The 121896-nt window shown below is 42.3% G+C and overlaps 2 protein-coding genes and 1 non-coding gene across 9 annotated transcripts; 2 read left to right on the plus strand and 1 right to left on the minus strand.

Moving 5' to 3' along the window:
• The first annotated feature begins 21305 nt into the window (after positions 1-21305).
• GINM1 (glycosylated integral membrane protein 1) lies at positions 21306-48074 on the plus strand. Of its 2 annotated transcripts, XM_005552095.5 has the most exons (8): positions 21306-21448; positions 28242-28301; positions 28465-28561; positions 35115-35266; positions 36127-36283; positions 36898-37028; positions 38730-38893; positions 47249-48074. In XM_005552095.5, exons 1-8 carry the CDS (start codon positions 21329-21331, stop codon positions 47358-47360), a joined length of 993 nt encoding a protein of 330 aa, XP_005552152.3. In that variant the 5' UTR covers positions 21306-21328; the 3' UTR covers positions 47361-48074. The 2 variants fall into 2 exon arrangements, with proteins under 2 accessions (XP_005552152.3, XP_073893322.1); XM_074037221.1 differs by lacking the exons at positions 28465-28561; positions 35115-35266.
• Positions 48075-49909: 1835 nt separating this feature from the next.
• Positions 49910-50044, plus strand: LOC123573231 (small nucleolar RNA SNORA2/SNORA34 family). Its single transcript, XR_006697960.1, has one exon. It is a non-coding gene; the product is annotated as a small nucleolar RNA SNORA2/SNORA34 family (small nucleolar RNA).
• Positions 50045-50168: 124 nt separating this feature from the next.
• On the minus strand, positions 50169-117194 carry KATNA1 (katanin catalytic subunit A1). 6 transcript variants are annotated; one of them, XM_045391383.2, is made up of 11 exons: positions 116921-117194; positions 104903-105077; positions 98687-98844; positions 88576-88756; positions 60645-60766; positions 58915-59020; positions 57272-57430; positions 53847-53973; positions 53133-53267; positions 52684-52810; positions 50169-50527 (listed from the first exon to the last, which is right to left on the minus strand). In XM_045391383.2, the coding sequence occupies exons 2-11, from the start codon at positions 105062-105064 to the stop codon at positions 50329-50331; spliced, it is 1476 nt and encodes a 491-aa protein (XP_045247318.2). In that variant the 5' UTR covers positions 105065-105077; positions 116921-117194; the 3' UTR covers positions 50169-50328. The 6 variants fall into 6 exon arrangements, with proteins under 6 accessions (XP_045247318.2, XP_073893317.1, XP_073893320.1 ...); XM_074037216.1 differs by lacking the exon at positions 116921-117194 and adding an exon at positions 113126-113241; XM_074037219.1 differs by lacking the exon at positions 60645-60766.
• Between the last annotated feature and the right edge of the window lie 4702 nt (positions 117195-121896).

The following is a 121896-nucleotide window of genomic DNA, read 5'->3' on the forward strand; positions in this document are numbered from 1 at the left end:
TAGTGGCTGGATTTAGGCTAGAACAAGTCTTTAATTGGATGTGGGAACCCTCTAACAACAGGGCCTGATATTTAAACCAATGGAGTTATGTTCCCAGGGGGATTATGGCTGCCTCCTTCCTTGGAGCAAGTAGTCAATGATTGCGGCGCATCCTGCCTTGCGGATCCCTTGTTCTGTAAAAGAGCTCCATCTGTGAAGAGGGTCCAGTCTGAATTCTCTAGGGGAGTTTCCCTGAGTTCCTCCCTGGCTGCATAGATTTGTACTATGACTTGTTCACAGTTATGTTCAGGTTCCCCAGTTTCCTCAGGGAGGAAGGTGGCTGGATTTAGGCTAGAACAAGTCTTTAATTGGATGTGGGAACTCTAACAGCAGGGCCTGATATTTAAGGAGTCAGCTATCTGTTAGCCAAAGCCTTTCTCTGGAGTACAGTAGTCCTGCCACATGATGTGGGGTCTAAACAGTTAAATCATTCCTCAGGGTTAGTTTGGAGGCTTCTGGGACCAGAAGAGCCACCAGTCCCTTCTAGCTTGTAGAGTTTCTGCTGGCTTGGTAGTGGCAAATTCTCTCAGCATTTGTTTGTCTGAAATAGACTGTATCTTTGTTTGTGAAGCTTAGTTTTGCTGGATACAAAATTCTTGGCTGGTAATTGTTTTGTTTAAGGAAGCTAAAGATAAGACCCCAATCCCATATAGGTTATAGAGTCTCTGCTGAGAAACTGTTGTTAATCTGATAGGTCTTCCTTTATAGGTTACCTGATGCTTTTGCCTCACAGCTCTTAAGATTCTTTCCTTCTGGCTGGGTGTGGTGGCTCACGCCTGTAATCCCAGCACTTTGGGAGGCCGAGGCAGGCGATCACAAGGTCAGAAGATCGAGACCATCCTGGCTAACACGGTGAAACCCCATCTCTACTAAAAAAAAAATACAAAAAATTAGCCAGGCACGGTGGCAGGCGCCTGTGGTTCCAGCTACTCAGGAGACTGAGGCAGGAGAATGGCGTGGGCCCGGGAGGCGGAGCTTGCAGTGAGCTGAGATCGCGCCACTGCACTCCAGCCTGGGCGACAGAGCGAGACTCCGTCTCAAAAAAAAAAAAAAAAAGATTCTTTCCTTCTTCTTGACTTTAGATAACCTAATAACTATGTGCCTAGGTGGTGATCTTTTTGTGTTGGATTTCCTGGTGTTCTTTGGGTTTCTTGTATTTGGATGTCTAGGTTTCTAGCAAGGCCAGCCCCAGAGCTGTTTGTACTGGTACCAGTGTTAAGTGGGTCAAATTCTTGGGCCTCCAGGTGGCTTGCTCAAATGCTGGTAGCGACAGTGACAATCCAGGTGTTTGGGTAGGTTTTGGGCTCGTGGGTAGCTGCTGGGAAATGACTGATGGCAGTAGCAGTGGTGGAGCAACCCACTGGGGCCCAAACAGTCTGTGCTTGTATTGGCGAGGGCTGTGACAGGTTGAGTTGCACTGGTAGCACTGCCAGCTGTGAAAGTATCAGCAGGATGGGTCAGCCCAACCTTAGACCCCCGCAGGAGTGGCCATTCAGGTGTCAATGGTCATAGATTGGGATGGGTGATTTTCAGGTCCCTGGATAGCATGCTTGAGTACTGGAGGAATGGTACTGGGCTGGCCAACTTGTACTCTGGCCCGCTGGTAGTGAATTTAGGTGCTTTTTGTGATAAGTAGAGGCAGAGTGGTCCACAGGCCACAGCCCACAGGCAGAATGCTCAGGTGTGGGCAGTGGCAGCTGTGCTGTGGGCCTGCCCTCAGGGAGGGTGGGACCCGTCTCAGCTGGAATAGTGCAGGCAGGCAGCTGTAGGCAGTGCAGTTTGCCCAGGCGTTGGCCCACAGCAGCCTGCAGCTGCAGTGGTGAGATTTGTCCTAGGGTTGCATAGGAGTGCCTGGCCTCCCCTCTCACTTCTCAGTCCGGTGGCAGCAATGTCAGCATCAGCCTGGCCCCAGGGCAAGATACAAATCCCCAGAGGCTAGGCTCTGAAAATGGCACCAAGCTGAAGCTACTCTGGCCTTGGATGCCTCTGGGACTTTGTATGAGTTTGCTCTTTGAAGCTGTGTCTCTGTGCAATCTCTAAGCACCTTCCTGTTAGACTTGAGACCTGCATGGCTTGAGTGGTTCTGCAGCTATGTTATAAAAGACGATGGCAGAAGTAGGAAGCTCTGAGGGTTTTTCTCTTACCCTTTCCCTGTGTTTGGAAGCTTCTCCCACTTCTCATCCAATCCTGGCTGAGCAAGCTGCCTCTTTCCCTGCTTTCAGTGCTTCCTATCACTTTTCTGTTGAATCCCAGTGTTCTCTCTTAAACAATCTTTTTGAAGTATGAATATCTACTTGCTATATTTGTCCCTCTCCATAGAGGAGGTGCATACTAGCTGCATTTACTCAGGCATCTTGAACCCTCTCCTTGATGTTAATGTTTGGAAAGCAACAAAAATGTACTAATCTTTTCTCCAGATTTAATCTAACTTATCATTTACATTTGGTTGAATTGCAAATAATATAGCTCTTTCTTTTCACCTATGTAATTACTATACAAACCACTTCAACATATTTAAATATTTGTAGCATTAGAAACAATAAGATAATGACAAACATAAACTATATAATGAAATGATACTTTCCTTGTGACGGCAGAATATTTTATATTTAGGGATATAATTAAGTACAGCATAATTTAAAGATGGTGTAAATTACACACTGAATAATAATAAGATATTCTATCTAGAGTTTAAGATGTCCATACCTTAATTATCAGAGTTGGGAGATGATTGAAAAATTAAAAATTAAAAAACAAATGCCTATACCGGAGTCTGATTCTTCAAAACAATCTGGCAATACCCTATATGGTCATTAGTGACCATATAGGTCATATAGCAAGTAGATATTCATACTTCATACCATATAGCAAGTAGATATTCATACTTCAAAAAGATTGTCTAAGAGAGAACACTGGGATTCAACAGAAAAGTGATAGGAAGCACTGATGTGAAATCATTCCTCATGTTTATTATGTCACTTTCTGATTCTCTTTGAATAGTTCAAATTCTTCTTTAAAAATTACTTGATTAGTGGCTCATGCCTGTAATCCCAACACTTTGGGAGGCCAAGACAGGCAGATCACTTGAGCTCAGGAGTTTGAGACCAGCCTGGCCAACATGGTGAAACTCCATTTCTACTAAAAATACAAAAATTAGCTGGGCGTGGTGGCATATGCCTGTAATTCCAGCCACTGGGGAGGCTTAGGTATAAGAATTGCTTCAACCCGGGAGGTGGAGGTTGCAGTGAGCTGAGATCATGCCACTGCACTCTAGCCTGGGTAATGGAGTGAGACTCTGTCTCAAAAAAAAAAAAAAAAAAAAAAAAATTGCTTGATTTTTTCCAAACCCCCTCTTTTTTTCTTTGGATTTGTAATATTTATCTTAAGGATATACAGAATGTTATCAAACATTACTCTTTAATACTATCTCTAGTCTTGTAATTTAGGATTCTACTAGGGAAAGATTATATGAGTTATATACACAGTATCAGGCAATTAGGTTGAACTAAGGTTTCAGTTTTCTTTTCTTTTTCTTTCTTAAAAAAAAAGTTTTTGAACAGGGTCTCATTCCTGTTCAGGCTGGAGTGCAGTGGGATGATCAGGGCTCACTGCTGCTTCAACCTCGTTTAGTATTGAAGTCCCCCACTCCACTAAAAATACAAAAATTTGTCAGGTGTGGTGGTGGATGCCTATAATCCCAGCTACTTGGGAGGCTGAGGCAGGAGAATTGCTGGAACCCAGGAGGCAGAGGTTGCAGTGAACCCATATCATGCCCCTGTGCTCCAGTCTGGGCAGCAGAGTGAGACTCCATCTCAAAAACAAAAAACAAACAAACAGAAAAACAACCATCTATGATAAACCCTCTCAAATAAAAAAACAACCATCTATGATAAACCCATAGCCAACATTATACTGAACAGGGAAAAGTTTAAAGCATTCCCCCTAAGAACTGGAATAAGACAAGGATGACCACTTTCACCACTTCTATTCAACACAGTATTAGAAATCCTAGCCAGAGCAATCAGACAAGAGGAATAAAGGGAATCCAAATCTGTAAAGAAGAAGTCAAATTGTTGCAGGTTGCTAATGATATGATCATATACCTAGAAAACCCTAAAGACTCATCGAAAAAGTTACTACATCTGATACATGAATTCAGTAAAGTTTCAGGATACAAAATCAATGTACACAAATCAGTAACACTGTTATACACCAACAGCAATCAAGCTGAGAATCAAACTGAGAACTCTACAATAGCTGCAAAAAAATAATAAAATACTTAGGAATATACCTAATCTAGGAGATGAAAGACCTCTACAAGGAAAACTAGAAAACACTGCTGAAAGAAATCACAGATGACACAAACAAATGGAAACACATCCCATGCTCATGAATGGGTAGAATCAGTATTGTGAAAATGACTATACTGCCAAAAGCAATCTACAAATTCAATGCAATTCCCATCAAAATACCATCATCATCTTCACAGAACTAGAAAAAACAATCCTAAAATTCATATAGAACCAAAAAAGAGCCCATATAGCCAAAGCGAGACTAAGCAAAAAGAACAATTTTGTTTGTTTGTTTGTTTCTGAGATGGAGTTTCGCTGTTGTTGCCCGGGCTGGAGTGCAATGGTGCAATCTCGGCTCACCGCAACCTCCACCTCCCGGGTTCAAGCGATTCTCCCGCCTCAGCCTCCCAAGTAGCTGGGATTACAGACATGCGTCACTACCCCCGGCTAATTTTTTTGACTTTTAGTAGAGATGGAGTTTCTCCTTGTTGGTCAGGCTGGTCTTGAACTCCCAACCTAAGGTGATCCACCTGCCTCGGCCTCCCAAAGTGCTGGAATTACAGGCGTCAGCCACTGCACCCAACCTTTTTTGTTCTTTACCTGACTTCAAACTCTACTATAAGGCTATAGTCACCAAAACAGCACGTTACTGGTATAAAAATAGGCAAATAGACCAATGGAACATAATAGAGAACCCAGAAATAAAACTAACAGCCAACTGATCTTCAACAAAGCAAACAAAAACATAAAGTGGGGAAAGAATACCATACAAATGGTGCTGGGATAATTGGCAAGCAACATGTAGAAGAATGAAACTGAATCCTCATGTCCTACCTTATTAAAAATCAACTGAAGATGTATCAAAGACTTCAATCTAATACCTGAAACCATCAAAATTTTAGAAGATAACATTAGAAAAACTCTTCTAGACACTGGCTTAGGCAAAGACTTCATGACCAAGAACCCAAAAGCAAATGCAACAACAACAAAAAAGATAAATAGATGGGACTTAATTAAACTAAAAGGTTTCTGCACAGCAAAAGAAATAATCAGTAAACAGACAACCCACAGAGTAGACAAAAATTTTCACAAACCGTGCATCCAACAAAGGACTAATATCCAGAATCTGCAACGAACTCAAACAAATCAGCAAGAAAAAAACAAATACTCTCATCGAAAAGTAGGCTAAGGACATGAATAGACAATTCTCAAAAGAAGATATACGAATGGTCAACAAACATGAAAAAATGCTCAACATCACTATCAGGGAAATGAGAATCAAAACCACAATGCAATACCACTTTACCCCTGTAAGAATGGCCATAATTAAAAAAAAATAGATATTGGCATGGATACAGTGAAAAGGGAACACTTCTACACTGCTGGTGGGAATGTACAACCACTATGGAAAACATTATGGAGATTCCTGAAAGAACTAAAAGTAGATCTACCATTTTGATGCAGCAGTCCCACTTTTGGGTTTCCACCTAGATGAAAAGAAGTCATTACATGAAAAAGAGACTTGCACACACATGTTTATAGCAGCACAATTCACAATTGTAAAATTATGGAACCAGCCCAAATGTCCGTCAATCAATGAGTGGATAAAGAAAATGTGGCAGTGGTCGGGCGCAGTGGTTCACGCCTATAATCGCAGCACTTTGGGAAACTGAGGCGGGCAGATCATCTGAGGTCAGGAGTTGGAGACCAGCCTGACCAACATGGCAAAACCCCAACTCTATTAAAAATACAAAAATTAGGCTGGGGGCAGTGGCTCACGCTTGTAATCCCAGCACTTTGGGAGGCCGAGGTGGGTGGATCACGAGGTCAGGAGATCGAGACCATCCTGGCTAACATGGTGAAAAACCCCATCTCTACTAAAAATACAAAAAGTTAGCTGGGTGTGGTGGTGGGCGCCTGTAGTCCCAGGTACTCAGGAGGCTAAGTCAGGAGAATGGCGTGAACCCGGGAGGCGGAGCTTGCAGTGAGCCAAGATCGAGCCACTGCACTCCAGCCTGGGTGACAGAGTGAGACTCCCTCTCAAAAAAAAAAAAAAAAAAAAAAATTAGCTGGGCGTGGTGGCACTCACCTGTAATCCCAGCTACTTGCAAGGCTGAGGCAGGAGAATTGCTCGAACCTAAGAGGCAGAGGTCGCAGTGAGCCGAGATCATGCCACTGCACTCTAGCCCGGGTGACAGAGAGAGACTCTGACTCAAAAAAAAAAAAAAAAAAGAAAAGAAAAGAAAGTGATATATATACATATATATATATACACCATAGAATACTACTCAACCATAAAAAGAAACAAAATAATAGTATTTGCAGCAACCTGGAAGGAGTTGCAGACCATTATTCTAAGTGAAGTAACTCAGGAATGGAAAACTAAACATTGTATGTTCTCACTTACAAGCGGGAGCTAAGCTATGTGGATGCAAAGGCATAAGAATGACCCAATGGACTTTGGGGGCTCAGGGGGAAGGTTGAAAGGGGGTGAGGAATAAAATACTATAATTAGGTACAGTGTACACTGCTCAGATTATAGGTGTACCAAAAGTTCAGAAATCAGCACTAAAGAACTTATCCATGTAACCAAATACCACTTGTTTCCCACAACCTATTAAAAATTTAAAAATTTTAAAAAATTTAAAGTAATTGACAATAAAAAACACAAAAAAGTAGAATGATTTCAAATAAACAACCTAATAATGCACTTAAAGGAACTAGAAAAGCAAGAACAAATCACACTCCCTAATTATGAGAAGAAAAAATAAAGATCAGAGCAGAACTAAATCAATTTAAGACTAAAAAATTGCCGGGCGCGGTGGCTCACGCCTGTAATCCCAGCACTTTGGGAGGCCGAGACGGGCGGATCACAAGGTCAGGAGATCGAGACCATCCTGGCTAACACGGTGAAACCCCGTCTCTACTAAAAAATACAAAAAACTAGCCGGGCGAGGTGGCGGGCGCCTGTGGTCCCAGCTACTCCGGAGGCTGAGGCAGGAGAATGGCGTAAACCCGGGAGGCGGAGCTTGCAGTGAGCTGAGATCCGGCCACTGCACTCCAGCCTGGGCGACAGAGCCAGACTCAGTCTCAAAAAAAAAAAAAGGCCGGGCGCGGTGGCTCAAGCCTGTAATCCCAGCACTTTGGGAGGCCGAGACGGGCGGATCACGAGGTCTGGAGATCGAGACCATCCTGGCTAACACAATGAAACCCCGTCTCCACTAAAAATACAAAAAAATTAGCTGGGCGTGGTGGTGGCGCCTGTAGTCCCAGCTACTCGGGAGGCTGAGGCAGGAGAATGGCGGGAACCCAGGAGGCGGAGCTTGCAGTGAGCCGAGATGGCGCCACTGCACTCCAGCCTGGGCGACAGAGCGAGACTCTGCCTCAAAAAAAAAAAAAAAAAAAAAAGACTAAAAAATTACAAAGGACCAATGAAACAAAAAGTCGGTTCTTCAAAAAAATAAACAAAATTGATAAACTGTTATCTAGACCAGCCAAGAAAAGAATACTCAAATAAACAAAATCAAAAATGAGAAAGAAGATATTACCATTGATGCCACAGAAATACAAAAAAATTATCAGAGACTTTTATGACTATATGCTGACAAACTGGAAAACCTACAGGAAATGTATAAATTCTTGGACACTACAATCTACCAAGACTGAATCAGAAAGAAACAGAAAACCTGAACAGACTAATAATGAGTAAGAAGATTGAATCAGTAATAAAAATCTCTCAACAATATAAAGCCTAGGATCAGATGGATTCACATTCAAATTTGCTCAAGTGTACAAAGTAGAACTAATGTCAATCCTCCTTAAATGACTCCAAAAAAACTGAAAAGGAGGGAATCCTCTCTAATTTTTTTTTTTTTTTTTTTTTTTTTTTTTTTTTTTTTTTTGAGACAGAGTCTTACTCTGTCACCCAGGCTGGAATGCAGTGGCGTGATTTCGGCTCACTGCAACCTCTACATCCTGGGTTCAAGCAATTCTCCTGCCTCAGCCTCCCGAGTAGCTTGGACTACAGGTGCGCACCACCAGGTCCAGGTAATTTTTGTATTTTTTAGTAGAGACGGGGTTTCACCATGTTGGCCAGGCTGGTCTCGAATGCTTGACCTCATGATCCACCCACCTCAGCCTCCCAAAGTGCTGGGATTACTGGCGTGAGCCACCATGCCCAGCCCTCCCTAACTAATTCTATGAGGCCAGTGTCACCTTCATATCAAAACCAAACAAGGACAAGAAAAAAGGAAACTACAGGTCAATATCCCTGATGAATCCATAGAAGAAAATACTAGCAAATCAAATCAGCATTATATCAAAAACTAATACACCATGATCAAATGTGATTTATACCTGGAATGCAAAGATGGTACAACATACACAAATCAATAAATGTGATACATCACATCAACAGAATGAAGGACTAAAACCATATGATCATCTCAATAGATGCAGAAAAAGCATTTAATAAAATTCAATATCCATTCTTCAGAAAAACTCTCAACAAACTAGGCATAGAAGGAATATACCTCAGAGTAATAAAGGCCATATATAACAAATCCGGCCGGGCGCGGTGGCTCAAGCCTGTAATCCCAGCACTTTGGGAGGCCGAGATGGGTGGATCACGAGGTCAGGAGATCGAGACCATCCTGGTGAACATGATGAAACCCCGTCTCTACTAAAAAATACAAAAAAAAAAACTAGCCGGGCGAGGTGGCGGCGCCTGTAGTCCCAGCTACTCGGGAGGCTGAGGCAGGAGAATGGCGTGAACCCGGGAGGTGGAGCTTGCAGTGAGCTGAGATCCGGCCACTGCAACTCCAGCCCGGGAGACAGAGCGAGACTCCGTCTCAAAAAAAAAAAAAAAAACCAATCCACAGCTAGCATTATACTGAATTCAGAAAAAGTTGAAAGCCTTTCTTCTAAGAACTGGATCAAGACAAGGACGCCCACAGTTACCACTCCAATTCAACATAGTACTAGAAGTCATACCCAAAAGAATCAGGCAAGAGAAAGAAATAAAATGCATTCAAATTGGAAAAGAAGAAGTCAAACTACCTCTCTTTGTTGATGATATGATCTTATATGTAGAGCAAGCTAAAAGACTCCACCAAAAAACTCTTATATTTAATAAATAAATTCAGTAAAGTTGCAGTTCACAAAATCAACACACATAAATCAGTAGTGTTCCTGTATATCAATAATGATCTAGCCAAGAAAGAAATTAAGAAGGCAATTCCATGTACAATAAAAAAAAAAAAAAACCCAAAATACCTAGAAATAAATTTAACCAGGGAGGTGAAATATCGCTACAAAGAAAACTATAAGATAGCTAAACAAAAACCAGCAGAAACCTCAGCAGAGGTTAATGCCCCCATCTGACAGCTTTGGAGAGAGCAGTGGATCTCCCAGCATGGAGGTTGAGATCTGAGAATAGACAGACTGCCTGCTCAAGTGGGTCCCTGACCCCTGAGTAGCCTAACTGAGAGACATCCCCCACTAGGTGCAGACCGACACCTCACACCTCACATGGCGGGATACACCCCTGAGACGACGCTTCCAGAGCAAGAATCAGACAGCAACACTCGCTGTTCAGCAATATTCTATCTTCTGCAGCCTCTGCTGCTGATACGCAGGCAAACAGCGTCTAGAGTGGACCTCAAGCAAACTCCAACAGACCTACAGCTGAGGGTCCTGCTTGTTAGAAGGAAAACTAACAAACAGAAAGGACACCCACACCAAAGCCCCATCAGTACGTCACCATCATCAAAGACCGAAGGCAGATAAAACCACAAAGATGGGGAAAAAGCAGTGCAGAAAAGCTGAAAATTCAAAAAATCAGAGCGCATCTCCCCCTCCAAAGGAATGCAGCTCATCACCAGCAACGGAACAAAGTTGGATGGAGAATGACTTTGACGAGTTGAGAGAAGAAGGCTTCAGTCGATCAAACTTCTCAGAGCTAAAGGAGGAACTACATAACCAGTGCAAAGAAACTAAAAACCTTGAAAAAAGATTTGAAGAATGGCTAACTAGAATAACCAATGTAGAGAAGTCCTTAAAAGAACTGATAGAGATGAAAACCATAACACGAGAACTATGTGACAAATGCACAAGCTTCAGTAACCAATTCGATCATCTGGAAGAAAGAGTATCAGCGACTGAAGATCAAATGAATGAAATGAAGCGAGGAGAAGTATAGAGAAAAAAGAATAAAAAGAAATGAACAAAGCCTCCAAGAAATATGGGATTCTTTGAAACCAATGAGAAAAAAGATACAACACACCAGAATCTCTGGGACACATTTAAAGCAATGTGTAGAGGGAAATTTATAGCATTAAATGCCCACAAGAGAAAGCAGGAAAGATCTAAAATTGACACCCTAGCATCACAATTAAAAGAACTAGAGAAGCAAGAGCAAATACATTCAAAAGCTAGCAGAAGGCAAGAAATAACTAAGATCAGAGCAGAACTGAAGGAGATAGAGACACAAAAAACCCTCCAAAAAATCAATGAATGCAGGAGCTGGTTTTTTGAAAAGATCAACAAAATTGATAGACCACTAGCAAGACTAATAAAGAAGAAAAGAGAGAGGAATCAAATAGATGCAATAAAAAGTGATAAAGGGGATATCACCACCAACCCCACAGAAATACAAACTACCATCAGAGAATACTATAAACACCCCTACGCAAATAAACTAGAAAACTTAGAAGAAATGGATAATTTCCTGGGCACTTACACTCTCCCAAGACTAAACAAGGAAGAAGCTGAATCCCTGAATAGACCAATAGCAGGCTCTGAAATTGAGGCAATAATTAACAGCCTACCAACCAAAAAAAGTCTAGGACCAGACGGATTCACAGCCGAATTCTACCAGAGGTACAAGGAGGAGTTGGTACCAATCCTTCTGAACTATTCCAATCAATAGAAAAAGAGGGAATCCTCCCTAACTCATTTTGCGAGGCCAACATCATCCTGATACCAAAGCCTGACAGAGATACAACGAAAAAAGAGAATTTTAGACCAATATCCCTGATGAACATCGATGCAAAAATTCTCAACAAAATACTGGCAAACCCAATCCAGCAGCACATCAAAAAGCTGATCCACCATGATCAAGTGGGCTTCATCCCTGGGATGCAAGGCTTGTTCAACATATGCAAATCAATAAATGTAATCCAGCATATAAACAGAACCGAAGACAAAAATGACATGATTATCTCAGTAGATGCAGAAAAGGCCTTTGACAAAATTCAACAGCCCTTCATGCTAAAAACTCTCAATAAATTCGGTATTGATGGAATGTATCTCAAAATAACAAGAGCTGTTTATGACAAACCCACAGCCAGTATCATACTGAATGGGCAAAAACTGGAAGCCTTCCCTTTGAAAACTGGCACAAGACAGGGATGCCCTCTCTCACCACTCCTATTCAACATAGTGTTGGAAGTTCTGGCTAGGGCAATCAGGCAAGAGAAAGAAATAAAGTGTATTCAGTTAGGAAAAGAAGAAGTCAAATTGTCCCTGTTTGCAAATGACATGATTGTATATTTAGAAAACCCCATTGTCTCAGCCCAAAATCTCCTCAAACTGATAAGCAACTTAGGATACAAAATCAATGTGCAAAAATCACAAGCATTCTTATACACCAGTAACAGACAAACAGAGAGCCAAATCATGAATGAACTCCCATTCACAATAGCTTCAAAGAGAATAAAATACCTAGGAATCCAACTTACAAGCGATGTAAAGGACCTCTTCAAGGAGAACTACAAACCACTGCTCAGTGAAATAAAAGAGGATACAAACAAATGAAAGAACATACCATGCTCATGGATAGGAAGAATCAATATTGTGAAAATGGCCATACTGCCCAAGGTAATTTATAGATTCAATGCCATCCCCATCAAGCTACCAATGACTTTCTTCATAGAATTGGAAAAAACTGCTTTAAAGTTCACATGGAACCAAAAAAGACCCCACATTGCCAAGACAATCCTAAGCCAAAAGAACAAAGCTGGAGGCATCATGCTACCTGACTTCAAACTATACTACAAGGCTACAGTAACCAAAACAGCATGGTACTGGTACCAAAACAGAGATATAGACCACCTGACTTCAAACTATACTACAAGGCTACAGTAACCAAAACAGCATGGTACTGGTACCAAAACAGAGATATAGACCAATGGAACAGAACAGAGCTCTCAGAAATAATACCACACATCTACAGCCATCTGATCTTTGACTAACCTGACAAAAACAAGAAATGGGGAAAGGATTCCCTATTTAATAAATGGTGCTGGGAAAACTGGTTAGCCATAAGTAGGAAGCTGAAACTGGATCCTTTCCTTATTCCTTATACGAAAATTAATTCAAGATGGATTAGAGACTTAAATGTTAGACCTAAAACCATAAAAACCTTAGAAGAAAACCTAGGTAATACCATTCAGGACATAGGCATGAGCAAGGACTTCATGTCTAAAACACCAAAAGCAACAGCCACAAAAGCCAAAATTGACAAATGGGATCTAATTAAACTAAAGAGCTTCTGCACAGCAAAAGAAACTACCATCAGAGTGAACAGGCAACCTACAGAATGGGAGAAAATTTTTGCAATCTACTCATCTGACAAAGGGCTAATATCCAGAACCTATAAAGAACTCAATCAAATTTACAAGAAAAAAACAAACAACCCCATCGAAAAGTGGGCAAAGGATATGAACAGACACTTCTCAGAAGAAGACATTCATACAGCCAACAGACACATGAAAAAATGCTCATCATCACTCACCATCAGAGAAATGCAAATCAAAACCACAATGAGATACTATCTCACACCAGTTAGAATAGCAATCATTAAAAAATCAGGAAACAACAGGTGCTGGAGAGGATGTGGAGAAACAGGAACACTTTTACACTGTTGGTGGGACTGTAAACTAGTTCAAACATTGTGGAAAACAGTGTGGCAATTCCTCAAGGATCTAAAACTAGAAATACCATTTGACCCAGCCATCCCATTACTGGGGATATACCCAAAGGATTATAAGTCATGCTGCTATAAAGACACATGCACATGTATGTTTATTGCAGCACTATTCACAATAGCAAAGACTTGGAATCAACCTAAATGTCCATCAGTGACAGAGTGGATTAAGAAAATGTGGCACATATACACCATGAAATACCATGCAGCCATAAAAAAGGATGAGTTCGTGTCCTTTGTAGGGACATGGATGCAGCTGGAAACCATCATTCTCAGCAAACTATCGCAAGAACAGAAAACCAAATACCGCATGTTCTCACTCATAGGTGGGAATTGAACAATGAGATCACTTGGACACAGGAAGGGGAACATCACACACCGGGTCGTATTGTGGGGAAGGGGTATAGGGGAGGGATAGCATTAGGAGATACACCTAATGTAAATGATAAGTTAATGGGTGCACCACACCAACATGGCACATGTATACATATGTAACAAACCTGCACGTTGTGCACATGTACCCTAGAACTTAAAGTATAATAATAACAATAATAATAAAAGAAACTATACATTTACTCAACAATGACATTCCAAAAAAAAAAAAGAAGAAGAAAACTATAAAACACTGTTCAAAGAAATTGAAGATGACACAAATGAATAGAAAATATCCTATGCTCATGAACTGGAAAAATTAATATAATTAAAATAAACATATTGCCCAAAGTAATCTACAGATTCAATGCAATCCCTATTAAAATACCAATTCATTTTTTATATAATTATTTAAAACAATCCTAAAATTCACATGCAACCAAAAAAGAGCCCAAATAACTTATATAATTCTGAGCAAGAAGAATGAAGCTTGGAGGTATCGTATTACCTGACTTCCAAATATATTACCAAAACAATATAGTAACCAAAACAGCATGGTATTTATATAAAAATTGACACACAGACAAATGAAACAGAATAGAGAACCCAGAAACAAAGCCATACATTTACAGCCAACTGATCTTTGACAAAGCCGAAAAGAGCTTATATTGGGAAAAGGACAGCTCCTTCAATCAATGGTGCTGGGAAAATTGGATAGCCACATGTAAAAGAATAAAACTGGACACCTATCTCTCACCATATACAAAAACCAAGTCAAGTTGGATTAAAAACTTAAACATAAGATCTGAAACAAAAATACTGGACAAAAACCTAGGGAAACCTCTCCTGGACATTGGCCTAGGCAAATAATTTAAGACTAAGACCTCAAAAGCACATACAACAAAAACAGAAATAGACAAATGGGAATTAATTAAACTAAAAAGCTTCTACACAGCAAAAGAATCAGCAAAATGAAGAGACAACCTGTTGAATGGGAGAAAACATTTGAAAACTATTCATTCAACAGGGGACTAATATCCAGAATATATGAGGAACGCAACTAAACAGGAAAAAGCAAACAATCTCTTTATAAAGTGGCCAAAGTTGGCTGAGCATGGTGGCTCACACCTTTAATCCTAGCACTTCGGGAGGCCAAGGTGGGAGGATCCTTTGAGCCCAGGAGTTCAAAAGCAGTCTGGGCCACATAGCAATACCCTGTCCCTTATTTTTTTTTTTTTTTAAGTGGGCAAAGAACATGAATAGATGTTTCTCAGAAGAAGACATACAAATGTCCAGCAGATACGTGGAAAAATGCTCAACATCACTAACTGTCACAGAAATGCAAAGCAAAACCACAATGAGATATCTTACCACTTGGAATGGCTATGATTAAAAAGACAAAAAATAACAGATGTTGGCAATGATGCAGAGAAAAAAAAACTTTTATACACTGGGAGAATGTAAACTAGTATAACTACTGTGGAAAACAGTATGGATATTTCTCGAAAAACTAAAACAGAATTAGCATTCAATCCAGCAATCCCACTGCTGGCTACCTACCTGAGGAAAAAGAAATCAATATATCAAAGGAATACATGCACTCACATGTTTATTTCAGCACTATTCACAATAGAAATATAGAGGATCAACCTCAATGTCCATCAACAGATGAACAGATTAAAAAATGAGGTGTATGTACACAATTGAATACTATTTGGTTATTAAAAAGAATGAAATAATGTCATTCATAGCAACATGGATGGAACTGGAGGTCATTATCTTAAGTAAAATATGCCAGGCACAGAAAGAAAAATATTGCATGTTCTCATTTACATGTGGGAGCTAAACAATTGGACTACATAGAGGTAGAGAATGGAAAGGTAGATGACAAAAACTGGGTAAGGTGAGTGAGGGGGAAACGGGAGGATGAAGTCAAGTGGGTTAAAAGGTATAAACATACAATTAGATAGAAGACATAAATTCAGTCTGATAGAAGAGTTGGGTGATGTTAGTCAAACAAAAATGTACTGTACTCAGGTGAAACATACCCGACATACCCTGACTTGATCACTATACATTACATACATATAACAGAGTTTCACGTGTATCCCATAAATCTGTACAAACATAAATAAAAACACAAATAGATTGGTTGGGTTGTATATGAGAGGTGCACTCCCAGAGGTGTCCACTGGAGCATGAGCTCTGGATTGGCTGTGTTGTATATGAGATGTGAACTCCCAGAGGCGCCCAGGGAAGTAGTTTGCGATTTCTAGGAATTAGCTAACCCTCCGAGGGGCAGTGTCTCCAGGGCCAGTGAGACTCCAGATGCCACAACATCAAGAATACAGAAAATAAGCAAATATAGTTAATACATATGGCTATGAAGTTGCCTGTTATTTTAGCACCAACTGAGGTAAAGAATGATAAAGTGAGGCTCTTATATTCTAGTGAATTAAATAAAGTGAATCCTGACTCAGAAGAAAATCCACTCCCAAGAGGGAAATCCACTGAAGGCAGAAGAAAAACACCCTATACTCTGCTTCTGCTTCCAAGTGGAGGCTTCTCTCATTTCTAAAGGTGTTTTAAAAAGTCAAATAAGGCTGGGCACGGTGGTTTACACCTGTAATCCCAGCACTTTAGGAGGTTGAGGCAGGTGGATCATGAGGTGAGGGGTTCAAGACCAGCCTGGCCAACATGGTGAAACCCCGTCTCTACTAAAAATACAAAAATTAGCTGGGCCTGGTGGTACGCACCTGTAGTCCCAGCTACTCGGGAGGCTGAGGCAGAAGAATTGCTTGAACCCAGGAGGCAGAGGTTGCAGTGAGCTGAGATCGGCCACTACACTCCAGCCTGGGTGACAGAGCAAGACTTCGTCTCGGAAAAAAAAAAAAAAAAGTCAAATAAGACAAATGAAAATGGCATCTTACCACAAATATAACCTACTTATCTGGGTTACTGAATATGAAACGATCTCTAAACAAACTCTTCTTGCAGTATCTGTTACAGATGCTTTATTTTTTAAAACCTGGTAAGATTTCTTATGCCTTAGGATACTTCATCATTTTAATCTTTTTTTTTTTTTTTTTTTGAGGCGGAGTCTCGCTCTGTTGCCCAGGCTGGAGTGCAGTGGCTCGATCTCGGCTCACTGCAAGCTCCGCCTCCTGGGTTCACGCCATTCTCCTGCCTCAGCCTCCCGAGTAGCTGGGATTACAGGCGCCCGCTACCACGCTCGGCTAATTTTGTAGAGACGGAGTTTCACTGCATTAGCCAGGATGGTCTCGATTTCCTGACCTCGTGATCCGTCCGCCTTAGCTTCCCAAAGTGCTGGGATTACAGATGTGAGCCACTGCGCCCGGCCCTTTAATCTTTTATCTTCAGGATTTTTATTAGAGTACCAATCAAACATCAAATTATAGTATGATTTTTAGCATTCTTGAGTACAAACGTCTCTGCAGATTTTCAGATTGTTGAAACTAGTTAGCTGGGGGAGCAGAGAGCAGGGGCTGCATCTTGGCCCTGGAGCCCCTCTAGCTTCTGTGATGGTGGAGAAGGCATAGCTCTCCTGTTTCTCCATTTCTCCCAACTTAGCTCATTTTTTTTAAATTTTTTTTTTAAAGACGGAGTTTCACTCTTGTTGCCCAGGCTGGAGTGCAATGGTGCGATCTCGGCTCACTGCAACCTCCGCCTCCTTGGTTCAAGCGATTCTCCTGCCTCAGCCTCCCGAGTAGCTGGGATTACAGGCATGCGCCTCCACGCCCAGCTGATTTTTGTGTTGTTAGTAGAGACGGGGTTTCTTAAACTCCCGGCTGGCCTCGAACTCTCGAAATCAGGTGATCCGCCTGCCTCCGCCTCCCAAAGTGCAACCCAGCTCATATTTTTAGAAAGCTAATGAGTGGAATAATTTATAATCATCTCTATAAATGTATATAAATTAACTAAATGCCTTTTGTTTTATTATACTGTGTTGGCTTAGAATACCAGAATTTAAAACCACAGCTTCATCGTTTACTATTCTGTAACTCAGAGAAAAACACTAAATTTCTATAAATTTCTGTTTTGTATATAAAAATGGGATAATAAATTGTAATCATGTCATTAGGCTGTTATGAGGTTTGAATAATACACGTAAAGCACTTAACACAATTAGGATAATACATGCTGGATGCTACAATGATAATATTTCTATGAGTTGTTCTTCATATGAGAGGCATCACCCATCATTATGAGCTAATGAAATTCATTCATAAATATATGAACAAGAAAGTTACAGCAAAAGCAGTTTTAAAATATTTAAGGCCAGGCACAGTGGCTCATGACTGTAATCCCAGCACTTTGGGAGGCCGAGGCAGGTGGATCACCTGAGGTCAGGAGTTTGAGACCAGCCTGGCCAACGTGGTGAAACCCCATCTCTACTAAAAATACAAAAATTAGCTGGGCGTGGTGGTGGGTGCCTGTTATCCCAGCTACTCTGCCTCGGGAGGCTGAGGCAGGAGAATTGCTTGAACTTGGGAGGAGGAGGTTGCAGTGAGCTGAGATTGCGCCATTGCACCCCAGCCTGGGTGACAAGAGTGAAACTCTGTCTCAAAAAAAAAAAAAAAAAAAAAAAGTTAGGCCAGGCATAGTGGCTCATGCCTGTAATCCCAACACTTTGGAAGGCCAAGGCAGGAGGACTGCTTCAGCTCAGGAATTCAAGACCAACCTGGGCAACCTCGCAAGGCCTCGTCTCCACTTAAAAAAAAAAAAAAAATCAGCAGGGCATGGGGGCACATGCCTACAGTCCCAGCTACTCAGGAGTCTGAGGTAGGAAGATGGCTTCAGCCCAGGAAGTCAAGGCTGCAGTGAGCCATGATCTATCTTGCCATGGGACTCCAGCCTGGGTGTCAAAGCAAGACCCTGTCTCAAAAAAATAAAATACAATATCTTTGTTTCTTGCTCTCCCTCTTGTCATCTTCTAGGGGTCTTTTGTAGATGACTAACTCTGGAAAATACTGGAGTAGACTGTGTTGCAATAGAAGTGCAGTGAACTCACTCCCAGAAATTGGAAACAGATACAAATCATCTCCCAGATTTCCTTTTGGCATCAAGCCTGCTTTAAATTGCCGAAAAAGATGGACTCCAATTTTTATTGTGGGAATGATGAAAATGACAACGAAATCAGCTACTTAAAAAGGAAATATATCAAGGTTTGGAGTCAAAAGGTATTATCTAGTGAAAGAATAAAGACATTTTAATATATACTTTGTTTTCTGTAGTATTAGAAATGTTTTAGAATATCTTCTCCTATATGAAAGATAAACTTCAAAGAAGAGAAAGCATCTAATGTGCACAGAACTGCAGTCGGTTGCTGTTAGGTAAGTTGAACTCTTTATGATAGAAGATATCAAGTTGACATGAGCTGACTCAAAGGAACATCAAAGTACTCACCGTATTAACATTGACAGATTTATCTGTCATGTAAGCAACTGCCAAGTTAATTCTGTCTTTTGTTTCTCAGATTAATGTGAAGGCTTAGTATACCAAGTTGAGTTTTCCAATGGACAAGTGGAACTCAGCCACAAACCTTGTTTAAAGTTTTGTTGTAACTCATTAGAGTTGTGGTATGGTGCTTTTTACCCCAAATGATGGGGTTTTTAAACATGAAATTCCATAGCGCTCATGTTTGCATGCAGCAAAACAATGGCCTAAAGAGAACCATTTCATACAAAACAGTAAAATTGTTGATTATTAAATAATACTGTCAACCACTTAGGCATTATTTGTCCAACAAACCCCCACTGAGGGCCTACTCTAGCAAGCTGTTTGCTTTAAGGTTTGGCCACCCCCTTCCTGGAGTTCACACCTGTCTGACCAGACAGACAAGCAAAAGAACAGTGGACAGTTAGACCATGGGAAAGGCTCTGTGAGAAAATAGCCGCAACTTTCCCTATTATCTTTTCATATATACGTACTTTGTAACCTTATATTACTAATTCAAATTATACACATCCACATGTCATGTTTTCTGACTTCCAGATTCTTTTTTTTTTTTTTTTGAGACGGAGTCTTACTCCATCGCGCAAGCTAGAGTGCAATAGCGCGATCTTGGCTCACTGCAACCTCTGCCTCCCGGATTCAAGCGATTCTCCTGCCTCAGCCTCCCTAGCAGCTGGAATTACAGGTGCGTGCCATTATGCCTGGCTAATTTTTGTATTTTTAGTAAAGATGGGGTTCCACCAAGTTGGCCAGGGTGTTCTCGAACTCCTGACCTCAAGTGATCCACCCGCCTCGGCCTTCCAAAGTGTTGGGATTACAGGCATGAGCCACTGCGCTCGGCTTCTAGATTCCTTTTTTTTTTTTTTTTTTTTTTTAAATAGACTCGGGCGATCCTCCTGCCTGTGTTTGCTGCATAGCTGGGACTACAGGCACAAACTACCACGTCCATCTCCAAATTCATTTTTAATTTCAGCAGTAGGAAAAAAGTGAAAAGGCCAAGTTTGCAGATGGAACCCAGAAGTGGGTGGGGCTTCGCTGTGAAATCTCTTGTAGCTTAACAGTGGCGTGGGGAATCTCAGAGTAAGCCCGGAGTTAGTTGAAAGGAGTCTTCAGCCAAAACTTTTATAACTTATTCTGGCGGGGGGAGGGGAAGCAGGCAAGTGGCAGGAGGGTGTTAAAAGGAGTAAAGGGGGCTCAAAGAGAGAAGCAGATTCTTGTTTCCCTTTTCATGTCAAAAGTTTTATTTCAAAGGAAGACTAAATATTTCTCTTATTCTGCCTGAATGGCCAAGTTTCCAAGTTTTTCTCAATCAACATGCAATCCTGTTAATCTAAAATGCTTGAATTTCTTGCTACTCTCTGCTTTACAGGGTTCCGTAACTTTTTTTTTTTTTAATCTGAAAAGTGGAAGAAAAGTCTAACACTTTCACTTTAGAGTTACGATACTGACCAAAAAGGCGCTGAGCGCCCAGGTGTGCTGGCTTCCAGCTGAGCGCTGTCCCTGCGCCGCCTCCAGGGGTCGGCGGAATGCTGAACGATAAGCGTGGCGCATCCTCAACCTTGGCCCCACAATGAATCAATCACCCAAGAAAATTTAAAAACCACCAGGGCCCGAGCCGCAGCCCAGGCTGGAAAGTGCAGTGTTCAGGGAGACCCCAGTACTTTTTAAAGCTTCCCGGGAGAGTCCCACGTGCACCCAAGGGTGGGAAATTACCCACTTAATAAAAATTTCCCCTCTAAATGCGATGTTTCATTTTTAATGTACAACAGTTTTCTGAAATATTTCCATTGTTTTCATCGTATAGGTACATGTACACACCAAGACACATGCATGTGTATATATACTAATTTTTAAAATAATGGCTACGAGAATATTTGCATTGCTCAAGTTGGAGTCCTGTCCAATCCTGAGGGCGGGTCTAATGAGGGGCCGTACCTTCCAAGACTTCACTCCGCCCCTGGACGCCGCGCGGCGCTGCGCGTGCGCAAACGCTTTTCCCCGGCGAGCCGGATCTCGGAGTCTCCCAGTGCCTTCCGTGGCCTCCCTGGAAGGGGACAGCCCGCCCCGCCCCGCCCCGCCCCGCCCGCCGAAGCTCCGCCCCTCCCGCGGGCCGGCTCCGCCCTCACCTCCCGGCCGCCGCTGCCCTCTGCCCCGGTTGTCCAAGATGGAGGGCGCTCCACCGGGGCAGCTCGCCCTCCGGCTGCTGCTGTTCGTGGCGCTACCCGCCGCCGGGTGGCTGACGACGGGCGCCCCCGAGCCGCCGCCGCTGTCCGGAGCCCCACAGGTAGGGCAGGGCGGACCCGGCTGGCCGCTTTACGACTCCGACCCTCCGGGAGGCCCGGGCAGTCCACAATGACGCTTTCCACATCCCACCGGTGGGCAGGGGCGGGGGTCCGGGCCCCCGAAGGAGGTGTGGGGAGAAGCACCCCAGGAAATTGGGGCGGCGTGGGAGGCCGAGGTAAGAGGGAAGGGACCTACTGGGGCTGCGTCGCTGTGAGTGAGCCTCGAGCCACCCCACACTGACTCTCCGGCGGCCCAAGCCGGCGCGCGACCTGACGGGGCTTTGCCGTCGAAGCGCGCGATTGCCGGTGATCGCAGGCCTTCGTAATGGCGCCTTCCCGGGGTAGAGCCGGCGCTTGGGCAGGGAATGTTTGCGTGCTCGGGAAGTGTGGAAGTTGCCCACTTCGCGCGTTTCCAGGCCACCTGTGCCTGCTCGGCCTGCGATCGCGAGGGCCCGCGGTCCCGAGGCTGCGGGGCTCCGCTGGGCTGAGGTGGGCAGAGGCAGAGACCCGGCCCTCGCGCGACGTAGTGTTTTTGTCGGATGTTGGAGGAGAAGTTCTCACGGCGGGGCGCGATCGGCGGCGTCGGCATCCGCTGGGAACTCAGCCCGTCCTCTGGGGGCGGGGCCCAGCAGTCCGGGTTGGCGAGTCCTACAGGTGCTTCTGATGCCGGCTGAGGTGGGAGAATCGAGGCATCCTAACATTGAAACGTGGCTGATGCTCACCATTTCTGCCGTAGAGTCGTGCCTACCTAGGCCAGTATCAGCCTTTTTTTCAGTAGAATGGTAGGGAAAAGTTTGAATATTTTAAAGTGCAAGTTTTCTGAGAATGACAAGAGACTATGTCGGTACACCTTATCTTACTCCTCAAGACTTGAATACGAACACTCTAAATATAAAGGTGAAGGGCACGGTAAATGTCACTTTGACCAACAAGGTGAAACCGCGTCTCTACTAAAAATAGAAAAATTAGCCGGGCGTGGTGGCAGGTGCCTGTAGTCCCAGCTACTCGGGAGGCTGAGACAGGAAAATTGCTTTAACCCAGGAGGCAGAGGTTGCAGTGAGCCAAGATCGTGCCACTGCACTCCAGCCTGGGTGACTGAGCGAGACTCCGTCTCAAACAAAAACAAAACAAAGCAAGTTTTAACGTTTTAGAATAATGACATTACCCCATGTGGGTACAAAAATGACGAGCATGTCTCAGTTCTGCAGGGCATTACAAGAAGCCAGACATTGCCTGCCGTAAGAACCACCTATATCTGAAATTATATGTGGATCACAGTTGCATCTGGTTAAACAATAGGAATGTGATGGACAGGCACCAAGGGACCAAATAAAAGTGAAATAGTTCTAAAAAGTTCTGGAAATATGGACATTATTTTCCCATTTTTCAAGTTTTAAAGATTCATAATTGACACCTATGTGTCAAGCGATGTTTAGGTCTATATAATCTGTGAAAAATACATTTTGACTGCAGGCTTAAAATACACTGCATTGTCAGCTGGCTCTTAGTGATTTTATTATTTCAGTTCTCCCTTCTTGGACCTTCATTTCACTTTTGGAAAGTCCAGATCTAAACTCGGAAATTCACATATTAAGCTGGGTGCAGTGGCTTACGCCTGTAATCCCGGCTACTCGGGAAGCCAAAGCCAGAGGATCGCTTGAGACCAAGAGCTGGGTGTTGGCTGATAAGCCTGGTTAACATAGCAAGAGCCTATCTCAACAATAAACAGTTTCACAGATTAAATGAATGCTGAACAATAGAAAGAGAATCCCATTACCTGGACTGTGTTTGTGGGAAACTGAAGTCCCTTGATCTAAGTCTTCTCAACGTCTTATTGTGAAACATTTCCAAATAGGAAAGAATTTCACAGTGGTCCCATATATTGTATAAGTGCTGTCCAGTAGAACTTTCTGCCTTGATGGTTATGTCTTTTCTCACCTTGTGAGTAGCCACTGGACTGCTGTGGCCACTGAGCACTTGAAATGTGGCCAGTGCCAGTGAGGAACTGCTTTTAAATTTTTATTTAATTTTAATCAATTTAAATGTAAATAGTCACAAGTGATTAGTGTGTACCATATTGAACAGTGCAGAACCAGACTACCCTTAACATTACTAGCTTTATCACATCTGTCCATCCTCATATCTAGCCTGATATAAATTAAACTGGTTGAAGTCAGGAAAATTCTGCCTTCTTCCAATGACTCAGATTTATTGGATTATAAGCATTTTTCGGTTTTTATGTATGCAGTTGTCAGAAGTTGAGGTTATACAAGATTGCCTTTTTTTTTTCCGAAACAGAATCTCACTCTGTCTCGCCCAGGCTGGAGTGCAGTGGCGTAATCTCGGCTCACTGCAGCCTCTGCCTCCCAGGTTCAAGCGATTCTCATATCTCAGCCTCCTGAGTAGTTGGTACCACCGGCATGTGCCACCACACCTGGCTAATTTTTGTATTTTTATTTTTATTTTTTATTTTTGAGACAGAGTCTCAGTCTGTCTCCCAGGCTGGAGTGCAATGGCGTCATCTGGGCCCACTGCAAGCTCTGCCTCCTGGGTTCAGGTTCAAGTGATTCTCCTGCCTCAGCCTCCCGAGTAGCTGGGATTACAGGCTCCCGCCACTATGCCTAGCTAATTTTTTTATATTTTTAGTAGAGATGGGGTTTCACTATGTTGGCCAGGTTGGTCTTGAACTCCTGACCTCAAGTGATCTGCCCACCTTGGCCTTCCAAAGTGCTGGGATTACAGGTGTGAGCCACTGTGCCCAGTCACTTTTTTTTTTTTTTTTTTTTGAGATGAAGTCTTGCTCTGTCCCCCAGGCTGCAGTGCAGTGGTGCGATATTGGCTCACTGCATCCTCTGCCTCCCGGGTTCCAGTGATTCTTCTGCCTCAGCCTCCCAGATAGCTGGGATTACAGGCACGTGCCACCATGCCTGGCTAATATTTGTATTTTTAGTAGAGATGGGGTTTCACCATGTTTGCTAGGCTAGTCTCAAACTCCTGACCTCAGGTGATCCACCTGCCTCAGCCTCCCAAACTGCTAGGATTACAGGCATGAGCCACCATGCCTGACCAAAAAATAAAAGTCTTTATAGTAAATTCTTCTAATATTAAAATAACTTGGTTACCAAAGAGAGGCATTCAGAGGACACTTACTTTCTTGTATGCATAACTATATATTTCACTCAGACATATTTTAAACCACCTGTCTATTACCTTTATTCTTAGGAACCCACTTGTGTCCCCAGTGGGCATCCTATGAGTAAAGGAATTAGAAGAATTGAAGATGGTTAGGGAGAAACTTTTCAGTGTCCCCAAGTATCGGGGGAACCAGCCCCTGATATTTCAACGTAGGTTCTTTTCTATTTTCCCTAAGTGTCGGCTGGTCTGAGGAATAAAGGGAAAGAGTACAAAAGGAGAAATTTTAAACCTGGGTGTCTGGGGGAGACATCACATGTCAGCAGGTTCTGTGATGCCCCCCAAGCCGCAAACCCAGCAAGTTTTTATTATGGATTTCAAAAGGGAGGGAGTGTACGAATAGGGTGTGGGTCACAGAGACCACATGCTTCACAAGGCAATAAAATATCACAAGGCAAATGGGGGCAGAGCAAGATCACAGGACCTGGGCGAAATTAAAATTGCTATTGAAGTTTCATGTCCCACTGGGCACTCACTATCATTGATAACATCTTATCAGGAGACAGGATTTGAGGGCAGACAACCAGTCTGACTAAAATTTACTAGGCAGATATTTCCTCATCCTAATAGGCCTGGGGGCACTACGGGAGACCTGGGCTTATTTTGTCCCTTATCTACAAATGTATAAGACAGACATTCCCAGAGCGGTCATTTTAGAGACCTCCCCCAGGAATGCATTCTCTTTCTCAGGGCTGTTCCTTGCTGAGAAAAAGAATTAAACAATATTTTTCCTATTTGCTTTTGTAAGAAGAGAAACATGACTCCGTCCCACCTGGCTTCCAGGCAGTCAGACCTAATGGTTATCTCCCTTGTTCCCTGAACATTGCTGTTATCCTGTTCTTTTTTCAAGGTGCCCAGATTTCATATTGTTTAAACACACATGCTTTATGAACAATTTGTGCAGTTAACGCAATCATCATAGGGTCCTGAGGTGACATACATCCTCAGCTTACGAAGATGACAGGATTAAGAGATTAAAGACAGGCATAGGAAATCACAAGAATATTGATTGGGGAAGTGATAAATGTCCATGAAATTTTCACAGTTTATGCTCAGAGATTGTAGTAAAGACAGGCGTAAGAAATTATAGAAGTATTAATTTGGGGAACTAATAAATGTCCATGAAATCTTCACAATTTATGTTCTTCTGTCACGGCTTCAGCAGGTCCCTCCGTTCGGGGTCCGTGACTTCCTGCAACACCCAAGCACTTTCTAAGTATATGCAACCCTGGCTCACAAGCCTGAACTTCCAGTTCAATCAGAAGTTCTCAAGAACAATAAATATGACCTGGCTCTGAACTCCTGGTCAGGAGGCAGTAAGGAGCGTGCTTCCCTTTTGCAGTGAAATCATTCAGAAATATCAGAAAAGAATTTCGTTGAACTTGGTTCTCTGGAAAATATAGTGTGCTTGTGTCTGTTAATTGTCTTTTTCAAACTCTGTAATTTTACTAGGTAGGTGAGATATATATATATATAAAATATATATATATAAAGTTTTATATATATATATATATATATATATATATATATATAAAGTTCAGTAAGTTGCTAACAATGTTGTGTATGTTCACTGCTAAACGGCCGAAGCTGTAAAATGGTTTCCTAGAACAACATTGGAGGCTTACTTCTGGGCTGTTAGAAGAATAGTAGTTTATAATTAATACATTCTCTAGTTTGCAGAGGAGATCCATGTGACTTGAATTTGGACATAAAACAATATAGCTGTCAATCTGATGGCTCATTTTAGATGCACTATTGATTCTAACCCTCTAGATCAAGGTGGTCCAGGAGAAAGCCGGCTAGTTCTGAGGAATTGCTAGTTGGAAAGCTTCCTAGGCTTCTAGTTGGGAAGTGAACCAAAGTCACTCTAAATGTATGATGTGGGTCTTGTGTGGTATGAATCCTGTTGCACAAGTTATTCCTGGAATGAGCTCAACCTCATGAAATTTCACCAGTCTTATTCTCTCATTTATTGGAAATTATATATAAAGTATTGAGGATACTCAGGGCCAGCAGATGTACTTGTATATTCTTTTTGATGTTTATAAACAGTTTTCCTATTTTCTAAGTTAATACAACCTCAAAGAAAAAGTATTTGAGAGGAGTATTGTTTTATTCTAGAATAACAATGTCTATTTGTGAATAAACTTAGGAAAAAATTTGATTTACAAATGACAGATTGTAGTTCCTGTGGTCAGTGGTAAATACTTCTTAAAATAGTGCTTGCTTCTCTATATAAAGCATGTCATCTTCAATAGTTGGGTATACTGCTTTTGATCATACCTTGAGAGGCAATAAAATTGGAACACTACAGATACTTGTATAAAAAGCACACTCAAGAAAGGGTCAGTGCAACTTTGGTCAGGTGTGGCTGATGCCCGTCATCCCAGCACTTTGGGAGGCCGAGGTGGGTGAATCACGAGGTCAGGAGTTTGCGACCAGCCTGACCAACATGGTGAAACCCCATCTCTGCTACAAATAAAAAAATTAGCCAGGCGTGGTGATCCCAGATACTGTAATCCCAGATACTCAGAAGGCTGAGGCAGGAGAATCGCTTGAACCCAGGAGGCGGAGATTGCAGTGAGCCGAGATCACTACTGCACTCCAGCCTGGGCAACAGAGCAAGACTCCATCTCAAAAAAAAAAAAAAAAAAAGTCAGTGCAATTTTGTTTATAAAAGCAAAAAAGTTGGAAACAACTCAGATGTCCATGGGTAGTAGAGTAAATAAGTAAATTGGTAGTCAGAAATGGACTACTGTGATTATAGCTATGTGCATCAACAGTATCAGCTAAAGTTAGGGAAGAATACATATACTGTTATCCCACTTACATAAAGCTCAGAAACAGATAAAGCTAAGCAACATATTGTTTAGAGAGAGACACACAGGTAGTAAAACTATAAAGAAAAGCAAGAAATGATTCAAATGGAATTGGGTGTAGGATTCCTTCTGGGGGGATACAGGGCAATTATGCAGAGCCTGCCAAGGCAGGGGTAATATTTTATATTTTATCCTCGGTGGTACTTACAGGAGTGCTTATCTTTTAAACTCTACATTTGCATATTATATACTCATGTGATACTTTTCACAAGTAAATAGAAAAAATATATATTATAAAAAATTAGACCTGGCGTGGTGACTCACGTGTGTAATCCCAGCACTTTGGGAGGCCGAGGCGGGCGGATCACGAGATCAGGAGTTCAAGACCATCCTGGCCAACATGGTGAAACCCCATCTCTACTAAAAATACAAAAATTAGCTGGGTGTGGTGGTGCATGCCTGTAATCCCAGCTACTCGGGAGGCTGAGGCAGGAGAATTGCTTGAACCTGGGAGGCAGAGATTGCAGTGAGTTGAGATCGCGGTACTGCACTCCAGCCTGGCGACAAAGTGAGACCCTCTGAAAAAAAAAAAATTATAAAAAATATGAATTGTAAATAAGGGTGGAAAAATGGCTATAAAATGGAAAAGATGGTCCTTTAAACTCTCTTAATTCTGTTATAAGTGATTGTACAATAGATATAATTGGAAGGAAAAGAAATAGCCATGTTATTCTCAATCTATGAGATGTAGACCTATCCAATTTACACAATACTTGTTTTACAGGACGGCATCAGAATTAATGTAACTACACTGAAAGATGATGGGGACATATCTAAACAGCAGGTTTGTCTCCTTTTCTGGTTTTAATATATAATTTAGCTAAGTGCTATGCAGCTTATTTGATTTTTTTAACCTGCATATCTAATTTAGTTAATCTTTTTTGACATGAAGAGTTTGCTATTATTTATAAATATTGGAATTAATGTGTATGCTGCTTTATTTTAAGGTTGTTCTTAACATAACCTATAAGAGTGGACAGGTGTATGTAAATGACTTACCTGTAAATAGTGGTGTAACCCGAATAAGCTGTCAGACTTTGATAGGTGAGTACTACTAAATTATTTCCATAATTGCTCTGTTTTTTTGTTTGTTTGTTTTTGTTATTGTTATTGTTTGTTTTTTGAGACAGTCTTGTTCTGTCACCCAGGCTGGAGTGCATTGGTGCGATCTCAGCTCACTGCATCCTCCACCTCCTAGGTTCAAATGATTCTCATGCCTCAGCCTCCAGAGTAGCTGGGACTGCAGGCATGTGCCACCATACTCAGCTAATTTTTGTAATTTTAGTAGAGACAGAGTTTTGCCATGTTGGCCAGGCTGGTCTTGAACTCCTACCCTCAAACCATCTACCCTCCTCTGCCTCTCAAAGTGCTGGGATTACAGATGTGAGCCACTGTGCCTGGCCTGTTCTGTTTTTAATAATACTAAATTAGCAAAACAATTTTTGGATGTTATATATTTCCATTTTAAAGTAAAAATAGGCTGGGCGCGGTGGCTCACTCCTGTAATCCCAACAATTTGGGAGGCCGAGGTGGGCAGATCATGAGAGGTCAGGAGTTCGAGACTAAACTGGTCAACATGGTGAAACCCCGTCTCTGCTAAAAATGTGGTGTGTGCGCTTGTAATCCCAGCTACTCGGGAGGCTGAGGCAGGAAAATCGTTTGAATCCAGGAGGTGGAGGCTTCAGTGAGCTGATATCACACCACTGCACTCCAGCCTGAGTGACAGGGCGAGCCTCTGTCACAAAAAAAATAAAAATAAAGTAAAAATATACATCACTGAAGCAAGAGGATCACTTGATCCCAAGAGTTTGAGACTGCAGTGAGCTATCATCATGCCACTGCACTCCAGCATGGGTGACCGAGCAAGACCCCATCTCTAAAACACACACACACACACACACACACACACACAATCAGAATGTACAATAACACTAATGTATTTAAAACTCTATTATTTTATATTGGCTGCTTCTGGCATATTCACTATTTTCCGTAAGATCAGCATTGATGAAACTGCATTTCTGGTAAGTTGATCTTGATGTAAGAATGTGCATAGAGGTGGGGCATGGTGGCTCTAGCACTTTGGGAGGCTGAGGCGGGTGAACTGCCTGAGCCCAGAGTTGGAGACCAGCCCGGGCAACATGGTAAAACCTTGTCTCTGCAAAAAATGCAGAAATTAGCTGGGTGTGGTGATGTGTGCCTGTAGTCCCAGCTACTCCTGAGAGGTAGGAGGATCGCCACTGCACTCCAGCCTGGGCAACAGAGTGAGACCCTGGCTGGGGAAAAAAAAAAAAAAAAAGTGCATAAAGGTAGTAAATCGGATAGCAAAAGCCAAGAAAATGAATTGTCTGATTATCTAGTTTTCAGTTTACCCTTATCCTTATGTCAGTAGAACATTGTCTTTTTAACCTTTAAAAATTTTGAGTTGCTTAAAGGTAAGCAGATATGTTGCATTGGAATATGCCATATTATTTGGATGAAATAGCAAATACAAAGAATATACATAGGATTTTTTTTTTTTTTTTTTTTTTGAGATGGAGTTTTTGTTCTTGTTACCTAGGCTGGAGTGCAGTGGCACGATCTTGGCTCCCTGCAACCTCCTCCTCCTGGGTTCAAGTGATTCTCCTGCCTCAGCCTCCCGAGTAGCTGGGATTACAGGTGCCCGCCATCATGTCTGGCTGATTTTTGTATTTTTAGTAGAGATAGGGTTTCGCCATGTTGGTCAAGGCTGGTCTCGAACTCCTGACCTCAGGTGATCTGCCCGCCTCGGCCTCCCAAAGTGCTGGGATTATAGGCGTGAGCGACCGCGCCCGGCCCATTTGTTGTTTCTGTCAGTCTGTCTTTTAGTTGGGATTTTAACTTATTTACATTAATAAAATTACTGATACATTTGGATTTAAATCCTCCTTCTTAATTGTTTCCTCTTTGTGCCAACTGTTCTGTGTTTCTTTTTCTTCCCCCTTTGCCTTCATCTAGGTTAATTATTTTTGGTATCATAGTTCCCTTCTGTCTTGGTTTTACATAATTTTACTGTTCTTTTAGTGGTTACCCTTGCTACCAATAAATTAGTACTTTTGGCTGGGCATGGTTGCTCATGCCTGTATTCCCAGCCCTTTGAGAGGCCAGAGCTGGAGGATGACTTCCGCCTGGGAGTTCGAGACTAGCCTGGGCAACATAGGGAAACCTATGAGCCCAGTGTGGTGGCACAGGCTTGTTTTCCTAGCTACTTAGGAGGCTGAGGCGAAAGGATCCCTTGAGTTCGGGAAATAGAGGCTGCAGTGAGCTGTGACTATACCACTGTTGTCCATCCTGGGTGACAAAGTGAGAGCCTGTTTCAAAAAATGAATTTAAAAAATAAAAATAAATAAATTTGTTCTTTTATCACTTCCCAAACAATGCAAGAACCTTAGAACACTTAAATTCCATTTATTCCCTTTTTGCCTTTGCGTTATTATTATGTATTTTAACTCTTTGTGTTCTTTTTTTTTTTTTTTTTTTTTTTTTTGAGATGGAGTCTCGCTCTGTCGCCCAGGCTGGAGTGCAGTGGCCGGATCTCAGCTCACTGCAAGCTCCGCCTCCCGGGTTCACGCCATTCTCCTGCCTCAGTCTCCCGAGTAGCTGGGACTACAGGCGCCCGCCACCTCGCCCGGCTAGTTTTTTGTATTTTTTAGTAGAGATGGGGTTTCACCGTGTTAGCCAGGATGGTCTCGATCTCCTGACCTCGTGATCCGCCCGTCTCGGCCTCCCAAAGTGCTGGGATTACAGGCTTGAGCCACCGCGCCCGGCCAACTCTTTGTGTTCTTAAACCCCATGTGACATAATTATTATTGTTTTATGCAGTCCAGTATTCATGTTAATCATGGTTACCTTTTTCATTGCTCTTTATTCCTATCTGTGCTCCCCTCTATATCATTTGGTTGGAATTTCAAGTTCCAAATTTATTTCTTCTATCCCTGTTTCTCTGTACATTCTGCAACTCCTCCCTTACCCTCACACACATGCATTGTGCCCTCGTTGTCATTTTCCTTCGGCCTAAAGAATTCCCTTTAGTATTTCCTTCAGTACAGGTTTGTTAGCAGTGAATGGTCTGAGGTTTCATTTGTCTGAAAACATCTCTTTGCCTTCATTTTAGAAGGCTATTTTTGCTGGCTGTGGAAGCATAGCTTAGCATTTTTGTTTTAACACTTTATTTTCTCCCCTGCTGGGTGAGACTGCCAGCCACTTTGTCAAGCTTTCTTGCCTCCTAGTCATTGCTTTCTACTCAGCTTTTCAACCTCTCTACCTGTTCTGCTTGGGAGTTGGCAAATGCCTTCGTGGGAAGAAGTCACATAGGATATTGTGCTCACCTCAGGGAGCTCTTTTCTTGGCCCTTCAAGTGCTGGCCGTCTTTAGCTTCTGATGCCTCTAGACAGATATAGGTTTTGTGTGTATATGTAGGTGTGTATTTTTTACATCTTCTAGCGGATCTTTGCAAGTGGTTCATTGCAAGAGGGTTGGTATACTACAAGCTAATCCATGGTAGCTAAGAAAGGAAATGCTAGTACTATTGAAATAATAATTCTTTTGTTGTTGTATTCACTGGAAACAGGACGTGGAATGCAGCCTCTCTCCTCTCTTATGGCCATATTTTAGTCATCCCGGTCAGTGCACTGAGTTTGTTTCTATGATAACTGAAATAAATGCTCATCTTACCCAGTTACAACAGGAATCTTCAAAACATTAGATGCAGCAGCAACAACAAATCTTTAATTCTTTAAAGAAACTTTTTCTTTAGTTGGTGTATTTGTTATTTATTGCTGCATAACAGTTTAACCCAGAAATCAGTGGCCTAAGACAGTATTTATTATTTCATAGTTTCTGTAGGTCGAGAATCTGAGCTTGGCTTAGCGGGGTCCTATGGTTCTCAAAAGGCTGCCATCATGTCAGGGCTCATCTGGGAAAAATCTGCTTCCCAGCTCATTCATGTGGTCATTGGCAGGAGTCATTTCCTTCTGAACTCTTGAACAGAGGCCTCAGTTCCTCACCAGATATTGGTTGAAGGCCTTCCTCAGTTCGTTGTCACATGAAACTCCCCATAGAGCGTCTCACAACGTGACAAATTAGCTTCATCATTGAGAGGACAAGAGAGACTGCCAGTAAGAAAAAGAGTTCTAGCAAGACAGAAGTCACAGTCTTTAATAATCTAATTGTGGCAGTAACATTCCATCAGTTGTGCTATGCTCTGTATGTTAGAAACAAGTCACTAGGCTCTGTGTAATGGCTCGTGCCTGTAATCCCAGCTATTTGGGAGGCTAAGGCTGTAGGATCACTTGAGGCCAGGAGTTCAAGACCAGCCTAGGCAAGATAGCAAGGTTGTCTCTTTCAAAAGAACAAAAAGAAAAAAAAAAAGACTGTCTCATTCATGGATAGATAGAGAGGTAACTAACTGACTAGTCACTAGGTCCAGCCCACTTGAGGAAGGAATTGCAGAAATGTCTGACTCCTAGAGGCAAGAGTCATTGAGAGGCATTTTTGAAAGCTGCCTACCACAGTAAGGAAGTCAGAATATGAAGGGCTTTGTTGTTTTTTATTTAATTTTACTCAGTATTAGAGGTACTGTATGAGGCTCTTCTCACATTGCTATAAAGAAATACCTGAGACTGGGTAATTTATAAAGAAAAGAGGTTTAATTGGCTCATGGTTCTGCAGGCTGTACAGGAAGCATAGCACCAGAATCTGCTCAGCTTCTAAGGAGGCCTCAGGAAGCTTTTACTCATGGTGGAAGGCAAAGGGGGAGCCAGTGTCTCACGTGGCAGAGCAGGAGCAAGAGAGAGCGAGAGTGGCAGGAGGGTGCTGTAACACCAAGCCATGAGGGATCTGCCCCCATGACCCAAACACCTCCCACCAGGCTCCACCTCCAACATTGGGAATTACATCTCGACATGAGATTTGCGGGGGAACATCCAAACTATATCGGGCACCAAATTTGCAGGCTGAAGAATTGCCACTTGGGTGTATTTATATGACTGCATTTTCTCACCCATTGAGTCTCCTGTACCCTAGTCTTTGGGCTTACGGACATGGTGACACAGCACCTGCTGTTCTACGAGGCAGACCCACGAGTGTAATGGTCCGTTGAAACGTGGGGATGGACCATGAGAGAGGGGGTACCTTTGGCAGTGGTGCCTTTCAAAGGGCATGAAGGATTAGGCAGGCACACTAGAGAGAGGAGCAGTGAGGGGCCACATGAGGAGCCTGAGGACAACCAGTTAGAGGACTGGGAACCTCACAGAAGTGCCACTAAAGGTGCACGAGCAGGAGGCTGTGGACTGAAAACCACGTCACAGTGAGATGAGCCTGGCACTGTTGTCTGAATGGTTTGGAGGGGGGGACTAAAGCAGGGGAGGACAGGTAGGTACATCTTGTAATAGTAAGTAGTTAATGAACTAGATATTGAGATATTCCAGACAAAGGAAGTAACCCTATAGAAGCACAGAATCAGATTAAACAGCTGGGTGTGCATTCAGATTGTACATCTGGGTTCCTGTTTGGCAAATAATCTTCAGATTATTTGAGGGATAGAAACAAAATGCTCCATCTGTGGCGGGTGCATTGGTGTATGTTGCTTTATCTTTTTCGATAGCACTTCTACCTGAATAGAGTAACCATTGGCTCTATAAACCAGTTGCAGGTACTATACCCCATTTCTACTGGAGCAGGAGTAGGGGTTTCCTAGCTAGAGAAGAACATGGACAATAGCTAGTCCTACCCCATTATCCATTACCAGAGAGAAATGACAGACCTCCCCGACCCTCTTTCCCCATACCTGCTTTCTCTAATAGTAATGAGTCACTTATCGGGGAAAGGATTGAGAAAAGAACTCAATGTTCTTACTGCTTGGGCATCTTTTCTCACAGGATTTTGTGGATACATGAATGGATGAATGTATGTGCTTACTGTGTTAAAACATGGGATTGACTGTATCTTCTGGCTGGCTTTATAGTTATGCCTTGTTGGTTCCTCCTTGCCAACCTGTGTAAAAGAATAGGAAAGATGGGCCGGGCACGGTGGTTCATGCCTATAATCCCAGCACTTTGGGAGGCCAAGGTGGGTGAATCACTTGAGGTCAGGAGTTAGCAAGACCAGTCTGGCCAATATGGTGAAACCCCGTCTGCTAAAAATACAAAAAATCAGCTGGGCATGGTGGTGCAAGCCTGTAATCCCAGCTACTCGGGAGGCTGAGGCAGGAGAATCCCTTGAACCCAGGAGGCAAAGGTTGCAGTGAGCTGAGATGGCGCCACTGCACTCCAGCCTGGGCGACAGGGCAAGACTCCATCTCAAAAAAAAAAGGAAAGATGTTGCTAGTGTGGTATTTCATACAAAGTCTAAAGATCAACACATTTTGCCCGTTCAAATGAGTGTAAGCAGTCATAAAGATTTGTCAGATTATCTTTGCTTTTAATAAATCTGAAACGGCATTGAGATCAGGGATGAAGAAAGCCAAAGAAATTGGTTTACAACTGTCTTGTTCCATGTAAATGTCATCAAAATAATCAAACTCAGTAACAAATTTGGTGGTAATTTTTGTTCAAAGTTGTCACTACTTTTTTTTTTATAGTGAAGAATGAAAATCTTGAAAATTTGGAGGAAAAAGAATATTTTGGAATTGTCAGTGTAAGGATTTTAGTTCATGAGTGGCCTATGACATCTGGTTCCAGTTTGCAGCTAATTGTCATTCAAGAAGAGGTAGTAGAGATTGATGGAAAACAAGTAAGATAGTATGTTTATTAATTGGGAATTAAATTATAAAGATTTAGATTTGTGCTAGGTATTATGCATGTGTTCAGTTATTTTGTTTCTGACTTGATAAAAAAGGTGTCTAATGTTGCCTATATCCAATTATTTACAATTTTTGTATATTTATTTTAGCATTTGAAATGTATTTTTTAAATTTCCCATATTCACACATGTTTATATCACTTTAAAATGTATGGACATTATTAATTAGAAAGTAAGGAAAGAGATTCAATTTGGCTCATAGTTCTGCTACCATTTCCTCTATGGTAAATGAAGTCTCTGTGTGTAAATGAAGTAGAATCGAGATTAAGCTTATAGTAGTAAGTGTCAAAGCAGACAGGAATATTATTAAAGTTGCAAGTTAAGTGCCCCAAAGTGGGAGTACGGGGAAATAAAGAGTAATTGTCGGCTGGGCATGGTGGCTCACGCCTGTAATCCCAGCACTTTGGGAGGCCAAGGCAGGCGAATCACCTGAGGTCGGGAGTTCGAGACCAGTCTGACCAACATGGAGAAACCCCCGTCTCTACTAAAAATACAAAGTTAGCCAGGCGTGGTGGTGCATGCCTGTAATCCTAGCTACTCGGGAGGCTGAGGCAGGAGAATCGCTTGAACCCAGAAGGCGAAGGTTGCGGTGAGCTGAGATCGCACCATTGCTCTCCAGCCTGGGCACAGCAAGAGCGAAACTCCATCTCAAAAAAAAAAAAAGAAAGAATAATTTATCTGAATAGGACACATGTTTTAGTTACATAGATCTGGGAGGAAAATTTGCTTTTAAATTTTTATGGGGCTGTGCCACTATTTAAAATAAAGAATAATTATATTTTCTTTCACAGGTTCAACAAAAGGATGTCACTGAAATTGATATTTTAGTTAAGAACCGGGGAATACTCAGACATTCAAACTATACCCTCCCTTTGGAAGAAAGCATGCTCTACTCTATTTCTCGAGACAGTGACATTTTATTTACCCTTCCTAACCTCTCCAAAAAAGGTAACTTAAAAGACCATTATTTAAAGTATTAAGGATATTATTTATTTAGTTGGTAGCTTTATATATACTCTTGAACTTTGTTGTTTTTTACACTATTTGCAAAAGTTGCTATTGATCTTTAATTAATAGTTAATATGTTTGGAAATGAGCTTCTTTAAAAAATGCTTCATAACATGTGTTGCTTCATATGTCCGTTTAAGGATTTTAGGACTCTATTTTGAGCCTTAGTAGAATGTGATCAGTGCTGTTTGCATAGTGACATTTTTCAGTAATTATTCACTCTTACTCTGGGTACTGATCACAAAATATGTAATAAGACTATTGTAAAGGTTCATTCAGATGAAGAACTATTCCTTTTTTCACAGAAACGTAGAACTTCTAAAATTTTGGCTTTCTATGTGACAGAATCATAACTGCTTTAGCTCCTTATACATGTCTTCGTTTATAGCTCTCTTCTGGCATTTAAATCAGTGAACATTCAGATATGTTCATTTTTTCTCCCATGGTAAAATATGTGTTCTTGCTATCCTAAATGCTATTATTGGTTTGGTAATCTTAGGTCTAGTAGGATAAGACACCAGCATTTTGGTAATGTTGCTCTTTCTCCTGGGTAGAAAGTGTTAGTTCACTGCAGACCACCAGCCAGTATCTTATCAGGAATGTGGAAACCACTGTAGATGAAGATGTTTTACCTGGCAAGTTACCTGAAACTCCTCTCAGAGCAGAGCCTCCATCTTCATATAAGGTAAATCAAGTATTTGGTGTTGTATTTATTTGGTGTTATCATAAGCATTCATGGTTATGATGAAGAAAATTGATCTAGCATTTAAAATGGAGTGGAAATTATGAAAATGGAACCATGGAGCATTGGTGATAAGGGACTCATCTTGGTCTTAATGTGATACTTTTAGGTATTCCTATTTTCCTCTTCAAGCTTTGTTTAATAATATTGTAGTCAGATCATGATTATCAAGGTGCTGGATTTCATGTGGTTAGAATTATCAATTCCACAGTTCTTTCTCATATCCAGATTTCTGTGTTTATTCTGCACCTGCTACCTTGCATACACACATGTGCATTGTGCCCTCAGGATCTTGCCCAGTGATTCAGCTCAGGTGGTTGAGAATGTACTTTCTGGAGTCAGCCTGCCCAGGCTTGAAACCTGGTTCTGCCGCAGACTAGTTATGTGACTTGAACAAAAAATTTTTTTTTTCTTTGAGATGGAGTCTCGCTCTGTCACTTAGGCTGGAGTGCAGTGGTGTGATCTCAGCTTAATCTTCCGCCTCCCAGGTTCAAGTGATTCTCCTGCCTCAGCCTCCCAAGTAGCTGGAATTACAGGCGCATGCCACCGTGCCTGGCTGATTTTTGTATTTTTAGTAGAGACAGAGTTTCACCATGTTGGCCAGGCTGATCTCAAACTCCTGACCTCAAGTGATCCACCCACCTTGGCCTCCCAAAGTGCTGGGATTATAGGCATGAGCTGCTGTGCCGTCCTTGAACAAATTCTTAATTTGTTCTTAATCTAACCTCAGTTTCTTTATCTGTACAGTGGGGCACCCACTTAATCTGAATAGTAGTGTAAAGTAGTATCTCATGAAGTTGTTATAAGGATTAAATAAGTTGGGTACTACATCTAAATATGCATTAGCACCTACTAATTTCTCGAATGTTACCTGTGACATTTATACTGCTTACTAGGAATATATTCATGGGTTCAGAGAGTATCCTGATATCTCTGTGTGTATTAAGTAGCCCCTACCCAAAATTCATTTTAAATGAGCAGGGTCTATGGTTGGTCTTAAAGGAGTAGTAGTTCTCACTGAAGGACAGGATTGCATATTTGGGGTCAGTGTGGACTGTAGCACCTTTACCCTGTCTACCTAACCTCCCTTAGCAGGTCAGCCCCAGAGCAGACTGTCTTCATAGCCCATGCCATGAGTGCCCACCTTGGGTTCTTCTCTCACTCTTAAAGTATAGAAACATGTTTTGTACACAGTGAACTTCCCATTTGTTCTAAAAGCTATTAATATGTTTGTCTTTCTCTTCTTTCTCTTGTGCTCTAGGTACTGGAAACAGATAGTTGAGTCTGCTCCATTTCATTTATAATGGACTAGCCTAACGAATCTCTTGTCAATTAGCAATTATTTTCTTTTGATTTGTAATTAGAAAACAATATAAATAATTTTACAGGCTATTAACATTTCTGTGCTTGTATTGTTAGAACACATTTTAAAATTATAAGTAACTTTATTGAGGCACATTCTAAAATAAAATGCACCGTTTAAAGTATACAATTAGTTTTGACAAATGTAGTCACCCATGTAACTACCAGCACAATCAAAACATAGAATATTTTCATCATCCCAAAGCTAAAACATTAAAAAATTTAAAGTTTATTCTTAGAGATCGATGCAACTTGCATATCTAATCAAAACTCCTTTTTCAGGTAATGTGTCAGTGGATGGAAAAGTTTAGAAAAGATCTGTGTAGGTTCTGGAGCAGTGTTTTCCCAGTATTCTTTCAGTTTTTGAACATCATGGTGGTTGGAATTACAGGAGCAGCTGTGGTAATAACCATCTTAAAGGTGCTTCTCCCAGTTTCTGAATACAAGTAAGTATTTCTTATTTTTGAAATGTTAGTATTTTTAATGATTAAAAAGTGAGACATATTTGCTGTGTTTTAAAGTAGAAAATATAAAAATTAGAGAGGGTAAGACAAATGGGAGGGAAAATAACACCTACTGTTTTTCTAGCCCATCTTCCAATATTAGCAAAATTGAAACACATTTATTGAATAGCTATTGGAATCAGGACATTCTTAGAGATTCAGATGTGAGTAAGACAAACTCTGCTAAGAACTTAAATCTAGTAGTGGAGGAAGGAAGCAAATATGTGTAATGGAAAATGCAAGTGTATGATCAGAGGTGAGCAAAACCAGACGACTTCATGATGTATTTTCAACCCCAGAGTGTCAGTTTAAAATGTAGTTAATTTCAGTAGACAAGCAGGATACTCATTGCAGCATTGTTTGTAATAGAAAATAAAAGCAAAAGAGGCTGGGCACGGTGGCTCATGCCTGTAATCCCAGCACTTTGGGAGTCCGAGGCAGGTGGATCATGAGGTCAAGAGATCGAGACCATCCTGGCCAACATGGTGAAACCCCATCTCTACTGAAAGAAAAAAAAAAAAAAAAGGCCGGGTGTGGTGGCTGACGCCTGTAATCCCAGCACTTTGGGAGGCTGAGATGGGTGGATCACGAGGTCAGGAGATCCAGACCATCCTGGCTAACATGGTGAAACCCTGTCTCTACTAAAAATACAAAAAATTAGCCGGGCGTGGTGGTGGGCGCCTGTAGTCCCAGCTACTCGGGAGGCTGAGGCAGGACAATGGTGTGAACCCGGGAGGCGGAGCTTGCAGTGAGCCGAGATGGCGCCACTGCACTCCAGCCTGGGAGACAGCGAGACTCTGTCTCAAAAAAAAAAAAAAAAAACTTAGCCCGGACCTGGTGGCTCATGCCTGTAATCCTGGCACTTCGGGAGGCTGGGGCGGGTGGATCGCAAGGTCAGGAGTTTGAGACCAGCCTGGCCAATATGGTGAAACCCTGTCTCTACTAAAAATATAAAAATTAGCTGTAGTGGTGGGCGCCTGTAGTCCCAGTTACTCAGGAGGCTGAGGCAGGAGAATGGCTTTAACCCGGGAGGCGGAGGTTGCAGTGAGCTGAGATTGCGCCACTGCACTCCAGCCTAGGCAACAGAGTGAGACTTCATCTAAAAAAAAAAAAAAAATTAGCTGGGTGTGTGGCACCCACCTGTAGTCCCAGCTACTCAGGAGGCTGAGGCAGGAGAATCGCTTGAACCCGGGAGGAGGAGGTTGCGGTGAGCCGAAATCGCGCCATAGCACTCCAGCCTGGGAAACGAGCGAAACTCCCTCTCAAAAAAAAAAAAAAAAAAAAAAGTAAAAGCAAAATAAAAACCCTTTTAACTGTTTGTCAATGAGGGCTAATGAGATTTTCTCTGGCTGAATAAGTCCAAAATCTATTATGTGGGGGGAAATATGGCAAAGCGGTATGAACACATTTAGGTAAAACAAAAGTATTATGTGTATATAAATGCATAGAAAATTTCTGGAATGAGATAATGTTATCTTTAATGAGTGGGAATGAGAGCAGAGGTGGAGAGACTGACTTTGACTTCCTTTTGTATATTTTTTAGTCAAAAATTATTTTATAATAAAATTTAAAATGAATTTTTGTTAGTATTTTCCCAAGTCAGTCATTTTATTTATTTAATTAATTTGTTTATTTATTGAGTTGGCGTGTCGGTCCATCACCCAGGCTGGAGTGCAATGACGCAATCTTGGCTCACTGCAACCTCCGCCTCCTGGGTTCAAGCAATTCTGCTGTCTTGGCCTCCCGAGTAGCTGAGGTTACAGGCATGCACCACCTTGCTTGGCTAATTTTTGTATTTTTAGTAGAGACGGGGTTTCACCATGTTGGCCCAGGTGGTCTTGAACTCCCGACCTCAGGTGATCCACCCGCCTCGGCCTCCCAAAGCGCTGGGATTACAGCTGTGAGCCACCCCGCCTGGCCCATTAGTCATTTTAATTATCTTAACAGAAACAAATCTCAATGCAGATGACCACAGTTCTTGGCTTAGCTACATTGCATTATACTTTTATGTAACAGGATTTTTGGAAAAGAAGACCTAATTCGAATATTTACTTTTCCACTTGCTTCTTATGAGGTCTTTGAAGCTCCGACTTCTTCAGGTGTAATGATGAACTAATGCCTCACTTGAAGGATTGTTGAAAGTCAAAGTCATGAAGCAAGCAAAGCACCTGCAGAGTAAAGAAATATTAGTTGCCCCTCCCACCTCTTAGTTTATATTTCCACTGAAGAATTGGCATTCCCATTCCTTTCTGATACAGAAGTATCCTTATCCAAAATGCTTAGAACCAAAAGTGTTTCAGATTTCAGATTTTTTTGGATTTTTGAATATTTGTGTTATACTTACTGGTTGAGCATCCTCAATCTAAAATCCAAAATGGTCTTGGGAGCATTTCCTTTGCATATATGGAAATATATATATATACACACTTGTATATATTTTATATAAATATATATACGTGTGTGTGGGTGTGTGTATATATATGTAGAGAGAGAGAGAGAGAGAGAGAGAGAGAGAGAGATGGGATCTTGCTATGTTGGCCAGTTTGGTCTTGAACTCTTGGCCTCATGCCGTCCTCCCTCCTTGGCCTCCCAAAGTGCTAGGATTACAGGTGTGAACCACTGTGCCTGGCCAAGCATTTTTCTTTAAGTATCATGTTGGCACTCAAAAAAGTTTTGGATTTTGGAGCATTTTGGATTTTGGATTAGGGATGCTTGACCTGTAATAAAAATTCTATAATTTAAGATTTTTTTTTCCCCTTTGGCTGCCAGGAAGTTCCAAACTTTTTTTGAACTTTCTTATGTATACCTGCATAGAAAATGGTGTTGTAATGTTTTTCTTTTGCCATTGTTTTGTTATGGGTTTCTCTGCAGGTACAGATGCAATATAAAATGAAAAACCAAATTTGCAGTTGTACTGCAGATGCTTCCTGGTAGAAAAGGATGTAATAGAGAACTATAGAGAGCAGTGAACTGAAAATATCCCTTCTCTGTTCTTCAGTTCTTATTCTTCTACCTAGAGGTAGCCATTGTCAACTGTTTGAGTTGACATCTTTAATCGAATTCTATGTACTAGTGTAAATGTATACTAGATAGTAATAATTGTTTATCAACTCAGATTGTTAATTGTTCTGCATTGCATTTTTCACTTCATACAGAGGTTTCCCAAACTGTCTTGGTTTACAGTATCCTTAGTGTGCCAGTAATTTTTTTTAATGCCCCTATATGTAGGCCAAAAGACAAATTTAAAGATTTTTAAATTTTGTCCTTTTTTTTTTTTTTTTTGAGACAGAGTCTCGCTCTGTTGCCCAGGCTGGAGTGCAGTGGCACAATCTCAGTTCACTGCAAGCTCTGCCTCCTGGGTTTATGCCATTCTTCTGCCTCAGCCTCCTGAGTAGCTGGGACTACAGGCGCCCGCCACCATGACCAGCTAATTTTTTGTATTTTTGGTAGAGACAAGGTTTCACCTTGTTAGCCAGGATGGTCTCAATCTCCTGACCTCATAATCCATCTGCCTTAGCCTCCCAAAATGCTGGGATTACAGGCATGAGCCACAGCACCTGGCAATTTCGTTCTTAAATTACTAATTTAAGAAGTACTAGTGGGATGTGAATGCCTATAGAGCACTACACAATACCTCATACCTTGGCATCAGTGGGAAATTGACATCCTCATTTCTTTTTTAGTGTTAGTTTTGTACAGTATTTGCTTTTTATCATAGTAACCACCTGTGTTATCCATTTTGTGTTGCTTATAAAGTAATACCTGGGCTGGTTACTTTATATAGAAAAGAGATTTATATATTTAGCTCATGGTTCTACAAGAACCATGTAGGCTGTACAAGAAGCATGGTGCTGCCATCAGCTGGGCTTCTGGTGAGGTCCTCAGGCTGCTTCCACTCAGCAGCAGCGCAAGGCAAAGGGGAGCGGCATGTGCAGAGATCACATGTCAAGAAAGGAAGCAAGAGGAACAGCAGGGAGGTGTCAGGCTCTTTTTAACAGCCAGCTCTCCAGGTAATGAACAATGAGAACTCATTCCCCTCCCCTCTAGAGAGGGCATTAATCTGTTCATGAGGGATCTGTCACCATGACCCAAACACTTCCTATTAGTCCACACCTCCAACATAGGGGATTAAATTTTAACATGAGGTTTGGAGGGGAAAAACTTTCCAAATCTAGCACCACCAAAACCCAGCTTTGGAAAGATTGACTTCACTGAATATTTTGCAGTCTAATGTTAAAACCATGAAGTAACCTCAAACTAGTATTACACATGAAGTCTCTTGAAAATTTATAATATTCTGTGGTGCCACCGTGAGTGTGCTCACCAACCCAGGGACCTCAGTGCAGTTTGGGAATCATAGACCTAAGACCTTATCTTATCACTACATATATTCTTTTTTGTCCCCTTAGTTATTTTAATTCCATTTTATTTTGTATTACTTATTTTTGAGACAAGGTCTCACCTTGACACCCAGGCTGGAGTGCAGTGGCTCAGTCATAGCTCACTGCAGCCTCAATCTCCCAAGACTCAAGTGATCCTCTCACCTCAGCCTCCTGAATAGGTAGGACTAAGGTGTGTGTCACCATGCCCAGCTAATTTTTTAAATTTATATTTTGTAGAGCCAAGTTTTCCCAGGCTGGTCTCAAACTCCTGGGGTCAAGCAATCCTTCCACCTTGGCTTCCCAAAGTTCTGGGATTACAGGCATCACCCACCGTGCCCAGCCCTTAATGTTATTTTTAACTGACATGTCATAATTATGTATAGCTTACCTATTCTTTTTATGGCTGCATAGTTCTAAAGGAGATAGGAAAAATACTTTGGTTTTTTCCTACTCTGACACTCTGGAGTACTTCACATTGGGCACCAATACGTGTGTGGGGATTTTTCCCCACCGATAACCAATTCTCCAGTGGACACCAGTGGGGTGTCCTGTAATTCTTTCAGTTCTGATACTTTCCACCTGGACATAGCTTCAGATTCCCACGGGCTAAGGGCTTAGTTCTACAAGACTGTCCCCCTTCAGATGCCAGTTGTAAGCCCCAGATTCTGACCAGCTGGGTTAAAGAGGTTCCCATGACCTCCTCTTTGGGTTTGCTTAATTTGCTTGGGACGTCTTTGGGGCGGCTCACAGATCTCAGGGAAACACTTCCACTTACTGGTTTATTACAAAGGAAACATGAACAGGCAGATGGAAGAAGTGCATAGGGCAGGATATGGGAAGGGAGAGAGGGGTTCAGAACTTCCCTGCCCTCCCTAGGTGCACCTCTATCCAGGCCCCATACCTCTGTGTGTTCAGCTATCCAGAAGCTCTCCAAACCTAGTCCTTTTGGGGTTTTTTTTTTGCAGGTTTCATCACACAGGCATGATTGATTGTATCATTGGTCACTGGTGATCAACTCAACCTTCAGTACCCCATTCCCTTCCTCAAGGTTGGGGGATGGGACTGATCTCATGGTTGATACCCCTGGCAACCAGCTCCCCTGTTGAGGCTATCCAGGATCTCCGCCCCTCTCCACCATCAGTCATCATTAGCATCCAAAAGACATTTACCACTTTGGAGATTTAAGGGCTTTAGGAGCTATTCCAGGAAGCCAGAGGAACCTACAAGTCACAATATCACAGGTGTTCCACAGTATAGATATACCTTGACAAAACCATTCCTCTAACTTTACATAATTTCCAATTTCATGTTAATCCCAGTAATGTTCTAGTATATTCTTGCACATATATTTCTTTACACATGTGTATTTATGTACAATAGATTCCTAAAAGCAAAATTACTGGGTCACAAGTAATTGTATTAACTCCTTACAACCTGATGATAATCTTTTTTGGTTTTGCTACTAAAAATATAATTCATCTTAATTTGCATTTTCATCTTACTAGCATCTTTGCTAGTTTAGGTCTGGGTGGGTTCAACATCTTTGTGATAATTGGTTATATATGATTCTCTCATGACTTGCTTACTTCGAGCCTTTGGCCGTTTTTCAATTGTGTTGCATTTTGTAACTATTATTATATAAGAGCTCTTTGTCTATTATACATATATAATGCACATTGCAGATTCTTTTTATTGATCCCAGCCTATCATTTGTGTTTTGCTCATTTATGGTATCTCATATCATACAAAAGCTTTAAATTCGAAGTCTAAGCAATTCATGTTATTTATGGCATCTAGGGTTTTTATTTTGCCTACTAAGTAGGCCAGACTTTCCTATCTTAAAATTATGGGGCTTTTTTTGTTTGTTTTTTGTTTTTTAAAGACAGGGTTTTGTTCTGTTGCCGAGGCTGGAGTACAGTGGCAGTGTTATCAAGGTCCGCTGCAGCCTTGACCTCCTGGGTTCAAGCGATCCTCCTGCCTCAGCCACCCAAGTAGCTGGGACTACAGGCACTTGCCACCATGCCTGGCTAACTGTTGTTGTTGAGACAGAGTCTTGCTCTGTTGCCCAGGCTGGAGTGCAATGGTGTGATCTTGGCTTGCTGCAACCTCCACCTCCTGGTTTCAAGCAATTCTCTTGCCTCAGCCTCCTGAATAGCTTGAGATTACAGATGCCCGCCACCATGCCTGGCCAATTTTTGTATTTTTAGTAGAGATGGGTTTCACTATGTTGGCCAGGCTGGTCTCGAACTCCTGACCTCAAGTGGTCCACCTGCCTTGCCTCCCAAAGTGCTGGGATTGCACATGTGAGCCCAGCCATTTTTTTTAAAAACTATTTTGTGTAGAGACAGGGTCTCACTATGTTGCTCAGGCTGCACTCCTTGGGCCCAAGCAGTAGGCCCACTCCAAAGGTGCTGGTATTACTAAGGGCATGAACCACTGTGCCCAGCCATTATATTTTCTTAAAATTAATTAATTAATTTATTTCTATTTTTTGAGACAGAGTCTCACTCTGTTGCCCAGGCTAGAGTGCAGTGGCGCAATCTCTGCTTACTGCAGCCTCCACTTCCCGGGTTCAAGCGATTCTCCTGCCTCAGCCTCCCAAGTAGCTGGGATTACAGGTGTGCACCACCACGGCCAGCCAATTTATGTATTTTTAGTAGAGACAGGGTTTCACCATGTTGGCCAGGCTGGCCTCGAACTCCTGGACTCAAGTGATCTGCCCGCCTTGGCCTCCCAAAGTGTTGGGATTACAGGCGTGAGCTACTGCGCCCGGCCAAAATTTATTTTTTAGTATTACTTTTCTGTATACTTTTAAAGCTAGAGTTCTCATTTTATTTCCCAAACAGAGGCCATTTTTCCATTAGTAATTTCTCATTGACTTAGAATGTTACCTTATTATAAACTAAATTTCCATATATGTTAGTCTTTTTCTGGACTCTTTTCTGTCCCAATGATCTATTTGTCTATTCCTGTGCCAGTAGCACACTTTTACTCTCATGTTTTGTTTTTGTTTTTGAGACAGGGGCTAACTTTGTCACCCAGGCTGCAGTGCAGTGGCACGATCTCGGCTCACTGCAGCCTCCACCTCCCGGGTTCAAGTGATCCTCCCACCTCAGCCTCCTGAATAGCTGGGACTGCAGGTGTGCACCACCACGCCCGGCTAATTTTTTCTGTTTTTAGTAGATGGGGTTTTGCCATGTTGCCCAGGCTGATCTCGAACTCCTGGGCTCAAGTGATCTGCCCTCCTCAGCCTCCCACAGTGCTAGGATTATAGATATGAGTCCCTACACCTGACCTACTATCATGTTTTAATAAAGAGAGCTAGTTAAGGCAACTTTGTCTTCTCCCCATTGTTCTTTTAAAAAAAATCTTATGGCTATTCTTGCAGTTACTCCCCTGTGAACTTTAGAATCTGTTTGGTTCTATGAACAACTAACTTCTGTTGGTGTTCTTATTAGAATAACACCAAATTTACAATATAGGGTCCTAGATTCAATCCAAAGACGTACTCTCTGGTCAGAGATTTTAAGTAACAAAAAGAGCAACACAATCTAAAGACCTAAGGTTGTGTTCTAGTGGTGAGTGTTGTTTAGAAAGGGGCTTAGGCTTAGGCTTTTTGCTCAGCCTGGGTGTATCTAGGAACCTAAATCTGTCTTGGAGATATATACTTACCCTGTTCTTCCCTAAAATAGGAAATAATGAACTTCCTCGATGCCTTTCTATTCTCTCAGCCAGTTTGGTTGAAGTGACTTTGGGCTCAGAGTTTGTACAACCACTATGAATTTTTAAATAGAATGCAGCAAAAGAACCTAACCTTAGGTATATATTATAACCTTGAAGTAGCCTTTTCTCACTATCAAACTACAGGCAGAGGAAACATTTAATTTTGATAGTAATTAATCACTTTCTATTTCAGAGGAATTCTTCAGTTGGATAAAGTGGATGTCATACCTGTGACAGCTATCAACTTATATCCAGATGGTCCTGAGAAAACAGCTGAAAACCCTGAAGATAAAACATGTATTTAAAACGCTGTTTCATATCATGGACTCCAAAGTAGCTTATTGCCTCCAAATTTGCCACTTGAATATAATTTTCTTTAAATCGTTAAGAATCAGTTTATACACTAGAGAAACTGCTAAACTCTAAGACTGCCTGAAAACTGACCTTTACAGTGCCAAGTTAAACTTTACCTTATTCTCGGCTGGGCGCGGTGGCTCACGCCTGTAATCCCAGGACTTTGGGAGGCCAAGGCGGGTGGATCATGAGGTCAGATCAAGACCATCCTGCTAACATGGTGAAACCGTCTCTACTAAAAAAAATACAAAAATTAGCCAGGTGTGGCTGTGCACACCTGTAATCCCAGCTACTCGGGAGGCTGAGGCAGGAGAATTGCTTGAACCCAGGAGGCAGAGGCTGCAGTGAGCCAAGATCACGCCATTGCACTCCAGCCTGGGTGACAGAGCAAGACTCCATCTCAAAAAAAAAAAAAAAAAAATTGACCTTATTCTCTAAAAGGGCTGGCTATTCATATGATGAATTGTTAAGGAAAACTTAAAGTGGAAGAGAAGACATGTGAAGAGACTTTGAAATTATCAAAAGAAAACAAAAAGACCAGACAAAATCTCATGTGCCAATAACTTTTCAAGGTGCCTTTGTTAAGGGAATTATATCCACTTAATTACTATAATATATAAGACTTTATGAAAAGCACTTTATAAAATTCTAATTTAAAAGCTCAAGAACTTAACACTTATTTTTTTATTTAGTAGTGTGCCTTTATATGAAGTGTGTGACTCACTATAAAATCACTAAAGTGTATCATGATTTGATTGTATCCTGTACCAAGACTACTTACCTTGAATGCGCCAAGATTTAAAAGTAGTATGACACGTTCTCACTCCAAAATAAACTTTTTTTTTTTTTTTTTTTTTGAGGAAAAAAGTATAGCCGTTTTGGTTACACCGATATAAAACCTTTGCCCAGGTAAGAATGACCGAGATGCAGGAGTAGGTATACTTTCATTTACACTGGCTGAAAGCATGGCTCAAATTGAATGAGTCCAATGATACCATGAGTTAGATTGTGCCCTTGGTCTTGTGGTTCTAGATACAGTGCTGTTTACCCTAAAAGTGTTTTATTACCTTTTTAAACCATCACTCATATTGACATACTAATATTTTATAATGTGAATGAGTACATATAACTCATCTCTCATTATGTGATAGTTTCTATTGTTTTATTAAAAAATATTTTTATTGCAACCCATCATTTTGAAAACATTATCCAAGAAAGTAATGGTTGTTTTTTTTTTTTTGAGATGGAGTTTCACTCTTGTTGCCCAGGCTGGAGTGCAATGATGTGATCTCAGCTCACTGCAACCTCCGCCTCCCAGGTTCAAGCAATTCTGCCTCAGCCTCCTGAGTAGCTGGGATTACAGACTCCCACCACCATGCCCGGCTAATTTTTGTATTTTTAGTAGCGATGGGGTGTCACCGTGTTGGCCAGGCTGGTCTCAATCTCCTGACCTCAGGTAATCCACCCACCTAGGCCTCCCAAAGTGCTAGAATTACAGGCGTGAGCCACCATGCCCGGCCATGGTTGGTTTTTTTGAGACCACTTTATATTTAGGCCAAACATATGTGTGTGGTGGGGGTGGAGAGGATGACAAGAAGTAGAATGAAGGAGTGATGTTTCATTTTGCCAGACTTTAATTGTTACATTGCATGGAATACTGCTGGAAAAAAAAATAACCTGCAACTTATAATTTGATCCTAGAGTTACCAGCTAGTAACACTTTCTTTACACCCTTTCTTATTCCGTAAGTTATTAGAAAGCACCAGTTCTAACTCCAAATGATGACATGGTCTTATTTTATCTATTAAGCATAAGCTTACAGATTCTAGTGAAGAAAAAACTTTAGGAGGCTACACGGTCTATTGGAGAGTGTAGACTTTGCAGTCAGAAGATCCCTATCCGGGCTTCTTTCTTTCTCAGTAAGACTTGGGACCATAGCAAGGTCTGCAATCTCCTGAGGCTCTGTTTTCTATGGTTGTGATAACATGGTAAATTATTTTTTTCTAAGCAGTCACACATGGAAATCTTACCTAAATTTTATACCATTAACTTTTATTTCACTTACTAACTTATACCATTAACTATTACTTTAGCTATGTTTAGTATGCATGAGTTAATGAGTGATTAGAGTACTATGAGCAGCACAGGTTTAGAAATGCCTATTATTTGCCTAAAGTGCAGCCTCTTATGTAGGCAAAATCAAAGTCAAGTAAGACTTTTATTTTTTCTTTTTAAAATGCAAAGTAAAATGTGTCTTTAAAACTCTCCCAGGAGGTGAAGGGAAGCTACCATAACACCAGGTGTTATGGGCTTGGCTCATGCTTTAATTAGCTACTGTGTAAAACTGTTCAGGGATTTTCAGTTATCCACAGGCACCCAGAGGCAATGGGTAAAGTTTAACTGGAGCTAGAGCCAATTTTTTCCTCCCTAGAAGGAGTGACAGCAGCAAACAGTGGGAGAGAAGATGCCAAGTTAGAAGTGCATATAAAGACAGCTTTCCTAGGCCCCGAATCAAGACAGGTGGTGGTTTGCCATTGTAGCTGTTGGTTTCAAACAAGAGCCAAGATTGATGTCTGTCTTATGGTCTGTTGGCTAATCCCAATATGAATGGCCAGTTCAGTTGGAAGAAACACAGTCTTGAAAAAAATAGAAAAAGCAAAGATAAAAAAGAAAAGACAGCTTTCCAAGCTAGGTAACATTTGTGTTGTAACATTTGTGGTCAGTGAAATAGAAATCTAGTAATGCTAAAGTAAAACAAATTTTCAGCTTAAAAATATTGCCTTTATTCAGAATCATAAGGGTTTAAAAAAAATCTTACCATTATGAAAGTTAAAAAAAATATAGCACTCAGTGCAATGAATTACTGCATTTAATATTCAAACACTTAAGGCACATTTCTCACAATTTACATGTGAGAATTTAGCATGATCCAAACTCAAATATCCATTTCTCATATCTTTCAATGTCTGCAGCAGACACTGACTTAGAAACCTTTTTTAAAGCCATCTCAAAATCCTCCATAGTTGTAGGCATGTGCATTTCTTCTTTGGAAAGATTTCGGATTTCCTCTGGAGTCAAACCTTCAATGCGCCTTCTCATTGCCATCAAGGACGCATCCCTAGGTTTTAAGTTAAAAACAACAACAATAACAACAGACAAAGTGTTACTTTGGTTAAATGAAAACCTGTTAATAGAAACATTTTCAATTGATCTGTTGTAGCATTCTCTAATTATATATATGTAGTATTGTGGAGAAGCTTATTGGAATACAAAGCCTGTTGTGTTTTTTAAGCAGTTAAATCTGTAATGAAATAGGATGCTAATTTAAATAATTAATACTGAATATAAAGCCCCAGAAAAAGTAAAAGGGTTATTAAAGCTAGCAATTTGAATTTCATTATAACTATTCAATAAAATGAAGAATAAGCATCACAGAGTCAGAAGAGAACCTGTTAAGAAAATTAAATATTTTCTCCATGTAGAGGAAAAGCTAGGTAAGTTCAGTGGTTTCTCCTTTTCTCCTCTATTTGTGTTTAAAAAAAAAAAAAACTTCAGATTCAAATAGCTCTTTCCTTTTACCAAGTTTTATCCTTAATAGCAGCCACCATTTATGCAAAGGGATAGCAATACAGCTGATTGATGTATTCACCTTAGCTTTAATCCTCAGAACCCTGTGTGGGATGCTCACTTCAGAGAGGAGGAAATGAGCGCAGTCAAGCCCCTGGGTAATTTTTTTTTTTTTTTTTTTTGAGACGGAGTCTCGCTCTGTCGCCCAGGCTGGAGTGCAGTGGCCGGATCTCAGCTCACTGCAAGCTCCGCCTCCCGGGTTCGGGCCATTCTCCTGTCTCAGCCTCCTGAGTAGCTGGGACTACAGGCACCCGCCACCTCGCCCGGCTAGTTTTTTGTATTTTTTAGTAGAGACAGGGTTTCACCGTGTTAGCCAGGATGGTCTTGATCTCCTGACCTAGTGATCCGCCCGTCTCAGCCTCCCAAAGTGCTGGGATTACAGGCTTGAGCCACCGCGCCCGGCCGCCCCTGGGTAATTAAGTGTCTCTACTGATACTTAGATTAGGACAAAACCGACTTGAACTAGCTGGATTAAAGACAGTCTTTTTTTCTTTTTACTGCTATTCTATCACATTTAGGATAAGTTCACTGAGAATGAGACTGTACTCTGTGCATATGGCAAGTCAATATTTTTCACAATCATTTCCTATTTTATAATATAGTGAACAAAGGCACCAACAATTTTTTTAATCCAAGACAATTATTGATGTTCTATTTTACACAATTTATCCTAACATTAGCTTCTTGAACTTGTAGCTTTCAAATGAACTGTAGACTCTTCACTGACATGAAAGATACCCAGATATCTTACCAGTACCTGCTAACACCAACAAAACCAGAATTTGTGACCCTGTCTACAAAATGTATGGGGGGCTGGGCACAGTGGCTCACGCCTGTAATCTCAGCACTTTGGGAGGCTGAGGCAGGCGGATTACTTGAGGTCAGGAGTTGAGACCAGCCTGTCCAACATGGTGAAACCCCATCTCTACTAAAAATACAAAAATGTGTGGTGACACACACCTGTAGTCCCAGCTACTCAGGAGGCTGAGGCACAAGAATCACTTGAACCCAGGAGGCAGAGGTTGCAGTGAGCTGAGATCAGACCACTGCACTCCAGCCTGGGTGACAGAGCAAGAGTCTGTCTCAAAAAACCAAACAAAACCAAACAAAACAAAAAACTGGAATATGAGTCTTTATTCATCTTTTTTTTTTTTTTTTTTTTTGGACACAGGGTCTTGCTCTGTTGCCCAGGCTGGGGTGCAGGGGCACAATCATGGCTCACTGCAACGTCAACCTCCTGGGCTCAAGCAATCCTCCTGCCTCAGCTTCCAGAGCAGGTGGTAACCACAAGTGGGCACCACCATGCCCAGCTAATTTTTAAAATTTTTTCATGGAGATGAGGTCTTGCTATGTCGCCCAGGCCAGTCAAACTCCTGAGCTCCAGTGATCTCCCACTTGGCCTCCCAAAGTGCTGAGATTACAGGCGTGAGCCACCACCAAGATATTGATCTATCTTAATTCAGCATAAAAACTTCACGTCAGAGGATCACTTGAGCCCAGGAGTTTCAGGCTGCAGTGAGCTGTGAATGCGCCTCTACTCCGCAGTCTGGGTGACAGAGCAAGACTTGGTCTCAAAAAACAAAACCAAGAAACTTCATATTAGAAGTTTATGCCTACAAAAACCTATGCTTCCGTGATAATCCATACCTGCACACGTTGGTAATGTCCGCACCTGAATAACCTTCCATGTTTTCTGCTATACTTGCAAGGTCAACATCATCAGCCAATTCCAGCTCACGTAGACTTATTCGTAATAGCTCCTCCCTGCCTTTTGCTAATGGTAGAAACAAATTTTAAAATGTAAGCCTGCAGCATAAACATAGTATACTGTTGTCTCAAATCTTCTTTGTGTGAGATGTTGTTTTCCAGTAAGAACTGGATCTCTAAGAAGAGATCATTTGCTTAATTCAAGAGCCATTCTTTACTTTTTAATTCCTTACTGTTTATTATTAAGGCATTTAGCCTAACTAGTACTGTAAGGGAAGATACTCCTCATGTATCTCTTCGGGAAAGTTAGTTAATACCAAATTTTAAATTCTCTAAACAAAACTACCTGAAAGTTAACAGGCTTTCTGACGAGACTGAAAAGAAGATACCTGATGGCAAAGGAATATAGATTCGTTTCTCAAGGCGTCGTCTTAAAGCCTCATCTATATCCCAGGGAAAATTAGTAGCTGCCAGAACCATAACCATTTTGGAAGGGTCATCATTTTCAGAAGCACCTCCAACACCTAAAATAAGGGTAAGGAGAGAGTGAAAAAGATATTAAGTTAGAATATACCAAATAAAGCTCAGCTATTTAAAGATCATCAGATATTCAGTACAATACAAGGAAGCATAGTCTTCAAGCCTCCTTAAGACTTAAGTGGTACATATGTGAATTTGTAATCCAAAGAAAATGAGTTCTATAGTAAGCAAATATATGACTCAAAATAGATTTAATCGAAAGCCAGATCAGTTCAACTACATAACAATTTTAAATCTTTTTCAAAGCATACATAAACTCTAAGGCCAATTTATCTGCATTTATTTTTATTTCAATTTCATAGCTAAAGTAAGATAGTTGTATATACCAAAAGGGTGCCCTGTGGGTGGCCATTAATTCTGACTTGTCACCACTGTCAGTGTACCAGATCTATTACTATCACTATCAGGAACTACTTGCCACCCCCTCTAGTCCATCTGAAGTTATGAATACCTATTAAAAGCCTTGGGTTAGCAGTATGAGTAAAGTTTGACCAACTGGAGCTGGAGACGCCATACCTAACAACCTCCCGTCCCTGGTCAACTCATGCTAAACACATAGATACCATCCATTTGAACCAGCAGCTCCGCTTTCACCCTTCTGCTTGCTTCATGTTCTTCAGAAGTCCCTCGGCGACTACAAATGGAGTCTATCTCATCAATAAATATGGTGGCTGGAGAATAAAATCGAGCCTAAAGGAAAAAATCATGCAATACCAAGCTATTTCATTTTAAAATAATCCACAGGTTAGCAATCAGAAAACAGCTGAGGGAGGCTGGGCGCAGTGGCTCACACTTGTAATCCCAACACTGGGAGGGTGAGGCAGGAGGATGGATTGAGCCCAAGAGTTCGAGACCAGCCTGGGCAACATAGCAAGACTCCATCTCTACAGAAAATTAAAATATTAGTTGAGTGTGGTTACACGTGCCCGAGTCCCAGCTACTCAGGGGAATAGGTGAGAGGATCCCTTGAGGCCAGGAGTTCAAGGCTGCAGTGAGCTATGATCACACCACACCACTGTATTCCAGACTGGGTGACAGAGTGAGAACCTGTCTCTAAAACGAGGAAAGAAAGAAAACAACAAAACAGCTAACGAGTTTGCCACACTGTGCATCTTTCACACTAATATTGGGGAGATGGGATAGAATTAGAACAGCTAAAGTATGGCTTCTAATGCAACCATTTTTTATTTATTTTTCTTAAGAGGCAGGGTCTTGCTCTGTCATCCAGGCTGGGGTGCAGTGATAAGATTTTAGCTCACTTCAACTTTGAGCTCCTGGGCTTAAGCAATCCTCTCACCTCAACCTCTCGAGCAGCCAGGACTACAGGTGTGTGCCACCACACCAGGCTTATTTTTATATTTTTTGGTAGAGATGGTGTCTTATTATGTTGCCCAGGCTGGTCTCAAACTCCTAGACTTAAGCAATCTTCCTGCCTCGGCCTCCCAAAATGCTAGGATTACAGACATGAGCCACTGTACCTAGCAGGATAATTTCATCTTTAAAGAAGAGTCAATACTTGGGTTTCTGTGTATAAATATTTTTGTACTTTTTCAAGAAATGGAGAGGGAAAGAGTGAACTTAATCATCATTAAAACATCCAAGAAAATTCTCAAATTTTAGTTAGGAACCATCTATCAAAAGAACCTACATCAACACAAATTAAATTTCAATCTGTTGCCACACCAAGCAAAAGTGACTAGACTGATTCTTCCCACATACTGAGGGTATGTAGAATGATCTGACTTCAAGTAAAGGCTATGTGTCCTGGGTTTAGCTGGCCCAGGAAGGTACTGTAGAGGACACCAATTGGTTCTCCCTGCACAGCACACATCTGGTAAAAGAAGCCTCTTTTTCATTTGCAAATCATCCTTCCTCCCTTTACTTCCTTTCCTTTCTTCCTTCCTTCCTTTTCTTTTTCTTTCTTTCTTCTTTTGAGACAGGAGTCTTGCTGTGTCTCCCAGTCTGGAGTGCAACACCACGATCTCAGCTCACTGCAACCTCTGCCACCCAGGTTGAAGCGATTCTCCTGCCTCAGCCTCCCAAGTAGCTGGGATTACAGGTGCACACGACCATACCCGGCTAATTTTTGTATTTTTAGTAGAGACGGGGTTTCATCATGTTGGCCAGGCTGGTCTCGAACTCCTGACCTCAAGTGATCTGCTAGCCTCGACCTCCCAAAGTGCTGGGATTACAGGCGTGAGTGAGCCACCATGCCCGGCCCCTCTTTCATTCCTATTCCACTCCTTTAAAAGAGGCTAACTCTACTTGGAGCTCCAGGGGTTTTTTTCAGGCCTGGCCAATCAGAGCACTCCAATTCTCTGATCAAAAACAAGGAGTTTAGGCATAGATATGAAACTCAAAACAGGCCAAATATTAATCGTTGGACTTTTGCTGGAACTATGACAAAAATGAGGGCTAATTTCTCGAGAGTTCATTACCCTAAGGACAATAAAAATAAGGCTTGAAAGCTGAGTGCAGTGGTACACGCCTGAAGTCCCAGCTACTTGGGAGGCTTAGAGAGGAGGATGCAGTACAGTATGATTATGCCTGTGAATAACCACTGCACTACAACCTGTACAACATAGTGAGAGCTTATCTTAAAAAAAAAAAAAAAAAAAGCTGAACACAATGGCTCTTGCCTGGAATCCCAGCACTTTATGGGGTCTAGGCAAGAGGACTGTTTGAGGCCAGGAGTTCTAGACTAGCCTGGGCAACATAGTGAGACTTCATCTCTACAAAAAAACCAAAAAAGGCCAGGCACAGTGGCTCATACCTGTAATCCTAGCACTTTGGGAGGCCAAGAGGGCAGATCACCTGGGGTCAGGAGTTCAAGACCAGCCTGGGCAACATGGCAAAACCTCATCTCTACTAAAAATACAAAAATTAGCCAGGCATGGTAGTGCACATCTGTAGTCCCAGCTACTCAGGAGGCTAAGGTGGGAGGATCGTTTGAGGCTAGGAGGTGAAGGCTGCTGTGAGCTGAGATTGTAACACTGCACTCCAGCCTAGGTGACAGAATGAGACCCTGTTTAAAAGAATAGAATTCATGTCTTGACCAGGACTGGGGACCCCTGCCTGTAAATCCAGCACTTTGGGAGTCTGAAGCAAGAGGATCACTTGAACCCAGGAGTTCGAGATCAGCCTGGGCAACACAGCAAGACCCCATCTGTAAAAAAAAAAAAAAAAAATTAGCTGGGTGTGGTGGCTCATGTCCATTGTCCCAGCTACTTGGGACGCTTAGATGGGAGGATCACTTGAGCCTGGGAGGTCACGGCTGCAGCGAGTTGTGATCATGCTCCTGCATATCAGCCTAGGCAAGAGTGAGAACCCATTTCAAAATAAAAAAACATTCACATCTTTGTCACTAATAGCATAACTCTATCCTAATTACATAAAACTACTCTGTTTCTTAGAGGCAAGAAGTAATCAGTGAAGCTTAACAAAGTCTGAAGTTTAAAAGGCTGTGGAATTCAATCTAAACACTCTATCAGAACTTGTTGAATTACATTTCTTCTCTTGGTACTCTGATTTGTATTGGTGGAAGAAAGAACCTAATCCAAAGATTAGGTCATTAAAATGAAGGCATTTGATATAGTTAATAGATTGGAGATAACCTAAGTTCCACAATAACTTACGATTCTCACCTTTTGGCATCATTGTTACAATACTGTGGTTATCATATTATAACTAAACCTATTGATTTAAAAAACACAATAATTTCAGATTCCTACAGAAGATTAGTAATGCAGATCCCATAATGTGAGCATGCCCCAAAACTGGTAGATTTGGATCTACATCTGGAGAAAAAGAGACAAAGAGAAACTCTAATTATTCATGTTTGTAAAGAAAGCTAGCTTTAAGGACACCGAATCATACTCTGGGCAAAATGGCACCCTGCCTAACTATTCCATACACTGGAGATAGTTACAGCTCTCTTTCTCCCCTTTTAGAGAGGTAAGGAATCATTAGAGCTGTCTCAAACATTCACCATTTCAAACAGAAGACGAACAAGCTTCTCAGATTCTCCTCTGTATTTGGAAGTCAGAGTTGATGAAGAGACATTGAAGAATGTTGTCTTGCATTCTGTAGCTACTGCTTTAGCAAGGAGCGTCTTCCCCGTGCCAGGTGGGCCGACCATCAGTACTCCCTGTTGCGAATATAATAGCCGAAGCAGAGGATTTATCTGCTATTGTTCTAATTCATAAAAATGTCATTACTAAGTAGGAAATTTCAACCAACTTATATATAATATCAAGACAAATAAAAGACAAACAGATAAACTTTGTCACAAATTTACTCTTCCCATTAAAAAAGAAGATAACCATATTATTAAAAATTTGGAACTCAAAGATGAGAAAAAGTAGTTTATAATATCAACACCCTAACAGAGGTACCATTAACATCTGAATTTATATCCTGATTGTCCTTTTGCTCAGACAAATTAGGTTTTTTAAAAATATAATTTATTCGGCCAGGCGTGGTGGCTCACACCTGTAATCCCAGCACTTTGAGAGGCTGAGGCAGGCAGATCACGAGGTCAGGAGATCGGGACCATCCTGGCCAACACGTGAAACCCTGTCTCTACTAAAATACAAAAAAAGTTAGCTGGGCGTGGTGGTACGTGCCTGTAATCCCAGCTACTCGGGAGGCTGAGGCAGGGGAATCGCTTCAACCTGGAAGGCAGAGGTTGCAGCGAGCCAAGATCGCACTGCACTCCAGCCTGGTGACAGAACAAGACTCCGTCCCAAAACAAAACAAACAAAATATATATATATATAATTTATTCAAAGTATGTCTATCATTTTATATCTTGCTTATCACTTAATGTATAAAGAATTTTTACAACTATTCATACATGCAGAGTTACCTATTAGTGTGTCTTCCAAATCCAAGAAAGGCTTTTTTGATGGTCTTTTTTTAGATCAGCCCATGACTTTAAAAAGTATTTATCACATGCAGGTATTTCCCATTAATTTATTGAGAACAATCCCCAAAATACAGGTTACAATCATGCAACATGACATAATAAGCATTTCTGCACTAGCTGACTACAAGCTCATTCTAAATGGGGTGAATTCTAATTTTTTTTTTTTTTTTTTTTTGAGACACAGTTTTGCTCTTGTTGCCCAGGCTGGAGTACAATGGCGTGATCTCGGCTCACTGCAACCTCCGCCTCCCAGGTTCAGGCAATCCTCCTGCCTCAGCCTCCCGAGTAGCTGGGATTACAGGCACGCGTCACCATGCCCAGCTAATTTTGTATTTTTAGTAGAGATGGGGTTTCTCCATGTTGGTCAGGCTGGTCTCAAACTCCTGACCTCAGGTGATCCGCCCACCTCGGCCTCCTAAAGTGCTGGGATTACAGGCGTGAGCCACCACGCCCAGCCAAATTCTAAATTTTAATGCTGTGTATTCCACTTTCCAAAGATCACATTGTATGTATTCCTTATTCTAGAAATCTTGCAATAGCTTATGGTCTAACAAAATTCTCAGCAGCACAACATATACCTTTTAATTTAAAAATGTCCTTACTCTACTTTCTCCCTCCACTTTTCCCAATATAGATAAATATTGGCTGTCTATATCAACATGCTGCCATTTACTTTGACAATGTCATCACAGTAATAAACTTACTTTCCATGGTCTTCTAATGCCCTTAAAGAATTCAGGCATCCACATTGGTAACACTACAGCTTCCTTAAGCAACTTCTTAGCTTCTACTAAATCAGCGATATCATCCCTGAAAGAGAGGACATTTTATTAACAACCCCTTAGATGATACATGCCTATGCAGTCACTCATGAGAACCACTGGAAGCACACGATGTTGCACTGCTGACAGAATGGTGAGCCTCTCTTTGAGCCCGGGTGAACTAATGCACTGTGATGAGGCCCACCGTGTCAACCAGCAGATATATGCGCTGCTGACAGAATGGTGAGCCTCTCTCAGAGCACGGGTGGACTAACACTGCAATGAGGCCCACCATGTCAACCAGCAGATATATAAAGAGCACAATGTTTTCTTCAGTTCTTGGCAGTTGACAGTTTTTAGCCTGGATCATGAGAACATAGTCTACAGGCACACTCTTCAGGGTTCTGTGTCATCTCATTTTAAACTCCTGCTTTTATGGTCCTCATTCCATAACCTCCATGATTTAGAAACAATTAGCCCATTTTTTTAATTAAAAAAAAGCATAAAGAATAAAAAGGGTATAAGGCAAAGACACGCTACAACATAGCTGCTTTGCCTCCAGCTCTATTAAGAGGTAGATGCCAAGGTTAAAGAGTATCATAGAGATTGCTATAAAGTCATCTCCAACCACTAGAGTACCTACTACTACTGCTACATGTGGCAATTTCTGTTAAACAAAACAAAACAAAACAAAAAACTATTTTCATTGTATAAAATGTTAATGTCCCCCAATTTTTTTTTTTTTTTTTTTTTGAGACAGAGTCTCACTCTAACGTCCAGGCTGAAGTGCAGTGGTACCATACCATCTTGGCCCACTGCATGCCCGGCTAATTTTTTTTTTTTTTTTTTTTTTTTAAGTAGAGACGGGGTTTCACCGTGTTAGCTAGGATGGTCTCGATCTCCTGACCATGTGATCTGCCCGCCTCGGCCTTCCAAAGTGCTGGGATTACAGGTGTGAGCCACCGCGCCCGGCCCCCAATATTTTTTAATATAATTCAAACCCATACCTAATAATCATTAAGGTTTTAACAGAAATATAATATACCTAACTTTGGGGAAAAGTTAACTTTAACTCACTGTAATACATTACAGATCTTTGATTACATGTAATATTAATAAAGTTGAGAACCACTGCTCTAAAAGAAAATAAAAGAAACATTTCTAGGATGCTATAGATAATAAGCAACACACATACATACAAATCATTGCCTTGGCCAGGTGCAATGGCTCATGACTGTAATCCTAGCACTTTGGGAGGCTGAGGCAGGAGGATCACTTGAACCCAGGAGTTCAAGACCAGCCTGATCAAGACTCCATCTCTACAAAACATTTTTAAAAATTAGCTAGATGTGGTAGTGTGCACCTATGGTCCCAGCTACTTGGAAGGCTGTGACAGGAGGATCACTTGAGCCTAGAAGTCTAAGCCTGCAGTGAGCTATGATCAAGCCACTGTCCTCCAGCCTGGGCAACAGAGTGAGAACCTGTCTCTAAAAAACAAAAACAAAAACCTCAGACTCTCAGACAAAAATTGGAACAGGCTGAATGCAGGGAAATTATGCTCATGCTGTACATACTCCAGGTCTGTCCTCAAGTTCTGCTCTTCTGTACATTCTCCATTTTCCATTTCGAAAAGCAACATCAGCACCCAGTTATTTGGTTGTGGTATGACTTACCATCGAACATTGGGATTCTGGGAAATTATATCTCTTTCCAAAGCTTCTACTAAGTCTTTATCATATCCGGTACTGTCAAATTTATTTGTCTCTGGTTCTGTTACTGCAGCAGGTGATTTGTTCTACATCAAGATAAAAAAACAAGAGCTTTTGATTCATTTATTTTGTTTCTGTGAGTCAGAAACACAGATTGGACTCAAGTGACATCCTTTAAAAAGCTAATACATCATTTGGCTGGGCGTGGTAGCTCATGCCTGTAATCCCAGCACTTTGGGAGGCCGAGGCAGGTGGATCATGAGGTCAGGAAATCGAGACCATCCTGGTTAACACGGTGAAACCCCGTCTCTACTAAAAATACAAAAAATTAGCTGGGCGTGGTAGCGGGCGCCTGTAGTCCCAGCTACTCGGGAGGCTGAGGCAGGAGAATGGCATGAACCCAGGAGGCAGAGCTTGCAGTGAGCCAAGATCGTGCCATTGCACTCCAGTCTGGGTGACAGAGCGAGACTCTGTCTCCAAAAAAAAAAAAAAAAAAGCTAACACAATAACACAATAGTACAATAACAAGGATAGGATCAAAGACTCTAAGTCATCCTTCTATATCAACATTGGTTTGATGTATCAAAAGTATCAAAGGGAAACAAAAATGACCATGCATATGAACTGGCTAGCATAAAAAAATTAATACTGAGATAAATGTGGTCGCAAGCAAATATCAGATGAACACAAAATGTATTTCAATCCTTTAGAGGAGATCAGATTAAAGACTTGGCTTATTTAGCCAAGACTATGGCTCAATCTTTTTTTTTTTTTTTTTTTTGAGACAGAGTCTCGCTCTGTCGCCCAGGCTGGAGTGCAGTGGCCGGATCTCAGCTCACTGCAAGCTCCGCCTCCCGGGTTTACGCCATTCTCCTGCCTCAGCCTCCCGAGTAGCTGGGACTACAGGCGCCCGCCACTCGCCTGGCTAGTTTTTTGTATTTTTTTAGTAGAGACGGGGTTTCACCATGTTAGCCAGGATGGTCTCGATCTCCTGACCTCGTGATCCGCCCGTCTCGGCCTCCCAAAGTGCTGGGATTACAGGCTTGAGCCACCGCGCCCGGCCTATGGCTCAATCTTTAAACACCTACTTGGCCCTCGTCAATGCTCCTAAAAATATCCCTTTTCATTATTCCCACTACCCTCCAAAAGACATATCTCAGTCCTTACATGGGATTCCTCTCACCCTCTGTGATAACAGTCATTAGGGCCACAGTTCCCAAACTATGTACTCAATACCCAGGACACAATGGCAAACTCGCAAGGTACTGTGGGATACTTTAAATTTATGAAAGAAACACAGCAACAGCTGTTGAACATTGTGTGAACTACTAGCTCAAGGTAGTTCACAATTCCTACGTAAGACTGCTATATCCTCTTCAATAATGCCTTATTTATTTATTTATGAGATAGAGTCTCACTCTGTTGCCCAAGCTAGAGTGTAGTAGTGTGATCTTGGCTCACTGCAACCTCCACCTCCTGGGTTCAAACAATTCTCCTGTCTCAGCCTTCTGAGTAGGATGACAGGTGTGCACCACCACGCCCGGCTAATTATGTTTAGTAGAGACGGGGTTTCAGAACATTGGCCAGGCTAGTCTCGAACTGCTGACCTCAAGTGATCCGCCCACCTTGGCCTCCCAAAGTGCTGGGATTACAGGTGTGAGATACTCTGTCCGGCCTCAATAATGCCATATTTTTGTGAAGCTGGGTTTTGGGCAGTTGCTGTGATAAAATGTACAGAGAGAAAATCAATGTGGAAAAGGAATGAGGGTAGAATGTCCATTCCAACTGCAGAGTTTGAGAAACTGTGTAATAGGGCCCAGCAGGTGTTAAACTGCTAGAACACAAACTGTTTGAACCTAGCTTCTTCATAAATGGATAGGTATTTTTCAGAAGTGGATGGGTATCCTGGCCTAGAGATGCTATATAAAAATGAAGATACTTAAGAATTTTAAAGGCCAAGAAAATTTATGAAGCCCTGCATTAGGGTAAATAAACATTTCTTCTGTCGTACTAAGATTGTTACCCAATTCCCATAACATTTTTTTTGCACATAACATGATGATTCCTTTGCCAACTGGTGCTAATGCCATTATTAATGTCCAGACTTAACTAATATTTATGATATTCAAAATGTTAACCTAGATGGCCAAATAAGCATCTGTTTCACAATGTGTGTATTGAGCCTCCAATATTAACATTAAAAGATTCAAGGAAGGAACTGTGTAATTTTTTTTTTTTTTTTTTTTGAGACGGAGTTTCACTCTTGTTGCCCAGGCTGGAGTACAGTGGCACGATCTTGGCTCACTGCAACCTCTGCCTCCCAGGTTCAAGCAATTCTCCTGTCTCAGCCTTCCGAGTAGCTGGGATTACAGGCATGCGCCACCACACCTGGCTAACTTTTTATATTTTTAGTAGAGACGGGGTTTCACCATGTTGGCCAGGCTGGTCTCGAACTCCTGACCTCAGGTGATTCACCCACCTCGGCCTCCCAAAGTGCTGGGATTACAGGCGTGAGCCACCACACCTGGCCAGAACTGTGTAACATTTAAAAGAGAAGATAATCTTTTCTTCAAAGTATTTATAAAGTTGTTATTCATTTACAGGTATTTAACAAGTATCTGTTCTGTGTTAGCAGCTATGGAGAACAGAAAGAAGACACTGTCCCTGACTATCAGGAACATGCTGTAAGCCAGGGAAGATACAAATATAAGGCATTTTCTCTTTCTCTTTCTTTTCTCCCACAGAACACAGTACTAAGGGAATGTTCGCAGACAAAGCAAAACAAATTCAAGTTGGCAGAAAAAAGAAACAGTGTTGTGATAGGCCAGCCAAAGGAAGCTGTGGAATTTCAAATGCTGACATATTTAGTAGGATTTTATTTAATTAGTTGAAGTAGTACAATTTCTTTTAGGTATACATCTATCTAATAATTTGTTCCCGGCCAGGTGCAGTGGCTCATGCTTATAATTCTAGCACTTACAGAGACTGAGGCGGGTGGATCACTTGAGGCCAGGAGTTCGAGATCAGGCTGGCCAACATGGTGAAATCCCCTCTCTACTAAAAATACAAAAAAATTAGCTGGGCATGGTGGTACACACCTGTAGTCCCAGCTACTCAAGAGGCTGAGGCCAGAGAATCGCTTGAACCCAGGAGGTGGAGGTTACGGTGAGCTGAGATTGCACTACTGCACTCCAGCCTGGGTGACAGAACAAGACTCCATCTCAAATAAAAACAAACAACTTGTTCTAAGTGAAAACAGTAACTAGTAGGAAGTGGAAAAAAACAGTTGAGGGATTTAAAGGGACCTAGACTCCTTTTTTCACGCTCAAAATAAAGTTTCAGATAGACAGATGAATCAGGACATAAGTCCTTGGGTTTAAAACTAGTTCTTTTGTTGGGCTCGGTGGCTCACGCCTATAATCCCAGCACTTTGGGAGGCCGAGGCAGGCAGATTACCTTAGGTCAGTAGTTCGAGACCAGCCTGGCCAACATGATAAAACCCCGTCTCTACTAACAACACAAAAATTAGCCAGACATGATGGCGCACACCTGTAATCCCAGCTATTCGGGAGGCTGAGGCAGGAGAATTGCTTGAACCCAGGAGGCAGAAGTTACAGTGAGCCGAGATCACGCCACTGCACTCCAGCCTGGGTGACAGAGTGAGACGCCATCTCAAAAAAAAAAAAAAAAAAACTAGTTCTTTTAAAAGTTGGCAAAATTGGCCGGGCGCGGTGGCTCAAGCCTGTAATCCCAGCACTTTGGGAGGCCGAGACGGGCGGATCACGAGGTCAGGAGATCGAGACCATCCTGGTTAACACGGTGAAACCCCGTCTCTACTAAAAAATAAAAAAAATTAGCCGGGCGCGGTGGTGGGCGCCTGTAGTCCCAGCTACTCGGGAGGCTGAGGCAGGAGAATGGCGTGAACCCAGGAGGCGGAGCTTGCAGTGAGCTGAGATCCGGCCACTGCACTCCAGCCCGGGCGACAGAGCGAGACTCTGTCTCCAAAAAAAAAAAAAAAAAAAAAAAGTTGGCAAAATTATAAATACAAAACCCATTACCCTCAATTAAGAGAGTTAATTAAAAATGACAGCTGGGTTCTCATTTCTAGGAAGATTGAACATACTTTTCAGCATTTCTTCTGCTAGGTAGAGCTAAAACCCTTGGGTACTATACATACCACAAACACAGGAGGACTCTGAAAGGTGCTAAGAAGCCAGCGGAGCCACTAAGGAACTCAAACATGGTGTGAGTTCCCCAGGTTTTCTCTCTTTCAAATATCCAGACTTGGGGCTGAAGAGCCAGCAACCTGGATACACCAATTTGAACAAACAAAAACGCCCCAACAGAAGCTTGCTCTTTCTGGGCAAAGGACCAGAAAAGGGGCAGTCTAGCAAGACAGAGCTTTTAGACAATTAACACTCTACTCCAGTCAAGCACCACCAAAGACTTGTGGCCCCAGCCCCACCCAGGGCAGCAAAGGCAGGGTGGAAGGCCTAGCACTTTCTATCTCTGGAAGCCTACAATGAGGTACCTCAAACCCCCACCACGGTAGAATCAGAGGCTAACTAAGAAGCTGAAACTTTCATTCCCAAGAATGAAATGAACAAGAGCCCCTGCATGTTCTCCTCTCTCCCACCCCCCCCCCGCCACAGTCACTGGACATCATAGAGGGAACCTGGACTTCCACTCCCCAACCACAGTGTCTCTGGAGAGCGTGTGGAGAACTTCCACCACAGCTCAGGGGTAATGAGAAGGCCTCTGCCCCTAGGCAGGTGCCGACAGAGGCTGGCTGGAGAACCTGAACTTCCATCCCCACCCGGCAGTGGTGGCATCCCTATTCTCCCTGCCAGAGCAATGTTAGGAAAAGTCAGCTAAACAGGTTTAAATAAGATCTAGAGTCTCGTAATATAATATGAAAATGTCCAGGTTTCAACAGAAAATTCCTCATACCAAGAACCACGAAGATCTCAAACTAAAAGAGACAATCAACAGATGCCAAGACCAAGATGACAGCGATGTTAAGAGTTTCCTGACAGATTTTAAAGCCTTTTACATGCTTCAATAAGTAATTATGAATGTACTTGAAACATTATGAAGAAAAATAGCCTCAGAAACAAATAGAAGGCCCCAAGACTCCATGCCAACACACATTATACTTTAATTTCTGAAAACTAAAGACAAAGAAAAAATTGAAAGCAATGAAAGAATATCAACACCTTGCTTATTGGGAAAAACAATTTGGATGAAAGCAGATTTCTTCCAGAAAAGCAAGCCAGAGGAAGTAGTGGCATAGTATTTTTTAAGAAAAAAAAAAAAAAAGGATTTTTTCAAGAAAAAAACTCAGGCCAGGTGCGGTGGCCCACGCCTTATAATCTTAGCACTTTGGGAGGCCAAGGTGGCAAGACTGCTTGAGCCCAAGACTTCAAGACCAGCTTGGGCAATAAAATAAGATCCTGTCTCGGCCAGGTGTGGAGGCTCGCGCCTGTAATCCCAGCACTTTGGGAGGCGGAGGCGGGCAGGTCATGAGGTCAGGAGTTTGAGACCAGCCTGGCCAATACAGTGAAACCCCGTCTCTACTAAAAATACAAAAATTAGTGGGGCACAGTGGCGGGCACCTGTAATCCCAGCTACTTGGGAGGCTGTGGCAGGAGAATTGCTTGAACCCGGCAGGCACAAATTGCAGTGAGCTGAGATCGCGCCACTGCACTTCAGCCTGGACTCCATCTCAAAAAAAAAAAAAACATAGGCTGGGGGCGGTGGCTCATGTCTGTAATCCCAGCACTTTGGGAGGCCGAGGTGGGCAGATCACCTGAGGTCAGAGTTCAAGACCAGCCTGACCAACATGGAGAAACCCCATCTCTACTAAAAATACAAAATGAGCCAAGTGTGGTGGCACATGCCTATAATCCCAGCTACTTGGGAAGCTGAGGCAGGAGAATCGCTTGAACCTGGGAGGCAGAGGTTGTGGTGAGCCGAGATCGCGCCATTGTACTCCAGCCTGGGCAACAAGAGCGAAACTCTGTCTCAAAAAAAAAAAAAAAAAAAATCCTGTCTCTGCAAAATAAAAATTAAAAAATTAGCCAGGTGTGGTAGCACACATCTGTAGTCCCAGCTACTTGGGAGACTGAATCAGGAAGATCCCTTGAGCCTAAGGAGTTCAAGGTCGCACTGAGCTATGATCGGTGCCACTGCACTCCAGCCTGGGCAACACAGACCCTATCTCAAAAAAAAAAAAAAAAATCAGCAAGGATATAGAGCTCAGCAACACCACCATCCAAAGGATCCAACAGACATTTATAGAAAATTCCACCTCACAACAGCAACATACATACTCTTTTCAAGTGTTCACAGAACATATACCAAAACAGACCATATCTTGAGCCAAAAACAAACTTAGACAAGTTTTTTAAAAATTGAAATTATATGAAATATATTCTCAAAGCACAAAAGATCCAAACTAGAAATCAGTAACAGGAAGAAAACAAGAATATCTCCACACAATTGGAAACTAAACAACACGCTACTAAATAATCCAGGTCAAAGAGGAAGTCTCAGTGGCTATCAAAGAACACACTGACCTGAAGGAAAATAAAGATACAACTTATCAACATTTCTGGGACACAGTTAAATCAGGGCTGAGAGGGCAATTTAGAGCACTAAATGCATATGTTAGATAAGAAAAAAAAGTCTCAGGCTGGGCGCAGTGGCTCACACCTGTAATCCCAGCACTTTGGGAGGCCAAGGCAGGTGGATCACCCGAGGTCAGGAATTTGAGACCAGCGTGGCCAACATGGCAAAACCCCGTCTCTTCTAAAAATACAAAAATTAGCTGGGCATGGTGTTCCACTCCTGTAGTCCCAGCTACTCAGGAGACTGAGGGAGGAGAATTGCTTGAACCTGGAAGGTGGTTGCAGTGAGCCAAGACTGCACCATTGCACTCCAGCCTGGGCAACAGAGCAAGATTCCATCTCAGGAAAAAAAAAAAAAAAAAAAGTCTCAAATAATCATTTAAGCTTTTATCTCATGAATGTAGAAAAGAACAAAATAAACTCAAAGCTAAAAAGGAAAATATTAGGCCAGGGGCAGTGGCTCATGCCTGTAATCTCACCACTTTGGGAGGCCAAGGCAGGAGGGACAGCCTGAAGTCAAGAGTTTGAGACCAGCCTGCCCAACATGGCGAAACTCTGGCTGTACTAAAAACACAAAAATTAGCTGAGCATGGTGGTGGGGGCCTGTAATCTCAGCTACTCAGGAGGCGGAGGCAGGAGAATCACTTGAACCTGGGAGGTGGAGGTTGCAGTGAGCTGAGATCATGCTATTGCACTCCACCCTGGGCAACAAGAGTGAAACTCTATCTCAAAAAGAAAAGAAAAGAAAAGGATATTGATAAGAGCAAAAAGCAATAAAGTTAAAAACAGAATAACCACAGAGAAAAATCAATGAAACAAAGGAGTCTTTTAAAAAGATTAAAAATTGACAAACCTCTAGCAATACCGGCAATGCAAAAAGGACAGAGAACACATATTACTGATATCAGGAATGAAAAAGGAGCTATCATTATAGACCTGCAAGCACTTAAAGAATAAGGAATATGGCTAGACACGGTGGCTCATGCCTATAATTCCAGCACTTTGGGAGGTTGAGGTGGGTATATCACCCGAGGTCAGGAGTTCAAGACCAGCCTGGCCAACATGGTGAAACCCTGTCTCTACCAAAACTCACCAATAAAAGAAGATAATCTGAACAGTGCCATAACTATTAACGAAGGTGATTCATAGTTTCAAAGAAATATTCAAGCCCAGGTGGTTTCATTGTAGAAACATTTAAAAAAGAATTAAGGCCGGACGCGGTGGCTCAAGCCTGTAATCCCAGCACTTTGGGAGGCCGAGGCGGGCGGATCACAAGGTCAGGAGATCGAGACCACAGTGAAACCCCGTCTCTACTAAAAATACAAAAAATTAGCCGGGCGCGGTGGCAGGCGCCTGTAGTCCCAGCTACTCAGGAGGCTGAGGCAGGAGAATGGTGGGAACCCGGGAGGCGGAGCTTGCAGTGAGCCGAGATCGCGCCACTGCACTCCAGCCTGGACAACAGCGTGAGACTCGGTCTCAAAAAAAAAAAAAAAGAATTAAGGCTGGGCGCGGCGGTCACACCTGTAATCCTGCTGGGAGGCCAAGGCGGGTGGATCACCTGAGGTCAGGAGTTCGAGACCAGCCTGGCCAACATGGTGAAACCCTGTCTCTGCTACAAATACAAAAAAAGTAGCAAGGCATGGTGGCACGTATCTGTAATCCCAGTTACTCGGGAGGCTGAAGCACAAGAATCTCTTGAACCCAGGAGGAGGAGGTTGCAGTGAGCCAAGATCACACCACTGTATTCCAGTCTGGGTGACAGAGTGAGACCCTGTCTCAAAAAAAAGTTTTTTTTTAAAGAATTAAATCAATTCTATACAAACTCTTCCAGAGCACAGAAGGAACATTTCTCAATTCATTTTATAAAAGGCTATATTACCCTGATGCTGAAATCAGATGAAGACAGTTCCAAAAAACAAAACAAAGCAAAAACTATAGACTAGTATCATTCATGAATACACAGATGCAAAAACTGTTAACAAAATATTACCAAATAGAATCCAGCAAGATATAAAAAGAATTACATACCATGATCAAGTGAGAATTATTCCAGGGACATAAGACTAGTTCAATGTTCAAAAATTAATTAATATAATCCACTATATTAAGAGACTAAAGAAAAAGACCCGTGTGATCATGCAACAAATGCAGAAAAGCATGTGCTAAAACTGAATACCCATTCAGGACATAAGCTCTCAGAAAAATAGAATTTAAAGGGAATATCCTCAACCTGATAAAGAGTATCTACAAAACCATCCTGGCTAACATGGTGAAACCTCGTCTCTACTAAAAACATAAAAAATTAGCCAGGCATGGTAGCAGGTGCCTGTAGTCCCAACTACTCAGGAGGCTGAGGCAGGAGAATGGCGTGAACCCAGGAGGCGGAGCTTGCAGTGAGCGGAGATCGTGCCACTGCACTCCAGCCTGGGCGACAGAGCGAGACTCTGTCTCAAAAAAAAAAAAAAAAAAAAAAAAAAAAAAAAAAAAAAAAGAAGAGCATCTACAAAAACACCTACAGCTAACATTATACTCTCTATGATGAAACACTGAATTCTTTCCTCCTAAAATCAGGAACACAGCAAGGACATCTACTTTGTCACTCTTATTTGACACAGTACTGGAAGTTCTAGCCAATGCAATAAGGTAAGAAGAGGAAATAAAGGCATAGAAATCCAAAAATACAGAAATATTTGCAGATAACATAATTGTCCACAAAGAAAATACTAAGGAATCTACAAAAATTCTCCTAGAATGAACAATTCTAGCATAGTATTAAGGTGACAAGATAGAAGATGAACATAAAAATCCATTCTTGGGACAGGATAGTGGAAGACTGGCAGAGTAGGAAGCATCAAGAATCTGTATCTCCACCTAAACAAAAACTGCACCCGCAGAATCTGTCTGATGCAACTATTTAGGAACTTTGGAGTCTATTGGGAGGAATGCAACTTCCAGGGGGAAACCTGGATGGTAAATGACAAATTATGGTTAATTTTGGTTAATTTCAGCCCAGCTACTGCTATGGTTTTAATGTGTCCTTCCAAAAGCAAGGTGTTGAAACTCAATAGCTAATGTGCTAGTATTAAAAGCTGGGCCTTTGAGAGGGGATTATGCCACAAGGGTTCCTTACTCATGAATGGGAGTAAGGCCCTTATAGAGAGGCATCAGACAGCATTTGGGTTTCCTGCCTTCTTCCTTCAGCCATGTGACAACAAAGTATTCCTCCACTCCAGAGGATACAGCCCTCACCAAACAACTGAACATGGCCGCGCCCTGATCTTGGACTTCCTAGCCTCCAAACTGTGAGTGAAAAAAATTCTGTTCTTTATAAATTACCCAGTCTGTGGTATTCTGTGATAGCAGCACAAAACGGAATAAACTTCTCAGCCCCTAGTACCTTAGTGGGCAACTGTACATGTGTTCCTGGAGGAGTCTGCAGGCATTTCACAGGAGCCAGGATGGTCAAAAAGGACCCGGTCCTCCAAAAACTGGATATTTGTGTTTTGATTGCCAAATGCAGCTTCTGACCTTGCAGTCATGGGGGGCAGCTATGGTTGCACCCCTCCTCCCACTGTTGCAAGCCCTTCCCCCTCAGGCTGAAGCAACTTCCCGAGAGTTAAAGGGCCACCGACCTTTTATTTCCCCCATCCCTTCATTTTTCTCTTTTTTCCCTTTTGGGGAAACAGACATTTAAAGTCTAGGAAATTCAAAAGTAACTACACACAGGGGAATTTTTAAAGTCTCTGTGAGTCACACATGGTTGGCTCATGCTTGTAATCCCAGTACTTTGAGAGGCTGAAATGCAAGGATTGCTTAAGGCCAGGAGTTTGAGACCAGCCTGCGCAACAGAGTGAGACCCTGTCTCAACAAAAAAGATGAAAACATCAGCCAGGCTTGGAGGTGTACACCTGTAGTCCCAGCTACTCAGGAGACTAAGGTGGGAGGATCGCTTGAGCCCAGAAACTTGAGTCTACAAGTAGCTATGATCTTGCCACCATATTCCGGCCTGAGAAACATGGAGACCATAAAGAAAACAGCTATAAAATATACAAATATACACAAAAGAAAATGAGAAGGGAATTAAAACATTTCACTGCAAAAAATCAACTAAATGACCTGGTGTGGTGGCTCACGCCCATAATCCCAGCACTTTGGAAGGCCGAGGCGGGCGAATCACTTGAGGTCAAGAGTTTGAGACCAGCCTGACCAACATCGTGAAACCTTGTCTCCACTAAAAATACAAAAATTAGCTGGGTATGTTGACATGTCGCTGTAATCCCAGCTATGCAGAAGGCTGATGCAGGACAATCGCTTGAACCCGGGAGGCTGAGGTTGCAGTGAGCTGAGATCGCGCCACTACACTCCAGGCTGGGTGACAGAGCAAAACTCCATCTCAAGAAAAAAAAAAAAAAATCAACTAAACACAAAAGAAGACAGAAGTAGAAAATTATTTTTTTATTTTTATTTTTTTTTTGAGACGGAGTTTTGTGCTGTCATCTAGGCTGGGGTGCAGTGGCGCAATCTTGGCTCACCGCAACCTCTGCCTCCCGGGTTCAAGCGATTCTCGTGCCTCAGCCTCCTGAGTAGCTGGGATTACAGGCACCCGCCACCACGCCCAGTTGATTTTTTCTATTTTAGTAGAGAGGGGTTTCACCATCTTGTCCATGCTGGTCTCGAACTCCTGAGCTCAGGCAATCCGTCTGTCTCGGCCTCCCAAAGTGCTAGGATTACAGGCATAAGCACCATCCCCAGCCACTAATGTAGAAAATTAAGGAAAAAGATGGATAGGCATATAAAAAACTGAAATAACAGAAGTCTCTCCTTATCAGTAATTACCTTAAATGGATTAAACCCTCCCATCAAAAGACAAACTGGCAGAATGGATAAAAAACCGACAGGGTGTGCACCTACAGTCTCAGCTGGTGGGGGAAGGGGGGCAGATCACTGGAACTTAGGAGTTTGAGGCTTTAGTGCATTATGATATAGCACACTGTGAATATTTACTGTACTCCAGTCTGGGCAATGCAGTGAGACCCTGTCTCTAAAATTAATAAAATAAATTTTAAAATAAAAAACATGAACCAGCCGGGCGCAGTGGCTCAAGCCTGTAATCCCAGCACTTTGGGAGGCCGAGATGGGTGGATCGCGAGGTCAGGAGATCGAGCCCATCCTGGCTAACATGGTGAAACCCCGTCTCTACTAAAAAAAATACAAAAAACTAGCCGGGCGAGGTGGTGGGCGCCTGTAGTCTCAGCTACTTGGGAGGCTGAGGCAGGAGAATGGCATAAACCCGGGAGGCGGAGCTTGCAGTGAGCTGAGATCCGGCCACTGCACTCCAGCCTGGGTGACAGAGCAAGACTCCATCTCAAAAAAAAAAAAACATGAACCAACTATATGTTGTCTACAAGAGACACTTTAGATCTAGACACACACATACGTTAAAAGTGTAAGAATGAAAAAAGATACTCCACACAAACAGTAACTAAAGATACCAGGGATGGCTATAAATAAGCCTGTCACGAAAAGACAAATGCTATATGATCCACTTATATAAGTAGCCGAATTCACAGAGACAGGAGGTAGAAGGGTAGCTGCTTATGGCTGGAGGGAGGTTGAATGGTGAGTTATTGTTTAATGGGTATGAAGTTTCAGTTTTGTAAGATGAAGAGATCTGAAAATGAATGGTTATGATGGCTGCATAGCGATGTTAATGCGCTTAGTACAACTGCACTCTACACTTAAAAACCGTTAAAATGGCAAATTTTATGTTATGTGCATTTTACTATATACAAAAGTCAACTATATCATTGGGAAAAAAGTCAACTATATGACTGGAAAAATGGAAATTGATACCACAATGAGATACTACTTCACATCCAATTAATTACATGGTTGTTATCAAAGAAACCCAAAAATAACAAGCATTGATGAGGATGTAGGGAAATTGTAATCCTGGTGGGAATGCAAAATGGTGCAGCCACTGTGGAAAACAGTTTTGTCATTTTTCAAAAGATTAAAAATGAGGCCGGATGCAGTGGCTTACGCCTGTAATCCCAGCACTTTTGGAGGCCAAGTTGGGCAGATCACCTGAGGTCAAGAGTTCAAGACCAGCTTGGCCAACATGGTGAAACCCCGTATCTACTAAAAAAATTAGCCAGGCATGGGGGTGGGTGCCTGTAATCCCAGACACTTGGGAGGCTGAGGCAGGAGAATCACTTGAACCCAGTAAGCGGAGGGTGCGGTGAGCCAGGATCACACCATTGCACTCCAGCTTGGGAAACAGAACAAGACTCCGTCTCAAAAAAAAAAAAATTAAAAATGGAATTACCATATGACCCAGCAAATCCACTTCTTGTATATATCTAAAAATCTTAAAAGCAGGGTCTGGAAGAAATATCTGTGCACCCATATTCATAGCAGCATTATTCACAAAAGCCAAACAGTGAGAGCAACCCAAGTGTACATCAACAAATGAATGATAAAGCATGAAATATACATGCAATGGAATATCACTCAGCCTTAAAAAGGAAATTTGGACATATTACAACATGGCAAAATCCTTAAAACACTATGCTGAGTAAAATGAGTAAGTCACAAAAGGGAAAATACTGCATGATTCCACTCAGATGAGGTACCTAGAGTAGTCAAATTCACAGAGAAACACAATGGTGGTTACCAAGGGTGGGGATGAGGGGGAGAATAAGAATGACAACTTTAATGGGTGTAGTGTTTCAGTTTTGAAAAATAAAAAATGTTCTGTGGATAGAGAGTAGTGATGATTCTACAACTAGTGGGACATGTGAATGTACTACTTAATACCACTTAACTGCACACTTGAAATATTTTAAATGGTAAATTTTATGTTATGTATATTTTACCATAACTTTTAAAAAATAAATAATTTTTAAAACTCAATTGAATTTCTATAGCTTAGCAATTAACATACAGACACTGAAATTAAAAATACAACACTGTTTATAATCACTTAAAAAATGAAATACTTAGGTATAAAATCTAAGAAGACATATACATATATGACATGTGCTAAAAACTATAAAACACTGGCCAGGCACAGTGGTTCACGCCTGTAATCCCAGCACGTTGGGAGGCCGAGGCTGGCAGATCACGAGGTCAAGAGATCAAGACTATCCTGGCCAACATGGTGAAACCCTGCCTCTACTACAAATACAAAAAATTGCCAGGCGCTGTGGCTCACGCCTGTAATCCCAGAATTTTGGGAGGCTGAGGAAGGGGGATCACCTAAGGTCAGGAGTTCGAAACCAGTGTGACCAATATGGTGAAACCCTGTCTCTACTAAAAAACACAAGATTTAGCTGGGCATGGTGGCTTGCATCTGTCATCTCAGCTACTTGGGAGGCTGAGGCAGGAGAATCGTTTGAACCCAAGAGAGATGGAGGTTGCAGTGAGCCGAGATCGTGCCACTGCACTCCAGCCTGGGCGACAGAATGAAACTCCGTCTCAAAAAATAAAACATAAAATTAGCTGGGCATGGTGGCACGTGCCTGTAGTCCCAGCTACTTACGAGGCTGAGGCAGGAGGATCGCTTGAACCCGGGAAACGGAGGTTGTAGTGAGCTGAGATCGCACCACTGCACTACAGCCTGGGTGACGGAATGAAACTCTGTCTCAAAAAATAAAACATAAAATTAGCTGGGCATGGTGGCACATGCCTGTAGTCCCAGCTACTTGGGAGGCTGAGGCAGGAGGATCGCTTGAACCTGGGAAACAGAGGTTGTAGTGAGCTGAGATCGCAACACTGCACTCTAGCCTGGTGACAGAGCAAGACTGTCTCAAAAAAAAAAAAAACAAAAAAGAACTATAAAACACTGATGAAAGAAATCAATGATCTGAATAAATGAAGATACAAACCATGTTTATGAATTAGAAGACTCATATTAGTGTGGTATTCTGAAATGTAATTTTCTCAACAGTAGCCTGGGCACATATTTTCAACAAACACACACTAACTTGGAAAGAATACCTATTCTATACACTTTTGCTTTAATTTCTGATGACTTTAGCTTCTAACAAAGCAATGTTGGAGTGATGTCAGCAAGATGGTTAACTAGAAGTCCTTTGTGCTTATCCCTACATCCCAACAAGGACAGCCAAAACAATAAATAAACAGCTACATTTCAATGAAAATAACTACAGGAGAGCACAGAAGTCATCAAAGGAGTAACAGAAACCCAAGTGAGCATAGAAACTCAGGATAGCTGTACAAAAAACAAGGCAACACGAGGCCTCCACTGGCCATCCCCCAGCTGGGATCAGCTGGGAACCAGGAGGAGCTTCCTGTGCTGAAAAGGTAGCAAGCGGATCCCAGCAGCCCCCTCAACAACTTGGGCACCCACAGTCACGCCAGTGGGGTCCTCTGCAGTCCTCACAGGAACTAAGCCCAGCTGAGGGAGCTACCTGGAGTCCACAGAGCTGTGCCCCTCCCAGGGGAGCAGGCACTGTCTCACCCACAGTGGCCCATGCAGCTACTATGCTACACCACTGTGGAACTAGAACTACTGCTGGAGTGTGTCTTGCAATGGGGCAGGTAGCCAGGGCACCTCCTCCTCCTTGAGGCTAAGCTGCCCCTGATCCACCCCTGCCTGGTGGCCTGACATCCCCAAGCCGAGCTGTGAGTAGCTGTTATGCCCATCCCCATGGGCCAATCTACCTCGCCCTGTCCCTGCCCCCTCTCAGATCTAAAGTAATGTACTCCCTCCTGAGGACGTGTGCGCTGGCCGAGCTCCTCCATCTACCGCTCAGTTACTGCTGCACCCTATCTCTAGGGGCTGAGGGAACAGTGTCACGGTACAGGGGCCGTATATACCTCTCCCCAGTTGCTGCCACATCCTGTATCCAGACTCTGTGAGGCCAAGTACAGGGATGGCAAATGCCTCAGAATGGTAGAACACAGCTGTTATCTGGGCCCTAAGAAGCAGCACAGCAATGGCTCCACCTGGCCTCATGGAGTCTAGAAGACTGCCAAGTGCCACCATCCCAGGGTCTAGACTCACCAGTATACAATGCCTCATCCCCTATTGTCACTGTGCTCTATTGGCTCAGGTTCCTGAATTGCAGAGGCCATACCCTGGTCTCTGGGCCCAAACTCGCAGAGTACCTCTTCTTCCTGGAATCAGGTCAGAGCTGTACCCTGCCTTCCAGGGATAGAATTACAGCTGCATCCCAGCCCCCGGGACCCAAGCTGCTAGAGAATGGTTCATAGTCTCAGATACTGGCTCTGTGGTCAACCTACATCCAATTTTGCCACAGAAAGCAAACCAGCATATCAAGACCCAGGTAGCACAATGGGTTCACAAGACCCTGAGCCTAGGACCTCAGTCCTACAGCCAATCCAAGCATCTGCACCTGGAACCCAGCTCCTCTGCAGCTGCTTGGAGACCATGTCAGATCTGACACCATTAGAACGATCCCCTTGGCTAAGTCCCCCCACTGAGGGAAAAACATGAAGACTCCAAAAGCCCTTGCCACCAAGGACATCAACAACCGTAGTTACTGCCACAAACTTCTACAGCCTAGAACACCGAGGTGTCTGCCATTATTGCTGATTTTGAAAGCAGCTGAAGAAGTTGCACAGAGACCATACCACTGCAGCACCTGCAAGGAAAGAGAGTAACCACACTCTTCCCAACTGGCATACTAAGATCCAACTACAAATGAAAGTCTTTCACTAGAAGAGTGGTTCTAGAGGCAATTACTCCACCAGATGTGCAGACATCAGTGCAGGGAGACAAGAAACATAAAAAAAAACAAGAAAATATGATGCCACCTGAATAATATAACTGTCTAGTAATAGACCCCAATAAAAAGGAAATCAACAAATGCCAGGAAAGAAAAATATTTTAAGGACACTCAATAAGATACTAAAAAATAGAGACAGACAATTCAGCAAAATAAGAAAAACAATTCATGATATAAAGGAGAAATTCAACAAAGTGACAGATATCATAATTTAAAAAAAAACAAAACAGGCCAGGCACGGTGGCTCACGCCTGTAATCCCAGCACTTTGGGAGGCCGAGGCGGGCGGATCACGAGGTCAGGAGATCGAGACCATCCTGGCTAACACAGTGAAACCCCCTCTCTATTAAAAATAATTTTTTTAAAAATTAGCTGGGCGTGGTGGTGGCACCTGTAGTCCCAGCTACTCGGGAGGCTGAGGCAGGAGAACGGCATGAAACCAGGAGGCGGAGCTTGCAGTGAGCCGAGATCGCACTGCACTTCAGCCTGGGTGAGAGCGACATTCTGTCTCAAAACAAACAAACAAAAAACCACATATCTTGCAGCTGAAGGATTCAATTAATGAAATTAAAAAACAGAACAGAGAGTTTCAACCACAAAACTGATCAAGCAGAAAAAAAATCTTTGAACTTCAAGATGGGTTGTTTGAAATCGGAGAAAAAGAAGAATGAAAAGAGTAAAGAAAGCTCGCTCGTAAGATTTCTGGGACACCATTATGTGAACGCATTTCTTATTATGGAAATTCCATAAGAAAAAGAAACGAGAAAAGGCATAGAAAACCTACATAGGCCAGGCACAGTGGCTCACACCTCTAATCCCAGCACTTTGGGAGGCCAAGGTGGAAGGATCACCTGAGGTCTGGCAAGACCAGCCTGGCCAACATGGTGAAACCCCGTCTCTACTAAAAATAAAGTATGCCAGGTGCGGTGGGTCACGCCTGTAATCCCACCACTTTGGGAGGCCGAGGCAGGCAGATCACTTGAGGTCAGGAGTTCGAGACCAGACTGGCCAACATGGAGAAACCCCGTCTCTACTAAAAATACAAAATTAGCCAGGCGTGGTGGTACAAGCCTATAATCCCAACTACTTGGGAGGCTGAGGCAGGAGAGAATTGTTTGAACCTGGGAGGTGAAGGCTGCAGTGAGCCAAGATCGCTCCACTGCACTCCAGCTGGGCAACAAGCAAGACTTGTCTCAGAAAAAAAAAAAAAAAGAAAAGAAAATCTATTTAATAAAATAATAGCTGAAAATTTCCCAAGTCTGGGGGAAAATATGGATATCTAGAGCCTGAAAGCTCAAAAGCTCCAAATAGATTCAACCCAAAAAGGTCTTCCCCAAGGTATATTATAGCCAAATTGTCAAAAGTCAAAGGCAAAGTGAGAATTCTAAAAACAGCCAAGAGAAAAGCATCAAGTCATGTATAAAGGAATCCCCTTTAGACTAACAGGAGAAACCCTGCAGGTCAGGAGAGAAGGGGATGACTATTCAACATGCTAGAAGAAAAAAAAAAAAATCATCCAGCAAATCTATCCTTCAGCAATGAGGGAGAAATAGTCTTTTCCAAGCAAAAACACAACAAAACAAAACAAACACCCAAGGGAACTCATCACTACTAGACCAGCCTTACAAGAAATGCTCAAAGGTATGTACATCTGGAAGGGAAAAGATGATAATCACCATCATGAAAACATGCAGAAGTATAAAATGCACTGGAACAGCAGATATACAAAGGAGAAAGATAAAACAATCAAACCTTATCACTACAGACCAAACTGCACTAATAATAAGAGAGAAGAAAGGAACAAAAGATATACAAAACAACCAGGAAAAGTTAGCAAAATGACAGGAGTAAGTCCTTACCTATTAATAACCTTGAATGTAAACAGATTAAATTCCCCAATTAAAAAATGACTGAATAGACTTTTAAAAACTTTATTCAAATATATGCTGCCTACAAGAAACTCACTTCACCTGTAAAGACACATGTTGAAAGAAAGTGAAGGACTGGAAAAAGATACTCCACACAGACAGAAACCAAAAACAAGCAGGAGCTGCTATACTTAAATGAAATAAACTTTAAGTCAAAAACTGTAAGACAAAGAATGTCATAATACAATGATAAATGGATCAATTCAGCAAGAAGATATAACAATTGTAAATATCTATGCACCCAACATTGAAGCAACCACAAATATAAAGCAAATATTTAGATCTAAAGGGAGGGATAGACTCCAATACAATAATAGGGACTTTAACACCCCACTCTCAGCATTAGATAGATCATTTAGACAGAAAATCATCAAATAAACACTCCATTTAAACAGCACTTTAGACCAAATGGACCTAACAGGTATTTATACGGAACATTTCATCCAACAGGTACAGAATACAAATTCTTTTCATTGGCACACAGAACATTCTCCAGGAGAGTCTATAGTCATACCACCCTGAACACCCCCAATCTCGTCTGATCTGGGAAGCTAAGCAGAGTCAGGCCTGGTTACTACTTGGATGGGAGAACATTCTCCAGGATAGACCACATGTTAGGCCACAAAACAGTCTCAACTAATTAAAAAGAACTGAAATCACATCAAGTATCTTTTCTGACATAACAAGAGCAACTTTCAACACTATTCAAATACAGAAAAACTAAACATGCTCCTGAAAAAACTATGAGTCAATTAAGAAATTAAGAAGGAAAATAAAACATTTATTGAAACAAATGAAAATCGGAACACAATATACTGAAACCTATGGGATATAACAATAGCAGTACTAATAAGTTTATAGCAATAATTGCCTATACCAGAAAGCACAAAGATTTCAAATAAACAACCCAGAAATGCAGCTCAAGGAACCAGAAGAGCAAGAACAAATCAAACTCAAAATGAGTAGAGGGAAATAAATAATAAAGATCAGAGCAAGGCCAGGTGCAGTGGCTCATGCCTGTAATCCCGACACTTTGGGAGGCCAAACTGGGAGGATTGCTTGAGCCCCAGGGTGCAAGACCAGCCTGGGCAATGTAGTGAGACTCTTGTCTCTTACAAAAAACTTAAAAATTAGCTGGGCATGGCGGTACATGTTTGTACTCTCAGCTACTCATGAGGCTGAGGCAGGAGGGCTGCTTGAGCCCAGGAGGTTGAAGCTGCAATTAGCAGTGACTGTGCCACTGCACTCCAGCCTGGAGACAGACTGAGACCCTGTCTCCCCACCCCATGAAAAAAAAAAAAAATCACAGCAGAAAAAAGTAAATTGTGACTAACACAAAAGATAAACAAGGCTGGGCGCAGTGGCTCACACCCAGCACCCTGGGAGGCTGAGGCTAGGGGACTGCTTGAGCCCAGGAGTTTGAGACCAGCCTGGGCAACATGGCAAAACCCCATCTCTACAAAAATTACAAAAATTAGCCAGGCATGGTGGTGCATGCTTGTAGTCCCAGCTACTTGGGAGGCTGAGGTGGGAGGATCGTTTGAGCACCGGTAGTGATAGTTGCAGTGAGCTGATATAGTGCCATTGCATTCCAGCCTGGGCAGCAAGGCAAGATACTGTCTCAAAAAAAAAGCCCAGGCATGGTGGCTCACGCGTGTAATCCCAGTACTTTAGCAGGCCAAGGCGGGTGGATTACCTGAGGTCAGGAGTTAAAGAGCAGCCTGGCCGACATGGCGAAACCCATCTCTACTAAAAATACAAAAATTAGCCAGGCGTGGTGGCATGCACCTGTAGTCCCTGCTACTTCAGAGGCTGAGGCAGGATAATTGCTTGAACCCGGGAGGCAAAGGTTGCAGTGACCCAAGGTCACACCACTGCACTCTAGCCTGGGTGATAAGAGTGAGACTTCATCTCAAAAAAAAAACAACAACAAAAAACCAAAAACAATCAATAAAACAAAAAGTTGTTTTGAAAAGATAAACAAGGCCAGTACGGTGGCTCACGCCTGTAATCCCAGCACTTTGAGGGGCCAAGGTGGGCAGATCACCTGAGGTCAGGAGTTCAAGATCAGCCTGATCCTGATCTTGATCAGGCCAACATGGCAAAACCCTGTCTCTACTAAAAATACAAAAATTTGCCAGGTGTAGTGGGGCGCACCTGTAATCCTAGCTCCTGGGGAGGCTGAGGCAGGAGAATCACTTGAACCCAGGAGATGGAGGTTGCAGTGAGCTGAGATCGTGCCATTGCACTCCAGCCTGGGCAACAAGAGCGAAACTCTGTCTCAAAAAAAAAAAAAAAAAAAAAAAAGATGAAATAACCATCAGACAGACTAATCAAGAAAAAAAAAGACTCTAAAAATAAAATCGGAAACAGAAAAGAAGACATACAGATGATACCACAAAAATGTAAAGGACCATTAGAGACTATTAAGAACAACTATATATCAACAAATTGGAAAAGCTAATGGAAATGGATACATTCCTGGAAACAAACAATCTACCAAGAGTGAACCAAGAAGGAACAGAAAACCTGAACCAACCAGTTATGAATAATGAGATTAAATCAGTAATAAAAAGTCTTTCATGAAAGAAAAGCCCAGGACCTGATGGCTTCAATGCTGAGTTCTACCAAATATTTGAAGAACTAATACTAACTCTCAAACTATTCCAGAAAATTGAAGAGAGGAGTAGATTTCTCCCAAACTCATTCTATGAGGCTACCATGACTCTGATAGCAAAACTAGACAAAGACACGACAAAAAAAAGAAAACTACAGGCTAATATCCCTGATGAACAAAGATGCAAAATCCTCAGCAAAATACTAGCAAGCCAAATACAGCAGCACATCAAAAAGATCATTCACTATGATAAAGTGGGATTTATTCCAGCGATATCAGGATGGTTTAGCATATGCAAATCAATAAACCTGATACATCACATCAACAGAAGAAAGGACAAAAACCATATATGATCATCTCAACAGATGCAGAAAAAGTATCTGGTAACATTCAACATCCTTTCATGATAAAAACTCTCAACAAACTGCATACAGGACCATACTGCAAAACAATAAAGACCACTATGACAAACCCACAGCAGGCATCATACTGAATGGGACAAAGCGAAAAGCTTTTCCTCTAAGAACTAGAACAAGACAAGGCTGTCCATTCTCACCACTTTTATTCGGACAGAAAGTCCTAGCCAGAGCAATCAGGCAAGGGAAAGAAATACAGAAACAAGAAAGTCAAACTGTCCCTGTTTGCAGACAACACGACCTTGTATCTAGAAAACTAAAAGATCCGCCAAAAAACTCTTTGAACTGATAAATTCAGTAAAGCTGCAGGACACAAAATCAACATACAAAAATCAGTAGTGTCTCTATATAACAACAATGAACTAATAGAAAAAGAAATCAAGAAAGCAATCCCATCTATAGTAGCTAAAAAACAAACAAAAAACCCCCAAAACCCAAGAATAAATTTAACCCTAGGAACAAATTTTTAAATTTTTAAATAAATTTAAATAGAGGTGAAAAAACTCTACAAGAAAAACTATAGAACACTGTTGAAAGAAATTGACGATAACACAAAAAATTGAAAGATATCTCCTGTTCATGGATTAAAAGAACTAATATTGTAAAAATGACCATACTATTAAAAGCAATCTACGCATCTAAGGCAATCCTATCAAAATACCAGTGACATTCTTCATAGAAACAGAAAAGCCTCGGCTGGGTGCAGTGGCTCACACCTGTAATCCCAGCACTTTGGGAGTCGAGACGGGCGAATCAGCTGAGGTCAGGAGTTCAAGACCAGCCTGGCCAACATGGTGAAACCCTGTCTCTACTAAAAATACAAAAATTAGCCAGGAGTGGTAGTGGGTGCCTATAACCCCAGCTACTCGGGGGACTGAGGCAGGAAGAACTGCTTGAATTCGGGAGGCAGAGGTTGCAGTGAGCTGAAATCATGCCACTGCACTCCAGACTGGGTGATAGAGCAAGACTTCGTCTCAAAAAAAAAAAAAAAAAAGAAAGAAAGAAATAGAAAAGCCTAAAATGCCTAGAGAACCACAAAAGACTCCAAAGAGATCCTGAGCAGAAGGAACAAAGTTGGAGACATCACACTACTTGACCCTAAACTGCAATGCTATTGTAACCAAAACAGCATGGTACTGGCATAAAAACAGACATATAGACCAATGAAACAGAATAGGGAATCCAGAAATCCATGTATTGAACATTCACTGGAGCAAGTACAGTGTCTTCAATAAATGGTGCTGAGAAAACTAGATATCCATTTCAAGAAATAAGGAGCTAGACACCCTAATTCTCATCGTATCTAAAACCAACTCAAAATAAATTAAAGATATAAACGTTTAGACCTGAAACTATGAAATTATTAGAAGATGACATAGGGGAAATGCTTCAGGACATTGGTCTGGGTCAAGATTTTAGGAAGACCTCAAAAGCACAGGCAACAAAAGCAAAACTAAACAAATGTGATTATATAAAACTAAAATGCTTCTGCACAATAAAGACAACAATTAAAAGAATAAAGAGGCAACCTGTAGAATGGGAGAAAATATTTGCAAACTATTCATCTAACAAGGGATTAATATCCAGAATATACAAGGAACTCAAACAAGAGCAAAAAAAACCTCACAAATAATCCAATTAAAAAATGAGTAAATGAATTGGAATAGACATCTCTCAAAAGAAGACACACAAATGGCCAAGAGGCATATGAAAAAAACTCCTCAGTGTCACTAATCATCAGGGAATTACAAATCAAAAGCACCATGAGATACCATCTTGCCCTAATTAGGATGGCTGTTAGCAAAAAGACAAAAACTGCTGGGCGTGGTGGCTGATGCCTGTAATTCCAGTACTTTGGGAGGCCGAGGCAGGTGGATCACCTGAGGTCAGGAGTTCGAGACTAGCCTGGCCAACATGGTGAAACCCGGTCACTACTAAAAATACAAAAATTAGCCTGGTGTGGTGGCAGGCACCTGTAATCCCAGCTACTTGGAAAGCTGAGGCAGAAGAATCGCTTGAACCCGGGAGGCGGAGGTTGCAGTGAGCCGAGGTTATGCCACTGTACTCCAGCCTGGGCAACAGAGTGAGACTCCATCTTAAAAAAAAATGATAATAATTTCAACAAAAACCCTTACTGTCATAGACTTACATATGTGTGTGTGTGTGTGTGTGTGTGTGTGTGTGTGTGTGTGTGTGTGTGTGTGTGTATGAGGGATGCATCAAACAGTACCAGGTAATATTAAGTGCTATCAAGAAGAATAAAGAAGGGGGCCAGGCATGGTGGCTCATGCCTGTAATCCCAGCACTTTGGGAGGCTGAGGCAGGTGGACTGCCTGAGCTCAGGAGTTCGAGACCAGACTGGGCAACATGGTGAAATCCCGTCTCTACTAAAATACAAAAAAATTAGCTAGGCGTGGTAGTGTGTGCCTATAGTCACAGCTACTCAGGAGGCTGAGGCATAAGAATTGCTTGAACCTGAGAGGCGGAAGTTGTAGTGAGCCGAGATGATGCCACTGCACTCCAGTCTGGGCAACAGAGTGAGACTCTGTCTCCAAGAAAAAAAAAAAAAAAAAAAAAGACAAAACCTAGCAAATGCTGGTGAGGATTTGGAGAAAGAATTCGTATACAAAGTTCTTGGAAATGTAAAATAATATAGCCACTATGAACAGTATGGAGGAAGGGATTAATGGAGGAATAGGATTAATGAACATAGGAGTGCAGATCTCTCTGACATATTCATTTCCTTTCCTTTGGATATACTCAGCATCAGGACTGCTAGATTATATGGTAGTTCTAGTTTTTGCTTTTTAAGGAACCGCCATACTATTATAAGCACTATTCACAATAGCCAAGACATGGAATCAACCTAAGTTCCCATCAACAGACGAATGAATAAAGAAATTGTAATATAAACACGTTACGTTTCATGTAATATAAATACATGTTATGTTAAGAGAAATAATGCAGGCACAGAAAGATAAATAACACATGTTCTCACTCATAACAAAGCTAAAAAAGTTGATCTCATAGACGTACAGAGTAGAATAATGGTTACTAGAGGCTGGGATGGTAGGGGAAGGTAGGTATATTAGACATTGGTTAACAAATACAAAAGTACAGCCAGATAGGTGGGATGAATTCTAGTGTTCTATAGTGCTATAGGGTGACTGTAATTATTATTATTTTTTAATTTTTTTGAGACAGAGTCTCACTTTGTCTCCCAGGCTGGAGTGCAGTGGCACAATCTTGGCTCACTGCAACCTCCACCTCCCAGGCTCAAGCAATCCTCCTGCATCATCCTCCCAAGTAGCTGGGACTACAGGTGTGTGCCACCATGCCTGGCTAATTTTTTTTTGTATTTTTAGTAGAGACAGGGTTTCACCATGTTGGCCAGGCTGGCCTCAAACTCCTGACCTCAAGTGATCTGCCCACCTCGGCCTCCCAAAGTGATGGGATTACAGGAGTGAGCCACCACACCCAGCCAGATGACTGAAATTAAAAACAATTTATGGTATATTTTCAAATAAGAACATATTTTAAATATTCCCAACACAAAGAAATGATAAACGTTTGAGGTGATGGATATGTTACTTACTCTGATTTGATCACTACCCATTGTATATGTGTACTGACTTATCACACTATACCCCATAAATATGTATGATTATTATGTGTCAAATTAAAAATAACAAACGAAAATTTTTAAAAACCAACGTCTACACTCAGCTTTTTTTTTTTTTTTTTTTTTGAGATGGAGTCTCACTCTGCCGCCCAAGCTGGAGTGCAGTGGCCGGATCTCAGCTCACTGCAAGCTCCGCCTCCCGGGTTCACGCCATTCTCCTGCCTCAGCCTCCCGAGTAGCTGGGACTACAGGCGCCCGCCACCGCGCACGGCTAGTTTTTTGTATTTTTTAGTAGAGACGGGGTTTCACCGTGTTAGCCAGGATGGTCTCGATCTCCTGATCTCGTGATCCGCCCGTCTCGGCCTCCCAAAGTGCTGGGATTACAGGCTTGAGCCACCGCGCCCGGCTACACTCAGCTTTTATAATTAATACAGAAGCAATGCTGGCATTAGAAAATTATGCTTTTGCAATCAGTGCAGAAATAGTTGATTCAGACAAGAATCACTTGGTGCTAAAACGAGTAGATGAGATATTGATGAGAAACAGAATATTTACATAGTCTCAAAGTACCTCCCACAAATTATTACAAAGGGTCAAACAGTAAGTTTATTGTGGAGAGGCCAAGCAGACACCACCTAACCAAGCAATCCAACTTATCACCAGTAATAGGACAGACATCTGTGCCTTCTTATAAGATACACTGAGAGAAAAAAACCATCATACCAATGGTATGTCTGCCAAAAATAATCTTTTTTTTTTTTTTTTTTTTGAGACTGAGTCTCACTCTATTCTCCAGGCTAGACTGCAGTGGTGTGATCTTAGCTCATTGCAACCTCTGCCTCCCGGGTTCAAGCGATTCTCCTGCCTCAGCTTCCCGAGCAGCTGGGATTATAGGTGCCTGCCACCATGCCCAGCTAATTTTTGTATTTTTAGTAGAGATGGGTTTTCACCATGTTGGCCAGGCTAGTCTCGAGCTCCTGGCCTCAAGTGATTCACCAGCCTCAGCCTCCTAAAGTGCTGGAATTACAGGCATGAGCCACCACGCCCAGCCAAAAAAAAAAAAATGAATCATCTTTTTTAGTTTTTTTTTTTTATACTTTAAGTTCTAGAGTACATGTGCACAATGTCCAGGTTTGTTACATATGTATACATGTGCCATGTTGGTGTGCTGTACCCGTTAACTCATCATTTACATTAGGTATATCTCCTAATGCTATCCCTCCCCGCTCCACCCACCCCACGACAGGCCCCGGTGTGTGATGTTCCCCACCCTGTGTCCATGTGTTCTCATTGTTCAATTCCCACCTAAGAGAACATGCGGTGTCTGGTTTTCTGTCCTTGCAATAGTTTGCCCATAATGATGGTTTCCAGCTTCATCCATGTCCCTACAAAGGACACGAACTCATCCTTTTTTATGGCTGCATAGTATTCCATGGTGTATATGTGCCACGTTTTCTTAATCCAGTCTATCATTGATGGACATTTGGGTTGGTTCCAAGTCTTTGCTATTGTGAATAGTGCTGTAATAAACATACATGTGCATGTGTCTTTATAGCAGCATGATTTATAATCCTTTGGGTATATCCCCAGTAATGGGATGGCTGGGTCATATGGTACATCTAGTTCTAGATCCTTGAGGAATCGCCATACTGTTTTCCATAATGGTTGAACTAGTTTACAGTCCCACCAACAGTGTAAAAGTGTTCCTATTTCTCCACATCCTCTCCAGCACCTGTTGTTTCCTGACTTTTTAACGATCGCCATTCTAACTCGTGTGAGATGGTATCTCATTGTGGTTTTGATTTGCATTTCTCTGATGGCCAGTGATGATGAGCAAAAAATGAATAATCTTAATCTAATCCTGAGGAAGTATCAGGCAAGCCCAAACTGAGGAATATTCCACAAAACAACTGGCCTGAATTCTTCAAAAATTCTAGTCTAAGAAAGGCAAAAACTGAGATGTTTATGTTAAAAGGGACTAAAGAAACATGATAACTAAATTAATTTCGATGTGTGCTTCTACATTGTAATCTGACCTAGTGGGGACAGAAGGGGGAAAATCTCTATATGACATTCTTGGGATAATTGGCCAAAATTTATAAAGGTCTGTGGATTAGATGAATAGTACTATAACAATGTAAAATTTACAGCTTTTGATAATTGTGTTGTTTTTATGTAAAAAAAAGTCTTAGTACTCAGGATATACATTCTGAAATACTGAAGGTTAAAGGAGCGTAATATCTACAACTTAGTCTCAAATGGTTCAGGAAAAGGGTATACAGAGAAAGAAAATGATAAATCAAAAGGGGCACAATATTAATAATTGGTAAAACTAGGTAAAGTATATATGGAAGTTCCTTATACCATTCCTGCAAATTGTCTGCTAGTCTGAAATTATATCATAAGTTACCAAAAAAAGCCAAAATATTTGTTGAATTGCAAGTGGGGAAAATCCCAGCCTAGATGTAGCATAACTAAGGTTTTATTATAGCTCTGACAAACTGATGACTACAACTTATTGAAATTTAGGCTGGGCACAGTGGCTCACGCCTGTAATCCCAGCACCTTGGGAGGCCTAGGGGGGCAGATAACCTGAGGTAAGGAGTTCGAGACCAGCCTGGCCAACTTGCTGAAGCCCCATCTTTACTAATAATACAAAAATCAGCCGGATGTGGTGGCGCCTGCCTGTAATCCCTGGTACTCAGAAGGCTGAGGCACGAGAATTGCTTGAACCCAGGAGGTGGAGGTTGCAGTGAGCCAAAATCACGCCACTGCACTCCAGCCTGGGTAACAAGGTGAGACTCTGTCTCAAAAAAGGAAAAAAAGAAAAAAATAAATAAATGCGTACAGTATCAATTTTTATGGTTCAGAATACCTTTTTCACTTATAAAACTCAATTAACATTTACCTTTTCCTCTCTTCCTTTATTCTGTTCTTTCTTTTCACGACAACGAACAGCTTTCCCTCTGTCATTGTGAAGATTCTGTGCAGATGAACGGTGAACTCTGACAGTTGTACCTGGACGATTACCATGTGATTTAGAGTCACTGTATTGAGAAGACTGGCGTTTTCTAGGTCCTGGTGAGGGTCTAATCAAACAAAAACTCATTAATATCATAATCAACTCCACATATAGATGAACAGACATACTGTGTAAGTTAGAGTCAATGAACTAAAGAAGCCAATGCAACAACTGATCACAAGACACGACTGAATAAACTTCAGGATGTTGCAACCTAAGATCTAAAATTTAAATCTGGGCCAGGCGCCATGGCTCACACCTGTAATCCTAGCATTTTGGGAGGCAAAGGTGGGTGGATCACGTGAGGTCAGGAGTTCAAGATCAGCCTGGCCAACATGGTGAAACCCCGTCTCTACAAATACAAAAAATTAGCCAGGCGTGATGGTGCGCATCTGTAATGCCAGTCACTTGAGAGGCTGAAGCAGGAGAATCATTTGAACCTGGGAGGTGGAGAGTGCAGTGAGCCAAGATCGCACCACTGCACTCTAGCCTGGGCAACAGAGTGAGACTCTGTCTCAAAAAACATAAAAAAATAAAAAAAATAAAAATAAAAATAAGTAAAATTTAAATTTGATATATCTGTTGGTGGTGACTTAATTAAAGGAATGCGGTATAGTCATATTACAGAAATAATGGGGGGGAAGTAATGGTCACCTCTACTTAGAAAGGAAATTGTTGTGTATCAAAGATGAATGCATCTGATTGTTGGAAGCTGAAAAAAAAATTATCAGAGAAGAGAGTTTTATCGAGACAACCAGAATACAACACAAGTACTCAATTCACATTAATCTACTGGTATATATGCAATTTGGTACCATTTATTTAGAATATACAGATTTGAGTATCCCTTATCCAAAATTTTGGGGACCAGAAGTCTTTTGAATTTTTGATTTTTTCAGATTTTGGAATATTTGCATATACATACCAGCTGAGCATCTCTAATCTGAAAATCCACAATCTAAAATGTCCCAATGAGCACTTCCTCTGAGTATGACCTTTGAGTGTCATGCTGGTGCTCAAAAAGTTTCAGCTTTTGAAATATTTTGAATTTTTGGATCACGGAAGCTCAATCTATACCATAATTTTTGTGTTTTAATTAATAAGATTTAATCATTTTTCCATTTAAAAAACGGATACAGTACTAGCTATCAACAGTTACTATAACTCATTTTCGGTGCTTTACATTTACATACATCACCTCATTTCACCTTTATGTATTTATTTATTATTATTATTATTTTTTGACACAAGGTCTTGCTCTGTCACTGCAGCCTTGACCTCCCAAGCTCAAGCAATCCTCCCACCTCAGTCTCCCGAGTAGCAAGGACTACAGCCACATGGCACCACACAAGGCTAATTTTTGTATTTTGTAGAGACAAGGTCTCACGATGTTGCTTAGGCTAGTATCAAACCCCTGGGCTCAATCGATCTTCCCATCTTGGCCTCCCAAAGAGCTGGGACTACAGGAGTGAGCCCCTGTGTCAGTTCTCATTTCATCCTTATTTCTGTAGCAGGATTCAGACTTCTCAAATACCCGTTAGGATCCTACTCTGCTCCCAGATTTGGTTGCAGCCATTTACAACGGGGAAAACAAACAAAAAAAAGGAGTCCTATTCTCAAATAAACCACAGTATAGTTAAACAGACAGAAGCTGTGTAAAGCTAGGCATGTATACCAGAAGGTGTGAAACAGACCTAGTGCTATGGCAATGGGAATGGCCTCATGGAGACAGAAAATAAACTGGGACTGGAAATGCAGGAGTTGAACTAAACAAGAGGGTACAATTATAGACAGAACATCAATAAAGAAAAGCAAAGAAACAAAAATGAGCTTAATCTATGTAAAGGATTATAAAGACACCAGTCTAACATATAATGCTGAACATTAAGCAATAATACTGAACAGAAATGGTTCGGTACACAGAAGATACGAATACCAGTTCAAGAGGCTTAGCTTTTAGCTAACTGCTAACAAGGATCCACTGAAAACATTTTAGAAATATTAGTCTAATACTGAACATGATATACTGCTAAAGAAAACACAGAAAGCAGTGAGATGTTTGTGATTACAAATGTTACTGAGACACGAGATGAGGGCCTAGTTTAAGGCAGTAACAATGAGAAGAGTCTCAGAGACATACTATTAGTAAAGACACTCCTGGCTGGGCACGGTGGTCACACCTGTAATCCCAGCACTTTGGGAGGCTGAAGTGGGCAGATCACTTGAGGCCAGGAGTTCGAGACCAGACTGGCCAACATGGTAAAACTCCATCTCTACTAAAAATACAAAAAATTAGCTGGGTGTGGTGGCATGCACCAGTAATCCCAGTTACTCAGGAGGCTGAGGCAGGAGAATCACTTGAACCTGGGAGGCAGAGGTTGCAGTGAACCGAGATTGTGCCACTGTACTCCAGCCTGGGAAACAGACCTCGACTGTCTCAAAAAAAAAAAAAAAAAAAAAAAAAAGAAAGAAAGAAAAGAAAAGAAAGAAAGAAAAGACACTCCTAGGCTGGGTGTGGTGGCTCACGCCTGTAATCCCAGCACTGTGGGAGGCCAAGACAGGTGGATCACCTGAGGTCAGGAGTTCAAGACCAGCCTGGCCAACATGGCAAAACCCTGTCTCTACTAAAAATACAAAAATTAGATGGGCATGGTGCTGTGCACTTGTAATCTCAGCTACTTGGAAGGCTGAGGCATGAGAATCGCTTGAACCCAGGAGGTGGAGGTTGCAGTGAGTCGAGCTCACGCCACTGCACTGCAGCCTGGGTGACAGAGCGAGACTGGAAAGTTGAGAATGAGAATTTGGGAGGATGATAATGCCAAACCAACGTGTATGTGAAGCAATGATGGGGGTTTAATTTTGGATTCAGGAAATATTTCTGTGTATGTATTTTTCCCTTTGCTACAGAAATAATACAAAATAGACACTGACATATAATAAAGTATAGTTGGCCTTCCATATCTGCAGATTCCGCAATGCTGAGTCAATCAACTGCCAATGAAAAATATTTTGAAAATAAAGATGGTTGAGTTGGTACTGAACATGTACAAACTTTTTTTGTCATTATTCTCTATATAATACAGTGAAACAACTATTTATATAACATTTACATTGTATTAGGTGTTACAAGTAATCCATATATGATTTAAAATATACAGGAGGATGTGTGCAGGTTATGTGCAAATATACACCATCTGGTTGGATGCGGCGGCTCACGCCTGTAATCCCAGCAATTTGGGAGACCGATGCAAGCAGATCACCTGAGGTCAGAAGTTCAAGACCAGCTTGGCCAACATGGCTAAACCCCGCCTCTTACCAAAAAAAGCCGGGCGCAGTGGCTCACGCCTGTAATCCTAGCAATGTGGGAGGCTGAGGCAGGCGGATCACGAGGTCAGCAGTTCGAGACCAGCCAGTCTGAGATCAGCCTGGCTAACATGGTGAAACCCCATCTCAACTAAAAATACAAAAATTAGCTGGGTGTGGTGGCATGCGCCTGTAATCCCAGCTACTCGGGAGGCTGAGGCAGGAGAATTGCTTGAACCCGGGAGGCGGAGGTTGCAGTCAGCCAAGATTGCACCACTGCATTTCAGTCTGGACGACAGAGTAAGACTCCGTCTCAGGAAAAAAAAAAAAATGAGCTGGACATGGTGGCACAGGCCTGTAGTTCCAACTACTTGGGAGGCTGAGGCAGGAGAACTGCTTGAACCAGGAGGCAGAGATTGCAGTGAGCCAAGATCACACCACTGCACTCCAGCCTGGGCAACAGAGCAATACACCATCTCAATATAAACAAATATACACCATCTTATATAAGGGACTTGAGTATCCATGGATTTTGGTATCTGTGAGGGTCCTAGAACCAATTCTCCACAGATAATGAGAGACAACTATATAAAGAATTAAAAAGTTGCCTGTAACTCCACTATCCAGAATTAACCAATTAACATATTAGTCTATTTCTTGTAGTTATCTTTCATTTAAACAAAATCAGAACCATTATACACACATACACTCTTGTATTTTTCTCTCCTTATTATACTTTGAGACATTTCCAATAACAAAACCTCATAAATGACTGGATGGTAGTCAATTACATAAAATGTGCCATTTCATCTACTTCTTATTGCTAGCCATTCAGTCATTCAAAAAACAATGTAAAAATAATTTCAGGCCAGGTGCAGTGGCTCACGCCTGTAATTCCAGTACTTTCGGAGGCCAAGGCAGGTGGATCACCTGAAGTCAGGAGTTCAAGACCAGCCTGGCCAACATGGTGAAACCTGGTCACTACTAAAAATACAAAAATTAGCCTGGTGTGGTGGCAGGCACCTGTAATCCCAGCTACTTGGAAAGCTGAGGCAGAAGAATCGCCTGAATCCGGGAGGCGGAGGTTGCAGTGAGCCGAGGTCATGCCACTGCACTCCAGCCTGGGCAACAGAGTGAGACTCCATCTTAAAAAATAATAATAGTAATTTCAACAAAAACCCTTACTGTCATAGACTTACATACGTGTGTGTATGTATGTGTGTGTATGAGGGGTGCATCAAACAGTACCAGGTAATATTAAGTGCTATCAAGAAGAATAAAGAAGGGGGCCAGGCATGGTGGCTCATGCCTATAATCCCAGCACTTTGGGAGGCTGAGGCAGGTGATCACTTGAGGTCAGGAGTTTGAGATCAGACTGGCCAACATGGAGAAACCCCATCTCTACCAAAAATACAAAAATTTGGCTGGCCATGGTGGCTCACGCATGAAATCCCAGCACTTTGGGAGGCCAAGGCAGGCAGATCACTTGAGGTCAGGAGTTCAAGACCAGGCGGACAGATCACTTGAGATCAGGAGTTCGAGACCAGCCTGGCAAACATGGTGAAATCCTGTCTCTACTAAAAATACAAGAAAATGAGCTGGGCGTGGTGGTGCATGCCTGTAATCCCAGCTACTTGGGAGGCTAAGGCAGGAGAATCGCTTGAACCTGGGAGACGGAGGTTGCAGTGAGCCAAGATTACACCACTGCATTCCAGCCTAGATGACAGAGTGAGACTCCATCTCAAAAAAAAAAAAAAAAAAAAAAAAAATTAGCTGGGTAATTATTCCAGCTACTCAGGAGGCTGAGGCATGAGAATTGCTTGGACCCAAGAGGTGGAGGCTACAGTGAGCTGAGATGCACTACTGCACTCCAGCCTGGGTGACAGAGCAAGACTCTGTTTCAAAAACAAAAAAGAGGGGCAAGGGGCTACGGGATCACGCAGGATGGTTTTTAGGTGGTGTAGTCAGAGACAGACTTTCTGAGGTGACAATTAGGTAGAGAGCTAAATGAAAGAAGGGAACAGGCCATTCAGCACTGGAGCTGAGGGAAAGGCAGGTGAAAGGAGTGAAGCATTTGTGGCCTTGGCTCATTCAAGGCCACAGCACAGTGCCTGAGGGAGAGAGCTGTAAGAACTTAGGTCCCAGAGGCTGCGGGGAACCAGGTCTCATAGAGCTTGAAAGACATGAAAACTCTGGGTTTTATTCTGTGAGATGGGAAGATATCTTAGGGGCATCAGCTGACTGTTAAAAGACATTTGAAAAGAATCACATCTAGTGGCATTTAAGCTATGTCTAACTTTTTCTACATAAGGCTTCAACAAACCTCCATGTACTCAATTTTTTGTGTACCGTTCTAGAAGCGAATACTGGATCAGTTGAATCTGTTCTTTAATGGTACTAAAATTTAGGTGATGATAAGGTTAGAATCACCAACATAGGTGAAGAAAGAATGACTCTCGGCCAGGTACCAGTGGCTCATGCCTGTCATCCCAGCACTTTGGGAGGCAGAGGTGGGCGGATCACGAGGTCAGGAGTTCGAAACCAGCCTGGCCAACTGGTGAAACCCCATCTCTACTAATAATACAAAAATTAGCCAGGCGTGGTGGCACACACCTGTAGTCCCAGCTACATGGAAGGCTGAGGCAGGAGAATCGCTTGAACCTGGGAGGCAGAGGTTGCAGTGAGTTGAGATTGTGCCACTGCACTCCAGCCTGGGCAACAGAGCAAGACTCCATCTCAAAAAAAAAAAACAAAACAAAAAACTCTCTTAAGCGTGAGTACAAATGAAGACTAATAGAAAAATAAAAAGAATCTTAAAAGATCCAGTTAAGGAAACAAATAAATTACAGGAAGAAACAGATGCCACAAATAAAGTCAAAAAGGAAAACTTAACAGTAATCTAGAGCATTCAAAATCAGGAACAGAAAACGATACTGAAGAAAGCAAGAAAAAATAAGAAGGAACAGCCAAATTTAGGGCTTAACTTCCCACCACCCTCAGAGGAAATCCTGCCTCTCTGCTTGTGAGACTGAGGTGACCAAATACTTCACTAAATTCAGAATCAACTGATTTCCCACTGGGAACATCTATTTGTTGGAAAGATCTTACCAATAACTGAGAAGAGTTATAGTACTGTTAGAGGTTGAATGTTTGTGTCCTCCCCAAAATTCATATGTTAAAGCCCCAATGCCCAATATGACTATTAGGAGTAAGGAAGTAAGAGTCCCTGATGTGACATGATTAATGTCCTTATAAAAGACACCAAAGAGCTCACTCACTCTCTCTGCCATGTGAGCACACAGAGAGACAGTGGCTGTCTGCTCAGGAAGAGAGCCCTCACCTGAAACCAAATTGGCCACATCTTGATCTTGGACTTCCCAGCCTCCAGAAGTGTGATAAGCAAAGTTCTGTGTTTAAGCCACCCAGTGTATGGTATTTTGTTATGGTAGCCCAAGCAGACTAATACAAGACCCAAGTGATGATTCTCCAGAAGGAGAAAAGAAAAGAGCAAGTAAATAAGAATAAAACAAATTAACAGACAAAAGCAAAAACACAACTTGACTCATCTATTAGTTCTACTTCTGAAATTAGGGGAAAACATTATAAATGTGGAAAAATTTTTACTCACAACTATTCACTGCAACTTTATTTATAATAATGAAAAAAGCAGGAAAAAAACACTAAGAGCATGGTTAATTATACAGGTTACATACCAGTCAGAACAGTGGCAAATAACTCTTAAAAAACTGCAGGGAAAAAGATCTGACATGGTTTATAAATCATAAATGTTTAAAATATGAAGAGCAAATTATTTAATCTATCTTAGCTTATCCTCATCAGAAATTGGGGCTAAAAAAATTAGTACCTACCTTCTAAGGTGGTTTTGAGAATTAAATAATACATGTAAAACAACAAACACAGTACCTGGCACACAGTAATATGCAATGATTGTTGACTATTATTAGGATTTTTCTTAAAAGAGGGTACAATGTTGTAAATTATGGATATAGCACAACTACAACTATGAAAATAATGCATAAAAGAACCGAAGAAAACAAACTAGGATGACTGTGTGATTTTCCCCCTACTTCTATGAATTTTTCTATTTTTCTTTAATGAGTTACTGTGTTTTAGTGAACTATTATGTAATATAACAGAAAATGTAATTATGTGAAAGTGCTTATGAGGCATGGGAAAAATTTAGCAAATCGCCAAAGGATATCAGGAGTCAGTAACAGAACACTAGTACAGTCCTTTTATGTGAAGATTAAGAAAATAAAAGTGGCAGCTGGGTGTGGTGGCTCACGCTTGTAATCCCAGCACTTTGGGAGGCCACGGCGGGTGGAGCACCTGAGGTCAGGAGTTCAAGACCAGCCTGGCCAACATGGTGAAACCCCAACTCTACTAAAAATACAAAAATTAGCCAGCGTGGTGGCACATGCCTGTAATTCCAGCTACTTGGGAGGCAGAGACAGAAGAATTGCTTGAACCAGGAGGTGGAGGTTGCAGTGACCCAAGATCGTGCCACTGCACTCTAGCCTGGGCGAGAGAGCAAGACTCCGTCTCAAAAAAATAAAAATAAAAAAAGTGGCTAAGAAATAATCAATACTCATCAACTGATTTTAAATGTCAAGAACATGAAGGTATGGGTCTTCTCAAAATGTGACCTAGCGACCACCTACATCAGAATCACCTGTGGATTCCTGAGTTCTACCTGCTGTCTACTGTATCAGACTCTCTGGGAGTGATGTCCCTAAATCCACATTTTTAATTAGAGATTGTTAGGACTGCTATAGCAGAGAGTGCCAGCTTTGTAATCATTATTATAAAACACAATACATATAGGTTCAAATCCTAGCTCTACCAGTTATTGGTTTTGTGATAGTGGGGAAAAGTTACTCAACCTTATTGTACCTCAGCTGTCTTATCTGAAATATGGGGAAAATATGACTTATTTGGAAGGCTTATTGTAACAAATAAATAAAATAACACTTATAGCTTAAAATAGTTCAGAACACTGTGGATGTATAATCCAGCACCTATATTATAAAATACAACCAGGCCGGGTGTAGGGGCTCACGCCTGTAATCCCAGCACTTTGGGAGGCCAAGGTGGGCGAATCACGAGGTCAGGAGTTCGAGACCTGCCTGGCCAACATGGTGAAACCCCATCTCTACTAAAAATACAAAAAATTAGTTGGGCGTGGTGGCGGGCGCCTGTAATTCCAGCTACTTGGAGAGTTGAGGCAGGAGACTTGCTTGAACCCAGGAGGCAGAGGTTGCAGTGAGCTGAGATCATGCCACTGCACTCCAGCCCGGGAGACAGAGTGAGACTCCGTCTCAAAAAATAAATAAATAAAATAAAATAAAATAAAATACAACCAAGCCTGGTTCAAAGGCAGTGAGTTATCTCAATTGATTGTTCACAGTCAGTTACAGATCAAACTCTTTCTTCTACTCTTCCCCACCTTCTCACTACTGCACTTAACTAGTCTTAAAAAAAAAAAAAAAAAAAAAAGAAATCAGAGTTGCAATGACAAAATGTTAAAACTGAAAACCATCTGGGCAACATCTTAATGCAAGGTTAACGGGCAATGAACCCGGGAAGTCATAAGTGTTCTTTCTAGAAAGGCATGACACAGTCAATATTTAAATCTATAATACAAATTAGAAAATCTATCATGTGAATGAAGTAGATAACATCCACCTGCACATTTGTCAGTTAAAAAATATGCAGTAAAACTATGCATGATTGGCTAGTTACAGTACTTCAGTAAATATCAGCATCACTAGTTGTTCCTTTGCTGGCACTTGGTAGTAGGAAGTTGGGGAAAAAAAAGCCAGAGAAAACCCTAAAATTCAGAACATTTTATTTTTACTGTTCTCTATGAATTAAAAAGCCCTTTGTTTTTTTTTTTTAATTTTAGCAGTGTTACAGCTTGATGAAAAGAAATATTCTGTGATTCCTGTTTGAGAACCACTGTTAGTCTAACTTCCTCTCTTTGCATAAGAAAAATCTGAGGCCTGGCCGGGCACGGTGGCTCAGGCCTGTAATCCCAGCACTTTGGGAGGCTGAGGCCAGGCGAATCACGAGGTGAGGAGATCAAGACCAGCCTGGCCAACGTGGTGAAACCCCGTCTCTACTAAAATACAAAAAAATTAGCCAGGCATGGTGATGCATGCCTGTAGTCCCAGCTGCTCAGGAGGCTGAGGCAGGGGAGTCGCTTGAACCTGGGAGGCGGAGGTTGCAGTGAGTTGAGATCGCAACACTGCACTCCAGTCTCCTGACAGTGTAAGACTCCGTCTAAAAAAACAAAAAAAAGAAAAAAAAAGAAAAATCTGAGGCCTAGAAAGGTTCTATTATTTTCCCAAAGCTACAGAGAGTGGCAAAGACAGACACAGAGCCTGAATATTTCAATTCCTAACCCCATTCTCCTTCCACAAGATAACACTGTCTCTACCACTTTAAGGTCATTCACAAAAGCATATTTTTAAATTATTCCTACCGAAATCTTATTTTTTGAAATAGGTCAAAAAGGCACAAGGTTCAAGACCAGTGAGTTATAAGAGAGTGAACATTCAGTAAAGAAAACTCCCTCCCATTCCTGTCTCTCAGCCACCCCATCCTCCTCCTAGATATAATCAATGCTATAAGCTTCTTGGGCTAACTGGTTTCTTAAAAGGTCTCCACTTACCTTCGTTCAACAGGTACAGGCATGGACCAGACTTCTCCCTCAGAAGCTGGAAGGTCATGCTGTGCTGCCTTCAAGGGAGTGCTGTCTAGTTTAAAGCTCTCTAGTGTTTTCATGATATCTTTAACATGTTTAGCTTCCACATTTATTTCCTGCCAAACCTGATTTCAAAGAAGAAGAAGCATCTTTAAATTTCTATAATATATCACTGTCAAAATTAAATGAGGGCCATTTATTAGACATGTTAGAAAACTCCATTTTGATATCAGATATCCAGTAAACCACATCAAGATATTCTATCGAAATTTTAAAAACAGTTCATTAAATTTATGTTTTCAACTGCAAATTTTTTTTTTTTTTGGAGATAGAGTCTCGCTCTGTCACCAGTGCAGTGGCGTGATCACTCCTCTGCTCACTGCAAGCTCCTCCTCCCGAGTTCACGCCATTCTCCTGCCTCAGCCTCCTGAGTAGCTGGGACTACAGGCGCCTGCCACCACGCCCAGCTAATTTTTTGTATTTTTAGTAGAGACAGGGTTTCACCATGTTAGCCAGGAAGGTCCTGATTTCCTGACCTCGTGATCCACCCGCCTAGGCCTCCCAAAGTGCTGAGATTACAGGCATGAGCCACTGTGCCGGGCCCTCAATTGCAAAACTAATTCTGATAAAATGAATTAAACATCCAGGATAGGCTGGGAATGGTGGCTCATGCCTGTAATCCCAGCACTTTAGGAAACTGAGGCGGACGGATCACTTGAGCTCAGGAGTTTGAGACAAGCCTGGCCAATATGGTAAAACCCCATCTCTACTAAAAATGCAAAAAATTAGCCGGGCATGGGGCAAGCGCCTATAGTCCCAGCTACTTGGGAGACTGAGGCAGGAGAATTGCTTGAGCCCAGGAGGTGGAGGTTGCAGAGAGCCAAGATTGCGCCACTGCATTCCAGCCTGGGCAACACAGCAAGACTCTGTCTCAAAAAAAAAATCCAGGCTAATTAAATACTACTACTAATTTACATTCTTATTTAAATTGCATAGCCGGGTATGCTGGCACATGTATGTAATCCCAGCTACTCGGGAGGCTGAGGCAGGAGAATTGTTTGAATCCCGGAGGCGGAGGTTGTGGTGAGCTGGAGATCACGCCATTGCACTCCAGCCTGGGCAACAAGAGTGAAACTTTGGCTCAAATAAATAAATAAATAAATAAATAAATAAATAAGTTGCATAATAGGCTGGGCACAGTGGCTCACACCTGTAATCTCAACACTTTGGGAGGCCAAGGAGGCAGATCACCTGAGGTCAGGCGTTCAAGACCAGCCTGGCCAAAATGGTGAAACCCCACCTCTACTAAAAAAAAAAAAATTAGCTGAGTGTGGTGGCGGGCACCTGGAATCCCAGCTACTTGGGAGGCTGAGGCAGAAAAATTGCTTGAACCCACAAGGCAGAGGTTGCAGTGAGCTGAGATCATGCCATTACTCCAGCCTGGGCAACAGAGCGAGACTCCATCTCAAAAAAACAAAACAAAACAAAACAAAACAAATTGAATAACAAACTGAAAAGTCAGGCATAACTTTAAAGTTCTACAAGAATAATTAGCTGGGCATGGTGGCCCATGCCTGTAGTCCTGCCTACTTGAGAGGCTGAGGTGAGAGAATTGCTTGAGCCCAAGGGGAAAAAAAAAACCATCAAAGCACAACTTGTGAAAGTTTCATTTTTGTCAAACTTTATTGTTATTTCTTAGAGACAAGTTTTCATTCTGTTGCCCAGGCTGTACTGCAGTGGCACGATCATAGCTCACCATAACCTCAAACTCCCGGGTTCAAGCCATCCTCCCACCTCAGCCTCCCAAAGTGCTGGGATTACAGGCGTCAGCCACCATGCCCAGCCCTACTTTGATAACTTTTATGCTATTTAATTAACTTTGTAAATGCTGAATAATCCCAATTACCCTGATTTGATAATTAAATATTGTATATAGGAAACAAAATATAATGCGTATGCCCAAGATATGTACAACTATTATCTATCAGTAAATAATTTCTAAAAAATGAAAACAACACTGATCAGAATATACTAATTTTACGACTAATGGGTCACAACCTACAGACTAAAAAGGTCTCAATTCATATGCAATGAAGGTATTTTTTTAAAAGCAGTCTTTTTTTTTTTTTTTTTTTTAATATTTTTTAGAGATAGGGTTTCATTCTGTCATCCAGTCTGGAATGTAGTGAAATGGCCCTAGTTTTGAGAGTAAGGCTCCAACTCAAAAATAAAAGAGAAAAGGAATCTTGACGCAATTTAAGAACTAAGCCTGGGCAACATGGCAATACCCCATCTCTAAAAAAAATAATAATAATAAACCAGACATGGCCGAGCGCGGTGGCTCACGCCTGTAATCCCAGCACTTTGGGAGGCCGAGGCGGGCGGATCACAAGGTCAGGAGATCGAGACCACGGTGAAACCCCGTCTCTACTAAAAATACAAAAAAAATGAGCCGGGCGCAGTGGCGGGCGCCTGTAGTCCCAGCTACTCGGGAGGCTGGGGCAGGAGAATGGCGTAAACCCAGGAGGCGGAGCTTGCAGTGAGCCAGGATCGCGCCACTGCACTCCAGCTTGGGCGACAGAGCAAGACTCCGTCTCAAAAAAATAAATAAATAAATAAATAAACCAGACATGTTGGTTTGTGCCTGTGGTCCCAGCTGCTCCGGAGGCTGGATGGGAGGATTGCTTGAGCCTGGGAAGTTAAGGCTGCAGTGAGCCATGACTGCACCACTGTATTCCAGCCTGGGCAACAGCCTGAGACCCTGCCTCAAAAAAACCCTCAAAAACCTATATATAGTTTTGATTCAACTGTATTATAGTAATGGGTCTTAACTCAGCCTAAAAACTATGGTGACGGCTGTACATTATATATGTATTTAATGCCACTGAGTTGTATACTTAAAAATGGCCAAGGCCAGATGCAGTGGCTCACATCTGTAATCTCAGTACTTTGGGAGGCTGAGGCAGGCGGATCACCTGAAGTCAGTAGTTCCAGACCAGCCTAGCCAACATGGCAAAAACCCTGTCTCTACCGAAAGTACACAAAAATTAGCTGGGTGTGGTGGCGCACACCTGTAATTTCAGCTACTCGGGAGGCTGGGGCAGGAGAATCACTTGAACCCGGGAGGCGGAGGTTGCAGTGAGCAGAGATTGCGCCACTGCACTCCAGCCTGGGCAAGAGAGTGAGACTCCATCTCAAAAAAAAAGAAAAAAAAAACAGTAAAGTGTTACGTATATTTTACCATAATAAGAAAATGGTAGGACGGGCATGGTGGCTCATGCTTGCAATCCCAGCACTTTGGGAGGCCAAGGCAAGCGGATCACCTGAGGTTAGGAGTTCAAGACTAGCCTGGCTACAAGGTGAAACCCTGTCTCTACTAAAAATACAAAAATTAGCTGGGTGTGGTGGCAGGCTCCTGTAATCCCAGCTACTCGGGAGTCTGAGGCAGGAGAATCACTTGAACCCAGGAGGTGGAGGCTGCAGTGAGCTGAGACTACACCATTGCACTCCAGCCTGGGCAACAAGTGAGAAAATCCGTCTCAAAAAAAAAAAAAAAAAAAAGAAAATGGTAAAAAAAAAACTATATATATAATATTGAAATGAAATTTAAGATGATAATGTTTTGTTTTATAACTTAAATGATTTAATCTTAAGTACCTTTAAACAAAAGCTTAGACTTAAGTAGCTTTTGTTTAAAGGTACTTAAGTCTAAGTACCTTTTGTTGTGGCCAACAACAAAAGGTCTGAAAGTCCTTCACTGACAACCTTAAGACTCCTTATGAAATAAAATATTTTCTAGGCCGAGCATGGTGACTCACGCCTATAATCCTAGCACTTTGTGAGGCTGAGGCAAGAGGATCATTTGAGTCCAGGAGTTCAAGACCAGCCTGAATAACATAGTGAGATGCCATGTCTATAAAAAATAAATAAATAAAAGATTAATAAAATAAAATATTTGCCCCTTCTGGTAATTATATGGATACAGTAAAGGATATGTAGGGACAGATATAGGGAAATAGATTAAGTTCAAAGAGATAGGCTATTTCTCTCAAAAAAATTAAGGACAAATATTGAACAATATTTAAAAACCAGCTCAGTAAAATCTGAGGTATAATATTCTATCTAGAAGATCAGCTCAAAAAGACTATTACTTTCTTTTTTTTTTTTTTTTTTTGAGGCAGAGCCTCGCTCTGTTGCCAGGCTGGAGTGCAATGGCACAATCTCGGCTCACTACAACCTCCACCTCCTGGCTTCAAGAGATTCTCCCACCTCAGCCTCCCAAGTAGCTGCGATTACAGGCACCCGCCACTACACCCAACTAATTTTTTTGTATTTTAGTAGAGATGGGGTTTCACCACGTTGGTCAGGCTGGTCTTGAACTCCTGACCTCAGGAGATCAGCTCACCTCAGCCTCCCAAAGTGCTGGGATTACAGGTGTGAGCCACCACGCCCGGCAAGACTATTATTTTCTTAACATTTTTTTCCTCTTGTGACATAGTTGAGCCTTGTTATAAATGCCACCCTCCACTGGACCTGTAAGTTACACAATTTCCAATTTTAAATTTCTGTTGGTCCTCAGTAACTGAAATTTCTCAATGGGATTCAACCATAATCTGCTTTATAAAGTTCTGTTATACAAGGAATATGAGGCTGGGTGTGGTGGCTCACACCTGTCCCACCACTCAGGGAGGCTGAGGTGGGAGGATCACTTTAGTCTACGAGTTTGAAACCAGCCTGGGAAACAGGGAGATCCCATCTCTACCAAAAAATTTAAAAATTAGCAGGTCACAGTGCGGCACATGTGTGGTGTGGTTTCTCCCACTCAGGAGGCTGAATGGGAGGATTGTTTGAGCCTGGGAGGTCATGGCTGCAGACCATACCACTGCACTCCCTCCTGGGCAAGAGAGCAAGAACCTCTCTCAAAAATTAAAAATATATATATATGATGCCTGTGAGATTCACAAGCCATTTACAGTTTCGACAATGGCTTAATAAAGTCTACTCTATTTTTACCAAGTAAAAATCTGAACAAAAAATGTCAAAACCATTCTTTTAAGAAACTCGTGGGGGCGCAGTGGCTCATGCCTGTAATCCCAGCATTTTGGGAGGCCAAGGCGGACAGATTACCTGAGGTCAGGAGTTCGAGACCAGCCTGGCCAACATGGTGACACCCCGTCTCTATCAAAAACACAAAAATTAGCTGGGTGTGGAGGCAGGCGCCCGTAATCCCAGCTACTCAGGAGGCTTGAACCTGGGAGGTGAAGGTTGCCGTGAGTCGAGATCGCGCCACTGCACTCCACCCTGGATGACAAGAGCAAAACTCTGTCTCGAGAAAAAACAAACAAAAAAACTCTCTTATTAGATTCCAGCAATTAGAGTTAAGTAGAACTCATAATACTGCTGATGGTGAAAGTGATTATTAATAAAGTTTCAAGTAATATTATATAGAAATCTGTGTAATAACTCAAATACTTATGTTTTGTTTTGTTTTTTATTTTTGAGACAAGGTCTAGCTCTGTTGCCCAGGCTGGAGTGTAGTGGTACAAGCATAGCTCACTGCAGCCTCAACCTCCCAGGCTCAAGTGATCCTCCCTAGTAGCTAGGACTACAGGCATGCACCTCCACATCTGGCTAATTGTTTTATTTTTGTAGAGATGAAGTCGTGCTATGTTGTCTAGGCTGGACTTGAACTCCTGGCCTCAAGTGATCCTTCTGCTTTGGCTTCCCAAAGTGTTAGGATTACAGGAGTGAGCCACTGTGTACTGTGCTCGGTAGTCATACAGTCTTTTTTTTTTTTTTTGAGACAGAGTCTTGCTCTGTCGCCCAGGCTGGAGTGCAGTGGTGGGATCTCAGCTCACTGCAAGCTCCACCTCCTAGGTTCACACCATCCTCCTGCTTCGGCCTCCCAAGTAGCTGGGACTACAGGCACCCGCCGCCACACCTGGCTAATTTTTTGTATTTTTAGTAGAGACAGGGTTTCACCGTGTTAGCCAGGATGGTCTCGATCTCCTGACCTTGTGATCTGCCCGCCTCAGCCTCCCCAAGTGCTGGGATTACAGGCGTGAGCCACTGTGCCCAGCCATACAGTCTTAACATGTAACTACATATAGCATTGACATCTGATCTAAATTTTCTCTTCCTAGTACTTAAGCCATTAAAACACACAGTAGCCATTATTCTCACCTGTTGCCATTTTTGCTGGAGGTATGTATCTTTGACTGAGTACAGATACTTGTTCATTTGGTCAAGAACTCCCTGATAATAGACCATCGCAGAGTCATAGTTTCCCAGCAATGCATATTCACGAGCCAATTTTACATTCTCACTAATCATAAGAAGACTCATGCTCAACTGTAAGCTAAAAAGAAGAAGAAAAAAGAAACACTTGAGGTTTACATGTCTCTTAAAAATAAGTATAGTTATTAAAAAATACTTTCCAGTGTTCCCTCAAGAAACTCACAATCATACATACCACACTTCCCATTTCTGTATGTGTGCTCATGCTATTTCCACTCCTTCAAAGAAAGTTTTGTTTTTTTTTTTTTTTTGAGACGGAGTCTCGCTCTGTCTCCCAGGCTGGAGTGCAATGGCATGATCTCGGCTCAATGCAACCTTCGCCTCCCGGGTTCAAGTGATTCTCCCACCTCAGCCTCCCAAGTAGTTGGGGTTATAGGCACCCACCATCATGCTCAGCTAATTTTTTTTTGTATTTTTGTAGAGACGGGGTTTCACCACGTTGGCCAGGCTGGTCTTGAACTCCTAACCTCAGGTGATCTGCCTGCTGCCTTGGTCTCCCAGGTGATCTGCCCGCCACCTTGGTCTCCCAAAGTGCTGGGATTACAGGCATGAGCCATCGTGCCTGGCCTCAAAGAAGTATTTTATTTAGGAAGCCAAGGCAGGCAGCTCATTTCAGTCCAGGAGTTCAAGACTAGCCTGGCCAACATGGAGAAACCCTGTCTCTACTAAAATGTAAAAATTAGCTGGGCATGGTGGCACATGCCTATAGTCCCAACTACTTGGGAGGCTGAGAAACGAGAATCGCTTGAACCAGGGTAGCAGAGGTTGCAATAGGTCAAGATCGCGTCACTGTACTCCAGCCTGGGAGACGGAGCAAGACTGTTTCAAACAAACAAACAAACAGGCCAGGCGCGGTGGCTTATGCCTGTAATCCCAGCATTTTGGGAGGCTGAGGCGGGTGGATGATGAGGTCAGGAGATCAAGACCATCCTGGCCAACATGGTGAAACTCGGTCTCTACTAAAAATACAAAAATTAGCTGGGCATGGTGGCACGTGCCTGTAATCACAGCTACTCAGGAGGCTGAGGCAGGAGAATTGCTTGAACCAGGGAGTCGGAGGTTGCAGTGAGCCAAGATCATGCCACAGCACTCCAGCCTGGCAACAGTGTGAGACTGTCTCAAAACACAAACAAACAAACAAACAAACAATTAAAATATTGTTTTTAAAAAGTTCCCACATTCAAACCCTCCCAATTGTCAAAGCCCAGCTCAGAAGGCAGTTTTCCTAGTATGTCTACCCCCTGAACTCCTCAGTTCAAAAAAAACTCTCCCTCCTCTGAAGTCCCCTGCACTTTACTGTGACTTTCATCCCAAGACACTGTCTACTTCAAATTATAGTTTCTATATGTCTTATCTCTATTAGACTGTTATCTGACAGTAGGATTTGCATCTGAAAGGTGTGAGACTATATGATCCTTGCATGACACACATCTTATTAAACATCTGCAGAGCCGGGTGCGGTGGCTCAAGCCTGTAATCCCAGCACTTTGGGAGGCCGAGACGGGCGGATCACGAGGTCAGGAGATCGAGACCATCCTGGCTAACACAGTGAAACCCTGTCTCTACTAAAAAATACAAAAAACTAGCCGGACGAGGTGGCGGGCGCCTGTAGTCCCAGCTACTCGGGAGGCTGAGGCAGGAGAATGGGGTAGACCCGGGAGGCGGAGCTTGCAGTGAGCTGAGATCCGGCCACTGCACTCCAGCCTGGGCAACAGAGCGAGACTCCGTCTCCAAAAAAAAAATAAATAAATAAAATAAACATCTGCAGAATGAATAGTGAATATTAGATACATTTTTTGAAGCAGTGTGGATTAGCAGAAGGCATATGTATTTTGAAGTCAGAAAAATCTTGGCTAGAATTGTAATTCTGCCACCTTAGTCGAGTCCCTAAACTTTTTTCTAAGCCTGTTTTAGTATCTGTAGAACTGTCATAGCAACTACTTTCAGGAGTTATGCTACAAACAATAAAAGACTATTTAAAGTACCAAGCGGCCGGGCGCGGTGGCTCAAGCCTGTAATCCCAGCACTTTGGGAGGCCGAGACGGGCAGATCACAAGGTCAGGAGATCGAGACCATCCTGGCTAACACGGTGAAACCCCGTCTCTACTAAAAAAATACAAAAAACTAGCTGGGCGTGGTGGCAGCACCTGTAGTCCCAGCTACTCGGGAGGCTGAGGCAGGAGAATGCGGTAAACCCAGGAGGCGGAGCTTGCAGTGAGCTGAGATCCAGCCACTGCACTCCAGCCTGGGCAGCAGAGTGAGACTCTGTCTCAAAAAAAAAAAAAAAAAAAAGTACCAAGCATACTACTTGACAAATAGTAGGTCTTCAATAAAGTATCTGCCATGAAACTTTCTATATATGAGAACCTAATCCAACCTTTAAACCTAGGAGTTCAAGACCAGCCTGGGCAACATGGCAAAACCCCATCTCTACAAAAAATACAAAAATTAGCAGAGCATGGTGGTGTGCGCCTGTAGTCCCACCTACTCGAGAGGCTGAGATGGGAGGATTACCTGAGCCTGGGGAAGTCAAAGCTACAGTAAGCTGAGATAGTGCCACTGTACTCTAGCCTGGGCAACAGAAACAGAGTGAGACTGTGTCTCGAGAAAACATTTTTGGCTGGGCACAGTGGCTTACACCTGTAATCCCAGCACTTTGGGAGGCCGAGGTAGGTGGATCACGAAGTCAAGAGATCGAGACCATCCTGGCTAATGCAGTGAAACCCCGTCTCTACTAAAAATACAAAAAATTAGCCGGGTGTGGTGGCAGGCGCCTGTAGTCCCAGCTACTCAGGAGGCTGAGGCAGGAGAATGGCGTGAACCCAGGAGGCGGAGCTTGTAGTGAGCTGAGGTCGCACCACTGCACTCCAGTCTGGGCAACAGAGCAAGACTCCGTCTCAAAAAATAAAAAAAAAAATAAGAAAGCAATTTTTAAAAATGCACATAGTAGGATATGGATATATGGATGTGGATATAAAGCATTAGAAGCAGATGCCTGATAAATGTGAGCTTTGTTAATGTTCACAATGACTATTAACTGTAAATCACATGGTGAAGTTCAAGGCTGGAAAGATTTACATGCTTTTGGGGAGTAATAATTTGGATTAGGGATGTGGCTATGGGAGTAAAAAGAAACAAATTAGAAACACTGTGGTGAAAGAAATGCTGAGATTACTCAGGAACTCACTGTGTGGAGAAAAAGTTGAAAATGAATGAAGTTTCAAGCCTAGAGGACTAAAAAGGTGAAGAAATCATGAAAGATCACAGTAAAGTTGAGAAGACATATAAGTATAAAGAAAACAAGACTGGTTTTTTTTACTTCTTTTGTGTGTCAGTGGGGTATCTAGATAAGTGTATTTCATAGCTTGTTTTCTAGCTGCATGCTTTCTGATTTTCATTGCACTGGCCAATCTTTGCTCACTCTAGCCCTATCCCACCATCAGCCAGAAAAACAGCAGTGCCAGCCCAATACCAGACAGAGATAGCAGAGTATTTCAGGGCCAATCTAGACCTGGATAGAGTGAGGAGCTGATGAAAAAAGAGACGTCGACACAGCAGCTCTTAAAAGTGGTCTCAGCCAGGCACGGTGGCTCATGCCTGTAATCCCAGCACTTTGGGAGGCTGAGGCAGGAGGACTGCTTGAGCTTAGGAGTTCAAGACCCGCCTGGGCAACACGGCAAAACCCCATCTCTACGAAAAACACAAAAACTAGCAGAGCATAGTGGTGTGTGCCTGTAGTCCCAGCTACTCCGGAGGCTGAGGTAGGAGGATTACCTGAGCCTGGGGAGGTCAAAGCTACAGTAAGCCAAGATAGTGCCACTGTACTCCAGCCTGGGCAACATAGACACAGTGAGACTGTGTCTCAAGGAAACATTAAAAAAAAAAAAGAAAAGAAGGCCGGGCGCGGTGGCTCAAGCCTGTAATCCCAGCACTTTGGGAGGCCGAGACGGGCGGATCACGAGGTCGGGAGATCGAGACCATCCTGGCTAATATGGTGAAACCCCATCTCTACTAAAAAAATACAAACTAGCCGGGCGAGGTGGTGGGCGCCTGTAGTCCCAGCTACTCGGGAGGCTGAGGCAGGAGAATGGCGTGAGCCCGGGAGGCGGAGCTTGCAGTGAGCTGAGATCCGGCCACTGCACTCCAGCCTGGGCGACAGAGCGAGACTCTGTCTCAAAAAAAAAAAAAAAAAAAAAAAAAAGCTCCAGGTCCAGATGATTTCTGTAAGTATGGTGGGGTTTTTTGTTTTTTGGGTTTTTCTTCTTTTTTTTGAGACGGAGTCTCACTGTGCTGCCAGGCTGGAGTGCAGTGGCACAATCTCAGCTCACTGCAACCTCCGCTTCCCGGGTTCAAGTGATTTCCCTGCCTCAGCCTCCCGTGTGGCTGGGACTACAGCCACGCACCACCACACCCAGCTAATTTTTTGTATTTTAGCAGAGATGGGGTTTCACCATGTTGGCCAGGTTGGTCTCGATCTCCTGACCTCATGATCCGCCTACCTCGGCCTCCCAAAGTGCTGGGATTACAGGCATGAACCACCACGCCTGGCCTCGGGTTTGTATTTTTGTTGTTGTTGTTTTTGGTTTTTTTTTTTTTCTTTGAGACGGAGTTTTTGCTCTTGTTGCGCAGGCTGGAGTGCAGTGGTACAATCTCAGCTCACCGCAACCTCCGCCTCCCGGGTTCAAGCGATTCTCCTGCCTCAGGCTCCCGAGTAGCTGGGATTACAGGCATGCGCCACCACGCCTGGCTAATTTTGTATTTTTAGTAGTGACAGGGTTTCTCCATGTTGGTCAGGCTGGTCTTGAACTCCCGACCTCAGGTGATTTGCCCACCTCAACCTTCCAAAGTGCTGGGATTATAGGCATGAGCCACCACACCCGGTCTGGCCTCGGGGTTTTTTTTAACCGAGCTTCTAAACAGAAATAATTTCAACCACATAAAAGTTGATCTAGAAAACAAGAGAAAAGCTGAGCAACTCTTTTTTATGAGGCTGAAATCATCTCAATTAATTGAATAAGAACACAAGACCCATTTCACTTATGAACATGGAAATCCTAATATTAGTTTACCTACAACGCATCGACACACACACCCCATGATCAAGAAGGGTTTATCCCAGAAATGCAAGGATGACTTAAGATCAGAAAATCTATCATTGTAATTCCTCACATTAATGGACAAACGTACCTCACAAGAAAATGAGGAAAGAGTATAAGGGACAATTCACAGAAGGGAAACCCAAATGGCGAACAAGCACAGACAGAAGTGACCAATAAATACAAACCGAAGCCATGAGAAACCTCTTTTTATTATTTTTTATTTATTTTTTTTTTGGAGACAGAGTCTCTGCTGCCCAGGCTGGAGTACACTGGTGTAGTCTCGGCTCACTGCAACCTCTGCCTCCCAGGTTCAAGCAATTCTCCTGCCTCAGCCTCCCAAGTAGCTAGGACTACAGGTGCTCGCCACCACACCCAGCTAAATTTTTGTATTTTTAGTAGAGAAGGGGTTTCACTATGTTGGCCAGGATGGTCTCAATCTCTTGACCTTGTGATCTGCCGGCCTGGGCCTCCCAAAGTGCTAGGATTACAGGTGTGAGCCTATGCAACCGGCCAAGAGACCTCTTTTATTCACCAGACTCAAAAGTAAGTGCAATAATACTAAGTATTGGCAAGGATTTCGGAAAAAGGAAACCTTTACATCAATTTGCAGGCATAAACTGGCATAGTCATTTTGGAGTGCAATCTGGCAGTACTTGGGGAAATTATGTATGCATGTATACATATATGTACATACACACACATATATATATGTATATATACACCCCGTGACCCAGCAATCCCATTCTTGTGTAAATCTTCCAGAGAAAGTCTCATACAGATCCATAAAGGAACTTGGTTTTGGACATTAATGACAGAAATCTTTGAGAAATCAAGTAGCATCAATCTATTTATTCCCTGCTAGGGGAAATATGGTGGATACAGACCACAGAGTACCATGTAGCAGATAGAAGCAATGAATAAAATTTACATATAGCAACATGGATAGATCATCAAAATACAAGGTTGGGTGAAAAAAAAAGTCTCAGACATAGAACAAGATCTAAATCCCAATGTCATTTTATAAATTAAAAATACATATGCTATATAAAATACTCATTTTTAAAGGATGCATACATACCCAAGAAAGTACCTTAAATATATTAGAAAGTCTATGGAAGGTGAGGAGGAAAATATATGAGTGGAGAAATTGCTTATGACAAGTAGGAGAGAAACAAAAAATAAATATAAGAGAAGAAGGGCCTTATATCCATGGATAATCATAGGGAGCCTCTAAGATGGCACTCAATGACCTTTGCCTCTTGGTATCTGTACCCTTATATAATTACTACCCCTTGAATGTGTGCTTGTAACAAATAACATAATACCATTTCTGAGATTAGACTATGACTTCCATCTTGTTTGCTGTCTCTTGCTGACCCCACTCAAATGGAATACCAGCTCCACGCAGTGAGCTGCCTGGGCAGAGGCTCACACGGCAAAGAGCTGAAGGAGGCTCCAGGCCAACAACCAGTAAGGAACTGAGGCCCTTGGTCCAACAGCCCCCGAGGAACTGAATCCTGCCAACAACCATGTGAGTGAGATCTAAAGTGAATCCTTCCTCACTAGAGCCTTGAGATGACTATAGCCCTGGCCAATACCTGACCACAGCTCTGAGAAACACCCTGAATCTAAAGTATCCAGTTAAGTCATGCCCAAATTCCTGACCCAGTGAAAACAGTGAGAGACAATAAATGTCTGTTGTTTTAAGTCACCAAGTTTTGGGATAATCTGTTATGAAGCAATATAGCTATGAACTAAGGTCTATGAGTAACTCAAGACTGGGCATCTGAGCTCCAAAAGAAAAGGAATAAAATCCTATGACCTAAATCTTGCCTCCCTGGATTCATGACCACTGATGACATTCTATCTTAATAAAATCCTAAAGGCCAAGGACTATATCTCTCTGTTATTTACTGGTGTCTCTCTAGTACCTAGAACCATGGCCTCAAATGTAGATCTCAATCAATCTTCCAATGACTGAATACTGCCTAGTGTCCTTTTTTTTTTTTTTTTTTTTTTTTTTTTTTTTTTTGAGACAGGGTCTCACTCTGTAGCCCAGGCTAAAGTGCAGTGGCGCCATCATGGCTCACTACAGCCTTGATCTTCTGGGCTCAACTGATCCTGAGTAGCTGGGACCACAGATGTGTACCACCACAGCCAGTTAATTTTTTTTTTTTTGGTATGTTTTGTAGAGACAGGGATTTCACCATGTTGCCCAGGCTGGTCTTGAACTCCTGGGCTCAAGCAATCAGCCCACCTTAGCCTCCCAAAGTGCTAGGATTATAGGCGTGAGCCACCATGCCTGGCCAGGTTTTTGCTGTAACTACCAAGAGTTTGTAACCTTGTCCAGTTCCTGACCCTCAGCATGTTCACATTCCTTGATCCTCAGCTCATCCCAAGCTGGGATTACCGCTTGATTCTTGTGTGATGACTTCTGCCCTGAAGTCATCCATGCCCTACAGAGACACCTAGTCTGGTCAAGGGTGTTAGAAAAGTTTAACTGGGGCCTGCTGCTAAAAGTATACAGCTGTTCTAGATGAGCTTGGATGTCAAGCCTTTCCTGTCTTTTCCCTCCCTCTTTTCCATAATAGCCTCCCTGGAGATCTTTCTTCCCATTTTCCCACTAAAAAAATCTAAAATAGTCAGGCACGGTGGTTCATGCCTGTAACCCTAATACTTTGGGGTGCCAAGACAGGAGAATCGCTTGAGCCCAGGAGTTCGAGACCAGCCTTGCCAACATAGTGAAACCCTATCTCTACAAAAATTACAAAAAATTAGCTGGCCATGATGGGACGCTCCTGTAGTCTGATGGGATGCGCCTGTAGTCCCAGCTACCAGGAGGCTGAGGTGGGAGGATGACCTGAGCCCAGGAAGTCAAAGCTGCAATGAACTGTGATCATGCCACTGCGCTCCAGCCTGGGTAAGAGAGTAAGGCTCTGTCTCAAAAAAAAAATAAATAAATAAATAAATTAATTAAATAAAAATAAATTTAAATTAAGTTGTTACTTACATATAGGTGGTCCTTGTTTTTTCCTTGAAGGCCATGATTCAATGGCCCAAAACTCATACAAGTCCCTCTAAGCCTTCTTTAAAGGTTCCATGTTTTGAACTCTTTCTAGTCAGATAAAATTCTTTAGAAGCCAATGAATTGATATTTTCTAACAAACATGAATGTAAAGTCTAATCCAAGGCTACAATAACAAATGACTTGAAAAATCCCTGATTATTAAAGAAACAATGTGTTTGCAGAAAATAGTATTAAAGCACTTAGTTCACTAAATGTTAGCCGAAAATAATTTTCCGCATCCCCTTATTACTCTCTAAGCCCAAACTACCCTTCTCGAATGAATGTTACAACTGTAAATTTATGAAATTCTCCCAATTTTCAACAATATATCTTTATCATTACTAAAATTCTACTGCAGGAAGACTAGAAACTGGCTCTATTTAGCACAATATCTGGCAATATTTGAAGAAATGAATCTATTTGAAAAAAAAAAAGCTGGCTGGGCACAGTGGCTCACGCCTGTAATCCCAGCGGATCACAAGGTCAGGAGATTGAGACCACCCTGGCTAACACGGTGAAACCCCATCTATACTAAAAATACAAAAAATTAGCCAGGTGTGGTGGCAGGCACCTGTAGTCCCAGCTACTCGGGAGGCTGAGGTGGGAGAATCGCTTGAACCCGGGAGGTGGAGGTTTCAGTGGGCTGAGATCGCTCCACTGCACTCCAGCCTGGGCGACAGAGCGAGACTCTGTCTCAAAAAAAAAAAAAAAAAAAAGAAAGGAAAAAAAAGCTGACTGACACAGTGTAAGCACTGTGACTGGTAAGCAATTTTCAGAATGTTCATAAACACAAACTGTTGGTTCAACATTAATAGAATACTTATAAAGATGAGATTGCCCCAAAATTCAGGCTCTTGGTTACACGGATTATTAGAGAGAAGGATAACCATACGCAATGCCTGCTTTATCTCATAGCAAGTTTTTCCTTTACATTATTCTAACAGAACCACCCTTTTGCTTACATGCCTTGAGTATTTATGAGTCAGCTAGTGACTAAATTAACTTAAACTGAGCAAGATGCAATGTGAAATTTTAACTCAAGTGACAAAATCAAATTTTTTAAAATACTGAAATCCCAATTTTACAGCAAAATTTCTAGCAAATATAGTATGTGATGCAGTGTTGTGTCTCCACAGAGAAAATTTTTTTTTTCCTCCTCTAGGATTAGGAAAAAGAAGTGATCAAAGAGACTGAAAAAGAACAGGCAAAATATCCAAATATCTGAGTTCTAAGATTCTTATTCTCTCTCTAAACAACAAATACAGGGCCCTGCCTATTTCACACCTAAAGAGGATACCTTACCCATTTAATTTTTAAAGGACTCAGGCTGGGTTCCACTTATTTGCAGTTTTTTTTAACATAACGTACATGGGTCATTCATTCAAGAAATATTAAAGGAACACCAACTAAGTTGCAAGGAATTGCACTGAAGACAAAAACAAGACAGAATTAGACCTTGAAATCCTTGAAGTTTAATAGAAGGGATATCACCTTATTTATTCTAGGTTAGTTTTTTTCCTTTGCTTAGTAACAGGAGACAAACATAGAATATTATTAAACACAGACTAAAAAATCAGCAGCAATGTTGGAAGCCTGAAAATGTTTTCAAAATACCTATCTGTGAAATTTACTTCCTAAAACAAAAAGATCACGAAACTCAATCATGCATCTTCCTGAAGGCATTTCAGTAAAGCAAATGTATGTGACTTCAAAAGTGGCAATACACTGGTAAGCAATTTTCAGAATGTTCATGTCTGGGATATGAAAGAAACCACATGCTAACTTACAGTCAGCCACTGATTATTACGAATAGGCACAACAAATGAATGATCCATGACCAATTACATCATGGCATACATTTTTCTTACCTTTATAATCATCATATGATAAATACTTAAGCACAAGACAGTTACCACTATTTTTTAAAAATACCAAAAAGAAACTTGTTCAGGAAAAAAGTACATATAAAGTTCACTCTATTTGTACAGTAAACTTTCAGTTTACCCTAAACAAAACAAACAAATCAGTGAGTATAATTATTAAAATGTAATTTAAAAGTCATATTCAAGCTTATCGATAAACACCACAAGCAAAATCTACTATCATGTTATCAACACTGACCATATTTATGTGATAATACTATCTTTTTTAAACAGTCAAGTGGCTAAAAAAATCCAAACTACTGTCAACAGAAATTCAACAATGTTGTTAATAGAGTTAATTCAACAAGATTCTCTAATCCTCAAAATTTGTCAGCATCTTGATACCAGTTTAAAATGAGGTGGAGAATCCCTTGTGGACTACATGGCATGCCTAGTACTGAACCTATAAAAATGTAAACGCTTCTTGAATAACTAATGCTATAAAGCAGCTTTATACAGCTTTTCATAGTCTAGGAATGTTGGAAAGTTGATCAGCACTGCCTGTTTTTGGTGGGTTTTTTTTTTTTTTTTAAGGTATTTACAGGCCACAAGTTGTTAATGTTAATACAAAACAGAGTTTTGCTCCTATTTCTTGGTATAAGAACAAAAACTGGACGGGCGCAGGGGCTCACGCCTGTAATCCCAACACTTTGGGAGGCCTAGGCAAGCGGATCACAAGGTCAGGAAATCGAGACCAGCCTGGCCAAGATGGTGAAACCCCATCTCTACTAAAATACAAAAAGTTTGCCAGGCGTGGTGGAGCGCGCCTGTAGTCCCAGCTACTTGGGAGGCTGAGGCAGGAGAATCCCTTGAACCCGGGAGGCGGAGCTTGCAGTGAGCCGAGGTCGCGCCACTGCACTCCAGCCTGGCGACAGACCAAGACTCTGTCTCAAAAAAAAAAAAAAAAGAACAAAAACCAGCTCCTTTGGAAAAGAAAGCAGGGCTTTATATTGAGACATTTAAGCCCGTAAAAATATTTCAAGAATCTGTCTTAACATCTACTAAGGTGACTATCATTGTGACTACGTGACAAAGATCTACTGCACCCATTCTAAAACATCGGGAATGTTTTCAGCAATAACTAAACGTCTAATTTCAAAGAGGAAGCCGTAAATTAGTGCTTTCAAGAGAAAAGAGCATCACTGTGCTGTTGGAAGTTAGTAACTAATATAAAAGCGACCCTTCGCGGTTATAGCAGGAAACTATTTTTGATTAAATAAGAGCTTGAGATTATCCACCATAAGGCACTTCAGGATCTACGTCTGTCTCTAACTTTGTCATCACATTTACATGAAACTAATGTTTCGAGGGAAAACTTTTCTAAAAGGTACCAACTCTAAACCAAAAGGCCCACAGGCCTTCCAGAGGACGCCACGCTCTAGAATAAATAAGAAATAACATCCCCAACAATATCACTCTAACCTAACAAATTTTAAGGAGAGTTGCCTCCCAATGTCATGGCCATCGGGGTTTTTACCTGTGAGGGTTTCGGGGTGGGGGGCGTGAACCGGTTCCGGAGAGAACCAGTTAAAAAAGCGAAGGACTAAACACTCTCGGCTGGTGACTTCGCTAACGACACAGACCAAAAGACGGGATCGACAAGAGCCCCCGAAAAGTCCCCCGCCGGACAGGATTCCTCAGGTAGGGGGACTGTCACCTAAGCCAAGTTGTCGGGGACAACAGCAAGGACCTAAGACCTCAGGCAGGCTCACGGAGGGTTGCGCTGCGGGTTCTCGCTGCGGGCCTCCCGAGTCCCTCACCCACCCGGCCCTGGAAAATCCGGGGTCCCCAGAGCACCGCCAGAGTGAAAACTCACCTGCGGCGGCCCAAGCTCCTCGGGAAACCGCCCAACGCCAGGCACAGAGTATTGGCCGAGTGGAGGTCCCGGCAGCGAGGAAGGAGGGCCTGACCCAGTCCAGCCCACCTTGCTCTCCGCTCACGGCCCCAGTACTGCCCAGTTCAATCGTCACCACCACCTGCCGGCGCGTCTTCTGCTCGCCGAGAATTTGAAGACAAACCCTCCAGGGTCACTTCCGGTGCCGGGGACGACCTCAGCGACTCCGGCGCACGCGGGGCAACACCCCGGGAGCGAGGACGCTGGGCTGCAGCGGCGGAAGAGGGTGTGGCCGGGCTCGGGGGCGCGCGTGCGCAGTCTGGCGCCTCCTCCCGGCGGACGCGGCGGCGGCGACCACGGATAGTATAGACCTTGGTATAGATGGTATTATAGTACTACATCGCGCGCCTCTGTACCTTGTTCAGGTGCTTGCCCACTTTCCCTCCCATTTGATTTTCACCACACTCACACACACACCGAGGTCAGGTGTCTATTTTAGAGGTGAATGTCCAGGATCAAGCAATTCGTTTATGACAAATCCTGTTTTAGAACCTAGTATTCAGAATTCCCCAGCTGGGCTCCGTGTGATGACATAACAATAGGGAGGGGGTAAACAAAGATTCTCGGACACACTGCTAGTGGGATTTTATTGATTTTTTTTTTTTTTTTTTTTTTTTTTGGTCACCGTTTTAATACGATGAGACAAGGAAAATGATGCTATTTCATGATTTACACGTATGTACTCCACAGGGCTTCCTCCAGTCTCAATCATCCTCTGCCATCACTTGAGGCAGAATAGGGCACTTATCACACATTCCTTTAAAAATGCAAGGTAAGTAAGTTTCAAACATTAAAACATCCCAACTGGGCACAATGGCTCATCCCTGTAATCCCAGCACTTTGGGAGGCTGAGGCGGGAGGATACCTTGAGCCAGGAGTTCAAGACCAGCCTGAGCAACATAGTGAGACCCCTGTCTCTACAAAAAGTACAAAAATTGTCTGAACATGGTGGCACACGCCTGTAGTCCCAACCACTCAGGAGACTGACACAAGAGGATCACTTGAGCCCAGGAGTTGGAGGCTGCAGTGGGCCATGATGGCACCATTGCACTCCAGTCTGGGAGACAAAGTGAGGCCCTATCTCTAAAAAGAATAAAAGCACCCCAGTCATCTAACATAGACATGTAAAAGCAATTCAGGGGAAATACATCCATTCAGTCAACAAATGTTTACTTAGCAACTACTATGTGTGAGACAGTGTTGGCACTGGATATACAGTGGTCACAAAATAGAATGTTTCATGGGGCTTAAAGTCTTGTAACATTCTCAACTGAGTAGAGAATAATAGTTTCACTGTAGTAAATATGAACTCTATTGTAATAGGGAACAGGAAACTATATTTAGTATATATTTTTGGAATCAAAACCAATTCAGGGAGGTACAGATTAATTACCCTAATTCAACCTTCATCTTTTATATGAGTTCAAAGGTATGGTTTGAATTTATAAAGCCAATTTACAGTTTAAAAACTTCTCAAAGGCCACAATATTAATACACATTGTATGATTCCATTTATACGAAATTCTAGGCCAGGCACGGTGACTCACACCTGTAATCCCAGCACTTTGGGAGGCCGAGACAGGAGGGTCACTTGAGGTCAGGCGTTTGAGACCAGCCTGGCCAACATAGTGAAGCCCCATCTCTACTAAAAATACAAATATTAGCTGGGCCTGGTGGCGCACACCTGTAATCCCAGCTACTTGAGTGGCTGAGGCACTCCAGCCTGGGTGACAGAGCAAGACTGTCTCAAAAAAAAAATTCCACAACAGGCAAAACTAATCTATAGTAATAGCTGATCAGTAGTTGGCTGCCTGAGGCTCTATTCAGGAGGTGGGGGAGAAGAACTAGATTGTTGAAAGACCCCAGGAAATGTTTAAGGTGATGGAAAGGAAATGTTCTGTTAGGGTAGTGCTTACAGAGGTGTATACATTTATTAAAATTCATCAACAGTACACAAACTGGGCACATTTTATTACGTGTACATACGTGTATTATATATGAAGGTTTTTTTGTTTTTTGTTTTTGTTGTTGTTGTTGTTGTTTTGAAACAGAGTCTAGCTCTGTCGCCCAGGCTGGAGTGTAATGGCGCAATCTCGGCTCACTGCAACCTCCACCTCCCAGGTTCAAGCCTCACCCTCCCGAGTAGCTGGGATTACAGGCACCTGCCACCATGCCCAGCTAATTTTTGTATTTTTAGTAGAAACAGGGTTTCACTGTGTTGGCCAGGCTGGTCTCAAACTCCTGACCTCATGATCCACCTGCCTCGGCCTCCCAAAGTGCTGGGATTACAAGTATGAGCCACCGCTCCCGGCTGAAGATTTTTTTTAGGTGGAAAGACAAACCTCCAGAGAGTGGCTTATATTCACTACTTCCATTTCTTCACTAGCTGTATTGTCAAGCAAGAGTGGGTTATGCTGTAGCAACCTCTAAGTTACAGAGGTTTCAACAACAGCATTTTTTTCCTTATCTACTCTTTATGTTCATAGCTTGAGTGGATGCAGGCAGTGGGACCCTTGGCAGTGAAAAAAAGGGAGATAAATTGCACAGCCTCTGCCTGGATGTGAAACTTGCCACTCTGCCTACATTTTTTTGGCCAGAGCAAGTCACTGGTCAAGCCTGACTTCAAAGAAATGCAGGTGTTCATCTCTGCATTGTGCCTGGAAGCGAAGCAGCAGAATATTTGTGTACCACTCTCATGACTAGGAGTCATTTCTTCTTCTACAGTGTGGCTTCTACAACTACCACCCTTCTAAAATGATTATGTCCAAACTGTGACTCAGAAAATCTGAGATTTTCCTGGTGAATGGTCAGATTAATTTGCCAGAATCATAGGACACACAAAACGAAGTTAGGGGAAAAGAGATAGAAAGATAAGTGCCAGCTAAAGAGTTTAAACTTTATTCAGTAGACAAAAAGGGATCCATTGAAAGGCTTCAAATGAAGACATAAGTTATATAGCAAATAGGAGGATTAATTTGACAGCTAAACGTAGGAAGTTTTGGAGGGGAGACAGAATAGATTGGGGGACCGTTGCAAGAGGTACTGTGACCCCTGGAATTACACAGAAGGGGAATGGCCATAAAGACCTTCTTTACATTATATATTTGTTTCTCTTGCCCCAGTGAGTAAACTTAATGAAGTCAGATACTTTGTCCATATGAGTAGAGCAACGTCTGGCACATTGTGTTAATTAGATATTTGTAGAATAAATAAAATAAAATAATTTAAAAGAATTTGAGGGCTGGGTGTGGTGGCTCACGCCTGTAATCCCAGCACTTTGGGAAGCCGAGGCAGGCGGATCACCTGAGGTCAAGAGTTTGAAACCAGTCTGGCCAAAATGGCGAAACCCCATCTCTACTAAAAACACATAAATTAGTGGGCGTGATGGTGAGCGCCTGTAGTCCCAGCTACTCGGGAGGCTGAGGCAGGAGAATCACTTGAACCCGGAAGTAGAGGTTGCCGTGAGCAGAGATTGCACCACTGCACTCCAGCCTGGGCAAGAGAGTGAGACTCCGTCTCAATAAATAAATAAATAAATAAATAAATAAAAGAATTTGAGACACTTTTTACATTTCATGAGAGAAATTGGAAAGGACTTTCAGGACCAGTTTATTAACTTCACTCACCTGGTTGATACATCTGGCATTCTTCTATACTTCAAACATTTGAGCCATCTCCTGGGATACAGTATGCATAAGGCTAGAAAGTCTAACCATAAGTAAGATTTACTGAATTTTTAGATTATGTCACACCATAGCTGCAATTAACAGACTGGGCCAGATTCACCAGTGTTCTTTACTAACCTTATACGCATTCTTCCTAAACAATAGTTTCCATCGCTGATCTGCTAATACCAGGCTGTTGAATGCTACCAAGAAAATCACATCACTGTGAAGATTGATGCGCCATAGTTTCATATCTTTCTAACCCAGCTGAAACATTTTGCTGCCTGTCTCACTTATGTCTCACACTTCCCATTAGTTGAGACTTTTATTTTTTGAAACAGGGTCTTGCTCTGTCCCCCGGGCTGGAGTACAGTGGTAGGATCTCAGCTCACTGCAGCGTTGACCCACTGGGCTCAAGCCATCCTCCTGTCTCAGCCTCCTGAGTAGCTAGAACTACGGGCACGTGCCACCAAGCCCAGATAATTTTTAAATTTTTTTGTAGAGACAAGGTCTCACCATGTTGCCCAGGCTGGTCTCGAACTCCTGGGTTCAAGGATCTTCCCGCTGCAGCCTCCCAAATGTGAGGCTGATGGGATTACAGATGTGAGCCAGTGCACCTGGCCTATTTCAGACCTTTACCCCAGAAAGGCAGCTACCCAGCCCTGTCTGCCCTTTCAGTGAATTACTATGCCTCCAACCTCAAAGAAACAGAAGCTATCAGAAATTCTCTCAATTTGGGCCAGGCACGGTCACTCGGGCCTGTAATCTCAGCACTTTGGGAGGCCAAGGTGGGTGGATCACCTGAGGTCAGGAGTTCGAGACCAGGCTGTCCAACATGGTGAAACCTCGTCTCTACTAAAAATACAAAAATTAGCTGGGCATGGTGGCACGCGCCTGTAATCCCAGCTACTTGGGAGGCTGAGGCAGGAGAATTGCTTGAATTCAGGAGGCAGAGCTTTCAGTGAGCCAAGATCACACCACTGCACTCCAGCCTGGGCAACACAGCAAGACTCTGTCTCAAAAAATAATAAAAAAAAGAAGAAGAAAGAAAGAAATTCTCTCAGCTTGCTCACTGTGGCAGAGACTGGATGCCAAATACCCATTCTCGTAACAGAACCTGGTTTGATAAAATCAGACCACCTGGAATAAGGACTATTTCCCAGACACTCTTGCTGCTAGATGTGACCATGGACCTAACTTCTGGCAGTGAAAGTGTTGTGTAGAACTTTTAGG

Source organism: Macaca fascicularis, chromosome 4, assembly GCF_037993035.2.
Source record: "Macaca fascicularis isolate 582-1 chromosome 4, T2T-MFA8v1.1".
NCBI classification, from domain to species: Eukaryota; Metazoa; Chordata; class Mammalia; order Primates; family Cercopithecidae; genus Macaca; species Macaca fascicularis.

Bases quoted from the DNA above. Each gene is read 5' to 3' on its own strand.
- GINM1 (XM_005552095.5), top strand. From the start codon at position 21,329: ATGGAGGGCGCTCCACCGGGGCAGCTCGCCCTCCGGCTGCTGCTGTTC. The intron at 37,029-38,729 runs GTAAATCAAGTA...CTCCTTTTTCAG, and splicing joins AGCCTCCATCTTCATATAAG to GTAATGTGTCAGTGGATGGA. The intron at 38,894-47,248 runs GTAAGTATTTCT...TTTCTATTTCAG, and splicing joins CTCCCAGTTTCTGAATACAA to AGGAATTCTTCAGTTGGATA.
- KATNA1 (XM_074037216.1), bottom strand. From the start codon at position 113,160: ATGGCCTTCAAGGAAAAAACAAGGACCACCTATAT. The intron at 59,021-60,644 runs GTAAGTCATACC...CCTCTCTTTCAG, and splicing joins CAGAATCCCAATGTTCGATG to GGATGATATCGCTGATTTAG. The intron at 50,528-52,683 runs GTATGGATTATC...CTTAAAACCTAG, and splicing joins GACATTACCAACGTGTGCAG to GGATGCGTCCTTGATGGCAA.